At 33.1% G+C, this 121,798-nt stretch overlaps 2 protein-coding genes, 1 long non-coding RNA gene and 1 pseudogene across 3 annotated transcripts; 2 read left to right on the plus strand and 2 right to left on the minus strand.

Annotated features, from left to right (window-relative positions):
- The first annotated feature begins 4,457 nt into the window (after window positions 1-4,457).
- LOC132753011 (uncharacterized) lies at window positions 4,458-6,950 on the plus strand. Its single transcript, XM_060743421.1, has 3 exons — window positions 4,458-5,909; window positions 6,136-6,344; window positions 6,637-6,950. The coding sequence occupies exons 1-3, from the start codon at window positions 5,837-5,839 to the stop codon at window positions 6,721-6,723; spliced, it is 369 nt and encodes a 122-aa protein (XP_060599404.1). The 5' UTR covers window positions 4,458-5,836; the 3' UTR covers window positions 6,724-6,950.
- A 7-nt stretch (window positions 6,951-6,957) lies between these two features.
- LOC132753012 (uncharacterized) lies at window positions 6,958-10,661 on the plus strand. Its single transcript, XR_009628893.1, has 3 exons — window positions 6,958-7,316; window positions 8,850-9,055; window positions 9,265-10,661. It is a non-coding gene; the product is annotated as an uncharacterized LOC132753012 (long non-coding RNA).
- Window positions 10,662-13,953: 3,292 nt separating this feature from the next.
- LOC132753021 (phosphatidylinositol 4,5-bisphosphate 3-kinase catalytic subunit beta isoform-like) lies at window positions 13,954-41,258 on the minus strand. Its single transcript, XM_060743432.1, has 8 exons — window positions 38,551-41,258; window positions 34,571-34,674; window positions 31,294-31,395; window positions 28,753-28,848; window positions 20,899-21,034; window positions 19,052-19,143; window positions 17,829-17,957; window positions 13,954-14,001 (listed from the first exon to the last, which is right to left on the minus strand). Exons 2-8 carry the CDS (start codon window positions 34,613-34,615, stop codon window positions 13,954-13,956), a joined length of 648 nt encoding a protein of 215 aa, XP_060599415.1. The 5' UTR covers window positions 34,616-34,674; window positions 38,551-41,258.
- Window positions 41,259-41,395: 137 nt separating this feature from the next.
- Window positions 41,396-115,118, minus strand: LOC132753022 (phosphatidylinositol 4,5-bisphosphate 3-kinase catalytic subunit beta isoform-like; annotated as a pseudogene).
- Between the last annotated feature and the right edge of the window lie 6,680 nt (window positions 115,119-121,798).

Below are 121,798 nucleotides of genomic sequence, written 5' to 3' on the forward strand. Positions count from 1 at the left end.
TGGAGGTGAAGATTACAAAACTTGGTTTTGCAATAGATATCAAAGGAATAAATGTCCGCAAAAATCATCACATGTTATTGCTTTAAAAGAGGGAAAAACCCGGTTCGCAAAGCATATTTGTGCTACATGTTGGCAAACAGATAGAAAAGAGTTGCCACACCCGGAATGTTCCACTGCTTGCCCTCATGCCAGTGTATGACTTACTAATGGCTTGTGGGCCATGGCCTCAACTAATAATACATCAGATAATACTTCTTTAGATGGTTTGGCTGATATTTTCTTGCCTAGTTTTTGTAAATATCAACACATAGTTATTGAAAACTCTTATTTTGAAAACTCAGTTATAAAGTGTGTTTGTTATCATAAAAAGGTTGTAAGGTTTGTTTAAGCTTGAAAGAAACATTATCTCTTTCATCTCAGGAAAAATTGAGATAAGTCGGGAGGTTAAATCTTCAGACTTTTATAATTTTGAAGGCTGCAGGATTCCTGTTAATAATAGGATAGATACAGATTTTATTAAGCAAATGCTGCATGGTTACAATGATATGTTGGTGTGTGATTTATTAAAATATGTTTTTCCAATTGATGTGACATTAGAGGATAAAAAAGTTTCTATTTGATAAACCACCTTTTCAAAGGAATTTAGCTGGTGCAACCGCTTTCCCGGATCATATGTTGAAATATTTACAGAAAGAAGCTTCTTGTGATGCTATAATTGGTCCTTTTAGTTCTTGTCCTTTTCTAGATGGTATGGTCATTTCTCCCTTAAACACAGTCCCCAAGTCCAATCCTAATGAGAGACGTATTATTTTAGATTTGAGTTTTCCCAAGGATGGAACAGGAGTTAATGATTTTGTTTCAAAGGATGAATATTCTTGGTTAAGATGTTGAACTGGTTTATCCTAAAATAGATGACTTTGTGTCTCTTATTAAAGCCAAAGGTCAAGGTTGTTTAATGTTTAAGTTAGATCTGCGTCGAGCGTACAGGCAAATAAGCATTTGTCCATCCAGTTATAATTTAGTGGGTTTCAAATGGAAAAAACATATTTTCTTTGACACAGTATTATCTATGCGGTTAAAATCTTCAGCACATATTTGTCAAAGGGTGATAAATGCTTTTGCTTTTATGATGTTCAAATTTGGTTTTTTGTATATGTAATTATTTAGATGATTTTTGTGGTGTGGAAAAAAATGATGTGGCACATTTTGCTTTTATGTTACTTAGGGAGTGGCATTGAGGAAGCTCTTGATAAAGCTTATCCTCCTTCTGACATTATGGTTTTTTAGGTGTTTTATTCAATAGCAGTACTATGACCATGGATGTTACTCAAGAAAGACTTGCAGAGATTAAGTATTTGGTTTCTTCTTGGTTAGAAAAAGAAAAGAGTCAGTTACTTTAAAAGAGATACAAAGTTTGTTGGGTAAGCTTAACTTTGTGGGTGCTTGTGTAAGATCAAGTAGGATATTTGTTAATAGGTTTTTGAATTGGTTTAGAGAATGTCATGCTTGTTCTTCAAATAATGTTTAGTGACTTATGACGTTAAAATAGATTCGTTGTGGTGGCGTAAATTTTTATCTATATTTCAGGGCAAATCTTTGATTGATTATGGAGAGTGGTCGCTAGTAGATTCGGTTTTTAGTTGTGATAGTTGTTTAACAGGATGTGGTGGAATTTGTGGTAATAGTTTTTTCCACAGTGTTTTTCCTGGCTTCATTTTAAATCAGAATTTGAGCATTACATGTTTGAAGATGTTAACTGTCATTGTTTTCTCTTAAATTATGGTGTGCTGTTTTGAGAAAGGAAAATGTGGTTATTTATTGTGATAATCAAGCAGTTTGTATTGTTATCAATACGGGCAAATCTCGAAGTTTATTTTTACAAAGTGCTTACGGGAGCTATGTTTTATTACTTCAGTTAATGAGATTCAAATCAAAGCAATTCATCTCAGCTCAGATGAGAATCGCATTGCAGATTGTTTGTCCAGATGGGATTTAGATCCTATGTATATTAATGCATTTTATGAACAAGTTTCTCATGTTTCTTTGTTGGAGAATGTTGCTGTTCCTGAAGATATTTTCAGATTTCTTCAAGATTGGTAATTGTAATTTGTTTCAGAGATACAGTTTGTGATTCTCAAACAGGATCTCAGGAAGTCACATAAATCAACTTTTGCTGATGGTACCAACAAGAATTCGCACATACAGTGGGAAAGTTTCATCTTATTTTGTTTATATTTTGGACTTTGTTATTTACCTGCTTCTACATCATCTTTACAATTATACGCTCAATTTCTCAGTAGATCTTTTAAATCGGTGCAAAGTATTAAGAATTATATAAGTGGAGTGAAGACATTGCATATGTGTTTAGGTTATAACATTGATCTTATTAATACTTATTTACTTCATTTATCCCTTAAAGGTAAATTAATGCTAGGTTAAATCCTTGGGCTGTTCAACGTGCAGAGCCTATTACTTTAGATATTTTGTTGAGGATTATTGAAAAGTTTGATTTTTCTGTGAAAGACAATGTTGTTTATTGGTGTTTATTTCTTTTTGCATTTTTTCTTTGTGCAAGAAAATCGAATTTGGTTCCCACTTCTTTGGATGATATTGATAAAGGTAAATTTTTGAACTCTAATTGTATTCGCCATTGTGGTTATTATATTTAAATACATTTTAATTGGTCAAAAACTATACAATTTGGAGAAAGGGATGTTATATGTCCCTTAGTTAGATTAAAAGATAGGAGGTTATGTCCTGCAACAGCTTATGACTTGCTTTTAACTTTGAAAATTCGTCAACATCGTCATGTGTTATTTACTTTACCAAATGGTTCAGTGGTTACATATTATTTGTTTCAGAACAAGTTAAGGGAATGTATTTAAATGAAAGGTTTGGATTGTGAGAAATTTTCCATTCATTCTTTTAGACGGGGTTTTGCAACTCTTGCACATAGGTCAAATATCCCCCATGAGCTTATTCAATTACTAGTTGATTGGAAATCGGACGCTTATAAGGTTTATTTAGATCTTAATTGGAATGATAAAATTGATATTTTATCTAGGATGTTTGTATTAGAAACAGAATGATTCTAGTTTATTTGTTTTTAGGACACCTGAGTGTGAGTGTTTTTAACCTACATAATTGGTTATCCGTTTTTCTTGTCATTCCAGGCCTGATGGTTCATATTATTTCTGATTCCATTGCCAAGGACGTTAGCGGCATTTGGCATACCAAGGTGATTGCCTTCCCTGGGATTAATATAGGCCGTCTCTCAGCTAGGATATAGAATGCTCATTTTTTAGTGTCAAAACCTTTCACAATTATTCATGTTGGCACTAATGACATTAATTCTAGGGAAAATTTTTCAGTTGATGAGATTATTAGCTTTTTCAATAATCTTATTACTTTGATTAGGAGTATTAATTCTCACACTCATATTGTCTTTTCTTCCATTTTGCCTCGTCCGTGTGATTATATAGATACAAGTTCGAAAGTTAAACAAGTCAATAAGTTGTTGGAATGTCTATGTAATGAAAGGAATTGTCAATTTATTCATTCATTTAGGCCTTTTTTCAAGTTTGGTAAACCAATTCGTTCACTATTTGCTGTTAAAGACAAAGGTCTTCATTTGGATTTAGAAGGCACGCGTTTATTACGTCATTTTTTTCCATTAATACTGTGTCCCATTTGATTAAAGGTAAAGTGGTTTTGTAAGATGTTTTTTGCTCAGCATGTAGCACTGTATGTTATGTATGTATATATTCATGTTTATATGTTAGTTTATGTCTGTATATAAGTTTGTTAATTCAATGAATTTTGCTCTGTCAAAAATGTTCATGGTGCTTTATTTTGATTCAGATACATAGTCTTTAAAGGGAGTTTTTCTTATTCCTTTAAATTTCTTGTATGTGGTTTGACAGTATCTTTATGTTTTACACGTTTTATTTCCTTTTGAAGGAGGTTTTTATCACTTCTTCGAGGTTAGAAGACTTGTGATAATGGTTTTCTTGACGTTACCCTAGTCTTGTTAAGATTGATATAGTTTTAATTTTGCTGCATTCTTCTATGACTATTAGATTTGTTTAATTTGTAACATTGATTGATATGTATTTTGTCAGTGATATGTATTTTTGCTTTATGTTTTGTTTGGCTGGTTTTGGCGGAATCTGATTAATGTAAGCCCTTTTGTTTTATTGACTTTGGACATTTATAGATTATCATGGATTATGTTCTATAATGTTAGTTCTTACATTAATCCATTATAAAGTAATATTGAGTTTTATTTACTTAAGTGTCATACATAAATTAATAAATATGTTTTGGTACATTATTTCCCGGAGTTTGCTTCTGATTTTGAGATATTTACCATATAATACTGGGATCTCGTTTGTGGTTTTCACATCCCCCAGCACTTCACTACCATGATATAACCCTACAAACAACTTCACCTGAAATAATAATTATCTCTTTAATAACACAGATAGCTGAAAAAAATAAATAAAAAAATAAAAATGGATTTTGCTGACTTGATACCCAAATTTATATCCAAAGTTTAAACATCTAAAGAGGGACATTTTTTGAATATATAACATCTGTTAAAACCTGAATATTTATGTGAGAAAAGAAGCGGATCAAAAAATGAATCAACCTACAGTACATTTTTGAGAATACACACCCCATCCTCTTCTTAGCCCCTATCTCCGATAAAACAAATAAGTTTTGCTAAAATTAATTAATTAATATTTTAAGACTAGAGAAAGAAGAAAAGTTTATCCATTGTTCAGTCAAACCCGTATTAAAGACCACCTCTGTAAATAAAGGCAACTATCAAACAATCCTTATTTTTTCAAAAAGAACAAGTAACTTCCAAATAAAGTCCAATTGTCTATAAAGGCCATGCTTTGTATCTCCCTTGGATGACCTTTGTTCACATGCTTTCCTTTATTAATATTTACATGAACATATACTGGTTGAGAACCAGTTTCCGGACAGTAATAGTTTCCGGACAAGTACGATAACGGCTTTATTTTAAATTTAACGAAATCGAGCTTTCATCTGTATCATCAGGACGGTTGTTTTGACTTTTTGACAGAATTAACTTCTTTCCAGGTGAAAACATCAAAAAGTATCATAAAAACATCTTACATGTATTATTAAAACAGCCTTACTTCCCTTCGGGGCTTTAAGTGCACTCTGCGCATGCGCATGATTTTTTCTATTTTTGGATACAATCCGGGGCCCAAACAATTGCATAATGCAGACTTTTCTAACCTTCCTTTTCTAAATATTTTTTTTATAAATTGCGTATAAATCAGAAAGTTGATAACATAAAAAATATAACTGTTAAAACAATTAAAAAAAGAAAAAGAAAAAAGAAATAAATTAAAAGAGGAGATGGGTCATCGGCAATTTTTCTATCCAACGGAGACAACTAGTACAATTTGGTGCAGTAATTATTATGGTACATATCTTTTATCTCCGCTGTATGTAAAACGGCGCATAATAAAATGATGCTTAATATTATGTTTCATTAACAATTTAAGAAAGAAATTTTAACTCAGTATTTTTGCTGACATAGAAATTGTGATGTTTTCACCTGTATTTATGTTTTTCTAGTATGGTCAGGAAGAAATACGATGAAGCCAGCATGAAAATGGCCATTTCTGCTGTAAAGCATAACAAGATGAAGATAAGAAAAGCAGCGGCGGAATACTGCGTCCCAAAATCAACCTAATCTGACCGTATTCGGGGCCGTTATGAAACATCAGTAAAGGGGCCGAGTCAGCAGATTACTCCCGAGGAGGAAGCTGGTTTGGTTAATTACCTGTTGCACATGGCAAATCAGGGATTTCCACTAAATAGGCAAATGACCAGAGCATATTTTCAGACAATTGTTAAACGTTCTGGTAAGAGTTTTGTCATGCTCAGAACTCAATGCTTCACATTATACATTTTCTAAGTCATGCACATTTAGTAAAACGCTTGTCAAACGGCTAATGAGGTGCCAAATAAATCTATGATCCCTTTGCCATGCTGATTTCAATTAAACACTTAAAATACCACACAAGTGAATATATTATTAAATTGTCGATGCACATATTAAACAATTCAAACGTATTCACAAATTTTCAGGACGGAGCACACTTTTTAATTTAGATGAAGGGCCTTCAAATCAGTGGCCAAAAAAATTCATACAGCGGCACCCGGAATTATCCAAAAGAAAACCAGAAAATTCCGACAAGGCAAGATGTTCAATGTCTACCAGGAAAGTAATGGCTGATTTCTTTGTGCTTTTGGATGACATTCTTGGAAAATATGGCATCAAAGAAAAGCAGTCGCAGGTATATTTAAATTTGACATTAAATTGCTACTACAGTGAAATCTTATTCGAATTGTCTTTTAACATGTTAATTCGAAGGTCAGCTTTTTTCTCCTATGCGTTTCCAGTCGTTTTCATTTGTTACATTAGTATTCATTTTGCCGTGTGCAGTCCGTATACTAGACGCGGGAAATTATTTCTGATATTTGCGCATGCGTCAGTTGTTTATTTTCGAATTGTCTACTTAGTTCATATAATATTTGTAATTAATTTCTTATTCACATCAGGCAATGTTTACATTTTATGTATTTTAGATTTTTAATTGTGACGAGACTGGATTTTCTGGGAGAGAAACAGCCAGATCAAAAGTTATTGGACCGAAAAAAGGACACGTATTTTAACGAAGTGTTACAACGACTGATCATATCACTGCCCATTTATGTGTTTGCGCAAATGGCAGATTTTTGCCAACCATGGTTATATACCGGGTACAATGGAGTTCTCATATAATAAACATAAGAAACCACTAAAAATACAGCAGAACCTTGATTATTTTTATTCCAATGTCCCAAATTTATTTAAGAAGTACGTCGCATTCTATCTTTTAATTATGTGTGATAGCTATGCCCTTGTTCTATACAATTTCGTAATAAATCTATTTTCATATATTTCTTTTTAAATGATAAGTTACATAATTGAAATATTAGACTTATTTTACAAGGGGTCGCTTCCACACCGTAAATATACTGATGGAATACCAGATTCCTGGGGATAAGCAAACAGTGAAAATTGGTACATGGACACCCAGTTATTTCAAAGATGGTTTGCAGATTTTTTTATTCCCAACTGCGGCCGGGATAATCCTGTTGTCCTTTTAATGGATAATTGTGACGCACATATCAGCGGTGGAGTGGTCAAAACAGCCATTGCAAATGATGTAGTGTTGGTAGGACTTCCGGACACACCACATATCCTACAACCTCTTGACGTAAAAGTATGTAACGTCCAATGTATGATTTCAAAAATTCAATTTTCTGATTCATTCATATAAAGAGTGTTAGTGAACACGCATTTTATTTAAAGTAAGTTGTTCAAATATGCTGAGGTTCAAGGTTGCATTACAATTAAACGATTATCTTAGTAAAATACATAGTTGAGACTAGCATGGAATAGAATAAAAAGAATAGGTCTAGATGTCTGTAATTTAAATGAGCAACAGTCCTATCTTTAATTGTTTCTCAATGCATTTGTACAAACAATATTGAAAACAAGAACGTGTTTGTTAAACACAAATGTCCCTGGCTCAGATTTTTGTTAGTAGCAATGTTTCAAAAAATGTTCACCCATTCACTCAGTTATGGACAGAAAAATTGGCAAAAACTTGTGAACACAAGTTATATAGCTTGACAAAGTCATGGCATTTTGTAATTGTGAAAAATATAAGTTGCCAAGTCATTGCTCTGACTTGTGAAAATGAAAAGTATTCAACTTCATGCAAGTTATCTTCCTACCAAATATGAAACACATCTGTCATTAAATAAAGGCTGTATGGGCAAAAGTGTCAAAATCAATTTTTAGCACTGGTGACCTTAACCAAACTGACCCCTAACTCTATCCAAAAGGAGAATAACATGTAAGTTATCTTCCTACCGAATATGAAATACATCTGTCAATAAATAAAGGCTGTATGGGCAAAAGTGTAAAAATCTATTTTTAGGACTGGTGACCTTGACCCAACTGACCCCTTACTCCATCCAAAGGAAGAATACAATGCAAGTTATCTTCCTACCAAATATGAAATACATCTGTCAATAAATAGAAGCTGTACGGGCAAACGTGTAAAAATCTATTTTTAGCACAAGTGACATTGACCCCCTGATCCCTATCCCAATCAAAAGGATGAATACCATGCAAGTTATCATCCTACCAAATATAAAATATATCTGTCACTTAATAAAGGCTGTATGAGCAAATGTGTAAAAATCTATTTTTAGCACTGGTGACCTTGACCCAACTGACCACTAACTCCATCAAAGTTTATGTTTCTATCAATTATAAATAAAATCTGTTCAAGAATAAGGTCAATACACCTGTAAAAAATGTAAAAATCCATTTTTTAACATTGGTGACCTTGACATTGGTAACATTGACCTTGACCCAAATGACCCTTCATACACCCAAAGAAGGAGGACCTCCCTTGGCATGTTTGTTTTAAACTAAGACATCACATAAAATATAAAGGCTGTATGAGCAAAATGTTTATACTTATTTTTTAAACCAGTGACCTTGTCCTTTACCCTAGAGACCGCTTACTCCACAAAAACATTAGAGGACCATATAAAGTTTGCCCTATAAGTGTTCAGTTCCAGATGGGCAATTTTACAGAAGACAAACACCAATTAGTGCAGCTAAGCGGTTCGAACGATTTTTTTAATCTTGGTAGTTTATGACATAACCAGTTTGATATAACGAAGTGTAAACACTTTCGAAAATGAACAAACTTGTTACATTCATTTTTTTTTTCTAGAAAAGGAAAGTGATGAAGAAATAAAGACTTGTGATAAATGTGGTCACTTTCTATCAAATCCTCTGGTAAAACGTGGATTGATACCAGCGAGTCTTGCAGACATACTATTGCCTCCACCAGTAAATCCCGCCAAAGTTCAACGGAAAAAGAGGGTTGTAGCAGAAGGACGTTTGATTAATGGAGAAGACATGCTTAAACAGCTAAAGGTTTTTCTCTATTAAAAGTTTTATTCAGCAAATCATTTGATACATATAATGGTTAATCATATAAATTATGCATTTGAAATAGTACAACAAAAGAATAAGATAAAAAAATACTGGCACAACTGGCCTCGCAGGAAATTACATCTCAAGAAATCATTTCTTAGATGATATTTTAGTGCTTATGATTAAGACGCATTTTTAATACATTTTAGGAGAAAGAATATCTTGAGAAGAAGAAATTCGAGGACATTGAGAGGAGAAAGAAAGAAAGGGAAATGAAGAGGGAAAAGCAATTGGAAAAAGAGGAAGAGAGGCACGCAAAAAAGAAAAAGAGAGTGGAGGAGACGGAACTTAACCTAAACGAGAAAAGGAGAAAAGCCGAGCAAAGAAAAGAAAAAAGGTGAGGTGTGTGGGTTGCATGGCCTTGTAGACGATGAGGTTAATGGAAGGTTTTGGTTTGGGTGTGATGAAGAGTTATGCCAACGGTGGTATCATGAGGAGTGCTTGACAGATTGTGAAAGGATGTATGTACGGGAGAGCTTAGAGGAAGGTGGAGATAAATGGTTCTGTAAGCGGTGTAAACCATGGTTGTATGAAGAGGAGTGAAAAACACTTATTGATAAAAGTTGTTGCACATTTCTTACTAGCTTTGGTTTTAATACAAATTTGTTTGGCAAGCAATGCAGTAAATCTATGTCAGTTAAATGATAAGCTATATTTGTAATTAAATTAAATATGGATATTACTATAAATTTATGATAAATTAATGATTTTCAAAATAAAGATAAGCATAGCTATTCATACATATTTTGCGTTAATTTTTTACATGCATAATCCTCTAATAGTGAAACATCTGTCTGTTAAGATCACAGGCAGACACTCAAACGCTAAACGCTATTTTCCCGTTTCATTGGCTAAAAACCGTAAAACACAATACATTATTCATATTTGGCACTTTACGTCATTTTTTGGATATAATGTAGTAATTACTGAAGATATTTGACAAATTGTTATGAATAAAATTCTTTAGATGTTAAAAAAAGTTTCATCTGCTTTTGTGCTTTATCCACAATTTTAAACATGCAACACGCTGGCTATTTCTCAGTGGTTCATACATATTCCCAGAGTTCATTTTTCTACTCGCAAGAAAAAGTGCATACATTACTAGCTAAAGTTTGAGAAACATAGAATGTAGGTAATTTACAAAGAAAAGTCAGTGAATATAGTTTAATTATCGTGTTAAAGATATGTCAGGAAACTGGTTCTGTAATGGTGAGAAATTGATCCTTTTAATGCCCTTCTTTAACCGTCCATCTTTAACCAGGTAGTATAAATTACATTTTGAGACGAGGCTAGAGCTCAAGCTTTGGTATGGCGAATTTTATTAGCATACGTATATTATCAAGAAATCAACGAACGAAAAACCTCAATTTTTGTTCGGAAACTGGTTTTAAACCAGTATATCATTATCATTTCATATATTTATAAATGATAAATTTTAACACATGATGTAATGCTTGTGACAGAATAGGGTTTTAGATAAGTAATATCTTACTTATTTTGTATAATCTCTACTTAAAAACTTTGGGGAGAAATAAAACAAAATGTAATTTACCTTATCAATGTTGTCTTTCACTTGGTCAGAAGTAATCTCCATATTCTGCATTCCCTTCACCTGAAACTCAAAATTATCCTCAATGTCCCACACCAGGACGTCTTGATGTCTATTCATCATATTATGATGTCCAGATGATCTTGGTACAGGTTTTATGTGCTGGTTTGGATCTGTAATATCAATATACAGAGTTGTATCTCTGGGAAAAATGTAACGGTACATAGAAATGAACCGGAAGTTCCTGTTACTAGCATGTTTAATATTAGCAACAGCTAATCTGCTGCAAATTTGTTGGGCTTTTCTGTTTGATATCAGGGGGAAGGGTGTTATGTATGCAACATATTACATGTATACAGTTTATCTCTGACAAGTTGGTATTTCCAATATTATTATTGTTCTATTTTTAGAACGTATAACTACATATGTGTAAATAAGATTTAACAAGAAATTTCTTAACTGTTGTAGAAAATTCTAGATTATGATTCATGCATTATATTTAGATAGAAATTTCCAGATTATTCTTTATTGTTGAAGGTGCTAGATTATGATTACTGTAGAACATGGAAGACTGATCTGGAATGTTCTTAGCTTATATATAAGGGGACATTTTTCATTTTCTTGACCTTTTAAGTCATCAGTTACTTTTTAAGTCATCAATACATTTGGAGTATCATTCAACTTGGATATAAAGTAATTTATTGGAGCTTGGATTTTAAAACAGATTAATTTATTCTTGTGGATTTTATTGTGGGAATTTATTATAATTTAAAAGTGTTCTTGGATTTAACTTGGATTTAACTGTGCTGTTAATAATAAAGGATCATTCCAGGATCAGACTAGACTTTTGAGATTTACATTTTTATTTGGACTTCAGGTATTTGTAATCATAAATTGTTACTTAATTTTTCTTTAATAATTTTTCTGTAATAAATTTGTTATTGTTACATGTTAACTTTGTTGCTGGCTTTTCCTTATCGTTACGCCTGGCTCGTAACAAGGGAGAAAGGGAGGAGCTACTGCTCCCCGAACCAAAAATTTCCCCCTCTTAGTTCAATCAAAAATGGCAGCCATATTTTGAATTCAGACATGCGCAATAGATGCCTACCCATAGAGTGCATTCTAGCTAATATATACAATGACTGTGCTCATTTAAAACCTTAACCTGCTGAATTACTGTAATGGAATTTTCCTGCATTGAATTTGGAATAATCCATTCAAAATTTAGGGGTTTCAGTATCAAAAATACTAAAAGGCTGGTCTGGATCCATGCTGGTTGCAAACGCATTATGTTGGTTTTGTCACGGCGAGGCTCATTTCAGAAGAAGAAATAATGAAGAATTACCAATACATGTACTTACCCACAGTGAGAATTGAATGTTTCTTGACCAACCAAAACTCAGGAGCCATGTTCCGCTGAATACATGTGTACATATACTGAAAAAAATACATATCTCCTTAATTTCATTTTCATATAGTTACCATGTTTGATATGTCAGTTTTTTTATTATAATAAACTAGTTATTTTCTCTCCTTAAATCTTTCTTTGATCATTTTATCAATAGGAACCAGCACTGATATGATTGAACTGATATGATTAAGAGGACCTTTAATAAATAATTTCCAACTCCCTTTGTACAATTTGTTTTTACAGTCTAACGTTCATTCAAAACAGCAGAAACAAATGACCGCACACAATAGTCATTGCAAATAAGAATACATGGTTGTTTTTAGATCTTACCAAATATATACAAATGATCAGAAATTAGTTTCATGAAAGAGTTTAGAGCAGGTGAAAATATAATGCTCAAATGAAGATTTATCAATATTGTAAGTTCCAAAAAATATTATTTGCAAAGATATTACCGAATTTACATTTCATGGTAATAAAGGGAGGTGTAAAAGGTATAAAGTCTAAGTCAATTTTTTCAATAAGAAAATAAATGCATAAACATGTATTTTAATGATTACATATAACGTGGACAAATATTTGCAGTACATATTTTACATATTCTCCGATGTTTGAAAATTGTTTTAGAAGCATAATTATATACATATATAAAATTTCACTTAAGTGTGGTAACTTCATGCCAACCCCCATAGCTCAATAGCAATAGGTTAGAGCGTGAGACTAGTAATCTCAACACTGTGGGATTGATTCCCGGGCTGGCCAACTAAAATTACTTCTAAGTCTTTCGGATGAGACTTTAAATCAAGGTCCATTGTATGAGTGCTTTAACACTTGGATGCTAAAGAACCAAGAGAAGCTTCTGGAATTGGGGCATCTTTTTGTATCTGTATCTTGCACTATCCTCCACAAATCTAAAATGACTAATACTCTTCTGGAGGACTCGCCACCTCTCGCCCATATGGTCAACCCGTTGCGAGTTTAAATAAACTAAACACACACACACAAGTTATAATCTCTAATCAATAACCACCTTGTACATTTTGTATATCCAGTAACGCATAAATGTGCAAACAGAGCAGAAATTGTGCAAAAGTAATGAGAATTGTGCAATTCTATAGCAGAAACAAGCACCATGGAAAGTAAAGGAACCACCAAGGTTCTGTAAACTATCTTTTGAAACTAGCTGGATAGCTTCCTGACATGAAGAATCCAAAGTCCCTGGTGTAATCGAACCCACAGCAGTGCGGGTCAAGTGGTTTGAAGTCAATAACCTTTAATGATTGGCCATGGATGCCCCATGAAACTATAAAATTAAATTTATTGTACTGATACTTGAGAGCTAGCTGTTAGTCTGTTATTGTAAAAAAATGTCAAACTCTTTTACTTAAATATTCAAAGATTTTGCTATATACAAACAGAGAAAATAGTCACATATTTCTTGTGAACCAAAACATTTAGTTTAATTATAGCTCATTTAACATAATGCAGGTGAATTATCTTCAAAATATATTTTTCAACATTGTATTATTTCAAGGAAAACAGAAAACAAAATAAAAACCTTGAATTGTGAATCATGTAGTTTTTACCATACAAATAATCTTCTTGTCCGAAAACCACACTTTGAGTACATAAACAACGACAAAAACAAACAACAAAAAAAGAGAAACAAAACACACCCACCGCCACCACCACCACACCCACCCCACCACCAACACACACACCATAGTCATAGGCACAACACCCAAAACTATTTTCGTTCGTGAACGCCTACGCTTCCTCTCTACCAATCACCCACACTTTCCGACACTTTGAGTAAATAGTCATAAGGACTTTCGTTGAACGGTTATGCCACTTGCAGACAGCATTATCTATTGATGATTACAGGGCAAATTCTGTTACATGTGATTGAATCAGAAACTTTTGCTTCTGTAAACATAAATACAAATTAATTATAGATATGATCGAAATATGTATATAATTCAACCCATTTATTTCATTTTTCGCAGGTATGTTTTTCAAATTAAGGTCTTTAATTGGAAAGAGATTCCTTTTGTGAAAATCCATTCTGTGCAAATTTTTGCTAACTGCACTTGTACATTGTTTCTAATTTTAGGTAATTAGTAACAACTGTTTATTCACTACAATAAAATCCAACAGAAGTCTCTTGTTCAAATTAATAATTCTTCTTTGAATATAAAATGAAATACTAGTAAATATAAGAAATTATACAAACTGCACCCGTTTTGTTAAATAAAAATATAAAAGTGTTTCTATGCCCAATAAAAAAAACGAAATAAAGTGAATTATTGTAAGTATTACACACCAACAGCTAAGCCAAGCATATATTATAAATACATACTGGTCATTATTAAAGCATATATTAATGTAAAATGAACTGAAAATTTACTTTCAAACCATAACTGAAACTTATTTTGTTTTCTCTACAATTCTACAACTTTATTGAATTTGACACAAAGTACCATACACATTTTATTTTGATTTGATAAGCACCTGTATTGACAACATTTTAACAGGTTTTATGACACAATATAAGCAGCTGTAAGGATATATAACCCCAGTTCCTAGGTTTGGGTTATCTAACTTATATAGAGTACATTGCCATAACACCTGTCAAAAAATGTTATTACAAATATTTTTATACTGCATGATTGCTTTCTTTCTAGTTTCATTGCCCTAATTACCCTAGATATCTTAAATGGACTTGTCCATCTTTTAATCTGAAGAAACACATTCATTATTTTTTGGCAATTTTAAAAAGTATTGACTGAATAGTAAAAAGTGCAGACCATGATCAGAGGGCTTGGATATGCCTGCTGATCTTGGTCTGCACTGGCCGTATGGTATTACTAGTTTGATGCAAGCAGGCAATGCGTTAAAAGAGAAAATAATTTGTTAATGTATCAATAAACATGATATTTACATCATAATTATCCAATTAAAATCATTGTTACAGATATGCAGTGTTATAATGTCAGTATGAAGGTGTTCAAACACTGTAAGCCTGTCAATCATGCAGGAACCGCCTGTTGTTTAATTCTCAAGCTAAATAAAGCTGTGAAAACTAAAGCATTAAAACCTTGATTTGCTAGACAAGACACCTGTATATCATCTGTAAAAAGTCACTAAAACAACCTTCTACCTCTACATGTACGAGGGGTGTTCGGGAAGTTTAAGGACTTTTGCTGTAGTTTGATAAATAATAGGAATTGAAAAGCAATAAAAATACCATTAAACAATAACTAAATTACATATAAAACAAAACATACACCGAAGCATACCCGGAGCACGCTAACGTCACGTCAGTGCTAAATATGTTAACGTTACATTTCTACAATCGTCATATCGACTCCAATCTCGACGTAATCTCCATTCACAGCGATACATTTTGTATGCCTCTTGGCCCATTTGTAATACGTGTCCTTGTACCAGATGTTGTCGAATTACGAAACTATTTTCTGGGTTTCAATTTGTAATTCCAACCTGGAATCAAAGCGTCGACCATGCAGCTGTGTTTTGATTTCTGAAAAAATCGGAAATCCATCGGTCGACCGCATCGCTTGTTATCCTATATTGACTCTATTCCGTTTCGGAACATGTCGTGCCATCTAAATACAACATGTCTTTGTTGTACTAGATGCTTGAATCATTTTATACGTCTTTGTTGGTGTCTTTTCAATTCCTACACAAAACATGATGATTGCCCTGACTTCAACGTCGCCTATTGACGTCATTTTTCTCTTAATTTGTGTAAGCACCAGTGATGTTTAAACTGTTGTCATTCAAACAATTGTTACGATTGACAAGTAGAATTTTCACGTAATGACGTTGACGTTGTATTTAACGCTCGTGCTTTTTCGTGATGTTATCCATAGTAATTTAACAAAATTATTATCAATTAAATATATCGGAACCATTAACTTAAATACGATAAAATCGGAGTGCTCCGGGTATGCGTTATGCGGTTCCTATAGAAACAAGTTTCGAGCGGTATTTGTCTATTCTTGATAGTGAGCGTTATACTTCATATTGAGCACTTATTTAAATTACATTTTGTGAAATATGGATAAAAACGCACCATGAAAGAAAAATATACAGCAACAGTCCTTAAACCTTTTAAACACCCCTCGTATATAACAATCTAGTATGAATTAGCATTTAGAAAGTTAATAAATGAAGTATGAATCAAAGTTATGACAGCACTAAGGTATTGATGGCTTTTGAATGATGAACAAGAGCACTGCATGTGGTGCTGTAAATAATGGTCTGAAAAGTCCAATCCATTTTGACAAAAAAATGTAACTTATAAAGTGGCATAACTTCAAAAATATAGCAGAATTATGCCCCATAACTAGTGACTGCCATTTGTCAGGATAATCAAGTATTCAAAGTTAATGTTGATATTTCAAAATGATTTAATAATGAATGGGCTACATTTTGCACGATGATGATGGCATCAAAAACACAGCAATCGTAATAGCTCAACTTTTTCTTCAAAAACAGACCAGCTATAACTGAGTAGGCTGTATGATCCGCAATCAAACGAGAGAGTTACTAGCCAGTATTTCTATGATTTAACTACTTGTTAGTATAAAATGATAAATGCATTGAACGAATACAAGTCTATGAACCTCTGCTTTTTCTTGGGGCAAAATCTGATTACTTACCACCAGGTTCTGTTCTCAAAATAAAAACAGACAAATAAATTACTCCAAATATTTGACCCCGGGAAAAACATCACCTATAATTCAACTCTGTGGTTTCTAAATTTTGAGTGGTGACAATTCGGCCAAGGGTTTCACGTCGCAGAACCAGTAATCTAAGGATTGTTTGGTTGGTTCCAGGAAGGGATTCGAGAGTGTTTCAATAAGTTTATAACTTCCAACACGATCAAACTAAAATAACTTTGTATAAACTAAACTAATTCTAATGAAACGGTACTAACGATATACATTCCTACTCCATATTTTTTAAAGAGTGCTATAGAAAAAATTTGTCAAAAAGCAAGTTCATTTTTTGTGAACTTTGAAGAAAAATGTTCACATATTTCGCAGGTGTCATAATATTTTGTTGTTTTAAAGATAAAACCAAAATACTGCAAGATTAAATTTAACAAGAAATAAGGTGCAAAGAGGAAAAGGTATAACTGAATTAAATCTCAGTTTTAATTTTAATCACAAAATTTATTTTTCAGCTGTAGAGAAGGTAGATGAGTTTGCAAGAAATTCAGACATGCAAACTGAAATCAAAATCTGAATTTTTCCATGTACATAAAGGGATTTTTTTGGCTTGTCTTATAGCCAATATTTCGTCATATTCCCAATTGAAAATAGTACATTATTTTCCCAATCCACAGGAAAAATTCCCAATTAATAGTTACAAAATAAAAATATTGAATTACAAATTCTAAAATCTTTGAAAATAAGGGCTTCTTCATTGTTATGGTGCTTAAATGTTTGAAGGTGCCATGCTAGTCGGTGATTTTTGCATTCATATAATCAATGCAAAATAAAGTCATGTGGTTTCCCCCAATTTATAACAAAACAGCGCTGAAATTCCCAATTCTATGGGTATAGGTCATGTTCTCAAAATCCTGGAAAAAAAAACCTGACATACATCCTGCTGAAAAAGCCTGCTTATGAAATACAAACAACATTAACAAAATGTAAATAATAGAACTTTTTTGTATCAAAACTTTTTAGAGCCAACTCATTAGGACAATAACATGAACTCACATTGGCTTCTTGTATTCGTACGGAGACGACAAGGTAACCGTTGTTCAGTTTTTTCTTCAGTTCATCCGGCAAGTGATCGGTACTACGAAGTTGTAAAGGATACCTGTTCTCAAATAATGCGTGGAAATCCTTGTAAAAAAATCAAAGCATTACTATACTTGTAAATTATAAAAGCATTTTGAAGTAATATAATACATGAGTGAGAAATAAAAAAGTTGCAAACACCAAAAAAAAATACCGTATTTTTGTATATACCCGGGTAAAGTGGTTGAAAGATTAAATGCTTAAATCTCCATTTTTAATCGCCCAAAAAGCACTTTTTAAAAAAATTGGGTTCATCCCTTTTCCCCTGTTTTATATCAAAAATGGGAATGAAAAATGTAAAAAATCAGTGTAAAAAAGATATTTTTTCTAAATTTGTTTGGAGTTTAAGGATTGCTTCAACAAATGCAACGAGTTAAATTTCCCAAAATTTTAAAAGGGTTATTACAGGGGTTTTCTTAACTGAAACTTCTATTTTTTCTTGAAATTGGGTTTTTTCTAAAGGATAAGACCCCTTTTTAAAAACAGTAAATTTGTAAAATCCCTGAGAAAATCAATTTTCAATTGATAAAATAAGATTTTTTCCCATAATAACTCTTTAATCATAACGCTTAAACTACATAACATAACAGCCATAACTTTATTTTTATTTTATGCACAAACCAGCAACTTGAGTAAAACCATCCATGTTCTATAAGCTTGCTGGATAACTTTCTCACATTGAAAAATTCAAAGTACCTGGATGGCTTTCAAAACAAAAGTGACGAGGGGCAAGTGGTTTAAAATCAACGACTTTACCCACTCGGCCATGGACATTCCTTTCAACAATAGCACAATTGATTATAATGCCAACTATGTCATTTGTAATCATATCATATTAAAAAGACTCAGTGGAGTCCTTTTTTAGATGAAGCAGTAGATTGACATCACAGTATATCCATGTCTGGACAAGTGTTTGTGACCACATGACCACTACTCTCACTTTGTTAACATTTTAGCCTTTGAATTTATGAGGATTGCGGAACATGTATAGATAATTGTCTGAAATATAATTTACAAATCAAACCAGTAATAAAAACAGGCCTAGAACATGTAAATAGACAGACTCCACTTACAGCTGAAAAACAATATGTCCAGACATCTATAAAGGTTTTAACATACACGTTTATAGAATAACTTACATTTTGTGGCACTTTGCTTAGGGCAAAACTGTACATCCTTTTCCTAAAATCGTCTACCTCTACTCTTGGCATGGCATACATTTCCATGGTAACTGAAATAATTAAAGACTACTTAGATACAAACGTGGCATACACATCATATTCTCATATTCTAATATCTTTAATTTCTTTTTAATGTGATTCCAATATACATGTACCTGTTTGATTCCCCTTGTAAAATGCATTTTGAAAATAAGACCTAGGGTTGTCTGAGGAGCATCACATTCTTCTTTTCTTAACAATAGATAGTAACTTGACATTTTCAAATTAAACAGATAATTTGAATACAAGGTCACATTGACCTTTAACCTTTTGTCAGTCAGAACTCATGATGGTGTATCCACATAATTATCAAGTTTCAAAGTAATAATTCATACTTGAAATTATTGACCATAAACAAAAACATGATGTTACAAAAATCAATTTGACCATGACCTTTGACTTTTTGACCCAAATTGAGTATGGAAGGTAAAAATAACATAAATCTTAATGCATCCTACCCATCCAGGTGCACCTACATACAAAGTTTTAAGTTCTTTGGTCAATGCACTTTACAGGGAGACACAGACAAAATTTTCATTTCTTCGTTTTGATTTTTTCATTCATTAATCTGCAAATGTCCTCAAAATGAATAACTAGGCTGTCACAACTCCTTATAAAGAAGAAAATGGTGGTTTCCTAACTTGACCCATGTGGATCAGGTTAGAGCATAAATATTTCACAATATTTGTCACAATGAACTCTGTAAACGTTAAAAAACATGTCAAAGGAATGATATAGCTTTGTTTCAATCATACAATATCCGCAATATCTGTATTTGTAACTTCCAGGGTTTGTTAAAGTCACATGACTAGTTTTGAAAATACTCGGTGATTCTGTAGGCATCTAAATTTGGTTCAACATATACCGGTATAGATATATTTACCAAAATACATAAACCCAAAAATATGTAGAATTTATACAGAAATTTATGCTGGGACTTTTACAAATGTCATTTTGGCGAAATTTGCGTACATAAGGTAATTTTACTATCTTTTGTCATCAATTTGCCTGAGTGTCCCTTTAATGTGATGGCATTTTAATGTTTTGTTATTACAGGTCCAGCAACCTTGATTTGAAAATGGTTTGTCAAGAAAAACTCATTCAGGATCATCCAAATTAAGTTCCAATTTAATCCCTTTGTTAAGTATATAAACAGAAGCTAAATGGTAAGGTTTACCAATGTCAACTCCACCATGTGGGTCATGTACCATTTGGTGAATGGTATACTAAATGATCCGCTTAAAAAAGCAATCAGAGAAAACTTTTAAAACCCAATTAAGAGATGGGTATTTTTTTCAAATAGCCAAGCTTATAATATGAGTAACTAAATGTTACAGAAGAAACTGATAATGCACTGCCTTGAAGACAATGTTTACGTGCTGGAAAGCTAGCAATTACTGCCTACGAAACAGATGTTTAATATCAAGCCTAGATAACTGACATTTACTGCCAAGAAAGCCTACATTTAAGCCGCGCTATGACAAAACCAACATAATGGATTTGCGATCAGCATGGATCCAGACAAGCCTGCGCATCCCCGAGGTCTGATCAGGATCCATGCTGTTCGCTACCAGTTTCTCTACTTGTTATGGGGTTTGTAAGCGATGGATCCTAATCAGACTGCGCGGATGACACTGCAGGCTGGTCTTGATCCATGCTGTTCGCAAACGCACTATGTTGGTTTGGTCATGACGTGCCTCAATTTTATAGCCTAGAAAACTTATGTTTATAACCTAGAAAGCAAGCCTGTATTCTGGAACACTTACGTTTACTGCCTAGAAGACTCGAGATCTGTCTGTCAATTGTCTGATATCCTTCAATATCCTGTCTCTCTTGGAGGCGGAGAAACTTTCCGATTGGTCGAAGGTCACTGAGGCGGAAACTTTCATCTGTAACCTCCTCCTATATTGCATAAATATCATAATTTTCGTTTATTTCATTCAAGCCAGAAATTTCTACCTTCTATAAAAGTTAAGTTATATATACATTATAACAATATTTGCATTAAACTTATTTCTAGCTTAATGCAAATAACTTTATGTTGCATGTGTGTCTTTTATGTTTTTGCTACATACTTATACTGTAGACTGCTGACAGGATATAAAGCCCAGACTTTAGAAAGATAATTCAAATTTAACATTGAACAACGTAAAAGTTACAAAATTATCAGTATAACAAGTGTGCCATTGTACCAAATATTCAAAAATGTTTTTCTTTGATCTTTCTTCATTGGCAACGCTGGTGAGCGGCGTCGTCTCTTATGGAATGCTTTTTATTTTGGCCTATGGAAGGAGCTGTTATTATTAGCAGTTAATGTCATGTTGTGTTAATTAGTTTTATTTTGATTTGTAAAAATAAAGTAAACAAATATGTTGTTATATTTGTATTTAATAACTTTATGTGCATTGTGATATTATTTTCACGAAATTGCAGGCTCAGTTTAACAGGTTGTCCCTTAGTTACTAAAACCCGGATTTCAAATATCGTTGTGGTCTACATTAATGCCATTCATTTATATATTTTCAAAATTTTCTTACAAGAGGAAAGTTCACCTGCAAATGAGTATTAGGATAGGTAATGGACTGTTGTTAACGAATATCCTATTGATTTTATCCATATTACGTTTATCTGTTGCACAGAATGATTGTTTTTACAAAGTGTACCAGTATCCAGATGTTGAACGCTATCCGATTATCTGCAATTACTGCTGCCACATGGCCATCTATTTTTTTTATGAATACCTCACCATTAATTTGCATGGCTTAATAAAACTGAGCCTGCAACATTTCATAATTTTGCCGTTTAGGGTGTTCTTTAAGGTTTCAGGTTTTCTATATTTTAAGGGGAAGTAACTCATGTTTACTAAATCATTTGTTCTTTTCTGTTAATCTTAGGTATTACTTTCTACTTTTGTTGTATAAAATTTACCAGTTGTAAGGTAATCAAAAGCATGTTAATGTTGATTTAAGGATTTCATATTTATTTAATAGAAACTGGGAATTATTAATGTTATGTGCATACATGTATATCTTAGTATATTATAGAATTACGGACATTTCGGACCACGGACGTTTCGGACCAGACACTTCGGACCAGATTTTTGGTCATTTCGGACCAGATTTTGGGACATATCGGACCATGAGATGGTAATTTCGGACCATGATGGGGACATTTCGGACCAGAACTTTTTTTCCAACAGACCATTTTGTCCCTTTTTTATATATGATTATTTGTTATTTCAGGATGTTTTGAAATTGATTAACGTACATTTAGAGTAAATTTTTACCAAGTTAAATTGTGTTCTGGCAGGTAATAAAGAACAACGATCGATATCCTTGGCAATGCAGTTTTTCACACGTTTTAATTGCTGAATAGAACTCGTTTGTGTCACCTTTTACTCAATTAATGAAGTATGTATTGTAATTTTTAACTAATTTGACAACAAATATTTAAATTGATTGGTTTGATTGGAATGCGATTAAAGTACAGTTTTAATCAACAAGAAACAACAAACAAATGGATTAATTGTCAAAACTTTGATGTCCAGACTGCAATATAACACAATGTAGAAATTGATTTCATCTTCATAACTTATACAGCTTACAAACTGAAAAAAGTTATATTTCGTCATGTCTTTTTGTATATACTTTATAATAAATTGTTTGCAAACGTGTGTCACCAAATCATTGCTTGTTTTTTGGTTTTTGTTGTTGTTTTTTTCCCCTTAATTTTCTTCATTTAGGCCTATTGCAAAATATATAAAATCTAAATCGGGATAGGTGTAGAATCATTCCATGGTGTCTCATATATACTAAAGCTACTCTTTAGTTTATAGAATAATTGATGCATAATATCAAAAAATAATATTTAATCTGGTCCGAAATGTCCAAAACAATGGTCCAAAATATCTAACACATGATCCCAAATGTCCAAAACAATGGTCCGAAGTGTCTAACTCATGGTCCGAAATGTCCAACACATGGTCCGAAATGTCCAAAAATCTGGTCCGAAATGTCCCTAAATATGGTCCGAAGTGTCCCAAAATCTGGTCCGAAGTGTCTGGTCCGAAATGTCCATGGTCCGAAATGTCCTATTACCGTATATTGATATGATGAAACTTATGATACTTCTGAATTTAAAGAGTTACAGTTATGTCATTATTATTATTAAAGGGATGAGATTTTCATTTATTTAAAGTTATAAATGATAATACATGTATTGATTAGAAATGTCCTTAAACTTCGATCAAGCAATATAATTAACAATGTCTCAAAAAATCATATTCTAAATAGTTATTCGTATTTTGTTTTCTAACATGTGCATAGTTTGAAAAGGACAGCTTCTGTCTTATTTATTTGTAATGGTGGGACATCGGTCTCAACTTCCAGGTCTCCTGAGTCAACCCGACAACAGACTTTTCATAGAGTAGATTGTTACATGCCCTTGAATAAATTTGTGCGCTAAATTTTAAAGTGGATGAGTTGTGCCACATGAAAACCAACAAAGTACAAAAAGTAACCGGGCGCCAGATGAAAACATGAAAATACAATCTACCACAAATTGGTTCGTTTGTAGCATTTTCATGTTTTCGCCCGGTGCCCTTGATGTAAAATACAAATCAGCTTTCATAAAATTTCTTATCATAGAAAAAAGGTTAGTTTTTTATCTGTACAAAAAATAGATATTGTACATGTATATGCACAGTTATGTTCACTTTCAAATTGACCTGTTATAAATAATGGCACAACCAATAACTGTCTAAGCCCATTTTAGTAAAACAAGCAATTATCATAGTATTGCAAGCAATCCATAAGTCCCCTACCGGTTAGAACCCCAGCAACATTCTGATTTCAATTTTACCAGTGAATAAATGACACGAATGAACTCAAATCTTGTGAGTTCTAAGTTTGTCTATATCACAGTAATGTGTTAAGTTTCCCTGCCTAGTAAGGAAATAATGTTTATACAACCTTGTCATATTATTACGATGTGGGATTTTAAAGTAAATCCTATAAGAAATGAAGAAGTTGGGAGTAAAAAATGCCAATTTTTCGAAAAAAATCAAAGTTCAAGGGGGACATAATTTTGGAAATAGTCTTGCTAGAGTATTTAACCTTCTCAAAAATGTTGAGTGATAATAGGAAACATATATATATGAAGTTTGAAGTAGATACGTTAGGAAATAAAGAAGTTATTTAAAAAAGAGTTCAAGGGAGGTAATACTGATAATTTGTGTGCTAGAGTTGTAAACCTTGTCACATATGATGTGGTTGATGACCAGAAACTTATATTTAAAGTTTGAAGTAAACACTTTAAGAAATAAAGAACTTGTAGTGAAAAAGCTGAAAAATTTAAATCAGAAATCTTGAAATTCAGGCTATTTGTTCCCATAGCAACCATAATTTTTAACATAGGAAAAAAAAAATGTGCATTATCTGCAGACTGCCATCTATCCATATTTCAAGTTTCATAAAAATATTTTCAGTACTTTTTGAGTAATCACTGGATCCAGTTTATGTGTTAAATTTGCCATATTTTCAGACTATTTGTTCCCATAGCAACCAGAATTTTCAACATAGGAAGAAAAGAAAAAGACGTGCATAATCTCCATACTGCCATCTATCCATATATCAAATTTCATAAAAATATTTTCAGTACTTTTTGCGTTATCGCGGGATCCAGTTTTGTGGACGGACGGACTGACGGAATGGCAGACAGACGGACAGACGGACGGAAGGTAAACCTAAAGTCCCCTCCGGTTAAACCGGTAGGGGACAAATAATTATACAATGATATTTAAATTGTTATTTTAATTAAGACTATGAGTTTTTAAGTTTTTTGTGACTTCATATAAGCATCAGTTTAATTCACTATGCTCTGTAAACATCGGGGAATTCAAGGACACAAATCAATATAGTGGGGAAATATGTTGTGGTTTAGAACTGTTTCATTATCAAAGATAAAATGTATAGCCGGTCGGATAGCTCAGTTGGTCTTCTGAAAGTCATGGGTTCGAGTCATGGTCAGGCAGTTTCAGTCAGGGTTTAGAAGTGGTTTTTCAACTGACACATGTTTGATTCATTTAACAGATTGCATTAAATTTGAAATGGACAAAGGCAGTATTGTATGATATTTTGAGATCTACAAAGGGCATTTGATACAGTTGATCACACTATTCTGCACATGAAGAAGTTCTTTTTCTTCTTCTTTATGAAACTTCAAGCATCTGCCATATGTAATGGCATTCTTACATGGTTTAAGTATTATCTCTGATAGACAGCAGCTGGTGGATGTGGCTGGTACTCATTCTACAACTGCTCTGAGTACCTATGGTGTCCCCCTGATGTTCATGTTAGGTCCTCTTTTATGTCTAATATATGTCAATGACATGTCTGCAACCCTAAGCAATAAGCTTTTATTATATGCACAGGCCCAAGTATCAATGGGGCAAATAATTCTGCAAATATTGCAGGCAGAGTTATGCAATTTTGCAAACTGATGAACATTGTTACTATAAAAAAGTATTTTAAATTTCAATTGAATATCTCAAGCAATAATTGAGATATTTCACTTTACAAAAAAACATTAACCAAAATTTCTAAGTTCCAGAGGTGCATAATTCTGTCAATATTGTAGGCAGAGTTATCCAACTTGTCAATCTGATGTACCTTGTTACTATAAATAAGTATTGTAAGTTTCAATTGAATATCTCAAGCAATAATTAAGTTATTTGACTTTACAAAAAATCTATTTTTAGCACTGGTGACCTTGACCAAACTGACCCCTTACTCCATTCAAAGGAAGAATACCATGCATGTAATCTTCCTACCAAATATGAAAAACATCTGTCAATAAATAAAAGCTGTACATGCTGTATTGGCAAGAGTGTAAAAATCTATTTTTAACACAAGTGACCTTGACCCTCTGATCCCTGCCCCAATCAAAAGGATGAATACCATGCAAGTTATCTTCCTACCAAATATAAAATATATCTGCCACTTAATAAAGGTTGTATGAGCAAATGTGTAAAAATCTATTTTTAGCACTGGTGACCATGACCCAACTGACCACTAACTCCATCAAAGTTTATTTTTCTTTCAATTATAAATAACATCTGTCTCTAGAGTAAGGTCAATACACCTGTATAAAATGTAAAAATCTATTTTTAACATTGGTGACCTTGACATTGGTAACATTGACCTTGACCCAAATGACCCCTTACTACACCCAAAGAAGGAGGACCTCCCTTGGCATGTTTGTATTAAACTTAGACATCAACTTAAAAATAAAGGCTGTATAAGCAAAATGTATATATTCATTTTATAAACCAGTGACCTTGACCTTGACCCTAGAGACCGCTTACTCCACAAAAAATTAGATTACCATCAAAGGTATCCACTTACTAAATATGAAAAATATCATTAAAGAAATTTAGCAATTAGTAGAAATTTAAGATAAATCCAACTTGCCGAAATAGGTTAACCAGACAAGGCCCTATTTTCAAAGTGAAACAAGAGGGCCGTGATGGCCCTGAAGTCGCTCACCTGTATATAGACCCCCGGAGCGGGGCCAGTTTAAACCCCAAGGCTTTTATTTGAACAAACTTGGTAGACACCCATTACAAGATATTTCATGCTAAACATCTAAGGTCTAGCTGGTCAAGTGTTTTCTTTACACATATAGTAAAAAATAACACCTGGGGCAGGGCAAGTTTTGACCCAAGGGCTTATATTTTAACATCTTTGTTGACACTTACTAGAAAATTGTTCATGCTTAATATCTAAACTCTAACTATTCGGGTTTTTTCAAAGAAGATTTTTAAGGTTTTGCTATACACATATAAAGGAAAATTAATGTCCCCTGGGACGGGGCCAATTTTGACCCCATGTTATTTATTTTACGTACTTTGTCAACACTTAGTAGAAGTTGCTTCGTGCTTGATATCTAAACTCTAGCTATTTGTTTTTTTTTCAAAGAAGATTTTTAAGTTTTTGCCATACACATAATTATAAGGAAAATCAATGACCCCCGGGGCGGGGCCAATATTGACCCCAAAGCTTTTATTTGATCAAACTTGGTAGACGCCCATTAGAAGATGTTTCATGCCAATATCTAAGCTCTAGCTCTTTGGGTTTTTTAGAAGAAGATATTTAAAGTTTTTTCTTTTGGTTGATATGGCAACCAGAGTTCTGCATGGAATTAAATTCTTAGAACAATTTTCAAAGGTGACCACCAAAGTAACATTCCTGTGAAGTTTGGGTTGAATTGGCTTAGTGGTTAATGAGGAGATGTCATCTAAAGTAAAAAATTACGAAAGACGGATGGACGGACGGACACTTTGTGACAGGTGAGCTAAAAAGGGAAATAACTAGAAAATATGGATGACACAGTCATATAACTTGGCAATATCATGTACTTTGTATTGATAAGTAAGTGTTGAAATTATAAAGCCATTAGTATAGATAGAACTTAAGATATTTCCAACTTGCCGTTTTAGGTTTACCATTATTCATTTTCTAAGTGCTGAAAAGCGCAATAACTTGGTAAGTATGAAAACCAGAGTTATGTAACTTGCCCAGATCATGTACTTCGTATTGATTAGTAAGTGTGTAAACTGAGAAGACATTGGTACAGGTAGAACTTAAGGAAAATCCTACTTGCCGTTCTAGGATAACCTTGCACAGACAGACGGACAGACGGTTCAATTACTGTATGCCGGGGGCATAAAAACTTATGTTCATCTTAAAAGTGTCAAAAACCAAAAAAAAAAAATGTAAATAATTACCCCCTTTTAAAAATATACTCTAAGTTAATATTATATTTTTAAAGGGGGTCATTATTTACATTTTTTTATGAACACAGTTTTTTTATCAATCTGGTCATATTTTTTCTTCCCAGGTCCGATAATCGTGCCTGTGATTATATGCTGATGACTCAGGTATCCTTGTGTCTGGTAAAATAAATTTGAGGAAATTCTTTCTTATAGCATGAGTCTTATTTGATTGGTTAAATGACTATAAATTGTCTTTGCATCTTTGCAAGACAGAGTCTATTCTTTTTGGTTTTTGTTTCAACTTAAACTGGGCCTAGCCTCCAGGTAACATGTAATGGTACTGCTATAAAGTACACATCTTTTGTTAAGTATCAAATTCGTGTGGCGTCGCCCTTTGATGCTTTGCATCAATGCTTTTCTTGTTATTGATTGTCTTAATTCAAAGAGACTATCCCCTTGTTAATTTTAGGAATATCAAAATGAAAAACTAAAAGTTGGCAAGCCCAAAGTATAAAGTCTGGTCATACTGTACAACTGTAGCCTGATTCTATAACGATAACAAAGTTTAATCCTGAACATGCTGAATATCTTAAATGGACTTGTCATACTTCCATTTTTGGGACTGTCCATTATCAATTTTAGGAATATCAATTTGAATATTTAAAATTTGTCAGCCAACAGTATAGAGCCTGGTCAGACTGCACGGATATGCAGGCTGGCCTGGTCTATACTGGTGGCAAAGGCTTAATGCTTTCGGGTCCAGCACTTAAAGAATTAATCAATTTTCATTCCAGCATGGTAAATCCTAAAAGGTAAATCTGTAAGTGATAATAAGTAAGATCATTACCTTTTCTCCATTTCTATTGAGGAATTCAAAGCAGTAGTAATCTTTTCCTTTTAATCTGCCAAACAACGGATAGTTCTGTGCTGACTCCCACAAAGCCTGAAATTCACAAGAAGTAATAATTGTAGATATTTTAAAATCATATTAATTTTCATCAGTGCAACAATATACCGGTATACCGGTACAATGTCATGCACTTGACATCAAAATATACCTTGGTACTTAATCCTTAAACTGTGATATTCTCTTAATGTTAACCCATAACAACTAATTCAAGCACCATAACCATGCACATTTACAAAACATCTTTACTTTTTCAAATGAAAATAAAAACATGAAATTAATGTAACTGTCAAGAAGGACCTTTCAAGTTTTACTGGTAGAAAAAATCCTTCGTTCGCCTAATCAATGTTCGTTGGTGGAAGAAAGTTTTGGTTCCCTCCATTAATTTGTTTTTCTTTCAGTCATTTGCAAGTATTAGAGAATAATCACTGAGTCATTCATTAAGCTATCTTTGACAGCTTGGAACAATATGATGTCTTTGATGAGATTCAAACCAACTGCTTGTATATGGAAAAATAAGTTAAGTTATAAATGAAAATATCATGTTATAAATCTGTTCACTAGTTAGGGAAGAAAATATGTAAGTGACCGGCCAGCTCAGTTGGTAGAGCTGTGATACCATTTACTTCCATGGTTTGAGCCTAGGTCAGGCTGCACATTTTTCTCTCCTGTGACATTCGGTGCCCAATATGGGGCAGTGATGGTATATAGTTCCAATTCAATATACATGTAAATACATCTCTGCACCCATTAAAACTTTGACAAAGAATTTTAATGTTGTGATGGAGCATGTCACAATATAAAACTGTTTACTAATTTGGGGAAGAAATGTGTAAGGGGCCGGAAAGCTCTTGCCGTAAAAAACCACAGTACAGAATTCTAACTTTCCCTGGTTTGCGACCTGGTCCGGCTGCACATTATTCTCACCATGTGACATTTTCTTATAAAGAACTATTTCCACAGATCTTATTTTTGCCACAGCTGCATAAAGTTAATAATTCTTGCTTTGCATCCTGTATCATAACAAAATAAAGTAAGTATGTACCTACTAAAATAAGATTTTGTATCATATATTGAAACTGAAACAAAAGCTATATTGTTAAATGTGGCTGGTAGGTCACTGATGCAACAGCTATAAAGTGAAGTAGTTAGATACGAGACAAAGTAAATAGGTTTAAGTACTAGGAATCTGAAGGGCTTGTCAGACCACTTCATAGCAGGCTTATCAAAAGAGGGAACAAAAATTGTCACAGTGGCTTTTGTTAACTGAAACCCGACAGTGACAAAACTGAATTTTAAACAGCTTCCATTTTAAATTTATGTAATAAAGTTGCCTTGCTTTAATTTTTAAACCATCTTTTATTGGCTTATTTTTTGCAATATTATAGCAGTCTCCACATTTTCTAAAGGTTAAATATGTTACTTTTAGATAAGTCATTTCATATAATTGTCAAATCAAAACAATTAAGGTAGAGAAAGAAATTTGTTGACGATAAAATTCATAAAGAATAAGGAAACGCCTTGATACCTCTACTCTACTGGTCTGCTCACTTTATTTAAAGAAGTAAAGCCAATGATTCGTTTCCTGATCTTCTATTTTTAGAAATGAATGTCCTTGATGTGTGTCATAATTAGTATGGCTCTACATATGTGCAAGCTGGTCATGAGTGGATTTTTTTTGCATTATTTTCACCAAAAAAAACCAAACATAAACTTGATCCCGAGAACATCCCCCACCCCAACTTCTCTTTCCGAGCATGGCTAAGTATCAACTACATGTTCAGGTAAACTTCACTTCTTAATTTAAAACCAATTGTTTAAAAGAATTATGACCCATTTTGAGAGCTTAATCTAGTTATCTAAGTTACTAACTTATATATTTGTAAATTAAATGTAAATGTACCGTAACTTATGCAAAAAAAATTTCCTTGTTTCAAACAAAATAAATATGTACCTCTGAACATACAAAATTGTTTTATATAAATTATATATTAAGTTGTTTTTTAATTTACAACTATTTTGTTTTTAAAATAAAACATATTTTATTCTATTGCAAAACAGACAAGAAAATTGTTAAATAGACATGTATGTCAGACAGGCCTTCTGTAACCTTTAATATTCTTGAATCTTCATATGAGCAAATATTATAACATATGAGAGGTAAAGGGATTTTAACTCTTGGCCTACTAACAGGTATAGTTTCTACCCATATGACCAGTGCAAACCAAGATTGACCCACAAATCCATGCCACCCTGCACCTAATCATTGTCTGCAATGTTGACTATTCAGTCAGTCAATACTAAAAACCTTTACCTTCAAATGATAATTGCCCTTGATAAGACTGAAAGATTGACAAGTCCATTTTAGATATAAATAAGCATAATAAGAATTAATGAATTCGCAAAACAATTCAGCAAACATTTTGGTGATTGTAAATTTCCATCCTTATATATCATTTAAAATATTATGGAAAGTCAAACCTGTTTAAGTAGATCTAGTGGTTTATGGAAGTCAACATCCAGCTGTAAAAACACCCCGTTAGGAAGTAGGAAGTCAATCTGAACTCTCCCATCTCCAGATACCTGTAAACAACACGCAAAATATTCAGTTGCAGTGGGTTAATCTCTCAGATAAGAAACCTAAATATGGCTGAATGAGTGGGTTCAAACCATGTCAGATGCATTAGGTTTTGTTTCATATGTCAGACGCAAGGCATTCTTTCTTTAGGCAAGAAACTTTAAACTCATAGCTCAGGACTGGTTGGTTCAAGGAACAGATTCAAAAGTGTTTCTATGTAGCTATATTATCTTCCTACACAACCAGCTAAAAATAAATTCTGTATAACTAAAATAATGTCAATTTATTATGACTGTCATACACATGTGTACACATGTTACTTTTTATAAAGGCATATAATGACATAATTATTATAACAAGGGCCATAGCTGATGACATGTGTCGCCTCATGATAGTCAATTGCATGTTGCAGCTACTGTGTAGCAGACAACCCAAAAATCAGGGCAAACATTTTTTTATTCAAGGGTAATAACTCAGCTTAAAAAAAATTCAAGCAAAGAAACTTGTGTATAATGCTCAAGTACTTGCCCTACCAATCAATCCTGTAAAGTTTCATTGAAATTGCATAAATGGTATAAGAGGAGTAGTCCTGATAAACTTATTAACACCCTTTTCATTCAAGGGCCATAACTGGACAAAAATCTTTCAAGCGGAAAACCCTTGTACTATGTGCAAGGACGTGATCTTCAATTCAATCCGTAAAGTTTCAATTGAAATTGCATAAGTGGTATAAGAGGAGGGAAGTTTCGGACAAACTTTAAAACACAACTTAAAAGCCCTTTGAAAAAGAAATTGTTTTCTATGAACATCGGTTCATGGAGTCTGTGTTTACCTTACGTAGTTTCAGAGATTTGATTAATAGAGCTTAGTAGCTGTACAAATAATACACTTGTAAGAAATTGTCTCACCAGTAAATAAAGCCGTAAATCTAGTTAAAACAAACAAACATAACCAAGTGACAGAAATTGTCACAACAACGGCAGTCTGAAGGACAGCTAAAATCCCTTCCGCGTGAACATGAATGTGTACTTCTTGACCTTTTACCAACCATAACCGTGATGTTGTACCATGCATATCATAAGCACATAGTCTCACAATGGTGATTATTTGTGCCAAGTTATTTAAAAATTAAAATCTTCCATACAGTAAAAAAGTTATGGAGAACAGATAACACTGACCCTGTGGTTATTTAAAAGTGGAGGGGATCGACATGAAACTTTTATACATCAACCTATAAGTGAGACCTTGATCTTGGGGGAAGCAACTCAATTATTGCGCTCTGCACATGTTCTTATGATGGTGATCAATTGTGCCAAGTTATTTTTTTAAAGATTTCAGTGGTTAAAAAGGTATGGAGCGGCCACGAAAAGTATACTTTTTAACATTTGACCTTGAAGTGTGACCTTGATCTTTTGGATAGCAACCCAATTATTGCGCTCTGCACATCGTATCATTATGGTGATCACTTTTGCCAAAATATTTCCAAAAATTATCAGCAGCTAAAAAGTTATGCAGCGGCAACAAAATGTTGACTTTTTATTATGAAATGAAGACTTTCAATGTTTGACCTTTTAGTGTGACCTTGACCTTTTGGAAAGCAACCTAATTCTTGCACTCTGCACATCATCTCATTATAATGATTCTTGTGCAAAATTATTTTAAAACATTTTCAGCGATTTAAAAAATGTAGACATTTTATTATGAAATAAAGACATTTTAAAGTTTGACCTTTAAGTGTGACCTTGACCTTGAGGGAAGCAACCCAATTATTGTGCTCTGAACATCGTTTCATTATGGTGATCACTGGTGCTAAGTTATTTGAAAAACAATTCAGCGGTTTAAAAGTTATGGAGCGGACATGCAAATGTTACAGATGGACAGACGGAGGCCATTCCTTTAATCCCCTTTCCGCTATGCAGAAGGGGAGAAAAAGAAAATGTCAGTCAATAAAGCCCAACTTGGTAAATGTTCAATTAAAGAAATTGATATCGCCGGTGATAAAATTCAAAATGTCAGTGTCATAAGATACTTAGGTGCCTACTTAGACGAGGGCCTAAGATTCTCAACACATGTTAAGACCAAGTGTAGAACTGACATGTTAAATTATTTGAGAATAAAGAGCATTCGCAAATATCTGACTCAGGACGCCACAAAAATCCTAGTATTGTCGCTTGTAATCTCACATTTGGATTATTGCAACGCTATATTGTTTGGCATTTCAGAAAGTGAGTTACAGAAATTACAGCGTATCCAGAATATGTGCGCTAAACTTGTTTTGCAACGCGGAAAATATGATAGTTCCAAAGACTCTTTATTGGAACTGCATTGGTTACCAATTAAAGCTAGGATCAATTTTAAAATACTATGTACAATGTATAACTGTTTTATGGGCAATGCTCCGGTTTATCTAACAGAACTGTTACACAAGCTTGTCATAAAAAGACCAAATCTCAGATCTGTTGATAATATGGATTATTGTTTTGCTGTCCCCTTTAACAAAAGGAAAACATTTAACGACAGGAGTTTTAGTACCGTTGGTCCAACTCTCTGGAATAAATTGCCTCTGTATATAAGACAGTCTTCGACTTTGGACATGTTCAAGAAAAATGTCAAAACCTACTATTTTAGAGATTTTACGCATTGTTTTAAGATTGTGTTTTTAATACTTTATATTTTACACGGCTGATATCTTTAACATATTTTTTTTGTAGTTCATTTGTCATGCATATGTGTTTTCTTTTATCTATATGTACATACTTTTATTATCCTTTTGTACAACGCCATTGAATATGTATATAGAAATAGGCGTTTAATTAAATAGAACAGTTTCAGTTTCATATAATATGCTCCAATCACAAAATCCCATCAACATGACTGTATTTATGCACTGGATGTCAATCATTCTGTAATAAAAGTTTGAAGGAAATCCCTTAAAAAAAGAAGGAGTTGCACATAGAAGAAATTGACTGCTTCCCAGCCACCTGCCCAACAACCATCCATCATTCACCAAGCTTATAACCAGAACTGTCTGGGCCTTCTTAAAAAAATTATATGTCTCCCCTCCCACGACCCATGCCAAGGTAGGGTATGTTCTTTTTGTTTGACAAATAGATTTTTTGGGTCTCAGTGATTTTTGTGCGTAGGTAGCGGGAGGGGAAACAAACAATATTTTATACATACCTCTTTCGAGATATCTGGAATACACACAATACTGGTAGGAGGCATACTTTAATGTTGAGTTGTCTGATCAGTTCCTGTCATTGTTAATTTCTTCTAGTCTTGCACTGTTAATATAATAAGATAAATAAAGTTACGATAATTGGTAATTCCATAACTCATACATACATACTATACATTAAAGAAACAAAAAGGCCCCTGGTTTGAACTGGGGAAAAATAATTTTGGAAAATTTGAGAAATTTTAAAATGGTGAAAAAATACTGTACACCATTGTTGATCGCCATGGGTACTCAGCTTCCCTTATTTATGTCTTACTTTATGATCACTTTCATTTTTTTCTTTAGTTAATATTAAAGACTTTATAAGATTAAAACACTTAATATGTAACTAATTGAACTATATTGTAATGTCCTATACATCTTGTTTATTTGTTTGTCGCCGTTTAAACAAACTAATCTTACTCTACAGTTACACAGATAACATTTTACATCCTTAACTCTTTCACTACTTATGGGCAATCTTGCTTATTCAACTGTTGCACTTCAAACAGAAAAATATTACCTAAAATGTACATAGTAAAAGTCAAGTCAAAATATTTACTAGCATACATATATATAAATATATATATACATGTATATACATGTTCTTTTTGGCAGTTAAATAAACAAAACAGAAATATTCTTAGAACTGAAAATCAACAGTTATTGCCATTCTGATTGCCCGATTTGAGTTTAAGTGTTATAATGCTTTCATTTTTTAGGTCATTTTACACAATAAAAATTATTATTCTGGAAAAAGTCGTGAATAATTTGAAATTTTGCACAAAATATATTGACACAGATCTCCATCAAATGGAGTATCCCCCTTTATACTAATAGCTGACCCTGAACCTTAGGTTGCAGTTTTCAGGTATTTACATGAGTATAAAATTTTAATATTTATGTATTTCAAGGAAGGATAATTATTATTTTCTATAAATCAAATGTACCATTGAGAGCATTTATGAAATAAATGTAGTAAGAGAGCTAATAATGAACAATACAATTGAACTTCTTACATGTCACCTTAGTGCAATAACTGGTTAACTTGTTATATAATTTAATAGGAGTTAACCAGTATTACTACACTAAAGTGACAATACATGCACTTCAAACAAATGATTTTGAAAAGTTTGCGCTGTTTGTGAAGAAGTAAAAACAATTTTGTTTTCAAAGTAAAAACTACAAAGGTGGTTATTGTAAGAGTATTTTTACCTAGAATTCGTATTTGACTACAATAGATTTTATAAGGATAGGATGTCATAGAGCACGACAGACAGGGATGTCAAAATTAATTGTTCATATTGCCCAGGTTTACTCACAGCCTGTACAGACAGGAAATTTTCAATATTAACTTCATAACTATTATACAGACAAGTTAAGAAATAAGTCAAAATAAGATTTTGCAGGCCTTGTGCAAAAGCAGCAGCAAGTGAGCTTGATTTTAGCAAAATCCACAAGACTCAAAAAATCGTTTTTCATAAACATTTTAATTGCAAAAACAAAGACTCAAAAAATGAGAAGCATTTGAAAATTTTAAACTCAAATCATGCTAAAAAAATTGCACAAAATGAAACTTTTTATTAATAGTTTAATTGTGAGTATATGCTTTCACTCGCTTATGCATATATTTTGATCCAACTTTTATGTTTTTTGCCTTTTGGACATCAGAGTAGTTACTTTTAATAATCTATTTCATACACAAGTAAATCAAGTCAAAATCTAGAGGCCTAATTCTATGAAAATATACCTTTATTCAGCTGACAATTTTAAAATATGAATCATAATATTAATGAAATAGGACTGTCATGCTTTTTATTAATGACATCCAAAATGCAAAAGTATATACACTTGTCATTGATAAATAATGTGCAATGGAACTGCCTAGTTTTGAATTCAAATTGTCCGTTTCCATTTTCAATGGTTTCAATGATAAAGCAAACAACAGACAGTAAGTAAAATTTGGTACAAAGTCAGTCCAACAAATAGCAACCTTTTAAAATAAGAAACATATATAACAACATTATTTGCCTACGTACAATTATAAGGAGGCATATGAAAGGTTTCTTCCCAATAGATATTTTCTGTAATGAAATCATATTTTCCTTATTCCTAAAGATCTGTCTTAAAATAGCTTTTTAATACTTCCCAAATTAGCAATTACAGTGTATATTGATAAAATTTCCTAAAATTGAGAGGCTAATTAAGGCCTCTTCCCAATTAATTATACCAATATGGAACTAAAATTATCACGGAGCTGTTTCATTGCAGCAAATGATACTGGTTTTGTTTTGATAGGGTTTTTATGTCACACTGACACAGTATATGTCATTTGGTGACATTCTAGCTTTGAAGGAGGAAGACATCAGGTGCCCTTCTGGCATTATTTCAGGTACGAACGGGCACCTGAGTAGAACCACCAATGTTCTTTAAACTAGCCAAATAGCTTCATCACAAGAAAGAATCCAAAGTCCCTGTAGGAAATCGAACCCATAGCTGTGAGGGGCAAGTGGTTAAATGTTACTGGTAACTGGTAAGTACACTTAAAGAACTCCACAGTGGTAATAAACATTATAAACACAATAAAAAGACGCTATATAAACACAAATCTTGTACATAATCGTACATTATTAAAGATATTTGACCAAAGTCTGTAAACAGGATGATTCATATAAATCATATAACATTTAAGAGGAAATATTTTTATTCTGATCGTTTATAAACCCTGACAATGCCTAAACATTTAAATGGATTTGTCCATTCGTCAATCTGGACAAAACCATTCACAAATTACAGGGAAAATTTCAAAATACATATATATACTGACCAAAAAACAAACAGTTGCAGACCACGATCATGTCTGATCTTGGTCTGCGTTGGTCAAACAGGTAAATTCAATTGCTATTTAGTAAAAAATTTATAGGTGGTCTTTAAATCAATGTTGTTTTTTTTTCAACACAGGTTCAACTGTCATAAAATAAAAACAATGTTTTATATTTGTTAAGATTTGTTAATAAATCCAATATGATTCACGAAAACTTTCCACTGCATTCAGCTAAGACAATCTTTTATAAATTGTATTTTCAAAGTAACAGATCTAATTGTTAATCCTGTATGCATCATACAGCTTGTCATCCTCAACAAAAGAAAGGGGAAGTTAATAAAATTTCCGCATTTTCATCTTTTACCCTGTATTATGACTGTAAACCATCTGTCAATCTATATACAGTGTAACTTCTGAAAACCGAACACCTGTGGGACTAGCCAAAAAGTTTGGAATTTGGAAGTTTCTGGAATTCAGAAGTTCGGAATTATCTGAAAACCTAGAAACATTAAACATTAAGTGTTTAAGTAAGACATGCTGAAAAATATAATTATGAAGATCTTTAAATTCATAAAATGGCAAAATTATAGAACTTTAAAAAGTGTCTAAGTGTCTAACTATTTTAAATTTCATTGTCACCTGTAACAGAATTGGTTGATACAATAGCATAATGTTAATTATCACAATTTTCCTTTAGAACATTTCATGAAGTACCAGCCTGCTAATAACCTGTAATTTTTTTTTAATATCCATCACATTATACCACTTTCACACTTTAATCAAGTGTTTGACATGCTTGACAGGTTGTGATTCTTAAAAGTGTCAAGCTAAATGGTTACTGTTAATTGGAAGACAATGACATTTTTTAAGTTTCACAAGTATTATATTCCTTCACCGGGTGACCCCTTTTTCAATTTCCCGGATTTCGGAAGTAAATTTGAATTGATAGAACCTTAATTTAACCAGAAAATCGTTCGGAATTCAGAATTTAGAAGTAGTTCAGAAGTATTGATTACATAGGAAACAGAAGGAGAAATTTTGGGACTGTGAAAAATGTTCAGAGTTCAGAAGTTTCCGGATTTTAGAAGTTCCGGAATTCAGAAGTTACACTGTACTTACTGTGTTAAACGTAATTCCAAAATAATATTTCATCATAATTTATAAAATTACAATGTATGTACATGTACACATTTTCTAATTTATTCACTGTTTTACATTCTCTTATATAACATACACTGGTATCTAACGTTGCAGTACAATAGACTGTACGGAGAACAACATTGTTTACTTTATCTGTACAAGTCATTTTATAAATGCAGGAAGTTAAACAAGTGGGCAGTTTATCTGACTATCACTTCACAAAATCTCTCAGAAAAAAAGTAGTCAAACCATTTAAGGAAGTAAAGTAAACTATGCTGTTGTGTTAATACAGACTTGGTTGCAAGTGTACAAATAAGTTTATGAATAAGTGTATGAAAAAGATAATGAATACAAGTTCATCAAAAAGTGAATGAAAAAGGTTATCAATACAAGTTTATGAATAAGTATATGAATAGATTAATGAATACAAGTTCATGAATACAAGTTTATGAATATAAGTTTATGAATATAAGTTTACACATAAGTTTAGGAATATAAGTTTACAAATAAGATTATCCATATAAGTTTTTAAAAATAAGTTAATGAATAATTTTATAAACAAGACATTTAAAATAACAACAACTTCCATATGTCCAATGGATACAAGTAGGTAGACCCTCTAATGATGGTCGCTGATTTATATTTTGAAATAAACAATCAAATCTTGAGTAAAGAACACATTCATAGCTCTTCAAACAAAATTAACATAATGGAAAAAACATACATGTGAACTCTCTCTCGCTCTTTAAGCAGAAGACTCCATCTCTTTTCAGGCATATTTTCAAAGATTTTTCGTAAAATAAGGGGTATTTTCACAAATTAAAGAAATGTCCTTCTTTTTGATGTCAGAACTTCCTTCTTTGTGTATTACAAATTCTAAAATCTCCCTCTTTTAGGAGAAAAATATCTCCCACTTGCTCATTAAGCAAGAACGTGTTTGTTAAACACAAATACCCCCGTCTCCGATTCTTGTCAGTAGCAATATTTCAAAAAATGTTTACCCATTCACTCAGTTATAGACAGAAACATTGCCAAAATATTGTAAACACAAGTTATATAGCTTGACAGAGTCATGGTATTTTGTAATTGTGAAATGTATTAGTTGCCAAGTCATTGCTATGACTTGTGAAGTGTTAAATATTCAACTTTATCAAATATATATAAATGTAAGAAATCTATACTTGGCACCCTTAACCTTGACTAACTGACAACTATAGAATATCATGCAAGTTATCTTCCTACCAAATATTATGCACCTGTCAATAAATAAAGGCTGTATGGGCAAAAATGTTAAAATCTTTTTTGAGCATCGATGACCTTGACCAAACTGACCTCCTAACTCCATCCAAAGGAAGAATACCATGCAAGCTATCTTCCTACCAAATATGAAATATATCTGTCAATAAATAAAGCCTGTATGGGCAAAAGTGTAAAAAATCTATTTTTAGCACAAGTGAAATTGACCCACTGATCCCTACCCCAATAAAAAGTATGAATACCATGCAAGTTATCTTCCTACCAAATATGAAATATATCTGTCAATAAATAAAGGCTGTATAAGCAAAAGAGTAAAAATCTATTTTTAGCACTGGTTACCTTGACCCGACCGACCACTTACTCCATCAAATCTTATGTTCCTATCAATTATAAATGACATCTATCTATAGAATATGGTAAACACCTTTAAAAATGTAAAAATCTATTTTTAACATTGGTGACCTTGACATTGGTGATATTGCCCTTGACTCAAATGACCCCTTACTATACCCAAAGAAGGAGGACCTCCATTGGCATGTTTGTATTAAAAATGAAAGACATCCATCAAAAAATAAAGACTGTATGAGCAAAATGTTTAAATTTATTTTCTTAACCAGTGACCTTGACTTTGACCCTAGAGACCACTTACTTCACAAAAAATTAGAGGACCTTTAAAGGTATCCACCTACAAAATATGCAAGATATCATTAAATAAATTAAGCAATTAAGAGAAATTTCCGATAAATCCAACTTGCCGGAATAGGTTAACCAGAGAAGGCCCTATTTTCAAAGTGAAAAGGGGAAATAACTGGGAAATATGGATGACACGGTTATAAAACTTGGCAATATCATGTACTTTGTATTGATAAGTAAGTGTGGAAATTATAAAACCATTAGTATAGATAGAACTCAAGATATTTCCAACTTGCCGTTTCAGGTTAACCATTATTCATTTTCTAAGTGCTGAAAAGGGCAATAACTTGGTAAATATGGAAGCCATAGTTATGTAACTTAACCAGATCATGTACTTTGTATTGATTAGTAAGTGTGTAAACTAAGAAGCCATTGTTACAGGTAGAACTTAAGAAAAATCCAACTTGCCGTTCCAGGTTAACCTCGTACTGACAGACGGAAGGACGGACGTTCTTACCAGAGCTACATTATGGGGTTTTCTATTGTTATTTCTTTTGTTCGTTTTAACCCCACAATGCAGAAAATAACCCCACAAGAGAAACGGAATGAATGACATCAAAGACATCTATTGTTATGAGAACGATAGACCAAACCCCATAATGTAGCTCTGGTAAGAGCGTCCATACAATTGTTTATATCATGGTGCATGTGTTCTCATATGCTCGATTTTTATGCAAAGCAGTCAAAAATTGCATGACTGTTACAACTTAAACCATACCAAAATGTCATTAAAATGACTTTCGCCATTGACCCTACCTTTAAATGGAATGTTCTGTTAAAAATACAGCATTTGAGTAAACATCTTTCAACACTGACTCTGTCAAAAATTCAGCTCATTGGGATGGGGTAAGCAAAACACGAGAAAGAAAACATAGAAAAAAAAGTTGCAAAAATGCATTTATTAATAGAATAACAATGTTAAAAATATGGCAACTTCTTAACCATATACATAATTACTGTACAGAACAATATGTTTACTCTTTGGAATGTTCAACAATAAACATTCAACAATCATAGACTTTGGTTAACATTATTAAACATAAATTACATTTAACAAAACAGCGTGTTTTAAATTTACTGAACAAAAGCTTCATAGACAAATATTTAGACAGACAACGTTATATTTAAACTAAACTAAGCTACGGCTATTTTAGACAATCACAAGAACAAATGTATAACTATACATAGAAAATACAGACGTTCCACTTTAAACTGATTTGAACTTATTCCAACGATGAATACTTTAGTTATTCAACACAAAATACATGTATACCTGAACTTAAACAGGAATACATTGGTCACTTTGAACTTAATTAATATGAACAGCCAAAAAGAGAAAAACAGAATCCCTAAAGAAACCCCATCATGAAAAAATTGAAAATGTTGCAGGCTCAGTTTGATAGACGGATTATGGTAATTGCAAGCTGCCGTTCATGCTCTCGGGCATCAGCTTGAGCAGAATTTAATATTTAACATGAACTAGTAAAATTTTGAATTTTGAAACATCTGCATTCGAGATGTTCAACTAAAAGTAGACTTTCACATCAATCAAACCAAGTCTGCGACATTTACATTTTTGCCGTTTTGGGCGTTTTTTTATGGATGTCATCGATTTGTTCAAATCTGAATAGCTTAGACTGTCAAACCCACAATACAATTGAACGTAACAAAATGTTTTAAACATTTAACACAAAAAACACAGATTTATAAGTTAACAAGAATAAGCTCATGTATAATAAAATAAGAAAATTTATATTTGTTGATATCTGACATTGAATAACAATAGACTTTAGATATTATTGTTTAACAATAGCTGCAAGGGCATTCAACAAATAGACATCTCATATATATATCATATATATAAAACAGTAACCAGAAAATCTTAATAAATATTCAATTTTATGATGTTATAAGAAAAAAAGGAATTTGCTATCAATAAATCTTGCTGAGCATAACAAAATGGAAGGTTTTTATCTCTTATGAATAAATCTATATATATGTGTATATGAAGAAGAGAAAAACAACATTGTAAAACAGATGTACAAAAATAGAAATCAGTTTAATTTAAATTTGATGCATCTAAATAACAAGTTCTATTGAACTAAAGAGTTACATGAGTCCATTCCATTCCATTTGGTTTAAGATACATTGCCATGAACACACTGTCGCGAGTGTGAATTATTACGTGTACATTTGTATATTTGGTTGAACTTTTATCTTTATAATATAAAATCTGATTTTTGCAGAAGTAAAACCCGTTTGAGAACTAACAAACTATCCTCAAATTAAAGCTACCTGTTATAGGTGGTGTTTAATTTAATGAAACCTTTCTAATTATATAAAATCAATAAATTCAAATTAACATCTGATGAAACTAAAACCTGTTTTAGAATAATCACTACATTCAGTAATGGAAATTGTCTATTCATTAAAAAAATACTTAGTTTAGATTAAAGATCAGGTAAATAATAAGAAATCAGTCATAATTGTTTAATAAACATCATGTCTTTGAACAAACAAACATTCCTGTGCTTTTAGATGTTTGAATTAATGTGTAGATAATATTTTAACACATGGAAAATAAAAGGGGATATTGACCTTTTTGCACTAAACCCATGATATCTTGAACAATTCTTTGACTGAAAACCCCTTTTTCATCATTTATGTGGAATAAATGTATATCTTAAACAGTAAGGAAAAGAGATTTTTTTCCTGTCCGATTGTTCAAAAACTTAATTATGAGATCTGTCAATAAACATTTTTCCCCAATAGCTGAGAAACATGTCATGTCGAATTCTGTAGTTTACCCTGAATTTTCAATTAAACAGTTTAAAACCATCATAACATGGTAAGAAAACAATATATTTAAATGTCATTTTAAGGTCAGACTATAATTATGTTAAACTTTGACCAAAACCATTTGGTAGTAATGTTGAGTTCAGATACAATATTCTAGCATATAATACTAATTCAAAACCTTTTAATTACTATTTTATGCAGTGAAAACATGATATCTCAATAAATTTTACAACATATTCTATTTTAAAAATAATAGCACCGCATGCAGTGTTTGTGCAAATCTGTTAAAATATCTAAAGTAAAAGGGGCATAACTCCAAAAGTATTCCTTTCAGAATCATACCCCTTGTCTAACAATTGCACCTTGTCATGATAAGCAAGTTTTCCAAGTTTCAAGTTGATAACATTTAAAATATTTGAATAATTGGCTACATTTATGACCATGACTATAAAGACAATGACGCGGCAACGATCATACAATTGGAAACAGACAAGCTAAAAAAATAAAATGTTTAAATTACCTCCCTTTTGTCAAATGTGTATAGATGTACCTGTATTTCAAAATCACATTTACTTAAAAAAAACAACAAATTATTCCCTAGATTAATTATCATATTGAAATATCTAAAATTAGATGCCACTTCAAACATTGTTTTCATAATATGATATTTTGTTTATAAACTTCAACACTTTGCTGTAAAAAACATAACAATCATAGTTCATGATTATTATAATTAATTTATGATAATCATAAAGCAGCTATTATGGCACCACTTACCCAGGCAAAAATTGTACTACTGAACATGTAAAATGGTCTTGCCTTGTTTTAAAGATATACTATGCCCATCTTTGAGTTTAATATTTTTATAACAGAAATTATTGAAATCAATGGAATTCTTCTGAATCTGTCTCATTTGAATAAATAAAATGTGCAAACAATGTATGGGAAGCTGCATTCCCTATTACAGGTTAAGTAAAATTGATACCTTCTTAAAAGAAACAAAATTTGCCTGTTTTTTAAATGACACTATATATTCATATTGTGACCACTATAGTGTGTAGAGTTTAAAACATAACTTATGTGTGAAGTCAAAACATGTTTATCTTAAATTAACAAAAAAGACTCTGCAGCAATTTACAATATTTTTAAAACATCAAATTTGAGCATAGTTTATCTTTAAGATTTAAACAGTTCTTTTGAAGATAAAAGGATTTCAACATCAAATAACAAACATTACCAAGTTAAATTTGCTTACAGATAATGCCTTGCTTGCAAACTTTGTGAATAAGGTGATTCATACTGGTACAAAAAATAAGTCAATAAATAAATTGATACTATTTTCTAAACATACAACAAAATCTGCTAAAATTGCACAAGTAAACATTGTTTATGACAAAATAACACTTAAATATGAAAACCGGTAAACTATGACTTTGTAGTTTTATTTGACTTTATAGTTTTATTTTACAAGTTTTTAAATACCCTTCCATGTTCAAATACTTCCTAAATATACTTATTATGCATGCATATTTTTCAATATTTAGTATGGTTATTTTAGTTTCTAACAAAAATATTAGAATCTGTAAAAAAAATGCTGTAAATCAGACAACACAATACTGATTATTTATCAATAATGAAATGAGATGTTGTCAATAGAATAAAAAGAATTCTGTAGTTTTTAATGCAGAAATTAGACCTGCGTCTTACAAGCGTTCCCGACCTTGTAAGGGAGTAAATATTATATTTGTTTGAATTACTGTATCTACAAGCTGTATCAAAACAATCATCAGCATAATAAAAACTTTTTTATAATGTATGAATTGACAAAAATACCAAAAATCTGTGTTGTTTTTTATTTCAATTATGTTTAGGTTTAGTTTATTGCGTAACTACAAAGTACAAACTAGTTCTTACGGAGCTTGATTTGGCGGTCCAAATCAGAGCCTTATTGATTTGATTTAAATTATGTTAAGATTAAACGTTATTGAATTTACATCAAATTTTTGTATTTAAGCTACAGGCCTCCAGATGAGTCAAAATATTTCAAGAAAATCAAACTTCTGAAAAATGAACTAAGATATTAAGAAAGGTAAAATGATTTCAGATTCACGGTATAGTGTTGGTGTTATGTATGATTAAAGACTTATTTTGCAGTATTTATTACCACATTTCTACTGCATTACTAACGCAGTAAGGGCTTTTTTGCATATTTTGACCTCTTTCTGGTAATAAGTGTAGAATGTAAATGTCGATTTCAATATGTAAATTTCTTTGTTCATCTCACAATATTTTTCTTTTAAATACATTTTCAAAATTTTAATGAAAATCAGCATCAATCTGGAGGCATGCTGCTTTAACATCAATTTGTTGCTTTAATCATGATGACCATTTAATTCATGGGTAAATACACCACTCATCATTTGTGAATAAATTAATTAACTCTGTAACTATACAAAATGAGTCCTGGCATATAACCCACTTGTAACTACATGTAATTCCAAGGGCTGTCATTGATATAGTTTTGTATTGATATATTGAAGGGTAAATATAGACAATATATTGAATCAAATTTTAGATATCCAAACAGTTAATACCTGATTTTATTATTTTGGTAATTTAAAGAGATGAACATGAAAACGTAGCATAATGATTATGATGAATCTGACAATCTCTATACATGTATCTCGTTGTGTATTATTAAATTCTATGGCAACATGGCACAAATTTTATATCAGCCCTAATTTTAAAATGCAAAAGGTAACACCGATCTACAAAAGTGATATCTTTCTAACACAAGTGATATCTTTCAAACACAAGTAATATCTTTCTATCACAAGCAATATCATTTACTTACAAGCATGATATTGCTACACGTAAAATAATGGAAATGACCATTGCATGGAATAGTTCTTTGAGAATTTCTTTGTAAAATTTGTTTTTGTTTTATAAAATATGTTCAGATACAACAAAAAAGTAAGAAGGATGGTTTATAAATCAAACATTTGCTCATTTCACTAATAATTTCTATCTGGAAAGCTATTTACATGTAGGAAGCCATGCAATAAAATAGGATTCTCTCCTGACCAAGTCATTCTATGTTCTTGCTTTTTGCACTATATCATAGAAATTTGAAAAATCGACCCATGCCAAATGGTAATGTCTAGTTTGTTTATCTCACTGCACTGTTTTGCACTTTCCAAGGAAGCAAACGAGTTTTGATAGATATTTAGCTAGCCACTCCATGAAAAAGTCTTTGAACCTTTTCCTCAAAGTCACTTGAAGAACGCCACTCTAAATTTGCTTTTGCACTACTTTTAATGTGCCATTAAGTGGAAACTCCAGTTGAGCTGAGTAAATATTGATTTCAGGGACTCGTTCATTTTACCCTTAAATTGTTTTATTGCAGCTTCGTCAGAGAGGTTAATTGCTAATGTTTCTTTAAGATAGTCAAGGTCATTGACAGAGGTTAACTGAGGTATGCCAGACATCAACATCATCATAAATAGTCGGATCAAGAGGTGTCCTCGTCGCCGTAAAACAAGATAAGCTCTTACACAGTAATCTTCAAACCTGTAAAATAAAAAATACGTTCTTACCATTCAGAACTAGTAAACTGATGAAAAAACTTTTCAAAAAGAAATAGGCACAAAAAGAATATGAGACCTAATATAATATCAATAGTGAAGAACAAGATTCACAGATTTCAGCCCTTAAGATATCAGTAACAGAACCCTAAGGGACAACAAAATTGGGCCTGGCAATCAAAAGGGGCGAAGAAAGCAAAACAGGGGCAAAATATATTACTGTATGTTTGTTTCTTTGGATCCCAAGTGACACCAATGATGTAAAGATCATATGGCAACTTTCAAGCTTTAGTGGTGGAGAACGAAGACTTCAAAAGTGCCCCTTTGTGCATTATTTTAGACACAGGTGTGTTCCTAAATGGAACCAGCAACCTTCGATAATCTTGCTGTATAGCTTCCTCATATGTAAATATCCAAAATCCTTGATAAGATTCGATTCCATTGGTGAGGAGCAAGTGATTTAAAGTCAGTCACTGTAACCACTTGGCCATGGAGGCCCCTCAAATAAGACTATTAACCCTTTACCTCAAATATACGAGATTAAATGCAATTTTCACCACCAGGTCGATCTTAAGGTAACATGTGACCAAAACTAAAAAGCCTTTGACTCTATCTCAATCCATTGAGAAGTTGCAGCACTTTGAAATCAGTTTTGGTGGAAACAATCAAATAACACTTGTGCCAAGTTTGCCCAGTATTAAAGCACTTTTCATAGTTTCATAGCAATTTAAATTTGTAACAGGAGGCTTATCAATGAAAACAGCCATTTTCACAAAATGCTTATGCGATAATGGGTTAACCTGAAAGTTTTTTGATGCACCCTTATGTCACAATTTCAAAGCTTCACCATGGCTTAACTATAGGGATAAGTAGAAAAATCTATTTCAGCCAAACTTTTCCTTCATACAATTAATCTAACGTACAAATCCATTGATGGCATCAATAAATCAAAAGTCTAATGTATTGGTAAATAAATGTAGATGCCATGTAACTAAAGGTAATTAGGTAAATAGATGTAATTAGGTTATTGGAAAATGGAGTACAAATTGATAACCAATGAGAACATAAAATTACAGTTTACTCTCGGTAACTCGAATTTCAAGGGACTGGGCATTTTACTTCGAAAGAAACGGAATTCGAATAACGTGGATCTGCTGCCATTACGTTAACATTCGTACATTTAAATACATGTGCCACTTGAATGTCCAAAGAAGTAGGTTTTGTTATTGTTGATAACGGCAATGATGCAATAGTTATCCATTGAAATGATGATTAATCACTTACAAGCAAAATTTTACATGAACAGAAAGCTATTATTTAAAATTTAATACATGATTGATAATAGGAAACATAAATACAAACATTCGTAGCAATGACATAAATGCAAATTAAGTGCGTTAGTATTCATGTGTAATAATATCAAGCACATGTTTACAATAAGCAATCATGACAATTCATTATTATAGAAGCACAACAACACATTTATTTAAAAAACAATATGTCTTTTACCATGCAGAACTAGTGTCCTATATAGGAGAGTAAGTCCAGGGATTCAATAACCATTCATAAGCTTGCAGATCTTGCCAAGATGTATTCTTCACATTTAGCCAATTTAGGTGTAGATACTACCAGCCGTGTTAATACAACTAGATTAAAGGAGCGCATAATGGAACACATTCCAGACATTGAGTCTCATAAACAGGGCAGAGATGTGTTGTTAGTACATAATGAAGACATTGGCAAGGTAATAAAACAGGCATCTGAGAAGGTATATGATGATGAAGCAATTGCTCTTAGCAAGGTAGCATCGATGATAAGAAGAGACATTTTCAATCAAAGTGACTCATATGACTTTAATGGGACATTTTCTGACAAATGTCAACAAGATTCAATCCCAAAATCATTAAAAGCTCTAATTGAAATGATACTTAGGGGTCCAAATATCGTCGATCAAGAAAATGAAATTTCTAATGCCCAGAATGTACTTAGTATAGCACAACTTATTGTATTTAATTCAACCAGTCGTCGCAGGAATCAGTCAGTGTCCACATATCACACAATAGCTAGGGAACCTGCATTGCCAATATATATTGGATTGATGATCCATGCCGAGACTAGAAAACGTGGTATCATTGATAAACTCAATAATCTTGGAATTTCAATTTCCTATAACAGAGTGCTGGAACTTTCGACCAAGATGGGCAATAGTGTCTGTGATCAGTTTGAGCAGGAGAATATTGTATGTCCTGTTCTTCGCAGAAATATATTATTTTACAATTCTAGTTCCACTACAGCTCATGGTTCATTCCATGGAACTGGAATTTCTATTCTCCAGCATCCGACAAGAGAGTGTCCTGGAGAAGCCCGCAATGTCAATGTAATCAACAAAGATGACCAACAAACTAGATTAGAATACGGTACTTCCAGATACTTATGCTAACATACCGCCTGTTGCTATTCAGAGAAAATCTGAAAATCCGGAGGCAAATAGACCTTTTGCAAGCGCCTGTCAACAAATTCTACCAGCGCTTTAAACAGAAACAAGAGCCCGGTTTGAGCCGGGTGATGCTCCCCGAATAGGTTTTGGACACAGGAATGTAAACCTCTTGTAGTTTCAAAGTTATGTCCCTGGAAAAAGTTCAAAGTGCAATAATTCCAAAATTAGGCATGGCAGAGTTACTGTTCTTTGCACTGCACTTCTAATCAATGTGATATATCAACCTACAAAGTTTCTTGATGATATCTCTAATGATTTTCGAGTTATGTCCCGGACAACTTCAAAAAGTAAAAATAAAGAAAGGGTAATTATTCTAGAATTAGACAAGGCAGAGTTATAATTCTTGTGCACTGCAATCTACCCATTGAGATATATCTACCTACAAAGTTTCATGTTGATATCTCTTAAAGTTTTACAGCTGTGTCCTGGACAAAATTTTTCTAAAAGGGGAAATAATTCAAAAATGAGGCTTAACAGAGTTATGGTTCTTTTGCAATGCACCTCTTATCAATAAGATCTATCTACCTACAATGTTTCATCTTGATATCTCTTATAGTTTTAGATTTATAATCCGGACAAAGTTCAAAGAGTTAAAATTAACAAAGGGTAATAACTCCAAAATAAGGACAAAAAGAGTTATTGTTCTTAAGCACTGCACATTTACTCATTGAGATCTATTCACCTACAAAGTTTCATGTTGATATCTCTTATAGTTTTAGAGTTATGCCCCGGATAAGATTTTTCTATACGGGGAGATTATTAAAAAACCGGGCTAAATAGAGTTATGGTTCTTTGACACTGCACTCCCCCTCAATGCCCTCTACCACTGTATGAAGTTTAAACAAATTATCTCCAAAGGTTTTCAAGTTATGCTCCGGACAAGACAACGGACGGACGGACGGAGGGATGTCCGGCCGAATTGGAATATGGGGCCATTTCTATTGTTATTTTCTATTGTTTAACAGAGGGCGAATGGCCCATTACTCTATTGTTACGGAATGAACTCTATTGTTCTCTTTTGTTCTGTTTACAGTTAGATGGCCCTCTAACCCTAATCGGTAGTGCGGACAGACGGACGGACAGACGGACAAGGCGCCGACTATATGCCCCCCCCCCCCGAAATTTTTCGGGGATCATAAAACGGTATATTTTTTTTTGATTAACAATATTTCTAGTTTCAGTTTGTGATGCATTAAATGACACGATCATCATAGAGTAATAACATATTTTTAGACTTTTTGGTTAAGTTAAGTTACATTAAAAACACTTCATGTTTGGTATTCATAATTGATTTTGTACATAATTGTGTCATAATTGGACAATATTTTCAATCGGAAAGAGTCATGAAGTTAATCAAGGTATCTTATGTTTAACCTTGTTGTCCATTTTAGGTGGTTGGAACATGTGAGGAATGAGGTTGAGTCAAAAGAATCACAAGATACAGCGATATCATGGTCAGCATTTCATGCCAATGTGGCCACTCAGAAAGAGTATGATTCACCTGTTGACATTGGTGCTTTATTACCACTGTTCAATGATGAAACCAATTCTGTGTCCATGATATGTCATTCTATGAGTATCATAGCAGGTATTGTACATCACCTTAACCCTTGGCCAAATCCCAGTAATGACATGTGATCAGCCACTTTATGCTTTAGCTAAACAAATACAGAGGTACTGATCTGATATATATGGTGAATCCAAGATTGTAATCTTGCTTGAAGGTCTTCATATTGAGATTGCTGTTTTGAAAATGATAGGAGATTGGTTACAGGATAGGGGCTGGGCACATGCGCTTGTGCAAGCCATTATTGCTTGTGCAGGTACAGCAGATCCGTTCCTTAAAGCGTCACATGTTGCCCGATCCCGCCATGCTCATCAAGTAACAGCATATCCCTGATGTATCAGGCGTATCAAGCCTTTATTGAGTCACATGTTGGAGACCAAGGTACAACAGCTGTTGAGTTTAATGCTTGGCGAACGCAAAGAGAAAATGAAAGTTCGCAGTTTCTGTTTTGATCGATTACATTAAAATTAGAACAGTCAATTTTAATGTTTGTGAGATCATTACGAGAAGGGAATTTCAAGCTATACAAAGAATTTAGATCACATTCATCCCGATATTGCTGAGCAGTTTGAAAATAGGCGCTTTGTAAATGCAAAACTCATCATGCTTTCTCCTCGATTCTGATTGACCAAGCTCATGAACAAAACAATAAATTAGTTAAAGGTGATAGTTGTGCTATTGGCTTTACTGAAAACTCAAACCAGCTGTTACGTTGGATGGTATCAGGAAAAGAGATTGCAAGAGCTCTCCAGGAATTCGAGCAAGGGCAGAATTGTAAGAACAGTTCACTAACTGATGATAAAGACTTGTGTGCCGTCATTGAAGAGTTTGGAAATCCCTTCAATGATTACACAGAGAACCTTTTAGTATTAGATACTCGGGACATTCTTGATGATCAGGTGAAGGACACCGTTAAGCAAGTTGAAAGAGTTGGCAAAAACTAAAACTCCGCGAGTCGGATGTGTCGCCTTGTGAACACTATAGTTTAGGAGAAATGGCCAGGGAAAAAATGAAATATGAAAACTAACAAAGGTCAATAACTGAAAATATAATAAGTGCAGAGCAACAGTTTCTATGTACTGAACTTCTTATCAATATCTATCATTCTATGAAGCTTCAAGTCAATATCTTTTATAAGTTATGAGAAATAGCCTGGACAAAAATAAAGTATGCAAATTAATAAAGGGTAATAACTCACAAATAAGAGTACCAGTTCTTAAACACTGCACTTTTTCTTAATGAGACCTATCATCCTATGCCATTTCATGTCCATAGCTTTCATACTTGAGGACAAATGACCGGGACAAAGTATGAAAATTAACAAAGGGCAATAACTCAAAAAATAAGAAATGCAGAGTACCGGTTCTTTTGCACTGCACTTTTTCTTAATGAGATCTATCATCCTATGAAGTTTCAAGTCCATAGCTTTTATAGTTGAAGAGAAATGGCCCGGACAAAATTAAAGTATGAAAATTAACAAAGGGCAATAACTCAAAAATAAAGAAGTGCAGAGTACCGGTCCTTGTGCACTGCACTTCGGGTTATTGAAAGAAGCTTGCATACCAAGTTTGAAGTCAATCAGACTTAAAGTGACTGAGTTATGCTCCGGATAAGCTTTAGGGGACGCCGACAACGACGCCGACAAAAGTAATCCCTATATGTCACCTTTTCAAGGCGACACAAAAATAGTCTAAAAGCTGCAACAAGAGGCAAACGTGGACAAGGTAAAACCTATCTATGACTACAAGTGATACACAATCCAAATGGTAGTACTGAATACATCTATTATACTTTGAAACACAAAAAAACCACACTTTTTTTGTGAATTTTGGTGGCCATTTTGAAAGCCATTTTGAAATAAATGCAGCACTTAAATTCAAATCTTTTTAGAGATAAACAATGATTTATATGTGTGCAACATGAAATAAGTAAATTTGATAACAATTTATCAATTTATTAAACTGTATTTTCATTTCCAGTCATTGTTTTATCTAATGGAAGCCATCTTGGCGGCCATCTTGATAATGGCGGCCATTTTGAAAATTGAAGTTGGGTGCATAGCTGAAATTGAACAGAATTGGTTCATCAACAAACGTGCGAAGTTCGTTTCTTTTTATCACAAAGTGAACAATCTTCTCACCGTATGATCCCACTTTAAATATCAGCGATAAAAAAGTGCAAATTTGTAACCAAAAATATTTAGTAGTTATGTTTCCCAAAACTGTTAAAAACCCAATTGAGTCCTTTCCTTTAATCATTTTTATGACGTGTTTTATACATGTGACCGAAATTTTAAAATTCTAAAAACATGTGACAGAGGAAACCTTTCCCGTTGCTCATAGGTAGACCCTTGGACCCTGGATCGTTTTTCCCGGGAAAGCACAGGTTACTTTCGTTGGAAATGATCTGAAACCCTTCCTGGGTCTTCGCACTGTACTCTGCTTTGGGTGTACAAAGTTTCGTTACTGCAAAGGAAGGAACTATTACTGGAAAACTGTTGACCCCTGCCAGGAACGATGCGTCGTTAAACCATGCCCTGCTGATTTCGATGTGGCTTAGGGGTGGGTGCCCGAAGTAAAAACTCCAAATAGACCACCGATAACATGAAACTTCTCCAAACCCCTCCAGAGGCGTGCACGTCGCGGAGAAGGCACAAGGCAGGTCAAGGTCAAGTCGTCTCAAGTACCAGAAATGATTGGTTGACCTGTCGTGACTAACTCTGGAGGGTGGCGCTAACAGACGGGTTTTTGTTATCGTTGGTCGGACAGCTGATGCCTTGACAGTATTGTCGACTCCTTCACCACCATTGAACAAAGAACGGGCTACAGGAAGATTCAATATGAAAAAGGCGTCCCCGATGAGACTACACAGTGGACTGGCAAAGATGCTTAAATCTCTGACATATGGTTATTCCGGTGCCAAGTATAAACAACTCAAACTACTACAACATCTCACCTTGATGTCCCTGACCTTTCATCACTCAGCTTTTTCACACTTTGACTAATTGAGATGAAAATATGTTGGATTTCAATTGACGAAGAAAAAAATTCTTTAGATTAAACAAGAGTCTCAATTTTTAAGTCAAAATTTGGCCTAAGCAGGATTAAAGTACAAAAATAAAGAAGGAAATTTGACGGGACTTTAGATGTTCTTTGACTAACTCGGAATTTTGAGTAAGGTGATTTTGACTTTTTGTAAGTCAACTGTACTTACTTTTTGTAATTGTCTTTCTCTGATTCTCCTTTAGTGATGACATAATAGAAAATGTGGCGTTAAAAAAAACGGTACTCGTTCTCTTTTGAAACCAAATTTTGACTTGAAAAATTTCCAAGAAAGTGGCCAAAGTCAATATGAAATAGCTGAAATATATTAAAAAATTCCTTAATATTACATATGTTTATCACATTTTTTAAAACTTGAAAATTTCACATTTATCTGCTATTAACCGAATGGTAAAATCTGTATGAATTATCAAACCTATTTCTGAATATTTGTTAACAATTATCTTTCCCCGGAATTTGTTTGTTTGTTTTGCTTGATTTCAAGTCACACCACATGTTGTCCATGAAATTAACATAGCCTGTTGCAATTTTGAAACCATAATATGATTGTCACTTAATTACAACTTAGTAAAAATTAATGCCTTTTTTTAAAACAATAGTTAATAAAATAAAATATGCATATTCTACAAATAAATGAACGCATTACCTGCCCCGTCTCTTTTAACATTATATTGTCATTGTGTCTATCCCCAATACCCAGCACATATGTGGCCACCGTGTAACCAGCACATGATAATGTGAATTCCTCTATCGCAGTTTCTAATCTGAAATATCAAAGTCAAATATTTTTCTCTCTTCTCAGTTTTAAGTCATTGAGGATATTGAACGAGTGTATGTTCAATACTGAATTTACTGAACGAGCTGAATAACATTATATTATGTGAGCCTGTGGTGAACATGATATTACTTTATTCAACAAGTTCAATAAATTCAGTGATGAATGTACATGAACATGATATCCTGTTTATCATATAAACAAAACAAAGACTGTTGAAAGTGAAAAAGAATAATTTATTTCATTGGCGCGCTTATAGTGTAACGCTAATATTTAGCTTGTTTTTACACTATGTTTGTATGATGTAAATGACATCACATCAAAATATATGCACGGCCATGCAATACCATATTTACAGAGTCCCAGAAACAGCATGCATATGTGATAAATACAGATATTGAACTCTTCACATTTGTTGAGCTTTTTTCTAGCAATTATCCAACATGCTGTTGTATTTTGGCACTAGTGGGTATCAGAGTAGAAAATCATCAAACTTTCAAAGCTGGTTTTACGCTAAACAGTGTTTTTGTCCGCACAGTCATATTCACAGGAGGGCTTTTATCCGCCTTGTTAATTTCACGGAAGGGCTTTTGTCCGCCCAGTCATTTTCATGGGAGGGCTTTTGTCCGCCTTGTCATTTTTTACAGGAGGGCTTTTGTCCGGGAGGGCTTTTGTCCGTTTACCAGTTTTAGGCATATGACATTATTACATAATAGGCATGTTTCATACTATTGTTATGAAATCTATTAATACATGTAGTAACAAAATTGCTGGTAAAGCATACAGGTAACTTGTGAATGGTTGGCAAAAAATATGGCAGCTAATAAAATGCAAAACAAAGAAATTTTATATTAATAATAACAAAGTTATTTTTCATGAAACAGTTAAATATTTCATATCATTAGAAAGAATTGTAAACTCATATTTTACACATTAAAAAATAATTTTTCAAAACTTTTTACCTTTTTCTTAGTAAAGGGTTAAATTTTATGCTAGGAAGCTATTGAAAATACAGTTGAAAAATAGCCGAATTTCTATTTTTAAAAGTAAAAAATGAAAATCCACTTTATTTCCAAAATATGGCTTTAAAAAACTTTCAAGTAATGTAAAAATCTAAAATATCGATCCACAAATTTAAAAAGTTATTAGAATTTTAAAATTCTGCTTCTACATAATGAATATTAATATTGGCTCTTTTTGTCAATCACTTAATCTGCTAATTTCTGGTAGCAGGTGCTTGTGATGTCATCAGACAACTTGTCTATTACTAATTTCAACATACTTATTTACTCCGATGCCTTTTATTTCTTTCACTAAAAACCCTAATTTTACGCATTTTATATCATAATCATATAATAACTCACTCAGATTCTGTCTTATTTTTATCCTTTAACCATTCATAAAGTGTCTTCTTGTCGAAAGCCCCGCTTTGTTTCTGTATCTTAGCAAGAGTAGCTGATCGTCGTACAACCTCTATTCCCCGTTCAAACCCCGTTGCTTACACCCCTAGCTTTTTCCCGTTTAAAAAGGCCCAAAAAAATGATTAAAAATTACTTTTAAAACAATCTCAATTTAACATAAAAATTATCATACATGTTTAAAAAATAGTCAGCTAGTCTAAAAATATATAATGCCCCCCCACTTTTTTTTTTGATGGCTTGCTTTTGGACTTTGTTTTGTGCTAGCTGTTCCTTACCTGGGTTCTGTTTTGGGTTTGGGTTTTTTTAGGGGAACCATTTAACACATTTTTGCCTTTTGAAATGGGGTAACTCAAGTCCAAAACAATTGTCGATAATCCAAATCAAAAGGGCCAATGCTTGTGCTGAAAATAATGCCCAGCTGGGGACACGAGGTTTTCTTCCACCAGTAATACTTTATAGCCATCAAAAGACCTTAACAGAGCCAATATGACTTAATACCATACAAACAACACACATAAAAACTATAGGCACACATGGTGGTCACCTGATCAACTCTTAAAAAGCTACCCAATTATCCTATTGTTACAAATAAACATAACATTAATTTAAGACATTCATTTTTTTCTAATTTAGTTAAATAATATATAACAAACATGATCTTTAACCATTAAATGCACTACATGGCAAAATCTTATTATAACTGTAACACGTTATACTAGATACAGACCTTATATCTTTATTTAACTTCCAAAAAATATATAATATAGCATAGCTCAATACAATATTCATCTATTACATTGCTTATATTAAGAGCAACTTTAATCCTAGCTTAAACACCAGTTACTTACCTTAGATCTAAATTCTCTGCTTTCCAAATACTGTCCATTACTTGAAGCATTTGTAGAGTTAACATATCTTGTCTTAAATCTGAAATCAAACAAAATGTTAGTAAATAGTAACAACATGGCTGTTTACAAATTCTAAAAGATGACACTATCATTTAAACAAGAATTTGTAACAGAGTTACCAACGTGCCCCGCCTCATGAAGTTTAATATGAAGCATAAAATTGTGCAATTTCAAAAGACTGTGGTATGGATCTTGCGACTTTCAGTCCAAAATTATGATCAATCCTAGATCTGCAAATGCAACAAAAATTTTAATAAAGAAATAAAATGAAACACGAAATTTAAAAATCTATAATGTCAAGCTCTGACCCCTAAGTGTGACCTTGACCTTGGAGGTAGGGGTGCAGGTGATGTGCATGACATAACGTCTTATTATTGTAACTTTTTGTGCCAAGTATTTTCAAAATCCCTTAAAATATGAAGAAGTTATAGATCGGACACGACATTTACCCTATAACAGACTATGTTAATCTTTGACCTCTAAGTGTGACCTTAGAGGTAGGGACTCATATTTTGCGCCTGACATATCGTCTTATTATTGTGATTATTTGTGCAAAGTATTTTCGAAATCCTTTGATCTATGAAAAAGTTATGGACTAGACACAAAATATACCCTATTACATACTATGTAAATTTTTGTCCTCTTAGTGTGATCTTGACCTTGGAGGAAGGGACACAGATGTTACGCATGACATATCATCTTATCATTGTGACTATTTGTGTCAAGTATTTTCAAAATACCTTAATCTATGAAGAAATATACCATACAACAGACTCTGTTAACCTTTGACCTCTAAGTGTAACCTTGACCTTGATGGTAGGGGTGCAGGTGTTGTACTTGACATATCGTCTTATTATTGTGACTATTTGTGCCAAGTTATTTCAAAATCCCTTGAACTATGAAGAAGTTCTAGATCGGACACAATATATACCCTATAACAGACTATGTTAATTTTTGACCTTGACCGTGGAGGTAGGGATGCAGGTGTTTCGCATGATACATCCTCTTATTATAGTGACTATTTGTGCCAAGTATCTTAAAGATCCTTTGATCTTTGAAAAATTATGGACCGGACACAAAATATACCCTATAACAGACTATGTTAATATTTGACCTCCAAGTGTTACCTTGACTTTGGAGGTAGGTGTCGTCTGATTATTGTGAACAACTGCGGCAAGTATTTACAAAATCCCTTCATAGATAAGAAAGTTATGGACTGGACACGACATATACCTTCATATAGACAATGTTGACATTGAATAAGCAAATGCACCTTGACCTTGGGGAAGGGGTCTGGTTGTTGCGCATGACACATTGTCTCATTATAACAAACATTTGTGCCAAGTTATTTCAAATTCCTTCGATAAATGACAAAGTTATAGACCGGAAACGAAAGTGTGACGAAGGAAAGACAGACTGACGTACTCACAAAATGGTACTTATGTGACTTTTCCATTGATCTTTTAGGACATTTTTAGTCAAAGAAGGCTTAAAAAAGACACACAAGTAATAACAGGATGAAAAGGATCAAAGAAAATTTACTGTTACCCATTGTTCTCCAAGTCACAAAAGTACCTCTGTTCATACGGATGGACAGACGGACGGAGCCTAGTTCTATATCCCCCTTTTTTTCCTCGAAAAGGCGGGGGACAATAAACTGTAATCTATCACTGGTTTCTTTTTTTATGTCTATACTCCTGCATTATTACCAAAACAAGAGGTGTTGGTAGGACAGCATTCTCTACTATTCTCAGTGCTTGACAGAGCCTGGAAAATGTAGAATTTTTTGTGGTTTAAAAAGGAAAATTATCCATGTAAGAGTTATGGACCTTGGACAGTGACCTTCTTTTATTCTCTAAAATAAGTGTGTGAAGTTTCTACCGATTTTCTCGAATAGTTTGAAAGATATCAAATTGCACAAAAAAACTTGACCAAAAAGTGATACTGATACCTGGGTGAGTACAATAGCTCTCCTATTTTTTTGCTGAGATAAAAATGAATCTCAATACATAATAAATAATATGAGACCATTTATTGTTACTGTTACTTCTTAAAATACAACTACAATATAATAAAACATATATACCATCCCCATTTTTGTAGATAATATGGATTTCTTGGCCTTCATCATCCTCGTTAGACCAAACAAGATATAGGGGGCGCTGTTTTGAGTCCATGAACTTACACTGGTCTGTGCTATAAATATAAATCATACGTATCTCTATAACCTAGTATTGTTTCACATCAAAGTCGATAATAGTTGTATAAATTGGGCAACCGTGTAAACAAACTGTTCATAAAATAGCATGTTAAACTACTTCAAGTATTGAATATTGAAATACATGTATAAATCATTATTGAGTAAAAATAGACAGAACTACCTACTGTTACCTACAAAATTAATTTGATGGTCATAAAATAAGTAACACTATTTGGAAGTAGTAATTTTTCTAACTAACTGAAAAAAAGGTATTATCAAGGTATTCTTTTCAATCCAGCTGTCCAATTCTCGTCATGTAAAGAAATCACCTTATTTTACAATGATTGGAATGAAATATGAAAGGACATCATTTTCTCTACACTTACTCAAGTTTTTTGACTCTATATAAAGGTGAAAGTGGGCTATTTAAGTGGGATAATTTCTCCTGGTAGGTTTGCTGTGCTAAAACCATTCTCATAGTTGAACGTGCCTGCTTCATCACTCTCTGAAATAAAATGATACAATGAACATGGATAAAATACAAAAGATACAATGAACATGGATGTTAGTCAATAAAATATGGAATTTTATCAAAAAAGATCAATTGTAGAAACAATAATTTTTTCCAAATAATTATTAATAGAAGGAAAGTCATCTTTTTCATGCATTAACATCTTCACAGGGAGGCATATAAAGGTTAAGCCTTTGAGATGACCCAGGACTTCTTCAAGGCCGTTGCGTTTTCTTCGTGCTAATTGGCAAATACAACAAACCCGGTGGTGTAATGGTTAGCATACCAGACCGGCAATCCAGAGACCCGTGGTTCTAGTCCCGGCTGCGGCATGTCGATTTTTTTTGCAATATTTTTATGTATAAATTCCATATATAAAATCAATGACCCCTTGGTGCAGAGCCAATTTTGACCACAGGGCATTTATTTGAACAAACTTTGTACATATCCACTAGAAGATGTTTAATGCCAAATATCTAATCTATAGTGCTTTCAGATTGTCAAAAGATCACCTTTTAAGTTTTTACTATGCACATGTAAGGAAAATCAATGACCCCCTGGAATGGTGCCAATTTTGATCCTAGGGCATTTATTTGAACAAACTTTGTAGATATCCACTAGAAGATGTTTCATGGCAAATATCTTATCTATAGTGCTTTCGGATTGTCACAAGAAGATATCTCTGTTTTTACTTTATACATAAAAGGAATAGCAAATACAATGACCCCCCTGGGGCAAGGTCAATTTTAACCCTAGAGAATGTATTTCAAAAAACTTGGTAGACATCCACTAGAACATGTTTCATGCCAAATATCTCATCTTTAGTGCTTTTGGATTAACACAAGAAGATTTTTAAGTTTTCACTACATGTACATATAAGGAAAATCAATGACACCCTTGGGCGGGGCCAATTTTGACCTTAGGGCATTTAATTGAACAAACTTGGTAGACATTAGCTAGAAGATGTTTCATGCCAAATATCTTAGCTCTATCTCTTTCGGTTTTTTACCAGAATCTTTTTAATGGAATTCTTAGAACAATTTTTAAAGGGCTTCATGCAAGGAACATTCCTGCTTGGCCTTTTGGTATAGGTGGAGTTGTTGTTTTAAGAGTTTGATTACATGTTTTGAAGGTCGCACGACAGACGCAGGGCGGTCACAAAATTCACCCTTGAGCACTTTGTGCTCAGGTGAGCTCAAAATGTACAGAGGGTCACTTGAGGTCTTTCTCCATCAGCAATCCGGAAAGTCGCCATATTATCAAATCCATAGATCCACATTTTGTTGCTTGTTGTTTTGATAAAGAAACCATTTTAGCTACAAAATTTGACTCCAGTTTCGAATAACTAGAACTCCGCGAGTCGGATGTGTCGCCTTGAGAACAATATAGTTTAAGAGAAATGGCCAGGACAAAAATGAAATTTGAAAATCAACAAAGGGTAATATTTAACTCAAAATATAAGAAATGCAGATCAGCAGTTTCTGTGCACTGCACTTCTTATCAATAAGATCTATCATCCTATTAAGTTTCAAGTCTAAAGCCTATATAATTTATGAGAAATGGCCTGGACAAAAATAAAGTATGAAAATTAACAAAGGGCAATAACTCAAAAACTAAGAAATGCAGAGTACCAGTTCTTGGGCACTGCACTTCTTCTTAAGAGATCTATCATCCTATGAAGTTTTATGTCCATAGCTTTTATACTTGAGGAGAAGTGGGCGCGACAAAAAAATAAAGTATGAAAATGAACAAAGGGCGATAACTAAAAAAAAAAGAAATGCAGAGTACCAGTTCTTGTGCACTGCACTTTTTCTTAATAAGATCTATCATCCTATGAAGTTTCCAGTCCATAGCTTTTATACTTTAGGAGAAATGGCCTGGACAAAAATAAAGAATGAAAATAAACAAAGGGCAATGACTCAAAAAATAAGAAGTGAAGAGTACCAGTTCTTGTGCACTGCACTTCGGATCATTATAAGAAGCATGCATACCAAGTTTGAAGTCAATCCGACTTATAATAACTGACTTATACTCCAGACAAGCTTTAGGGGACGCCGATGCCGACAACGACGCCGAGACCGCCGACAAAAGTAACCCCTATATGTCTCCTTTCTCAAGGCGACACAAAAATCCAGATTCAAAAAGACATACCTCATCTCTGGACACATTTTTCTCCAACTTTATGAGTTGACTGACGGCATTGAGTTTATTGAGGGCATCAAACTGTTTGTATAACACGTTTAAATGGTCTGGGCTGACTTTGAGATATGTCTCTAACAGCAAACCGAATCTCACTGTAACAATTGGGTTATGTAGCTCTGACCTGCAAATCAAAGCAACTATTATGTCAAAGCAACAAGTATGTAAAAGGCACATTATGTCCTAGAAATGCATTAATTTTATTTCTCAAAAACTCTGCATTCTTTGTGTCATATTTTAGTTCACTGGCCTTCAATATCTATTGCTTCTGTTGCTTAAAGGTAATTAGTACAGTTATGCTCTCCTTATTGAGCTAAGTGGGCCAACATAAGACATTGATTAACAGAAGCTTCTTGCCATCTTCACTTTATTTTCCTTTTTTTTTACTGCTCGAAAGGGATCACACTCTTCCAGCATCTATCAGTATTATTCAAACGAGACCCATAGTCAGAATTTGTTTGCTCAATATTGTTGGATCACTCAATCACCCCCCTTTTCCCCAAACTCAATAATTAATTCAAAACCATAAACAACTTAAACTTATTTGCATATACCCTTGAAATTAAGCCAACAAAGTTTGACTGATAATAATTTTATAGTCCACATACAGTAGCATACTGATACTAAAATACTCACTTTAGAAGCCAAAAAAGTTGTTGACCGATATGTTGATTCCTGAGTGCACGTTCGAGAAGAAACTCCGACAGTGGACAGTATAAATAATTTTCATACTTTAAAGCTTGAACAAGTTGTAGTAGATAAAGTGACACTTCATCATCACTGAAATACAAGTGCATCTACATGTACTTATTATCTAAAGTTGAGAAATTAGCAAAATAGTATGGATTTAACTCACTACAATGTTGGAGCAGAAATCGTGATCACAAAATAGAAAAATATCACATTTTCTGCTGATTCTTACAGTTAACATTCATTTTCATATATACAGTCAACTTTCGTTATCTCGACATCGCTTTCCTCAATATTTCGTTACCTCGATTACATTTTGAAAGTCCTGATTTTTTCCTTCTTTATCTATATTGGAAATATTTGTTAATCTCGATATTTTCATTCGAAATTTCAGTATCTCGAAGCAAAATTTAATCCCCGACAGTAATTTTCACGCTATTTTCCTTTCTTTATCTCGACTTATAATCTTACGTCTCTCTCCCCCGTAGAGGTGTGAAAAACACAAACCAGACAATAATCACTTAATAGCATGTGTCATAATGATGGCAATGTTTGTAACAAGTCGTGCTTTGTTTATAAAAGTTTACCTTATTAAAGTATTAGTTGACTTATGTTCGAAATGAGTGAATTTTCCACTTTTTTAAATAAAATATTCGAACACTGTATTAAATTCATCGTGACTATAGATGTAAATGAAAAAGTCTTCAGTATAGAAACAATATCGTTGCAATATTGTTTTACAACATCAAAAAAAAAATCGAACAGCGGAAGAACTATCTCGAGAATGATCCGATAACCAACCCGGGAGGATATCTGGATCGACCGCGCTGAAAACATTTTCACTATAGTGGTGTATTACTGAGTAAACCTCACTGTGTTTTTTTTTTATCACAGACTCCCGTATTTCCGCTGATAAACATCCGCTCATTTAACTTATTAACAAGGCAACAAGACATGGAGATATCACACTTTTAATTTATTTGAAAATCAGTTACTGCCTTGTCAAAACCTTATACGTTTATCTCTACATTTCGTTAGCTTGATATTTTTTGGACGGTCCAGATGACTTCGAGATAACGAGAGTCGACTGTACATCATTATTACAAGATGAATTAGACATCTAAAAAGTGCAATTTGGTGAGTTGAAAGACAAGGTTTAACATTTAATCATTTAAGCGCTTTCTCCAGTATATACATGGGTATAGAATTTAATGTGGTGTTTCAACACTTTTTTGCAGTCTCACTCAAATAGTGAGTGTAATGTTCAATACAGTAAATTCTGATAATCCAACATATAAATGTGTAGTGTATATTCTCCTGAAAAGCCATTGTTTTGTTTAAAGTTTAGTGACACTGCATGACCTGTGGTTTCTTTTTCCTGAAATTTTCTCAATATTTTCTTTAAGAAGAAAATGTGATACAAAAAATTGATATGGTACAAAAATCTGCTTATAAGACATTTTATTGATAATGGTATTACGACACCTGTTTATAAATAATAGAGAACAAAAACAAACATTACCTGAGATCTTGTAAACAGTCCACGGCATATCTTCGTACATTTTTGTCAGGAAAGTTAAAATCTAGCAATTCTAAAGCATGATCCACAGGTATCTTCTGACCCCATGAATTTAACAAAATCTGCATCTGTAATTAAACAATACATGAACAGTGTATGGTTTACAAGGATAGCATCCTAAATGGGATCAAGACCCGCCAATTACATTAAATACATTAATGTGAGAAAACCATCTGTCTGATTCAAAGAAAGTACACATGGACTGCTGTAAACGTATGTCAGGATGGGGAAAATAAATACAATTCTTATACAGTTTTCTAAGTTTATAACAAGTATTTCGGCAACAACAGTGTCTAGTGAGTTAATAATACTGGATATAAATACATACCAACTTACAAGTTTGGATAACAATGTCGTTTGTAAGATGTTTACTGAATTTGAAATTTGGCGGTTTTAAAAACTTCATTTACATTACTTGGAGGTCAAGACCGAAGTGACAACATTCGTTGGATTCCGACTTTTATAAGGTTCGATGTTTGAAATCCACCCAATGAAACAACAGAAATCCGGAAATCCTCGAATGGACAGACGGCCGGATTTCTGAATCTGAAATCTTGGATTTCAATGGCGGCCATATTGAAATCTCATATAAAATCTACATACGAAAATCATTAATATACAGAAACATGTAGTGAATATTTAAGGATTTCTGACCTTAATCAATCATAAACTTTACATAAATTAGGTTCTTGAATTGAATTTGACTGAAATTGATATTAACAATAAGAAATCTTCAATATAAAATATGAAGTGACAGATTTTCAAAGATGTCTGTCATTCGACGTCTGCTACACAAAAATGTAAAGAGAAAATCAGTTATCTGCTATACATAAAAGGTAAGTTTAACAATTTTATCAGCTTAAATTGCAAAGTCAATAAGTGTTAATACAGTGTTCCTTCAGATCAATCAGGTAATTGAATCTTGTTATTGTAGAAGTCAACAAATTATGGAGCTATGGGATTTCACAATGTCACTTTGATTTCATTAAAAGTTCTGTTGTAAGTACATTTCAGAATAATGCTAGAATGTCAGATCCTTACACACCCCCTCCCTAAGTCTTTAAGACTGATATTCCCTGAACTTTTTATACTGTCCGAAATAGGTACTAAACCACAAAATATTTATGATTTATTTCACAGTTAGTTAAAACTTCTGCTGTTCTGTAATTATTATTACTTTATGTATATATATTATATGAAAAGTTTATTTAATCAGATAATGTAAATGTCCTCAGTCTTATTGTAGTTTTTATGTCATGCTTAATTATTTTATTTAATTCCTAGGTGTTGATTCTTCAGATGCGGATTTTAACATCGGCAATTTGTTTAAGGATAGTGTCTAGTTCTTTTGAGCGTGATGCTGCTGCTAGCTGATACATGTCCAAAATTTTGTAAGTATCTTTCCCAGTTTTTACTATTTCTTTCAGCTTTAAAAATGTTTCAACTTGTAATCGGATTGGGTGGTACTCTCGTGGTACTGGTGTACTAGGAAGCATCAGGAACGTATACTTAGTTACTATCTGATCTATTGTAGATATGGGGTTTCCATCCTGATCAACATCCAAGTTCATGGCAGCTGTAAAAAAAAATTGGAAAAGCCCCTTTAAACCATTTTGCGTCCAGTTCTTTGGGGGCCATTGAACGTGGGATAACCCCTTTTTCTATCTTCTTTATGGTCTGATTTCCCCTTTTTTTTTAGTGGGAGCCTAAGGGAAACAGTCCATGTAACAAGAGCTCTGATGCTATGGCTCTTAGGTTATTTTCTGGAGTTTCTTGGGTATAAGATGTAGAGACAGGTAGAGCTGGTATGTCACTGGGTGGTAAACAAGCATGGGTGGGGCTTTGAGAGTTATTAGTGTCATTAATTGAGTAACTGTCTTTGGTTACTTTGTAAACGGTATCAATCAGGGTTTGAGATATTTGTAGTGTGTTTGCCAACGCATCACTAAGCACAGTGTACTGATAACTGTCAACCTCATCAGAACAATTTACACTTGTATCTTTAAAAAGTTTTAAGCTTTTGTTTAAAGTAAATGCTTATTTGCTAGTTCTTTCGACTACTGATTCCCCCTTTGGGTTTCAAATACAATGATAGGGTTTCGAAACATCTGGACAACACTTTCACTTTCAATTTAGTGGCTGTGAAGATTTCCGGTCTAGTCGGAGAATAAGGCTCGACAGGATACTTAGACATTCCTGGCCTTGTTGGCGAGTATGGTAAATACTGGTTTGGAAGCTCATCTCTTAGAGGAGTACCAATCGATTGAGCCCAACCTTGCTCCCAATCAGCTAACACACGTGATGGACATGTGATGGAAGGTATCCAGGTGCGAATGGACTCCTTGATGGCTTTAGCAATTTGTGCGTCAGGACTGATGGGATCAATAATGCGCCTGTAATCATATGGATTGACGGACAGGTAAAAACCAGCGGCCTCTGTAAACCATCCCTTAAGTGTATCCGTGGTTGTCAAACCAGGATGATACTTGTCTATATGTTTCTTCAAGTCAGAGATCTTATTGCAAGTTCTTTCTTGGGGGTGACAGAATGGGCATATCACCTTGAAGATATGATGTGGTCTTCCCATTAAATGTAATTTAAGATCTTTCCTTGAGGCTGATAAGTCTCCACACAACCAACAATGAGAAGCCATCATCTGTAACAATTGAACTAAGTCATTTATCTTTCTCAAATATGGCAATTTATAAACTTGCTATTACAATAATTATCATTTTTGTCGAGTAATGTTTTCTTATATCATGCTGTAATGAATTGAATTGATCTTTTTTCAGTTCACATATCTCATGGTAATGAATACTTATAGTTTTCTTTTATATTTATGTTATTTAGATGCAGTTCTTAAAGAAGTTAAACTATTGTTTATGAATGCAGTAGACACTGTTGTTGTGGGCCAAACAGGAACAAAAAGGTTATTGTTTTTTCCAGTTAAGTGTACATTCATTTTATAATTTAAGTGAATACTATATATCTCCAAGGCCATTAAAACATTTCAAATATGACTTGTTATCCTGCATACTACGTTTCTAACGCAATGTCTTTCACTGATTAAGTGTCCCATAGAATACAGCAGCTTCACATATGTAGAAACACTCACGTTAAGACCAGACTCTCATGGCCATTAACTCACGTGACATCATCCTAATGAAGTCACAAATGTCTACTCATCGTAATCCCTGGTTTATCAAGCCAGCATTACCGCGTCCCGCTTTCCACTCCTTCAAAATTAATTTTATCAACATATTTCACAATGCTCCGTAAAAGGTGTTGTAATCTATGGTCATTCCTAATACACTTTTAGCATAGTAGGTATTCTTTCTTTTGTTCTGCCCATCTGAGATATGCATGTATTAGGTTCACAGGCTACCATGCTTACTTTTCCAATTCTAAATATATATATAGGTCACCTATTGAAGTGCAAGTTCCAACGTCACTATTTTGTTTGATTTATTTAGTTTGTTCCATTCACTTGAGTGCATGACGAGTCATTTAAAGCAACAGCAATTACTATTTGAAGAGAATTGTCCTTTGTAATTAGATTAAAATAATAAAACTGGCAACATAAAGTCTTTGTTTGGTACCTCTAAAATAACCCACATTGAACTTTTTCGGATACAATAACTAAAAAGCAGAACAATTTTCTGAATGTGTACCTGTCCCATTGTTGGATATTACCATCTAAAATATTAAGTCTCTGATTTTCTATATCAGTTGTTTTCACATTTTTTCATTAAAAGTCTTGGTCAATGATGCCTTTTGGAATGAAGTTTTGCTACTTGTAACCCAAAACACTTTTCATATGTTTGTATAATGCTGACAGCATGATCTTTAGTACTACAGTTTTTTTTCGATGCACTTATACTGAAGCTCAGGACACAGGTTATTGTACAATTGATCTAAAGCCATTCGCTCCTGTGCATTGTAACTCAGATCAGAATATGCTTTGCGTGCAAGTTCGGAGAGAGTATCTGCAAAAGACGCAATAGATTCTGTTGAACCTCGTTTTCTTGCTTTCAGAGAAGATACCCACACTGGTTGATCATACTTGTTAGTAAATCTATTTTGCAAGGCCTCAACCAGGCTGCGATAGCTGGATTTAATGTCAGTAGGGAGTCTTGAAATAAAAACTTAGGCTCTTCCCGTCAGACAGGACCTTAAGGCTAAATTCATGCTATGTAGGTCCCAGCATCCTAATTCAGCATTTATTTCAAAATGATCTATGAATTCTTCAAAATTTTCATCTCCACTAAATGATTTAAGTTTAAAATTTGGTCCTCTAGGCAACGTTTTCTTGGAAAGTCCATTATGTCTGTCATAGTGTTTCGTCCACTTTGATGGTCTACCCCTTGAAGGGGGACTTCGGTCCTGACTTGCAAGTGGCTCTCCATCATTTGTGTCATACTCATCCAATGGAGAATCAGCTCTTTCAGTTTCAATATGAAGATGTGGCGCTTCATCACCTTGCCTTTCATCATTCAAAGCTCTGTTGTTATTATTTTGACAAAATTCTATTTCAGAATCTGAAGAGTCTCCCATAATTTATGTTAATCGAATATAAATACTGTTTAAATCTCTATTTACTGTTAGTCATAGATATAAGAGTACAGTTTATTCAAGGAATATAATAATGTTGTCGTCAGTTCATTTATATGTTTCTCAGTAATAAAATTTTCTTCACAAGTTGAAATGTTAATTTCTTCTTATGGATGGATGGATGGAATGAGATGCACTTGTCTGGTCCGTTTTATAGGATGGTAAATAATTTAGACCATCCCACTACTTCTGACACCATTGTAAACGCATGTCAGGATGGGGAAAATAAATACAATTCTTATACAGTTTTCTAAGTTTATAACAAGTATTTCGGCAACAACAGTGTCTAGTGAGTTAATAATACTGGATATAAATACATACCAACTTACAAGTTTGGATAACAATGTCGTTTGTAAGATGTTTACTGAATTTGAAATTTGGCGGTTTTAAAACTTCATTTACATTACTTGGAGGTCAAGACCGAAGTGACAACATTGGTTGGAATCCGACTTTTATAAGGTTCGATGTTTGAAATCCACCAATGAAACAACAGAAATCCGGAAATCCTCCAATGGACAGACGGCCGGATTTCTGAATCTGAAATCTTGGATTTCAATGGCGGCCATATTGAAATCTTATATAAAATCTACATACGAAAATCATTAATATACAGAAACATGTAGTGAATATTTAAGGATTTCTGACCTTAATCAATCATAAACTTTACATAAATTAGGTTCTTGAATTGAATTTGACTGAAATTGATATAAACAATAAGAAATCTTCAATATAAAATATGAAGTGACAGATTTCAAAGATGTCTGGCATTCGACGTCTGCTACACAAAAATGTAAAGAGAAAATCAGTTATCTGCTATACATAAAAGGTAAGTTTAACAATTTTATCAGCTTAAATTGCAAAGTCAATAAGTGTTAATACAGTGTTCCTTCAGATCAATCAGGTAAGTGAATCTTGTTATTGTAGAAGTCAACAAATTATGGAGCTATAGGATTTCACAATGTCACTTGGATTTCATTAAAAGTTCTATTGTAAGTACATTTCAGAATAATGCTAGAATGTCAGATCCTTACACTGCCCTTTTATGGTATACAAAATGTTTATCTATGGTCTCCCTTTACCATGGCTAGTTATTTTTAAATCATTTAAAAACACTAGTATATATCCTTATATAAACCATTACCTGAGACTTCTAGTTATATTAAAAGATCCTAATAGAATGGGCAATGAGATAACAAATCCTGTATTTATCAGGAAGACACACACACAGATGTAAGAGCAAATACAAGAGCGATCAGTGATCACATGTGTCGCCTCATAATGGCCAATTTCATGTTGGGACAAGTTTTGTGACAGACGGACAGATAAACAGACAGTGCACAACTAGACTTGGTACTAATCATTCCTGTAAAGTTTGGATAAAATTGCAGCAGCAGTTTATGAGGAGTAGTCCGGACAAGCTTTTGTGTATCTGGCAACACACAGAAAAAAACACCTTTTAATCAAATTGCCATAACTCGGCCAAAAATCACCGGAAAAACCCATGCAATATACGAAAGGACTTGAGCTACAGATCAAATCTGTAAAGTTTCATTGAAATTGCATTAGTGGTATAAGAGAAGTAGTCCGGACAAACTTTAGAAATAAAAATTATTATAGGGCCATAACTCTGACAAAAATCATTGAACCGAAAAAAAGCTGATAATACGCACAACAAGACTTGGTACTTATCATTCCTGTAAAATTTGGATGAAATTGCACCAGTAGTTTATGAGGAGTAGTCCGGACAAGCTTTTGAGTAGCTGGCAACACACAGAAAAAACACCTTTTTATCAAAGGGCCATAACTCAGACAAAAATCATTCAACCGGAAAACCCGTGCAATATGCGCAAGGACTTGAGCTACAGATCAATCCTGTAAAGTTTCATTGAAATTGCATTAGTGGTATAAGAGAAGTAGTCCGGACAAACTTTAAAAATAAAAATTATTAAAGGGCCTTAACTCAAACAAAAATCATTGAACCGGAAAATGCAGACAATATGCATAACTAAACTTGGTACTGATCATTCCTGTAAAGTTTGAATGAAATTGCACCAGTAGTTTATGAGGAGTAGTCCGGACAAGCTTTTGTGTATCTGGCAACACACAGAAAAAGAAACCTTTTTTATCAAAGGGCCATAACTCTGCCAAAAATCATTCAACCGGAAAACCCGTGCAATATGCGCAAGGACTTCAGCTACAGATCAATCCTAAAAGTTTCATTTAAATTGCATTAGTGGTATAAGAGAAGTAGTCCGGACAAACGTTAAAATTAAAAAATATTAAAGGGCCATAACTCTGACAAAAATCATGGAACCGGAAAATGCTGACAATATGCACAATTAGACTTGGTACTGATCATTCCTGTAAAGTTTGGATGAAATTGCACCAGTAGTTTATGAGAAGTAGTCCGGACAAGTTTTGTGACGGACGGACGGACAGACGGACAGACAGACGACGGAGAAGTGATCCCTATATGTCGCCACTACTCCGTAGAGGCGACACAAAAATCAATCTAAATAATGAAAGATAAATGCAAAAGCAAGTGTTCAAACTTACAATAAGTAACAAAAACCTTAGCCTTACTATGATAAGTTTTATATCAATGCCTTCTTCCAATAGATGTTATCCTGAACTCGGCAAATGTGGGTTTTTTTTCAAGCTAATTCTGCGGCACAAACAAACTTTTATTGTTATAGTTTCACGGTGCACTACTGGTCACAATAGATAAGTCAACCTGTTGCGGTTATTTTCAAAACTGTAACTGTAAAAGTTTTCTAGTACCACTGGATTAGCTTGGGAAAACCCAAAATAATCTTAATTCCGAAGTAAGGCTATAACAAAAGAACACTAGTTACCTTAGCAACATCTATATGATTATGCCATTTCACTGATTTCAACACGAGAGGCAAGGCTTGAGGATTTTTCTCTCGTATCTCCACTCTCATAGTCCAGACTAAGTCTTTGTCTTGTTCATGTAGACAGTCCCACTGTCGCGAGCTCAGTATATCATCTAGCTGACGAACCATCTTCTTTGGTGGATGCCAGTCCTGTAATATCAATGTTTCAGCGGTATTTTATTTATTCATGACAATAATTGCTGTTTCACTACTGTATAAGTGGTTAAGTTAGCAGCGCAGAAAAGCATCCTAAACAAGTTTGATGATTATTGAGGCAAAAATGTGACCACTAGAGTGTTAACAAGGTTCTTCTATTTTTAGCTCCTGTGACCTAGTTTTTCATTCGAGATGACCTATGTTTGAACTAAACCGAGCTATTACCTAGATAAGCATCATGGCAAAGTTTGATGATGATTGAGGCAAAAATGTGAACGCTCGAGTGTTAACAAGGTTGTTCTATTTTTAGCTTCTGTGACCTAGTTTTTCGTCCGAGATGACGCATGTTCGAACTCATCTGAGCTATATCCTGACAAAGTTTGATGATGATTGAGGCAAAAATGTGACCGCTAGAGTGTTAATAAGATTTTTCTATTTTTAGCTCCTTAGCAAGAGTGTTAACGAACAAGTGTGGATGGACGACGGACGACAGATGACGGACATTCAACGATCCTAAAAGCTCACCCTGAGCTAGCTCAGATGAGCTAAAAACATAGGGGGTTGAGTCACATAAAGTTTGGATATAGATAAATTTAAGGCCTGAAAGTTATTTGTGGGACAAGCTTTTCTTGATCAACTGATTTAAAAAGAAATATGGATCTATTTAGTCATAACAAAACACACGACAACTTTCAGGACTATGGGTCAATGAATTCTTTAGTTATTTATTGAATAAGATTTGAACTTCTGATCACAAAATGAAAAGGTCAACTGGTACATCCAACCTCTACTTCTAAATGTTAGTTATGCAGACCAAAACATTCTCTAGTTATTGATTGGACAAGGTGCCCTCTATTAACAGTTAGATGGACAGACAGACACTCTGTGTAAAGCAAACTACCCCTATTTCTTCAGAGAGTTATATAATATTGACTTTAAAAAAGTGAAGCTTTAAGAAACAGTATTTATTATATACTTACAGGATGTCCTGGTATTCCGGGTCTTTCCATGTTCTCTGCAGCTATTTCATTAATCTGTTCAGGGGAAAATAAAATAAACTACACTCACAATATTTAACAATGCTAAAGAAAACCAGAGTAGAAATTCATAAGTGTACTTCAACCCATTATAAAATCTATGTTCAGAACATAATTTTATTGCTTCACATGTCTGTTACTAAAAATATACAAATTTTATTTGAAGAATGTGGAAAGAAAAATTATCTAAGACTTTGATTAAAGTCAATTAATTTATGAAAAGATGTTCAAGAATGTTCTATCTTGAGCTCTAATATGCTTTAAAAGGAAAGGATTTTGAGCAATTTCAAAGGATTTTGGGATTTTGAGCAATTTAAATAATCCTTAAAAAGCAACCATGCAATGGTGTCACAGCTTTACCTGTGAAAGAAGACCTTTGGTGCTCTTTCGTGCATCATTTCAGGCACAAACGGGCACCTGAGTAGAATCACCCACGTTCCCAAAGCTAGCTGGATAGCTTCCTCACATGAAAGAAACCAAAGTCCCTGTCGGGATTCGAACCCACAGCTGTAAGGGGCAGGTGGTTTGAAGTTTGAAAAATGACCTTAACCACTTGGTCATGGACGCCCCAGAGTCCAAGTTTCAAGTAATTGGTACAATGAGTTTTACCCATGTTTAGGAGCCAAGAATGATTCACTTGAAATAGATTTGAAACTCTGCTAAATTATCTGACGTTTAACCATCATGAGGCCTTTAGCTTTTCTTAAAGCACCATTATTCCTTTAATCAGTCATATGTTATAAATATAAGAAAAATTGTGTCTTACATTTTGAGCACAAAGTAGTAGAAAATTGTTCTCATCAAATATTTAAGACAAAGTGCAGGGATTGTTTTTTGGCTTATTTTATGGCCGTTACTGGGTCATATTCCCAATTGAAAACGGTATATTATTTTCCCAATCCACAGGAAAAAATTTCCAATTGAAAGTTACAAAATAAAAATATTGAATAAAAATTCTAAATCTTTGCAAATAAGGGCTTCTTCATTGTAATAGTGCTTAAATCTTTGAAGATGCCGTCATAGACAGTAATTGTTTGCATACATTTAATCACTGCAAAAATTCAGTCATACATTTTTTCCTAATAATTAACAAAACATCGCTGAATTTCCCAATTCCATGGGTATGGTTCTTGTGTTCCAAAACTCCTGGAAAAAAATCCCTGAAATGCATTTTTGAAAACAACTTTGGAGTGTAAAAAACAACAAGAGGGCCATGATGGCCCTGAGGTCGCAGCGGGGCCAGTTTAAACCCTTGGGCTTTTATTTGAACAACTTTGGAAGACACCCATTAAAAGATGTTTCATGTTGTATATTTTTTACCACACACATATAATGAAAAACAATGACCTGCCCCCCCCCCCCTCCAGCAGGGCCAATTTTAACCCAAGGGCTTTTATTTGAACAAACTTGGTAGACACCCATAAGAAGATGTTTCATGCAAAATATCTAAACTTTAGCTCATTGGGTTCTTAAAAGAAGATCTTTTATGTTTTTACTATACAAATATATCTAAAAACAATGACACTCCAAGGGCGGGGCCAGATTTGACCCCAGGGCTTATATTTGAACAAACTTTGTAGACACTTACCAGAAGATGTTTCATGCTTAATATCTAAACTCTAGCTATTTGGTTTTTTTCAAAGAAGATATTTAAGTTTTTGCTATACACATAAAAGAAAAATCAATGACACCCGGGGCGGGGCCAATTTTGACCCCAGCGCTTTTATTTGAACAAACTTTGTAGACTCTCACTAGAAGATGTTTCATGCTTAATATCTAAACTCTAGCTATTTGGGTATTTTCATAGAAGATTTTTGAAGTTTTTGCTAAACACATATCAGGAAAATCAATGACCCCCGGGGCAGGGGCCAATTTTGACCCCATGACATTTATTTGAACAAACTTGGTAGACACCCATTAGAACATATTTCATGCTAAATATCTTAGCTCTTTGGTTCTTTAAAAGAAGTTTTTTTTAAGTTTTTACTATATGCATATAGGGAAAATCAATGACCCCCTGGGGCGGGGACGATTTTGACCCCAGGGCTTTTATTTGAACAAACTTGGTAGACACTCACTAGAAGATGCTTCATGCCAAATATCTAAGCTCTAGCTCTTTGGTTTTTTAAAAGAAGGTATTCAAACTTTTTTCTTTCCGTTGCCATGGCAACCAGAGTTCTGCATGGAATTAAATTCTTTGAACAAGTTTTAAAGGTGACCACCAAAGGCACATTCCTGTGAAGTTTGGAAGAAATTGGCATAGTGGTTTATGAGGAGATGTCATTTAAAGTAAAAGTTTACGGACAGACGGACGACGGACGGACGACAGACGACGGACGACGGACAAAAAGCGATCACATAAGCTCACCCTGTCACTTTGTGACAGGTGAGCAAAAAAAAAACACTCAACTCTAAAGTAATGAAGTAAAATAATTTAAATTAAAGGATGTACCTTTTCATCAGATGGAAACACAATGGGTGGACGTCTTTTATATTCAGAGAAGTTCACAGTTAACATGATAGTGCTATGGGGGTTAAGTGACACACTACCTGTAAGTATAAACATACATCATGACAAAGTTCGCTCTCATACATAACACTATAATTATAACATTATAAGGTATACATTTCGTCTGTATATGTTATACCTTTTGTTGTATTTTTCTATAAACAATCTCAATACATCAAAATAGTTTTAGACCTTTCACCCAGATAACATAACTCTGTATAACTTGATCAAAATATATGACAAGAATAATCTCCCTTACACACAAAATATTTCAATAAATAAACAATATAAATAATTTTCTACAAATATGTTGTTCATTGTTTTCTTTAAATGTACTCGGTTAAAAATTTTCTGAAATGATTAAATTGAGTTCTTTGTACTTGTAATTGATTGATAATTTTCATAAACACTTAAGTGAGTTAAATTTTCAATGAAAGTTTCTATGAAAAATGGATGAGTTAATAAGGGTATCTATGGAGAAATGGATAAGTGAGTTAAAATAAGTATCTATGGAGTAAAGGGTTAATAAAGAAAGCTTTGATAAAAATTTACCTAGTGGATAGCAACCAGTTTCTTCTAACTGCAATTCAGCCGTGACTGGCCACATGGCTAACTTGTGTTCCCCGACCAACAGTCGAGAACGGAAATCAAACACTGGAATGTTTACCCAAGCTATTGGATTCAAACTCTGAAAATTAATAAAAGATACAGGACTACGGTGGCCTGCAAACTTCCAAATTTTGAGAGTCAGTTTGAAATTTCAGAAACAAAGTTACTTGGTAAAGAAGCCCTAATCAATGCAATCAGATACACAAAAAAATGTCATATTCTTATTTAAGGATATTTTTCCATTTAAACTTAATTGTGCTTATTAGTGATGAAAATGAATGAGGTCTTCTGTTATAAAAGGAAAGGTTTCACTGAATTTTTTTCTTTTTATAATCAATATTTTAGTACTGAAAAATATTTGAATTAAATTCCATCTGAAACAAAATAAACTTTTGTTTAAGACAACAAACATATCAAGATATTGTAAATTTACTTATAACACCTTAATTCATGGGGTATTGATTATTTTTGTAAAACAACATACCTTTGCCCCCTTCATTCTTCCATGTAGAGTAAAGCACAGTCTGCTGGCTGTCTGAACATCCATGACCTGAAGGTCAAAGGTCAAGGTCGCTCCAATATTACAATTACCCTTTATTACTGGCATCTCGTTTGTGGTTTTCACATCCCCAAGCACTTCACTACCATGATATAATCCTACAAACAGCTTCACCTGAAATATTAATTATCTCTTTAATAACACAGATATCTGAAAAAAAGAAAAAAAGAAAAATAAAGAATTATGGATTTTGCTGACTTGATACCAAAATTTCAAACCAAAGTTTGAACATCTAAAGAGGGACATTTTTTTAATATATAACATCTGTTAAAACCTGAATATTAATGTTAGAAAAGAAGCGGATCAAAAATGAATCAACCTACAGTACATTTTTGAGAAAACACACACCCCATCCTCTTCTTAGCCCCTATCTCCGATAAAACAAATAAGTTGAGCTATAATGGCTTAATTAGTATTTTAAGACTAGAGAAAGAAGAAAAGATTATCTCTAGTACAGTCAAACCTGTATTAAAGACCACCTCTGTAAATGAAGGCAACTATCAGACAATCCTTATTTTTTCAAAAAGAACAAGTAACTTCCAGGTAAAGTCCACTTATCTATAAAGGACATGCTTTGTATCTCCCTTGGATGACCCTTGTTCACAGGCTTTCCTATATTAATATTTACATGAACATATACTGGCTGAGAACCAGTTTCCGGACAGTAATAGTTTCCGGACAAGTACGATAAAGGCTTTATTTTAAATTTATCGAAATCGAGCTTTCATCTGTATCATCAGGACGGTTTTTTGACTTTTTGACAGAATAAACTTATTTCCAGGTGAGAACATCAAAAAGTATCATAAAAACATCTTACCTGTATTATTAAAACAGCCTTACTTCCCTTCGGGGTTTTAAGTGCATTCTGCGCATGCGCATGATTTATACAATCCGGGGCCCAAACAATTGCATAATGCAGACTTTTCTTACCTTCCTTTTCTTAATATTTTTTTTATAAATTGCGTATAAATCTGAAAGCTGATAACATAAAAATACAAGAAAAGCATTGATGCAAAGCATCAAAGGGCGTCCAAACAGCAGGTGCAGATGAACTAGTAGATATATGATGACAAGATATTCTTATAAACTTTTCAATGGGCCATTGGGTTTTACCAGAATTGTATATCACTTTTGAAAGAACGGACGACAGACATTGTTCATTATTTATAACTTTGATCGGCATGCTAGAAATTAGAATATTACTTGTTATTTCTTTATGATCGTGGTTATTAATAGCAACGGATATACATGTATACAATCATTTATAATCCATATGTGTAACGCATGATCAACACCATACTTGTGTAATTGTCCCTTATTATGTTATTGCTATTAACGAGGACCCCCTCTTAAGGTATCTGTTCACACTAAGTAACAATATGACACTTGTTATATTACCATGTTGATCATGTTGAGCATAATTGTTTATTATACAATAAATGTAATTTCTATTTTAATAAAAAAAAATACAGATTTTATGAATATTGTTTTCTTTTCTTTTTTTGTGTGTGTTTTATGCGCTATTTCAATACTGAGTTTTTACGTTTACTACTATTTTAAGAATTCAATTGTCATAATGATCGACGATTATAAGTCAAAACTTAACTGGAAAAAGTCAGTAAATCATGGTTAATCTTTCAATTTATAATATTGTTTATTCTTAAACCATATACATTTACATATGTATTTTTCTTTATCATTTTTTAAATTATCAATCAATTGAATAATTCATAAAATCTGATTTGTAACTTTGAATAATTCCTCGGAATCTTTACTAAACACGAATAACAAATTATATAAAATGTTTTAAAGTTGATAGTGTCATATTAATGCCATAAAAATGTACATTTTTTCTCAATTATTGTACATATTTATTGTTTTTATCTCATATAGATAAAATATAACATGCGATTTGTGTTGTTGTTTTTTTTTTCGAATTGTATGTTTATGTATAATAATAATCAATCAATTCGAGAGTTGATCTGTGTTTATTAATTATTGTAACCAAACTAAGTGACAAACATTCATTTTGAAAAAAAGCTTATTTATCTGTAAAATATTTGTTCTGTTCTGTAACGATATCTACTCCAACACCGGGAAAGACCGGAGAGAAATATGTAAATACACGTGTGCGTGCGTGCGTGCGCGTTTTGATTTTTTTCTCACTTCCACTTGTGTAACTATTCTTATGAAACTATCCGGAATATATGTATTATAAAGTTTGACTTTGTGGGAAGGGCTGTTGCTAATGTTGTAATAACTTGTAGCCCAACCCATTTGCACTATACTTATATGTACATTTGTTTTTGTTTCTTTGTGTGTTATTCATATCTTACATGTATTATATAGTTGCAATAAAATATTATTAAACTAAACTAAAAAAAAAAGAGACCGGACAATAAACGTGTGGTACTATTCGCCGGTCATTAGTAAATCCCGCGAGAGACCGGGAATTACCGATAGGAGTACATCCCTCTATAAATAGATTTTCGGAATATTTAGGTCATCAACTCATCATTCTATTAACAGCTTTCGGAATAACATACCATAATAACCCACTGTGTACTACAAAATGATAAGCAAAAATACCCCGAAGAGCGCGATTTATTGACGGAAAAGGTTATTTCATTTGAAAATGTTTGCATTGCGAAATTCTCCAGTTCGCCATTCATTGTACATATCGCGACTAATTAATAATCAAGCACCCTCATACCGATCGGAATGATCGGCTTTTATTATTGGCAACTATAAAAGGCTCGAGAAGTTGCTGTCGCCCTTTCACAAAATCTCATTTCATTCCAATAGGCGCCGCGCTTCGGCGCGGACGCCAATAACTGTTAAAACAATTAAAACAAGAGGGCCATGATGGCCCTGAGTCGCTCACAAGAAACAACTGTTTTTCAGTGATTTTTCAAATAGTCCAGGTCAACTTCAACTTGCCTCTCTAGTTGTAAGGTTTCCCGACACTGATTGTTTTCTTTTTCTTTATAGTAAAAATGATAGGAACCAAGTTTGGGTCAATATTTATTTAAGATAACATAGGTATACTAGTCAACTCAACCAGAAAGTTAACATTTCAGGTTAATTATCTTACTCTTTAATAGAAATGGGAAAAATTGTAACTTTAACTACATAAAGGAAAAAAGCAAAAGGTTGTTTTGATGAAATGTATTCAGTGAACATGAAAACAATTTTACATACAATATGTGAAACAGTGCAAAATTACTTTCAACAAGTGATAACCAAGTTTGCAAAATGTGATTCTGAATAGAATAAGGTAATTGAAACTGATATTAAAATAGCACAAAAAAATGACAAATTACATAAAGACAAGCAAGAAATACTTCTAAAGTTGCCATGAGTTCACTTAAACTTAAGTTTTGTTCCTTATGTAAAATGCAAGTTGCAAAAGATTATAAAGTAAAATAAGATGAAAAATAATTTAAGCCATATCTACATTTATGAATAAATTCAAATTTATTAACATTTAACTTATTAGTTCGAGTGTTTTTCTATTGAAAAATTATTTGAATATTACCTAATTAAAAAAAGAAGAAAAAACTGATATCAGGGAAAGTGGATATGCAGCTGGAGAAGGCCAGTTCATCTAATATCTATCGATCAGGCTCTTCTATATATTATTAATATATTCCCATATAATACAACATATACTGTAAATGAGTCTCAGTGAAAAACAATCACCTATCTATTACACAGTGACAATATCCCATGCACATGAAACATCAGGTTCAACAGTGTGTCACAATATTTATTGAAATGTGCTTTCTCCAAGTTCGTAAGGTACCAGAATCAAATGTAATAATTCTTTAGGCCTTATTTCTTTTCCTGGAGTGACCTACAAATGAACCTGCATTGATGCAATGCCCACAAACAGAAAGATACAAAGCAGGTGAATGACCTCAAGATCTCTGAAAAGCAAACAGGTCATGACATTAAGACATTCAATCTTTTTTATGCATAACATGTAGATACATGTCAATTCAAGAGAGAGAATTTACTTCAAAACGAGGGAGATTTTTTAACTGACAATAGACATAGTAGGAAATTTTGAAATGAAAAAGAGGGAGATTTCTTTATTTTTTTAAAACACCATCAATTAGTTCTGAAGAAGAAGATGTTTAAAGGTGTTTCTGTTTTTAGCTTTAGCGGCCCCTAAAAGGGCCAATCAAATTAATGTGAGCAAACTTGATAAAAAATTACCCAAAAATGCTAGAGACAAAGTTTGATGATCATCCATTAATTTGTTCTGTAGAAGAAGATGTTTTAAGGTTTTTCTATTTTTAGCCCTAGAGACCCCTAACAGGGGCTAATCAAATTAATATGAGCAAACTTGATAAAAGACTACCCAAGAATGCTACAGACAAAGTTTGGTGATCATCCATCAATTAGTTCTATAGACGTTTAAACGTTTACCTATTTTTAATTTAAGGGGCCCCTAAAAAGGGTCAATCAAAATAATATGAGCAAACTTGATTAAAGACTACACAACAATGATAAAGACAATGTTTGGTGATCATCCATCCATTAGTTCTGTAGAAATAGACATTAAAAGGTATTTCTATTTTTTAGCTTAAGCGGCCCCTAAAAGGGGCCAATCAAATTCACATGAGCAAACTTGTTGAAAGACTACCCATGCTACATACAAAGTTTGGTGATCATCCATCAATTAGTTCTGTAGAAGAAGATATCTAAAGGTTTTTCTATTTTTAGCTATAGAGACCGCTAAAAGGGGCTAATCAAATTAATATGAGCAAACTTGATAAAAGACTACCAAAGAATGCTACAGACAAAGTTTGGTGATCATCCATCAATTAGTTCTCTAGAAATAGACATTAAACGGTATTTCTATTTTTAGCTTTAGTGGCCCCTAAAAGGGGCCAATCAAATTAATATCGGAAAACTCGATGAAACACTACATGACAATGCTACTAACAAAGTTTGGTGATCATCCATCAATTAGTTTTGTAGGAGAAAATGTTTAAAGATATTTCTATTTTTAGCCCTATAGACCCCTAATAGGGGCCCATCAAAATAATATTAGCAAACTTGATACAAGAGGGCCATGATGGCCCTGAGTCGCTCACCAGAAACAACGGCTTTACAGTGTTGGAAATTACTTTTTAAAAGAATTTGCTGAAAGGCCAGTCTAGCTCTTTTGGCAAGTTCAGCTCAACTTTAACTTGCCCCTCTAGTAATACACTTTCACAACACTGATTGTTTTAGCTTTTTTCTTCATAATAAAAAATAGGGCCACTAAGATGGCCCTAGATCACTCATCTAACCCATCATTTCATTATTCACAATATAAATTGAAATATTTTGCCCTAATATTTTGGAAAGGTTTTGTTAAAAATATGTATGTTGCAAGTGTGTTCCTATGAGACTATGTAGAATAAATGCAGAATAAATGACCACGGGAGCATAATTAATTTTGACTAAACAATTTTTTTTAACTTTTTTTACGAAAACAAAATGTCACATGCAAAGCATGTAAGGTGTAGATGTTTGAGGACAACACATTTTTAATACATTCTGTATGGTAACATAACTGTACCTCAAAAAAGGACAATAGGTCAAACATTGTAAAAAATATGAAAAGATGGCCAGTTGATATCAAAATTCAATTCAGCATCAGAAATTACACCCCTAGTCCAAATTTAAAATCTGAATGTCAAAATACAAGAAAGTAGGTCAAATGGTGTCAATAATACCTAAAGTAGGTCAGCTGGTATCAAAATTGAATTCAACATTAAAAATAACACAAATTACACCCCTGGTTCAAATTTCAAGTCTGTGCATAAAAGACAAAAAAGTAGATAAAGTTATATCAAATATATCAAAAGTAGGCCAGTTCATATTAAAATTCAATTCAGGATCAGAAATTAAACCCCCTGTCTAAATTTCCAGCAGGTACATCAAAAAACGACAAACTAGGTCAAACAATATCAAATAATAATATCAAAAGTTAAGTCAGTTGATATCTTAATTCATTTCGCATCAGAAATTACATTCCTGGTCCAAATTTCAAGTCTCTGTACATCATTCCAAATTTCAAGTCTCTGTACATCAAAAACAAGAAGGATGAGCAATGGTTTCAAAAATATCAAAAACAGTTCCACTGATACCAAAATTTAATTATGCAAATGAAACTCAGGTTCAACAGTCTGTCCCAAAATTTATTGAAATGTGCTTTTTCCAAGTTTAAATCCAATTCAAAAAAAAAAGTGCAAAAAAATACAATTTTTAACAAAATTCAATAACAAAATTGAGCATACAAACTCATCTTTGTTAGTCAGGTACAGGAGAAACAAATTTAATGTTTTTTAGGCCTATTTTTCTTCCTGGTTAATGACCTACAGCTGACCTTACAATGATGCAATATGATGAGCTGAATCATAAATAGGTCATGACATTAAGACATTCTCCAAGCCATTGAACCTCTTTTGGAAAAGTTTTTTTAATGACATTTATAATCATTATATTTATATTGTGACCTCCTATAGTGTGAAGAGTTTAAAACGTAACATATCTTCTTTGTGTGAAGTCAAAACACGTTTACTTTATATTTATAAAAAGACTGTGTATCCATTGTCAATAATTTTTAATATTAAATTTGAGCATAAAATATCTTTAAACTATAATTTGAAGAAATGCCATGACCTGGGGAATTAAAGCTTTAGCTTTAACAGGGTCAATCAAATTAATATGACTAATGAGCAAACTTGATATAAGACTACCTAAGAATGCTAAAGACAAAGTTTGGTGATCATCCATCAACTATTTCAGGAGGAGATGATGTTCAAAGGTTTTTCTATATTTAGCTTTAGTGGCCCCTTAAAGGGGCCAATCAAATTAATATGAACAAACTTGATAAATGACTACCTAAGAATGCTACAGACAAAATTTGGTGATCATCCATCAATTACTTCTGTAGAAGGAGACGTTAAAAGGTATTTCTATTTTCAACTTTAGCTGCCCCTCCATTACTTCTGTAGAAGGAGACGTTAAAAGGTATTTCTATATTCAACTTTAGCTGCCCCTTAAACGGGCCAATCAAATAAATATAAACAAACTTGATAAAAGACTACCTAAGAGTGCTACAGACAAACATGTAATGGTGATTTCAGTAGGAAATGATGTTCAAAGGTTTTTTATATTTTTAGCTTTGGAAGCCCCTAAAAGCAAATTAATATGAGCAAAACATGATTAAAGACTACCAAAGAATTCTAAAGACAGTTTGGTGATCATCCATTAATTTGTTCTGTAGAAGGAGATGTTAAAAGGTTTTTCTATTTTTAGCTTTAGCAGCCCCTAAAAGGGGCCAATCAAATAAATATGAGCAAACTTGATTAAAGACTACCCAAGAATGCTACAGACAAAGTTTGGTGATCATCCATTGATAAGTTCTCTAGAAGAAGACATTTAAAGGTATTTCAATTTTTAGCCCTAGAGACCCCTAAAAGGGGCCAATCAAATTAATATGAGCAAACTTGATAAAAGACTACCTAAGAATGCTACAGACAAAGTTTGGTGATCATCCATCAATTAGTTCTATAGAAACAGACATTTAAAGGTATTTCTATTTTAGCTATAGCGGCCCCTAAAACGGGACAATCAAATTAATATGAGCAAACTTGATAAAAGACTACCTAAGAATGCTACAGACAAAGTTTAGTGATCATCCATCTTTTAGTTTTGTAGTAGAAGATGTCAAAATGTTTTTTTCTATTTTTAGCCCTAGAGACCCCTAAAAGGGGCCAATCAAATTAATATGAGCAAACTTGATAAAAGACTACCCAAGAATGCTACAGACAAAGTTTGGTGATCATCCATCAATAAGTTCTATAGAAACAGGCGTTTAAAGGTATTTCTATTTTTAGAAATAGCGGCCCCTAAAAGGGGACAATCAAATTAATATGAACAAACTTGATAAAAGACTACCAAAGAATGCTACAGACAAAGTTTAGTGATCATCCATGTATTAATTCTGTAGTAGAAGATGTCTAAATGTTTTTTCTATTTTTAACCCTAGAGACCCCTTAAAGGGGCCAATCAATATAATATTAGCAAACTTGATAAACAACTACCTAAGAATTCTACAGACAAAGTTTGGTGATCATCCATCAATTAGTTCTGTAGAAATAGACATTTAAAGGTTTTTCTATTTTTAGCTTAAGCGGCCCCTAAAAGGGGCCAATCAAATTCATATGAGCAAACTTGATAAAAGTCTACCCAAGAATGCTACAGACAAAGTTTGGTGATCATCCATCCAGTAGTTCTGTAGGAGAAGATGTTTAAAGGTTTTTCTATTTTAAGCCCTAGAGATCCCTAATAGCGGCCAATCACATTAATATGAGAAAACTTGATAAAAGACTACCGAAGGATGCTACAGACAAAGTTTGGTGATCATCCATCCATTAGTTCTGTAGAAGAAGATGTTTAAAGGTTTTTCTATTTTTAGCTCTGTCAGGCTGTCAACCAGGTCTTATCCAAAATAAAGGAGAAATATAAGAATATTTTTGCAGGAAATATAGGAGTTTTTGGATCATTTTGAGGCAAAAAATAGGAGTTTTCAACTTAAATTGTTTAACTTACCGATGCTTTTATAAATGTAAATTATTCTTACTTTTACACATACTGTTTCTACAATAAAATTTCTACCGTATAAGTGAGGGAAACCATTAATTTTGAACCACAGCATCAGCATCCCAGCAGAAGGCTACAACAATGATCATCACCATCATCTGAATGGTCACCTGTGATGTATTTTTTATCTAAAATAAGGCATACAATTTTACAAAGCTTCACCAAAAGATAACACAAAACATAACAGAATAAACAGTATCTTAACAAGAATGCTACCAGAAGTTGGTGCTGTAAATGACAGGGACTTGATTAATGTTTTAGTTTACTGACACTTAGACCAGCAAATATCTCACACTGTTTCACAATCTTATATCCTTACTATTACTGTTCACATTGTTATTACCAAAAAAGAAAAAAAATGATGATTTGGCAGAATAATAAAAAGTAAAATCAAATGTAAACCAGAACATGAATCATTGGCCCAAATTTACATAACGTTATTATGAAGCTGTAGTGGAAATACAACAGTAAATCCTTTGACAACAAAATAGTTATTGAGAAGTTGAAATCATAACATCTCAGGTACATACAAGAATTGAATAGATATGCACATAAACTTATAAATACATTTTAAAAGCATAAATCAAACTTCCTGTGGACTTGACCAAAATAAATGAGATCACATAATATGAATAACATTTCAAGTAAGAAAGTTCAATCCTTATTGCTAAATGTCTTCACAAAGTAGAAGAAACATAAAACTGTAAAACATGTATGGAAAATTTGAAGTCATCGGTTTCTTACCTCATCACCAGGCTTAGTGCTGTTAAAAATAAAATATTATTTTTATCAGCATAAACTGTCTGGCCGTGCTTTAATTCCTGATTTGGAAGAGCAGACATGGTCCCCTCAGTACATAGGTAGTCTCTCAGAAAAAGTATATGTAATTGTAAATCAGTAATTTGTTTTGAATCAAACTTTATTGTAAATTTAAATATCTAAATGTTTTAGCACCAGTCTATCACTGTGTCCTTTTCTTTTTTAAATGTTTTCTTAAGAGACTTGCCTTGTATTTCATCACTGGGGAGTATGTGAAAAAAATTGAACAAGATATTGGCTTACCTAAAATAAAGTTGACATACTGATGCACTGCTTTTCATGGTGACCATGCAGATGGCTATGAGGAGCACAGCAGCTTAGTATAGTAATGTGATGCTGATGCAGGCATAGACATTCTCTTACCTGTAAAATACAATAGGCCAGAAGCAGTACCAAAACTGAAATCTCTTTGAATTTATCAGCAATATATTTGAAAAAATATATAGGAAAAATATTCAAAATATAGGAGAATATAGGAAAAATAAGAGGTTTTTTAAAATATAGAATTTGGACCCAAAATATAAGAGTTTTATAGGAATATAGGAATCAGTTGACAGCCTGCTCTGCTGACCCCTAAAAGGGGTCAATTGGAATGACATGAGCAAATTCAAGTGTGACTGTCACAAGGATGCTATAGACCAAATTTGAAGTAAATCTGCTAAGTAGTTTCAGAGAAGAAGACGATTGTTGACGCATGACGACGGACGACGGGGCATCCCCCTTATATACTAATAGCTCACCCTGAGCCTTCGGCTCTGGTGAGCTAAAAAGAAGAAGAAAAAAGAAATAAAGTAAAAAAAGAGATTGGTCATCGGCAATTTTTCTATCCAAGGGAGACAACTAGTACAATTGGTGCAGTAATTATTTCTGTATGGTACATTCCCTTTATCTCCGCTGTATGTAAAACTGCGCATATTAAAATGATGCTTAATATTAAGTTTCATTAACAATTTTAGAAAGAAATTTTAATTCAGTATTTTTGCTGACATAGAAATTGTGATGTTTTTACCTGTATTTATGTTTTTCTAGTATGGTCAGGAAGAAATACGATGAAGCCAGCATGAAAATGGCCATTTCTGCTGTAAAGCAGAACAAGATGAAGATAAGAAAAGCAACCGCGGAATACTGCGTCCCAAAATCAACCTAATCTGACCGTATTCAGGGCCGTTATGAAACATCAGTAAAGGGGCCGACTCGGCAGATTACGCCCGAGGAGGAAGCTGGTTTGGTTAATTACCTGTTGCAAATGGCAAATCAGGGATTTCCACTAAATAGGCAAAGGACCAAAGCATATATTCAGACAATTGTTAAACGTTCTGGTAAGAGTTTTGCCATGCTCAGAACTCAATGCTTCAAATTATACATTTTCTAAGTCATGCACATTTAGTAAAACACTTGTTAAACGGCTAACGAAGTGCCGAATAAATCTATGATCCCTTTGTCATGCTGACTTCAATTAAACACTTAAAATACCACACAAGTGAAAATATTATTAAATTGTTGATGCACATATTAAACAATTAAAACGTATTCACAAAATTTCAGGACAGAGCACATTTTTTAATTTAGATAAAGGACCTTCAAATCAGTTGCTGAAAAAATTCATACAGCGGCACCCGGAATTATCCGAAAGAAAACCAGAAAATTCCGACAAGGCAAGATGTTCAATGTCTTACAAGAAAGTCATGGCTGATTTCTTTGTTCTTTTGGATGACATTCTTGGAAAATATGGCGTCAAAGACAAGCCGTCGCAGGTATATTTAAATTTGAAATTATATTGCTACTACAGTGAAATCTTACTCGAATTGTCTTTTCACATGTTAATTCGAAGGTCAGCTTTTTTCTCCTATGCGTCTTGAGTCGTTTTCATTTGTTACATTTGTATTTATTTTGCTGTGTGCAGTCCGTATACTAGACGCGGGAAATTATTTCTGATATTTGCGCATGCGTCAGTTGTTTATTTTCGTATTGTCTACTTAGTTCATATAATATTTGTAATTAATTTCTTATTTACATCAGGCAATGTTTACATTTTATGTATTTTAGATTTTTAATTGTGACGAGAGTGGATTTTCTGAGAGAGAAACAGCCAGATATTAAAAAGTTATTGGACTGAAAAAAGGACACGTATTTCGACGAAGAGTCACAACGACTGATCATATCACTGCGCATTTATGTGTTTGCGGAGATGGCAGATTTTTGCCAACCATGGTTATATACCAGGTACAATGTAGTTCTGATATAATTAACATAAGAAATCACTAAAAATATAGCAGAACCGTGATTTTTTTTATTCCAATGTCCCGAATTTATTCAGGTAGTACGTTGCATTCTATCTTTTAATTATGTGTGATGGCTATGCCCTTGTTTTATACTATTTTGTATTTAGTCTATTTTCATATATTTCTTTTTAAATAATAAGTTACAAAATTGTTATATTAGATTTATTTTACAAGGGTTCGCTTCCACACCGTAAATATACTGATGGAATACCAGATTCCTTGGGATAAGCAACCAGTGAAAATTGGTACATGGACACCCAGTTATTTCAAAGATGGTTTGCAGATTTTTTCATTCCCAACTGCGGCCGGGATCGTCCTGTTGTCCTTTTAATGGATATTTGTGACGCACATATCAGCCGTGAAAAGGTCAAAACAGCCATTGCAAATGATGTAGTGTTGGTAGGACTTCCGGGACACACCACATATCCTACAACCTCTTGACGTAAAAGTATGTAACGTTCAAGGTATGATTTCAAAAATTCAATTTTCTGATTCATTCATATAAAGCGTGTTAGTGAACACGCATTTTATTTAAAGTAAGTTGTTCAAATTTGCTTAGGTTCCAGGTTGCATTACAATTAAAAGATTATCTTAGTAAAATACATAGTTGAGACTAGCATGGAATAGAATAAAAAGAATAGGTCTAGATGTCTGTAATTTAAATGAGCAATAGTCCTATCTTTAATTGTTTCTCAATACATTTGTACATACAAAATTGAAAACAAGAACGTGTTTGTTAAACAAAAATGCCCCCGGCTCAGATTCTTGTCAGTAGCAATATTCTAAAAATGTTTACCCATTCACTCAGTTATGGACAGAAAAATTGCCAAAAAATTGTAGACACAAGTTATATAGCTTGACAATGTCATGGCATTTTGTAATTGTGAAAAATATAAGTTGCCAAGTCATTGCTCTAGCTTGTGAAGTTGAAAAATATTCATTTTCATGCAAGTTATCTTCCTACCAAATATGAAATACATGTCATTAAATAAAGGCTGTATGGGAAAAAGTGTAAAAATCTATTTTTAGCACTGGTGACCTTAACCAAACTGACCCCTAACTCTATCTTAAAGGAGAATACCATGTAAGTTATCTTCCTACCAAATATGAAATACATCTGTCAATAAATAAAGGCTGTATGGGCAAAAGTGTAAAAATCTATTTTTAGCACTGGTGACCTTGACCCAACTGACCCCTTACTCCATCCAAAGGAAGAATACCATGCAAGTTATCTTCCTACCAAATATGAAATACATCTGTCAATAAATAAAATCTGTACTGGCAAAAGTGTAAAAATCTATTTTTAGCACAAGTGACCTTAACCCCCTGATCCCTACCCCAATCAAAAGGATGAATACCATGCACGTTATCTTCCTACCAAATATAAATTATATCTGTCACTTAATAAAGGCTGTATGAGCAAATGTGTAAAAATCTATTTTTAGCACTGGTGACCTTGACCCAACTGACCACTTACTCCATCAAAGTTTATGTTTCTATCAATTATAAATAACATCTGTTCAAGAATAAAGTCAATACACCTGTAAAAATGTAAAAATCTATTTTTAACATTGGTGACCTTGACATTGGTAACATTGACCTGAACCAAAATGACCCTTACTACACCCAAAGAAGGAGGACCTCCCTTGGCATGTTTGTATTAAACAAAGACATCACATAAAATATAAAGGCTGTATGGGCAAAAATGTTTATATTTATTTTTTAAACCAGTGACCTTGACCTTGACCCTAGAGACCGCTTACTCCACAAAAAATTAGAGGACCATCAAAGGTATATACCTACTAAATATGAAAGATATCATTAAAGACATTAAGCAATTTGGAGAAATTTAGGATAAATCCAACTTGCCGAAATAGGTTAACCAGACAAGGCCCTATTTTCAAAGTGAAAAAAGGGAAATAACAGGGAAATATGGATGACACAGTTATATAACTTGGCAATATCATGTACTTCTTATTGATAAGTAAGTGTGGAAATTATAAAGCCATTAGTATAGATAGAACTTAAGATATTTCCAACTTGCCGTTTTAGGTAAACCATTATTCATTTTCTAAGTGCTGAAAAGGGCAATAACTTTATAAATATGAAAGCCAGAGTAATGTTACTTGCCAAGATCATGTACTTTGTATTGATTAGTAAGTGTGTAAACTTAGAAGCCATTGGTACAGGTAGAACTTAAGAAAAATCCAACTTGCCGTTCTAGGTTAACCTCGTACGGACAGACGGACAGAAGGTTCAATCACTATATGCCCGGGGCATAGAAACCAAAATCATCTTTCAGGTAATATGCCCACTTAAGAGTCGTTTTTCTGAAATGAGGGCAAGACTTGGTTTAGGTGGAGCTGGTGTAAGTATTGGGAAAGCAAAATTTCCTATTGTACTAAAACATGCAATTGACAGTGCTACTCCAGCATCAGTTCAGGAGGCATTTGCTGTAACTGGAATATGCCCATACAATCCACAGGCCATTGATACTTCAGAGCTGGTGAATGCTTCATTTGATCATCGTAACGGAGGTAATAAAATTAAATTTTGCTCATTATTTTTTTGTCAATTTAACCCAGTTTGCGCTATTATTTAAGTGTTCAGTTCCAGATAGGCAATTTTACAGAAGACAAACACCAATTAGTGCACTTAAGCGGTTCGAATGATTTTTTAATCTTGGTAGTTTATGACATAACCAGTTTGATATAACGAATTGTAAAAAACTTTTGAAAATGAACAAACTTGTTACATTCATTTTTTTCTATAAAACGAAAGTGATGAACAAATAAAGACTTGTGATAAATGTGGTCACTTTCTATCAAATCCTCTGGTAAAACGTGGATTGATACCAGCGAGTCTTGCAGACATACTATTGCCTCCACCAGTAAAGTCCGCTGAAGTTCAACGAAGAAAGAGGGTTGTAGCAGAGGGTCGTTTGATTAGTGGAGAAGACATGCTTAAACAGCTAAAGGTTTGTCTCTATTAAAAGTTTTATTCAGCAAATCATTTGATACATATAATGGTTAATCATATAAATTATGCATTTGAAATAGTACAACAAAAGAATAAGATAAAAAAAAAATGTGATACAAGCACAACTGTCCTCGCTGGAAATTACATCTCAAGTAATCATTTCTTCGATGATATTTTAGTGCTTATAATTAAGACGCATTTTTAAAACATTTTAGGAGAAAGAAGATCTTGAGAAGAAGAAAGTTGAGGACATTGAGAGGAGAAAGAAAGAAAGGGAAATGAGAGGGGAAAAGCAATTGGAAGAAGAGGCACGCAAAAAAGAAAAAGAGAATGGAGGAGAAGGAACTAAACGAGAAAAGGTCAAAAGCCGAGCAAAGAAAAGACAAGAGCAATCAGTGATCACATGTGTCGCCTCATTATGGCCAATTTCATGCTGAGACAAATTTTGTGACAGACGGACAGTGCGCAACTCGACTTGGTACTGATCATTCCTGTAAAGTTTGGATAAAATTCCACCAGTAGTTTATGAGGAGAAGCCCGGACAAGCTTTTGTGTATCTGGCAACACACAGAAAAAACACCTTTTTATCAAAGGGCCATAACTCAACCAAAAATCATTCAACCGGGAAACCCGTGCAACATTCGCAAGGACTTGAGCTACAGATCAATCCTGTAAAATTTCAATGAAATTGCATTTGTGGTATTAGAGAAGTAGTCCGGACAAACTTTAAAAATAAAAATTATTTTAGGGCCATAACTCTGACAAAAATCATTGAACCGGAAAATGCTGACAATATGCACAACTACACTTGGTACTGATCCTTCCTGTGAAGTTTGGATGAAATTGCACCAGTAGTTTATGAGGAGTAGTCCGGACAAGCTTTTGTGTATCTGGCAAGACACAGAAAAAACCACCTTTTTATCAAAGGGCCATAACTTGGCCAAAAATCATTCAACCGGAAAATCAGTGCAATATGCGCAAGGACTTGAGCTACAGATCAATCCTGTAAAGTTTCATTGAAATTAGACTAGACTTGATACTGATCATTTCTGTAAAGTTTGGATGAAATTGACAAGTTTTGTGACGGACGGACAGACGGAAGGACGTCCGGCCGAAATGGAATAAGGGGCCATTTCTTTTGTTATTTTCTATTGTTTAATAGAGGGCCAATGGCCCCTTACTCTATTGTTACGGAATGAACTCTATTGTTCTTTTTTGTTCTGTTTACAGTTAGATGGCCCCCTATCCTTATTCGGTAGTGCGGACAGACAGACAGACGGACAAACAGACAACGGAGAAGTGATCCCTATATGTCGCCACTACTCCGTAGAGGCGACACAAAAAAAGGAAAGAAAAATAAGAGAATTCGGCTGCCGCTGCAGCACTTATGACTGGGATGTATGTGTGTGAGGTATGTGGGTTGCATGGCCTTGTAGATGATGATGTTAATGGAAGGTTTTGGTTTGGGTGTGATGAAGAGTTATGCCAACGGTGGTATCATGAGGAGTGCTTGACAGATTGTGAAAGGATGTATGTACGGGAGAGCTTAGAGGAAAGTGGAGATAAATGGTTCTGTAAGCGGTGTAAACCATGGTTGTATGAAGAGGAGTGAAAAACACTTATTGATAAAAGTTGTTTCACATTTCTTACTAGCTTTGGTTTAAATACAAATTTGTCTTTCAAGCAATGAATTCAATCTATGTCAGTTTAATGATTAGCTATATTTGAAATTAAATTGAATATGCATATTATTATAAATTTATGATTAATTAATGATTTTCAAAATAAAGAAAGGCATAGCTATTCATACATGCTTTGCGTTTATTTTTTACTTGAATAATGCTCTAATAGTGAAACATCTGCCTGTTAAGATCACAGGCAGACACTCAAACGCTAAACGCTATTTTCCCGTTTCATTGGCTAAAAATCGTAAAACACAATACATTATTCATATTTGGCACTTTTCATCATTTTTTGGATATAATGTAGTAATTACTGAAGATATTTGGCAAATTGTTATGAATAAAATTCTTTAGATGTAAAAAAAAGTTTCATCTGCTTTTGTGCTTTATCCACAATTTTAAACATGCAATCACGCTGGCTATTTCTCAGTGGTTCATGAGGTACATACATATTCCCAGAGTTCATTTTTCTACTTGCAAAAAAAGTGCATACATCAACATTACTAGCTTAAGTTTGAGAAACGTAGAATGTAGTTAATTTACTAAGAAAAGTCAGTGAATACATTTTCATTATAGTCTTAAAGATATGTCCGGAAACTGGTTCTGTAATGGTGAGAAATTAATCCTTTTAATGCCCTTCCTTAACCGTTCATCTTTAACCAGGTAGTATAAATTACAGTTTGAGACGAGCCTAGAGCTCAAGCTTTGGTATGGCCAATTTTATTAGCATACGTATATTATCAAGAAATCAACGAACGAAAAACCTCAATTTTTGTCCGGAAACTGGTTCTCAACCAGTATATCATTATCATTTCATAAATTTATAAATGATAAATTTTAACACACGATGTAATGCTTGTGACAGAATAGGGGTTTACAAAAGTAATATCTTACTTATTTTGTATAATCTCTACTTAAAAACTTTGGGGAAGAAATAAAACAAAATGTAATTTACCTTATCAATGTTGTCGTTCACTTGGTCAGAAGTAATCTCAATATTCTGTATTTCCTTCACCTGAAACTCAAAATTATCCTCAATGTCCCACACGAGGGTGTCTTGATGTCTATTCATCATATTATGATGTCCAGATAATCTTGGTACATGTTTTATGTGCTGATTTGGATCTGTAATATCAATATACAGAATTGTATCTCTGGGACAAATGTGAAAACGGGTAAAATAGAAATGCCAAAGTTCCTGTTCAAAGCTGTTTAATTTTTAGCAACAGCTAATCTGCTGAAAATTTGTTTGGGTTTTTTTTCCTGTTGATATAAAGGGGGAAGGGTTTTTTTGTATGCAACATATTAAAGTAAAATTTTAATTTTCTACAATTTGGGTATTTCCAATTTATTATTTTTTTCCTTTTTTTAAGAACTAAAAAATACATATGTGTAAATAAATTTAACAAAAAATTTTTTCTTAACTGTTGTGGGAAAATTCTAGTTTAATGATTAAATGCTTTAAATTTTTTAGTTTTAAAATTTTCCCCCAGTTAAATTTTTTTTTGTTGAAGGGGTTTAGATTTTTGGATTACTTTTGAACATGGAAGACTGATTGGAATGTTTTTTTAGCTTTATATAAAAGGGGACTTTTTTTTCATTTTTTGACCTTTTAAGTAAATCGTTATTTTTAAAAACCCTTTAATAAAATTTTAAAATTTATCATTCAACTTGGATATAAATCAATTTATTGGAGCCTGGATTTAAAACAGATTAATCTATTCTTGTGGATTTTATTGTGGGAATTTATTCTAAAGTGTTCTTGGATTTAACTGTGCTGTTAAAAATAAAGGATCATTCCAGGATCAGACTAGACATTTGAGATTTACATTTTTATTTGGACTTCAGGTATTTGTAAACATAAATTGTAATTTAATTTTTCTTTAATAATTTTTCTGTAATAAATTTATTATTGTTACAAGTTTGTTGCTGGCTTTTCTTTATTGTTACGCCTGGCTCGTAACAAGGGAGAAAGGGGGGAGCTACTTCCCGAAATTTCATCCTCTTAGTTCAATCAAAAATGGCAGCCATATTTTGAATTCAGACATGCACGATAGATGCGTACCCATAGAGTGCATTCTAGCTAATATATACAATGACTGTGCTCAGTTAAAACCTTAACCTGCTGAATTACTGTAATGGAATTTCCCTGCATTGAATTTGAAATAATCCATTCAAAATTTAGGGTTTCAGTATCAAAAATACTAAAAGGCTGGTCTGGATCCATGCTGGTTGCAACGCATTATGTTGGTTTTGTCACGGCGAGGCTCATTTCAGAAGAAGAAAATAATGAAGAATTACCAATACATGTACTTACCCACAGTGAGAATTGAATGTTTCTTGACCAACCAAAACTCAGGAGCCATGTTCCGCTGAATACATGTGTACATATACTGAAAAAAAATAGTACATATCTCCTTAATTTCATTTTCATATAGTTACCATGTGTGATATGTGTTTTTTTTATTATAATAAACTAGTTATTTTCTCTCCTTAAAGCATTCTTTGATCTTTTTATCAATAGGAACCAGCACTGATATGATTGAACTGATATGATTAAGAGGACCTTTGTTAAATAATTTCCAACTCCCTTCATACAATTTGTTTTTATGGTCTAACTTTCATTCAAAACAGCAGAACCAAATGACCACACACAATAGTCATTGCAAATAAGAAAACATGGTTGTTTCTAGATCTTACCATGGGCAGAATAAAATATATTCAAATGATCAGAAATTAGTTTCATGAAAGAGTTTAGAGCAGGTGTTTCTGACATGATAGTCATCACAACAGGGTTAGTCAGGAGGTAGATGTGATATTAAAGATCTTGTTACCCATTTTTTATCATTTATTTCAAAAATATAATGCTCAAATGAAGATTTATCAATATTGTAAGTTCCAAAAAGCATTATTTGTAAAGATATTACCGAATTTACATTTCATGGTAATAAAGGGAGGTATAAAGGGTATAAAGTCTAAGTCAATTTTTTCAATAAGAAAATAAATGCATAAACATATATTTTAATGATTACATATAATGTGGACAAATATTTACAGTACATATTTTACATATTCTCCGATGTTTGAAAATTGTTTTAGAAGCATAATTATATACATATATATAAAATTTCACTTAAGTTTGGTAACTTCATGCCAGCCCCCATAGCTCAATAGGTTAGAGCGCGAGACTAGTAATCTCAACACCGTGGGATCGATTCCCGAGCTGGCCAACTAAAATTACTTCTAAGTCTATCGGATGAGACTTTAAATCAAGGCCCATTGTATGAGTGCTTTAACACTTGGATGCTAAAGAACCAAGAGAAGCTTCTGGAATTGGGGCATCTTTTTTTGTATCTGTATCTTGCACTATCCTCCACAAATCTAAAATGACTAATACTCTTCTGGAGGACTCGCCACCTCTCGCCTATATGGTCAACCCGTGGCGAGTTTAAATAAACAAAATACACACACAATTTATAATCACTAATTCAATATATTTCACAGACATTGCCTTGTTGCATTATTTCAAAGAAAACAGAAAACCAAAATATTTACCTTGAATTGCTGAAGTGCAGTTTTACCATACAAATAATCTTCTTGTCCGACCACTTTCAGTACATAGTCATAGGACTTTCGTTGTGAACGGTTATGCCACTTGCAGACAGCATTATCTATGATGATATCAGGGCATTCTGTTACATGTGATTGAATCAGAAACTTTGTCTGTAAAAATAAATTGAAATTAATATGATATGATCGAAATGTGTATATATTTCAACCCATTTATTTCATTTTTCGCAGTATGTTTTTCAAATTAATTCTATAATTGAAAAGATTCCTTTGGTGAAAAATCCATTCTGTGCAAATTTGTTTACTTACTGCACTTGTACATTGTTTCTAATTTTAGGTAATTAGTAACAACTGTTTATTCACTACAATAAAATCCAACAGAAGTCTCTGTTACAAATTAATAATTCTTCTTTGAATATAAAATGAAATACAAGTAAATATAAGAATTATACAATCTGCACCAGCTATGTTATATAATACATAATGTGTCTCTATGGTCCAATAACAATTGACGTAACTAAAGTGAATTATTGTAAGTATTACACACCAACAGCTAAGCCAAGCATACATTATAAATACATACTGGTCATTATTAAAGCATATATTAATGTAAAATGAACTCAAAATTTACTTTCAAACCATAACTGAAACTTATTTTGTTTTCTCTACAACTTTATTGAATTTGACACAAAGTACCATAAAAACACATTTTGATTTGATAAGCACCTGTATTGACAACATTTTAACAGGTTTTATGACACAATAAAAGCAGCTGTAAGGATATATAACCACAGTTCCTAGGTTTAGGCTATGTAACTTATATAGAGTACATTGCCATAAAACCTGTCAAAAAATGTTATTACAAATATTTTTATACTGCATGATTGCTTTCTTTCTAGTTTCATTACCCTAATTACCCTAGATATCTTAAAATGGACTTGTCCATCTTTTAATCTGAAGAAACACATGCATTATTTTTTGGCAATTTTTAAAAAGTATTGACTGAATAGTAAAATGCAGACCATGACCAGAGGGCTTGGATATGCTTGCTGATCTTTGGTCTGCGCTGGTCGTATGGTATTACTAGTTTTGATGCATCAGGCAAGGGGTTAAAAAAAAGAAAATAATTTATTAATGTGGAGCAGCATCAATAAACATGATATTTACATCATAATTATCCAATGAAAATCATTGTTACAGATATGCAGTGTTGTAATGTCAGTATGAAGGTGTTCAAACACTGTAAGCCTGTCAATCATGCAGGAACCGCCTGTTTGTTTAATACTCAAGCTAAATAAAGCTGTGAAAACTAAAGCATTAAAACCTTGATTTGCTAGATAATACACCTGTATATCATCTGTATAAAGTCACTAAAACAACCTTCTACCTCTACATGTATATAACAATCTAGCATGAATTAGCATTTAGAAAGTTAATTTATCACACACCCGTGCCGATTTTGCGACTCCGTAAATATGGTATTGCACGGCCGTGCATATATTTTGACGTGACGTCATTAGCGTTATACAAACATAGTGTAAAGACGCGCTAAATGTTAGCGTTATCTTATAGGCGCGTCAATGTAAAATGACTCTTATTTCACTTTAAACGGTCTTTATTTTTGGTATGTGATAAACAGAATATTAAATTTGTGTAAGTTCAATACTGAATTTATTGCACTCGTTGAATAAAATAATATTATGCTCGCCAGAGGCTCGCATAATATAATTTTATTCAACTCGTGCAATAAATTCAGTATTGAACTTACACTCATTCAATATCCTCTATAGATGAAGTATGAATCAAAGTGATGACAGCACTATGGTATTCACGGCTTTTGAATGATGGACAAGAGCACTGCATGATGTGCTGTTTATGATTGTCTGAAAAGGCCAATCCATTTTGATAAAAAAATGTAAGTTAAAAAGTGGCATTACTTCAAAATTATAGCTTTCAGAATTATGCCCTATAACTAGTGACTGCTATTTGTCAGGATAAGCAAATATTCAAAGTTAATAAAATGATTGAATAATGAATGGGCTACATTTTGCACGATGATGATGGCATCAAAAACACAGCAATCGTAATAGCTCAACTTTTTCTTCAAAAACAGACCAGCTATAACTGAGTAGGCTGTATGATCCGCTATCAAACGGAGAGAGTTTACTTAGCCAGGTTTTTTTCTATTGAATTTTAAACTACTTGTTAGTATAAAATGATAAATGCATTGTATGAATACAAGTCTATGAACCTCTGCTTTTTCTTGGGGCAAAATCTAATTACTTACCACCAGATTCTGTTCTCAAAATTAAAACAGACAAATAAATTACTCACAATAAAAATCATTTGACTACTGGAAACATCCACCTATAATTACTCTAATTCTAATGAGTGGTGACATGGCCGAGTTAACACGTCGTCAGACTAGTTATCTAAGGATTGTTGACCTTGTGGGTTCAAACCCTATCAGGGCAAGCCGTTGTTTGCTTAGTATTGGTTGGTTCCAGGAACAGATTAGAGATTGTTTCAATAAGTTTATAACTTCCAACAAGATCAAACTAAAATAAATTTGTATAAACTAAACTAATTCTAATAAAACGGTACTAACGATACATATTCCTACTCCATATTTTTTAAACAGTGCTATAGCAAAACATTGTCAAAAAGCAAGTTCATTTTTTGTGAACTTTGAAGAAAAATGTTCAGATTTAAAATCAACATCACTCACATGTTTCGCAGGTGTCATAATATTTTGTTGTTTTAAAGATAAAAACAAAATACTGCAAGATTAAATTTAACAAGAAATAAGGTGCAAAGAAGTAAAGTTATAACTGAATTTTTCCATGTACATAAAGGGATTTTTTTGGCTTGTCTTATAGCCAAGAAAATTTTGGACTCATGAGAGGCTGAAAATTACCCCAGATCGATCATAAGGTAACGTGTAACCAACGCTGAAAAGCCTTTGACTCTATCTCAATCCCTTGAGAAGTTGCAAGACTTTGAAATAAATTTTGATGGAAAAAATCGAGGCAAAACAGTGATTTTTGGCAATTTTGAGATGTCCCCTCGTTGCCATGGTAACAGGAAATTTAAGACTGAGCATGTCCTAACAAAGACAATGGTACAGTCAACATTTGTGCCAAGTTTGATTAGTATTGAAGCATTTTTCATAGTTTCATAGCAGTTTGAACTTGTAACAGGAGGCTTTTCACTGAAAACGGCCATTTTTCACAATATGCTCGTGTGGGAAAGGGTTAAAAGTTACAAAATAAAAATATTGAATTACAAATTCTAAAATCTTGAAAATAAGGGCTTCTTCATTGTTATAGTGCTTAAATGTTTGAAGATGCCATGCTAGTCGGTGATTCTTTGCATTCATATAATCAATGCAAAATAAAGTCATGTGTTTTCCCAACTTTACAACAAAACAGCGCTGAAATTCCCAAATCCATGGGTATAGGTCATGTTCTCAAAATCCTGGAAAAAAAACCTGACATACATCCTGCTGAAAAAGCCTGCTTATGAAACACAAACAAAACTAACAAAATGTAAATAATAGAATTTTTTGTATCAAAATTTTTTTAGAGCCAATTCATCAGGACAATAAGGTGAACTCACATTGGCTTCTTGTATTCGTACGGAGACGACAAGGTAACCGTTGTTCAGTTTTTTCTTCAGTTCATCCGGCAAGTGATCGGTACTACGAAGTTGTAAAGGATACCTGTTCTCAAATAATGCGTGGAAATCCTTGTGAAAAAAAATCAAAGCATTACTTTACTTGTAAATTATCAAAGCATTTTGTAGTAATATAATATAATGAGTGAGACTAAAAAAAGTGTCGCAGCACCACAATAAATACTGTTTTCTGATATATACCGGACAAGGTGCTTGAATAATTAAATGCTTATATCTCACCATTTCAATTGCCAAAATGCACTTTAAAACATTGGATTCATCTTTTCAAACTGTTTTATATACAAAAATGAATAAAAATGTAAGAATCCGTGTAAAAATGATATTTTTGTACTTTGTTGAGTGTCTAAAGGTACTGCTTCCACGCTGCAGCGAGTTAAATCCAAATTTGATAGGGTTATTAAGGTTATCTTAACATGAAACTTGTATTTGACTTGAGTGGATTTTACTAGGATAAGACCTTTTGAAGCACAGTAGCTTAGTAAAATCCATGAGAACTCAATACAATTGATAGATCAAGATTTTCCTATAATAACTCTTTAATCATAACGCTTAAACTACATAACATAACAGCCATAACTTTTTTTTATTTTAAGCACAAACCAGCAACTTGAGTTAAACCACCCATGTTCTGTAAGCTTGCTGGATAACTTTCTCACATGGAAAAAATTCAAAGTACCTGGAGGTATTCAAAACAAAAGTGACAAGGGGCCACATGACTACTGCTCTCACTTTATTAACATTTTAGCCTTTTAATTTATGAAGATTGCGGAACATGTATAGATAAATGTCTGAAATACAATTTACAAATCAAACCAGTAATAAAAACAGGACTAGATCATGTAAATAAACAGACTCCACTTACAGCTGAAAAACAATATGTCAATTGTATCTATAAAGGTTTTAACATGCACGTTAATAGAATAACTTACATTTTGTGGCACTTTGCTTAGGGCAAAACTGTACATCCTTTTCCTAAAATCGTCTACCTCTACTCTTGGCATGGCATGCATTTCCATGGTAACTGAAATAATTAAAGACTACATAGATGCAAACGTGGCATACACATCATATTCTCATATTCTAATATCTTTAATTTCTAATGTGATTCCAATATACATGTACCGGTTTGATTCCCCCTAGGTAAAATGCATTTTGAAAAAAAGACCTAGGGTTGTCTGAGGAGCATCACATTCTTCTTTTCTTAACAATAGATAGAAATTTGCCATTTTCAAATTAAACAGATAATTTGAATACAAGGTCACATTGACCTTTAACCTTTTGTCAGTCAGAACTCATAATGGTGTATCCACATAATTATCAAGTTTCAAAGTTATATATAAAGATTCATAATTAAAATTATTGACCATAAACAAAATCATGATGTTACAAAGATCAATTTGACCATGACCGTTGACCTTTTGACCCGAACTGAGTATGGAAGGTAGGACTAACATAAATCTTAATGCATCCTTCCCATCCAGGTACACCTACATACAAAGTTTTAAGTTCTTTGGTCAATGCACTTTACAGGGAGACACACACACAAAATTTTCATTTTTTCGTTTTGAATTTTTCATTCATTAATCTGCAGATGTCTTAAAAATGAATACACTAGGCAGTTACAGGAACAAAATTTTTCTCCTTATAAAGAATAAAATGATGGTTTCCTAACTTGACCCATGTGGGTCAGGTTAGAGCATTAATATTTCACAATATTTGTCACAGTGAACTCTGTTTACGTTAAAAAAGCATGTCAAAGGAATGACTTAGGTTTGTTTCAATCATACAATACCCACAATATCTGTTTTTGTAACTTCCAGGGTTTGTTAAAGTCACATGACTAGAAATACTCGGTGATTCTGTCGGCATCTAAATTTGGTTCAACATATATAGATATATTTACCAAAATACATAAACCCAAAAATATATAGAATTTATACAGAAATTCATGCTGGGACTTTTACAAATGTCATTTTGGCGTGATTTGCGTACATAAGGTAATTTTACTATTTTTTGTCATCAATTTGCCTGAGTGTCCCTTTAATTCAATGACAATTTTAATGTTTTGTTATTACAGGTCCAGCAACCTTGATTTGAAAATGGCTTGTCAAGTAAAACTCATTCAGGATCATCCACATTAAGTTCCAATTTAATCCCTTTGTTAAGTATATAAACAGAAGCTAAATGTTAAGGTTTACCAATGTCAACTCCACCATGTGGGTCATGTACCATTTGGCAAATGGTATACTTAATGATCAGACATAAATAAAGCAATCAGAGAAAACTTTTTATAACCCAATTAAGAGATGGGTATTTTTTTCAAATAGCCAAGCTTATAATGTAAGTAACTAAATGTTAAAGAAGAAACTGATTATGCACTGCCTTGAAGACAATGTTTACTTACTGGAAAGCTAGCAGTTACTGCCTACAAAACAAATGTTTAATATCAAGCCTAGATAACTGACATTTACTGCCAAGAAAGCCTACATTTGAGCCGCGCTATGACAAAACCAACACAATGGGTTTGCAACCAGCATGGATTCAGACCAGCCTGCGCACCCTCGCAGTCTGATCAGGATCCATACTGTTCGCTACCAGTTTCTCTACTTGTTATGAGGTTTGTAAGTGATGGATCCTGATCAGACTGCGCGGATGTGCAGGCTGGTCTTGATCCATGCTGGTCGCAAACGCACTATGTTGTTTTGGTCATGACGTGCCTCAATTTTAATGCCTAGAAAACTTATGCTTTTAACCTAGAAAGCAAGCCTGTATTCTGGAAGACTTACGTTTACTGCCTAGAAGACTCGATATCTGTCTGTCAATTGTCTGATATCCTTCAATATCCTGTCTCTCTTGGAGGCGGAGAAACTTTCCAATTGGTCGAATGTCACTGAGGCGGAGACTTTCATCCGTAACCTCCTCCTATATTGCATAAATATCATAATTTTCATTTATTTCATTCAAGCCAGAAATGTCTACATTCTATAAAAGTTAAGTTATATATACATCAAAACAATATTTGCATCAAACTTATTTCTAGCTTAATGCAAATAACTTTATGCTGCATGCGTGTATTTTATGTTTTTGCTACATACTTATACTGTAGACTGCTGACAGGATAAAAAGCCCAGACTTTAGAAAGATAATTCAAATTTAACATTAACCATCGTAAAAGTTACAAAATTACTAGTATAACAAGTGTGCCATTGTACCAAATATTCAAAAATGTTTTTTCTTTGATCTTTCTTCACTATTGATTGTCTTAATTCAAAGAGACTATCCCATTGTTAATTTAAGGAATTTCAAAATGAAAACTGAAAATTGGTCAGCCCAAAGTATAAAGCCTGGTCATACTGCACAACTGTAACCTGGCTCTATAACGAGAAGTTCAAATCCCCACAGGGACTTTGGATTCTTTCATGTGAGGAAGCTATCCAGCTAGCTTACGGAACGTCGGTGGTACTACTCAGGTGCCCGTTCGTACCAGAAATATTGCACGGAAGGGCACCTGAGGTCTTCCTCCATCAGTAAAGCTGGAACGACGCGATATCACCAATACTGCGTCGATGTGACGTAAAAAACCTAAAACAAACAAACTATAACGAGAACAAAGTTTAATCAATTTTCATTCCAGCATGGTAAAACCTAAAAGGTAAATCTGTAAGTGTTAATAAGTAAGATCATTACCTTTTCTCCATTTCTATTGAGAAATTCAAAGAAGTAGTTATCTTTTCCTTTTAATCTCTCAAACAACGGATAGTTCTGTGCTGACTTCCACAAAGCCTGAAATTCACAAGAAGTAATAATTGTAGATATTTTAAAATCATATTAATTTTCATCAGTGCAACAAAATACAATGTCATGCACAAGACTTCAAAATATACCTTGGTACTGAATCCTTAAACTGTGATATTCTCTTAATGTTAACCCATAATAACTATTTCAAGCACAACAACCTTGCACATTTACAAACATCTTTACTTTTTCAAATAAAACAAGAGGGCCATGATGGCCCTGAAGTCGCTTACCTGTGACCGGAGCAGGGCCAGATTAAACCCCGAGGCTTTTATTTGAACAAACTTGGTAGACACCCATTAGAAGATGTTTCATGCTAAACATCTAAGGTCTAGCTCGTTGGGTTTTTTAAAAGAAGATTTTTTTTAAGTTTTTCCTTTACACATATAGTTAAAAACAATGACACACCTGGGGCAGGGCCATTTCTGACCCCAGGGTTTTTATTTGAACAATCTATGTAGACACTAATATCTTAACTCTAGCTATTCGGTTTTTTTTCAAAGAAGATTTTTAAGTTTTTGCTTCACACACATAAGGAAAATCAATGTCCCCCGGGGCGGGGCCAATTTTGACCCCAGGGCTTTAATTTGAAAAATTTGTAGACACTCACAAGAAGATGCTTCGTGCTTTATATCTTAAATCTAGCCATTTCAGTTTTTCAAAGAAGATTTTTTAAGTTTTTGCTTCACACATATAAGGAAAATGAATGTCCCCCGGGGCGGGGCCAATTTTGACCCCAGGGCTTTAATTTGAACAAATTTGTAGACACTCACAAGAAGATGTTTCATGCTAAGTATCTAAACTCAAGTTATTTGGTTTTTCCAAAGAAGATTTTTTAAGCTTTTTTTTACACATATAAGGAAAATCAATGACCCCAAGGGTGGGGCCAGTTTTGACCCAAGGGCTCTTATTTGAACATACTTGGTAGACATCCATTAGAAGATGTTTCATGCCAAATATCTTAGCTCTAGCTCTTTGGGTTCTTTAAAAGAAGATTTTTAAGCTTTTACTATATGCATATAGGGAAAATCAATGACCCCGTGGGGCGGGGCCAATTTTGACCCAAAGCTTTTATTTAAACAAACTTGGTAGACACTCACTAGAAGATGTTTCATGCAAAAAATCTAAGCTCTAGCTCTTTGGTTTTTTTAGAAGAAGATATCTAAAGTTTTTTGTTTTGGTTTCCATGGCAACCAGAGTTCTGCATGGAATTGAATTCTTTGAACAATTTTCAAAGGTGACCACCAAAGGAACATTCCTGTGAAGTTTGCATGAAATTGGCTTAGTGGTTTACGGACCACAGACAGACGCCGGACTGACGATGGACGAAGGAACGCCGGACTAAAAGCGATCACAAAAGCTCACCCTGTCACTTTGTAAAGGTGAGCTAAAAAATGAAATTAATGTAATGGTCAAAAAGGACTTTTCAAGTTTTACTGGCAGATGAAATCCTTAGATTGCCTAGTCTATGTTCATTGGTGGAAGAAAGATTTGGTTCCCCTCCATTTGTTTTCTTTCAGGCATTTGCAAGTATTAGAGAATAATCACTGAGTCATTCATTAAGCTATCTTTGACAGCTTGGAACAATATGATGTCTTTGATGAGATTCAAACCAACCACTAGTATATGGAAAAATAAGTTAAGTTATAAATGAAAAATATCATGGTATAAATCTGTTCACTATATAGGGCAGAAAATATGTAAGTGACTGGCCAGCTTAGTAGGTAGAGCTGTGATACCATTTACTAAGGTTCCCTGGTTTGAGCCTCAGTCAGGCTGCACATTTTTCTCTCCTGTGACATTCGGTGCCCAATATGGGGCAGTGATGGTATATAGTTCCAATTCAATATACATGTACATAGATCTCTGCACCCATTAAAACTTTGACAAAGAATTTTAATGTTGTGATGGAGCATATCACAATATAAAACTGTTCACTTATTTTGGGAGGAAATGTGTAAGGGGCCGGAAAGCTCTGGCCGTAGAACCACAGTAAAGAATTTCCCTGGTTTGAGACCTGGTCAGGCTGCACATTATTCTCACCATGTGACATTTACTTATAAAGAACTATTTCCACAGATATTATTTTTGCCACAGCTGCATAAAGTTAATAATTCTTGCTATGGATCCTGTATCATAACAAAATAAAGTATGTACCTACTAAGATATTTATCATATATTGAAACTGAAACAAAAGCTATATTGTTAAATGTGGCTGGTTGGCCATTGATGCAATAGCTATAAAATGAAGTAGTTGGATACGAGACAAAAGTAACACTTGACAAAGAATGCTTCATATTTTCTAAGTTTATCTTATAGGTTTAAGTACTAGGAATCTGAAGGGCTTGTCAAAAAAATAACATAACACTTCATAGCAGGCTTATCAAAAGAGAGAACAAATTGTCATAGTGGCTTTTGTTAACTGAAACCCCAAATTGAAAAAACTGAATTTTTAACAGCTTCCTTTTTAAATTTATGTAATAAAGTTGCCTTGCTTTAATTTTGAAACCATCTATTATTGGCTTATTTTTTTGCAATATTATAGCAGCCTCCAGACTTTCTAAAGGTTAAATATGTTACTTTTAGATAAATCATTTCATTTAAGTGTCAAATCAAAACAATTAAGGTAGAGAATGAAATTTGTTGACGATAAAATTCATAAAGAATAAGGAAACACCTTGATAGTCTTCTCTCTTTATTTAAATTAGTAAAGCCAATGATTCGTTTCCTGATCTTCTATTTTTAGAAATGAATGTCCTTGGTGTGTCATAACTGGTATGGCTCTACATATGTGCAAGCTGGTCATGAGTGGATTTTTTTTGCATTATTTTCACCAAATAAAAAACATAAACTTTATCCCGAAAACATCCCCCACCCCCACCTCTCTTTCCGAGCATGGCTAAGTATCAGTACACTTCACTTCTTAATTTAAAACCAATTGTTTCAAAGAATTATGACCAATTTTGAGAGCTTAATCTAGTTATCTAGGTTACTTATATTCCTTATATATCATTTAAAAACTGATGGAAAGGCAAACCTGTTTAAGTAGATCTAGTGGTTTATGGAAGTCAACATTCAGCTGTAAAAACATCCCGTTAGGAAGTAGGAAGTCAATCTGTACTCTCCCATCTTCAGATACCTGTAAACATCACACAAAATATTCAGTTGCAGTGGGTTAATCTCTAAAATAAGAAACCTAAATATGGCTGACTGCCTGGGTTCAAACCATGTCAGATGCATTAGGTTTTGTTTCTTATGTCAGACCCAAGGCATTCTTTCTTTAGGCAAGAAACTTTAAACTCATAGCCCAGGACTGGTTGGTTCAATGAACATATTCAAAAGTGTTTCTATATAGCTATATTATCTTCCTATACAATCAAACAAAAAGTAAATTCTGTATAACTAAAATAATGTCAATTTATTATGACTGTCATACACATGTGTACACATGTTACTTTTTATAAAGGCATATAATGACATAATTATTATTATAACAAGGGCCATAGCTGATAACATGTGTCGCCTCATGATAGTCAATTGCATGTTGCAGCTAATGTGTAGCAGACAACCCAAAAATCAGGGCAAAACACTTTTTTTATTCAAGGGCAATAACTCAGCTTAAAAAATTTCAAGCAAAGAAACTTGTGTATAATGTTCAAGTACTTGCCCTATTCAATCAATCCTGTAAAGTTTCATTGAAATTGCATTAATGGTATAAGAGGAGTAGTCCTGACAAACTTATTAACACCCTTTTCATTCATGGCCATAACTGGACAAAAATCTTTCAAGCGGAAAACCCATGTACTATGTGCAAGTACTTGATCTTCCAATCAATCCTGTAAAGTTTCATTGAAATTGCATTAGTGGTATAAGAGGAGAAGTCCGCACACACTTTCAAAACAAGTAAAGCCTTTGAAAAGGAATGTGTTTTTCTGTGACCATCAGTTCATGGAGTTGTTTTTCCTCTACTTATGTTTCATATACTTAATAGAGTTAAGTAGCTGTACACAATGATAAACACTTGTTAAGAAATTGTCCACCAGTAAATAAAATTCCGTTAAACCTAGTAAAAACCAAGTGACAGGAAATTGTCACAACAGGCAGTCTGAAGGACAGCTAAATCCCCTTCTGCAGTGAACATGAATGTGTACTTCTTGACCTTTTACAAACCATAACCTTGATGTTGTATTATGCATATAATAAGCAAATAGTCTCACAATGGTGATTATTTGTGCCAAGTTATTTAAAAATTAAAATCTTCCATAAAGTAAAAAAGTTATGGCGAACAGATAACCTTGACCCTGGGGGTATTTAAAGGTGGAGGGGACATGAAATGTAGACTTTAATACATTAACCTTTAAATGTGACCATGACCTTCGAGGAAGCAACTTAATTATTGCGCTCTGCACATGTTCTTAAGATGGCGATCAATTGTGCCAAGTTATTTTTTTTAAAGATTTCAGTGGTTTAAAAGTTATGGAGCGAATTCGAAAAGTATACTTTTTAACATTTGACCTGGAAGTGTGACCTTGACCTTTTGGATAGCAACCCAATTATTGCGCTCTGCACATCGTCTCATTATGGTGATCACTTGTGCCAAACTATTTCAAAACATTATCATAAAAACGTTATGGAGCGGCAACAAAATGTAGACTTTATATTATGAAATGAAGACTTTCAACTTTTGACTTTTAAGTGTGACCTTGACCTTTTGGAAAGCAACCCAGTTCTTGCGCTCTGCATATCGTCTCATTATGGTGATCTCTTGTGCCAAGTTATTTCAAAAATGTTCAGTGATTAAAAAGTAACGGAGCAGCAACAAATGTAGACATTTTATTATGAAATGAAGACTATTTAACGTTTGAACTTTAAGTGCGACCTTGACCTTGGGGGAAGCAACCCAATTCTTGTGCTCTGCACATCGTCTCATTATGGTGATCACTTGTGCCAAGTTATTTCAAAAAAAAATTCAGCGGTTTAAAAGTAATGGAGCGGACAGGAAATGTAGACTTTTTATTATGAAATGAAGACTTTTTAACTTTTGACCTTTAAGTGTGACCTTGGGGGTAGCAACCCAATTCTTGTGCTCTGCACATTGTCTCATTATGGTGATCACTGGTGCCAAGTTATTTGAAAAAAAATTCAGCGGTTCAAAAGTTATGGAGCAGACATGAAAGTGTTACAGATGGACAGACGGAGGCCATTCCTATAATCCCCTTTCCACTATGCAGAAGGGGATAAAAAGAAAATGTCAGTCAATTGTTCATATAAGCAAAAAAAGTTTAATAATCAATTCCTTCAAATATGCTCCAATCACAAAATCCCATCAAATGCACTGGATGTCAATCATTTTGTAAAAGTTTGAAGGAAATCCCTTAAAAAAAGAAGGAGCTGCACATAGAAGAAATTGACTGCTACCCAGCCATCCGCCTGGTTTATAACCAGAACTGACTGCGTCTGACTTAAAATTTTCTATGTTTCCCCTCCCACGACCCATGCCAGTTTGGGTAGGGTAGGTAGGGTATGTTCTTTTTCTGTGGCAAAAAGATTTTTGGATCTCAGTGATTTTTGTGCGTAGGTAGCAGGAGGGGAAACAAACAATATTTTATACATACCTCTTCCGAGATATCTGGAATACACACAATACTGGTAGGAGGCATACTTCAATGTTGAGTTGTCCGGTCAGTTCCTGTCATTGTTAATTTCTTCTAGTCTTGCACTGTTAATATAATAATTAAATAATAATCAGTCATTCCATAACTCATACATACATACTATACATTAAAGAAACAAAAAGGCCTCTGGTTTGAATTGGGTAAAATAATTTTGGAAAATTGGAGAAATTTTAAAATGGTGAAAAAATACTGTAAACCATTGTTGATCGCCATGGGTACTCAGCTTCCCCTGAATTATATCCTTATTTATGTCTTACTTTATGACCACTTTCATTTTTTTTCTTTAGTTAATATGAAAGACTTTATAAGATTAAAACACTTATGTAACTAATTGAACTATATTGTATTGTCCTATACATCCTGTTTAGTTAATTTTTTGTCACCGTTTAAACAAACTAATCTTACTCTACAGTTACACAGATAACATTTTACATCCTTAACTCTTTCACTACTTATGGGCAATCTTGCTAATTCAACTGGTACACTTTAAACAGAAAAATATTACATAAAATGTACATAGTAAAAGTCAAGTCAAAATATTTACTAGCATACATATATATAAATATATAATAATATATACATGTATATACATGTTCTTCACCAACACATAATTTGGCAGTTGAATTAACAAAACAGAAATATTCATAGAACTGAAAATCAACAGTTATTGCCATTCTGATTGCCCGATTTGAGTTAAAAGTGTTATAATGCTTTCATTTTTAGGTCATTTTACACAATAAAAAATGATTATTCTGAAAAAATGGAGTTGCAAATGATTTGAAATTTTGCACAAAATATATTGGCACAGATTTCCATCAAATGGAGTATCCCCCTGAATACTAATAGCTGACCCTGAACCTAAGGTTGCAGCTTTCAGCTTTAATATTAATGTATTTCAAGGAAGGATAATTATTCTTTTCTATAAATCAAATGTACCATCAGGAGCATTTATGAAATACATGTAGTAAGAGAGCTAATAATGAACAATACAACTTCTTATATGTCACCTTAATGCAGTAACTGGGTAACTACTTATATAATTTACTAGGTGTTAACCAGTATTACTGCACTAAGGTGACAATACATGCACTTCAAACAAATGAATTATGAAAATTTTGCGCTGTTTGTGAAGAAGTAATAACAATTTTGTTTTCAAAGTAAAAACTGCAAAGGTGGTTATTGTAAGAGTATTTTTACCTAGAATTCGTATTTGACTACAATAGATTTTATAAGGATAGGATGTCATAAAGCACGACAGGGATGTCAAAATCAATTGTACATATTGCCCAGGTTTACTCACAGCCTGTACAGACAATAGGAAATTTTCAATATTTACTTCATAACTATTATACAGACAAGTTAAGAAATGATTCAGCAAATAAGTCAAAATAAGATTTTGCAGGCCTTGTGCAGAAGCAGCAGCAAGTGAGCTTGATTCAAAAAATCAATTTACCAGCCATCGAAATACTAATACAATATCAATATACTCTTATAATAACACTTTTATTATATAACCCCTCAATTCTAAACTGTGTACCTGATCTGACTCACAATACAACACTCATATTTTCTTTCTGTCAAGTCATATTTGTGCATTGTTATATTAAAATAAACCGCAGTAAACATGGCAAAAATATGTAAATGTATTATAATACATTTTCATATCTAAATTTTCTATCTATTGATGTTTTCACTTTAATCTCATGTTCTCACCTTAAACTATCAAGTTTTTCTCTCTACTACAATTACAAGAAACAAGATACAATATTTGTGTATAATTTGTCTATTTTCATTTTATAGTTTATTAAAGGGACTCGACTGAAAATCTTTGACATCACAGGACAGGAAATATATCTTTTGATATAGGCCTGATCCAATACCTTTTATACATATCAAATTTCAGATCATTTGCTGTGCCCATTTTTCTTGAATATTTTCAATTGCAAAACAAAGACTCAAAAATGAGAAGCATTTGAACACTTTAAACTCAAATCATGTTAAAAAAATTGCACAAAATAAAACTTTTTAATTTAATTCTAAGTATATGCTATCTCTTGCTTATGCATATATTTTGATCCAAATTTTACGTGTGTAGCCTTTTGGACATCAGAGGAGTTACTTTTAATAATCTATTTCATACACAAGTAAATCAAGTCAAAATCTAGTGGCCTAATTCTGTGAAAATATACCTTTATTCAGCTGACAATTTAAAATATGAATCATAATATTAATGATATAGGACTGTCATGCTTTTTATTAATGACATCAAAATTGCAAAAGTATATACACTTGTCATTGATAAATAATGTGCAATGGAACTGCCTAGTTTTGAATTCAAATTGTCCGTTTTCATTTTCAATGGTTTCAATGATGAAGCAAACAACAGACAGTAAAATTTGGTACAAAGTCAATCCAACACATAGCAACCTTTTAAAATAAGAAACATATATAACAACATTATTTGCCTACGTACAATTATAAGGAGGCATATGAAAGGCTTCTTCCCAATAGATATTATCTGTTATAAAATCATGTATTCCTTATTCTTAATGATCTGTCTTAAAATAGCTTTAAAATACTTCCCAAATTAGCAATTACAGTGTATATTGATAAAATTTCCTAAAATTAAGAGGCTAATAAAGGCCTCTTCCCAATTAATTATACCAATATGGAACTAAAATTATCACACAGCTGTTTCATTGCAGCAAATGATACTGGTTTTGTTTTGATAGGGGTTTTATGTTACACTGAAACAGAATACACTGAACAAAAGTTCTAACCGATCATCCTGAGTTTTCGCTTATATATGAAAAAGAATATTATCAATAGATCCGACTTTTATTTCGAAGAGAATGAACAAATTGAGAATAATAAAATTATAACATTTTCTATTTAAATACTACTTAATCGATACTTAAAAAAATTAAGTACAGCCACTCACCTGTCTGAAAGAGGCTCCAGCATTCAACATTCCAACTGCTACAGTACGATCCTGCATCGACATTCGTGCCATGTTTTATGTTTTTTCACTTATAAAGTTAACAAGGATTTATGCAATGTAAAATTTAATACTCACCACGCTCTGAACGAACATTTCGTGCCAAAATGTGTAAACCGCACCCTGTCTCCTGCGTGAGTGCATGGAACCGTATTAAATTATTTTACTTTCCACAAATTTGTAGAAAATGACACAAAATTCACCTCTGATAAATTTTATAAGGATCTATTGACCCGTTATAAAATAATCAAAATTTAAATCAAAGGGCTGCAGCTCTATGGTATTTTCTGATCTTTGCAATCTAAATCATACTGACTATCTGTATGTACTTTCCTGTATAAGTTTATTTTTATATACTATAATTCATCTTACGCAGCGACAGCGTTTTGATTTTCTTCTATACCAGTTTAAGATTGATACATATGGAATTTTGCATGAAAAAAAGAATAGAATTGCCTCGACTAGGATTTGAACCATATGCCTCTCACACCCTCAACGAGACCGCATATGTACCTTAAATAAAAACGAATACATTATGTAATTCTAAATTGAGAATTTCCATTTCGTGTTTGCAATCCTTATTAATTTCGAGGTATTTTGTTCACGATAAACCTGTTGTTTAACACTGATGAAAATAATTTAGCGGAAATCTTCTCGCCAAAACAGTCCGACATGTATATATTCCAATATTCGACAGTCAGATTTATTTGTGTACTACGCTATGGAGTATTCATTAATCGACATAGCTAAAAATAGCATTTTCATTGATTAAAATGATATTCGTGATAATCCGAAGCTTTACGGAAATAGCCGAACATTTTTCATTGGGTAAAACAGATATTCATCCGCGAAATTTGTGATTGTAACCTCATATTTCTATTGACTAATCTAAACTTTTAATGCACTGTAATTTGTTAAATGCCTACATTAAAAATTATTCTTTCTTTTAAATTGCTGGTTTTTAAGCAGTTTTGAGTGAGAACTACTTTGCGTTGTTAGGACTGTAAGGAAATTTTGTGTTAGACCGTGGATGTTAGCTATGTATTTACTGATCTTACGATCAGAAAATACAAAAATGATCGGTTAGAACTTTTGTTAAGTGTAGATCATATGGCGACATTCCAGCTTTGGAGGAAGAAGACCTCAGGTGCCCTTCCGTGCATTATTTCAGGCACGAACGGGCACCTGAGTAGAACCACCAATGTTCTGTAAACTAGCCAAATAGCTTCATCACATGAAAGAATCCAAAGTCCCTGTAGGGAATCGAACCCACAGCTGTGGGGCAAGTGGTTAAATGTTACTGGTAACTGGTAAGTACACTTAAAGAACTAGTATCAACTTTCCACAAAGGTAATAAACATTTTAAACACAATAAAAAGACGCTGTATAAACACAAATCTTGTACATAATCTTACATTATTAAAGATATTTGACCAAAGTCTGTAAACAGGATGATTCATTTAAATCACATAACATTTAAGAGGAAATATTTTTATTCTGATCGTTTATTAACCCTGACAATGCCTAAAAATTTAAATGAACTTGTCCATCTTTCAATCTGGACAAAACCATTCGCAAATTATAGGAAAATTTCAAAAACTTTATACTGACCAAATAACAAACAGTGCAGATCACGATCATGGTCTGCGTTGGTCAAACAGGTAAATCCAATTGCTATATAGGTGGTCTTTTAATCAATGTTTTTTTCCAACACAGGTTCAAATGTTATAAAATAAAAACAATGTTTTATATTTGTTAAGATTTGTTAATAAATCCAATATGATTCACAAAAACTTTCCACTGCATTCAGTTAAGACAATCTTTTATAAACTGTATTTTCAAAACAACAGATCTAATTGTTAATCCTGTATGCATCATACAGCTTATCATCCTCAACACAAGAAAGCGGAAGTTACTAAAATTTCCGCTTTTCCATTTTTTACCCTGTATTATGACTGTAAACCATCTGTCTTTCTATATACTTACTATATTAAACGTAATTCCAAAATAATATTATATCATAATTTATAAAATTACAATGTATGTACATGTACACAATTCACTATTTTACATTCTCTTAATATATAATATAACAGAAATTGGTATCTAACGTTGCAGTACAATAGACTGTACGGAGTACAACATTGTTTACTTTATCTGTACATGTCATTTTATAAATGCAGGAAGTTAAACAAGTGGGCATTCATCTGGCTATCACTTCACAAAATCTCACAGAAAAAAGTAGTCAAACCGTTTAAGGAAGTAAAGTAACTATGATGCTGTATTCATACAGACTTGGTTGCAAGTGTACAAATAAGTTTATGAAAAAGTGTTTGAATAAAGTTATGAATACAAGTTTATAAATAAGTGTATGAAAAAAGTTAATGAATACAAGTTTATTAAAAAGTGAATGAAAACGGTAATCAATACAAGTTTATGAATAAGTATATGAATAGATTTATGAATACAAGTTTATAATTACAAGTTTATGAATATAAGTTTAGGAATATAAGTTTACAAATAAGGTTATCCATATAAGTTTTTAAATATAAGTTAATGAATAATTGTATAAACAAGACATTAAAAATAACAACAACTTCCATTTGTCCAATGGATACGAGTAGGTAGACCCTCTAATGTTGGCCGCTGATTTATATTTTGAAATAAAACAGTCAAATCTTAGTAAAGAACACATTCATTGCTCTTCAAACAAAATTAACATAATGGAAAAAAAACATACATGTGAACTCTCTCTCGCTCTTTAAGCAGGAGACTCCATCTTTCTTCAGGCATATTTTCAAAGATTTTTCTTGAAATAAGGGGTATTTTCACAAATTAAAGAAATGTCCCTCTTTTTGATGTCAGAACTTCCTTCTGTGTTTATTGCAAATTCTAAAATCTCCCTCTTTTTGGAGAAAAATATCTCACACTTGCTCATTAAACAAGAACGTGTTTGTTAAACACAAATGCCCCCGGCTCCGATTATTGTCAGTAGCAATATTTCAAAAAATGTTTACCCATTCACTCAGTTAAAGACAGAAACATTGCCAAAAAATTGTAAACACAAGTTATATAGCTTGACAGAGTCATGGCATTTTGTAATTGTGAAATATATAAGTTGCCCAGTCATTGCTATGACTTGTGAAGTGTTAAATATTCAACTTTATCAACTAGAACTATCACTAAAAGTGATTAATACCCCCACAAGACTACTTCGGAAATGAGGATGTTACTAGTAACAGAATACCTTGTAAAAGAATTGAAATATAGAGTTATGGTTTTGGGCATTTAAAGATAGCTGTGGTTCTTATATGTTGCATTTCCTTTCAATGTGGTTGGCCATTGATGAAGTTTAATTGAATTACTCTGTAATAAGTCCAGAAAGACAAAGAAAAGGAACAAAGGGCAATAACTCTATAAATACTGAAGATAGAGTTATAGTTATTGTGCACTGCACTTCCTCTTATTGTGCTTGACCATTGTATGAAGTTGTTTTGAATTCCAACCAGTACGTTTTAAGTTATACTCCTGACAAGGAAAAGTATCAAAGGGCAGTAACTCTGTAATTTGTCAAAAAGGAGTTATGGCTCTTGTGCACTGCACTTCCTTTTAATGTTTTTGACAACTGTATGAAGTTATATTGAATTCCAAACAGTAGTTTTCAAGTTATGCTCTGGACAAGATAAAGTAACAAAGGGCAATAACTCTGTTATTAGTCAAGATGGAGTTATGGTTCTTGTGCACTGCACTTTCTCTCAATGTGCTTGACCATTGTATGAAGTTATATTGAATTCCAACCATTATTCTTCAAGTTATGGTCCGGACAAAAAAGGCAATGAAAAAGTAACAAAGGGCAATAACTCTGTAATTACTTTAGACAGAGTTATGGTTCTTGTGCACTGCACTTCCCCTTATTGTGTTTGACGATTGTATGAAGTTGTTTGGAATTCCAACCAGTAGTTTTCAAGTTATGCCCCGGAGAAGGAAAAGTAACAAAGGGCAATAACTCTGTAATTAGTCAAGATAGAGTTATGGTTCTTGTGCACTGCACTTCCTCTCAATGTGCTTGACCATTGTATGTAGTTATATTGAATTCCAACCATTAGTCTTCAAGTTATGGTCCGGACAAAAAATTCAATGGAAAAGTAACAAAGGACAATAACTCTGTAATTACTTTAGATAGAGTTATGGTTCTTGTGCACTGCACTTCCCCTTTTGTGTTTGACAATTGTATGAAGTTGTTTTGAATTCCAACCAGTTGTTTTCAAATTATGCCCCGGACAAGGAAAAGTAACAAAGGGCAATAACTATGTAATAAGTCAAGATAGAGTTATGGTTCTTGTGCACTGCACTTTCTCTCAATGTGCTTGACCATTGTATGTAGTTATATTGAATTCAAACAATTAGTCTTCAAGTTATGGTCCGGACAAAAAAGCAATGGAAAAGCAACAAAGGGCAATAACTCTGTAATTACTTTAGATAGAGTTATGGTTCTTGTGCACTGCACTTCCCCTTATTGTGTTTGACAATTGTATGAAGTTGTTTTGAATTCCAACCAGTAGTTTTCAAGTTATGCCCCGGACAAGGAAAAGTAACAAAGGGCAATAACTCTGCAATCATTCAAGATAGAGTTATGGTTCTTGTGCAATGCACTTCCTCTCAATGTGCTTGACCATTGTATGTAGTTATATTGAATTCAAACAATTAGTCTTCAAGTTATGGTCCGGACAAAAAAAGCAATGGAAAAGCAACAAAGGGCAATAACTCTGTAATTACTTTAGATAGAGTTATGGTTCTTGTGCACTGCACTTCCCCTTATTGTGTTTGACAATTGTATGAAGTTGTTTTGAATTCCAACCAGTAGTTTTCAAGTTATGCCCCGGACAAGGAAAAGTAGCAAAGGGCAATAACTCTGCAATCAGTCAAGATAGAGTTATGGTTCTTGTGCAATGCACTTCCTCTCAATGTGCTTGACCATTGTATGTAGTTATATTGAATTCAAACTATTAGTCTTCAAGTTATGGTCCGGACAAAAAAAAGCAATGGAAAAGCAACAAAGGGCAATAACTCTGTAATTACTTTAATTAGAGTTATGGTTCTTGTGCACTGCACTTCCCCTTATTGTGTTTGACAATTGTATGAAGTTGTTTTGAATTCCAACCAGTAGTTTTTATAAGTTATGCCCCGGAGAAGGAAAAGTAACAAAGGGCAATAACTCTGTAATTAGTCAAGATAGAGTTATGGTTCTTGTGCACTGCACTTCCTCTCAATGTGCTTGACCATTGTATGTAGTTATATTGAATTCCAATCATTAGTCTTCAAGTTATGCTCCGGACAAGGAAAATGCAACGGACATCTGGACCGATCGACCAACCGACCGACCGACCACCGGGTGACTCCTATATACCCCCAAACTTTGTTTTTGGGGGTATAAATATATATAAATGTAAGAAATCTATACTTGGGACCCTTAACCTTGACCCACTGACAACTATAGAATATTATGCAAGTTATCTTCCTACCAAAAATGAAATACACCTGTCAATAAATAAAGGCTGTATGGGCAAAAGTATTAAAATCTTTTTGGAACATTGATGACCTTGACCAAACTGACCCCTATCTCCATCCAAAGGAAGAATACCATGCAAGTTATCTTCCAACCAAATATGAAATAAATCTGTCAATAAATAACGGCTGTATGGGCAAAGTGTAAAAATCCATTTTAGCACTTGCGAATTGACCCAACTGACCCCTAACTCTATCCAAAGTAAGAATAACATGCAAGTTATCTTCCTACCAAATATGTAATATATCTGTCAATAAATAAAGGATGTATGGGCAAAAGTGTAAAAATCTATTTTTAGCACTAGTGACCTTGACACACTGATCCCTCTATAACTCAATCAAAAGGAAGAATACCATGCAAGTTATCTTCCTATCAGATATGAAATACACCTGTCAATAAATAAAGCCTGTATGGGCAAAAGTGTAAAAATCTATTTTTAGCACAAGTGAAATTGACCCACTGATCCCTACCCCAATCAAAAGGATGAATACCATGCAAGTTATCTTCCTACCAAATATGAAATATATCTGTCAATAAATAAAGGCTGTATGAGCAAAAGTGTAAAAATCTATTTTAGCACTGATGACCTTGACCCAACTTCCCCTAACTCCATCAAATTTTATGTTCCTATCAATTATAAATGACATCTGTCTATAGAATATGATTAATACACCTTTAAAAATGTAAAAATCTATTTTTAACATTGGTGACCTTGACATTGGTGATATTGCCCTTGACCCAAATGACCCCTTACTATACCCAAAGAAGGAGGACCTCCCTTGGCATGTTTGTATTAAACATGAAAGACATCCACCAAAAAATAAAGACTGTATGAGCAAAAATGTTTAAATTTATTTTCTAAACCAGTGACCTTGACTTTGACCCTTGAGACCACTTACTCCACAAAAAATTAGAGGACCATTAAAGGTATCCACCTACAAAATATGCAAGATAAATTAAGATAAATTAAATTAAATAAATTAAGCAATTAAGAGAAATTTCCGATAAATCCAACTTGCCGGAATAGGTTAACCAGATAAGGCCCTATATTCAAAGTGAAAAAAGGGAAATAACTGGGAAATATGGATGACACAGTTATAAAACTTGGCAATATCATGTACTTTGTATTGATAAGTAAGTGTGGAAATTATGCAGCCATTAGTATAGATAGAACTTAAGATATTTCCAACTTGCCGTTCCAGGTTAACCTCGTACGAACAGACGGACGGGCGTTCTTACCAGAGCTACATTATGGGGTGTTCTATTGTTATTTCTTTTGTTCTTTTTAACCCCACAATGCAGAAAATAACCCCACAAGAGAAACGGAATGAATGACATCAAAGACATCTATTGTTAATGAGAACAATAGACCAAACCCCATAATGTAGCTCTGGTAAGAACGTCCATACAATTGTTCATATCATGGTGCATGTGTTCTCATATGCTCGATTTTTATGCAAAGCAGTAAAAAATTGCATGACTGTTACAACTTAAACCATACCAAAATGGCATTAAAATGACTTTCACCATTGACCCTACCTTTAAATGGAATGTTCTGTTAAAAAATACAGCATTTGAGTTAACATCTTTCAACACTGATTCTGTCAATAATTCAGCTCATTGAGATGGGGTAAGCAAAACACGAGAAAGAAAACATAGAAAAAAAAGTTGCAAAAATGCATTTATTAATAGAATAACAATGTTAAAAATATGGCAATTTCTTAACCATATACATAATTAACTGTACAGAACAATATGTTTACTCTTTGGAATGTTCAACAATAGACATTCAACAATCATAGACTTTGGTTAACATTATTAAACACAAATTGCATTTAACAAAACAGCGTGTTTTAAGTTTACTGAACAAAAGCTTCATAGACAAATATTTAGACAGACAACGTAATATTTAAACTAAACTACATGTACGCTATTTTAGACAATCACAAGTACAAATGTATAACTATACATAGAAAATACAGACGTTCCACTCAAAACTGATTTGAACTTATTCCAACAGTAAACACTTTAGTTATTCAACACAAAATATACCTGAACTTAAACAGGAATACATTGGTCTCTCAACTCAAAATATATTTGAACTTAATTAATATGATTAGACAAAAAGAGAAAAACAGAATCCCTAAAAAAACCAGCATGGCAAAATTGAAAATGTTCCAGGCTCGGTTTGATTGAGCCTGTTCATAGACGGTAGTGGTAATTGCAAGTTACCACCCATGCCCCCTAGTACCGGCTTAAGCAGAAGTCAATATTAAACATGAACTGATAATATTTTGAAACATCCTTATTCACGACATTCAATCCGAGTCTGCGACATTTTTGCCGTTTTGGGCGTTTTTTTATGGATGTCCTCGATTTGTTCAAATCTGAATAGCTTAGACTGTCAAACCCACAATACAATTGAACGTAACAAAATGTTTTAAACATTTAACACAAATAAACACAGATTTATAAGTTAACAAGAATAAGCTCATGTATAATAAAATAAGAAAATTTATATTTGTTGATATCTGACATTGAATAACAATAGACTTTAGATATTATTGTTTAACAATAGCTGCAAGGACATTCAACAAATAGACATCTCATATATATATCATATATATAAAACAGTAACCAGAAAATCTTAATAAATATTCAATTTTATGATGTTATAAAAAAAGTAATTTGCTATCATAAAATCTTGCTGAGCATAACAAAATGGAAGGTTTTTCTCTCTTACATCTCAACAATGAATAAATCTATATACATGTGTATATGAGGAGAAAAAAAAACAACATTGTAAAAACTGATGTACAAAAATAGAAATCAGAGTAATTTAGATTTGATGCATCTAAATAATAAGTTCTCTCTAACTAAAGAGTTACATGAGTTTATTCCATTCCATTTGGTTAAAATATATTGCCATGAACACACTGTCACAAGTGTGACTTAATAGGTGTACATTTGTATATTTGTTTGAACTTTATCTTTGCAATATGAAATCAAATTTTTCCAGAAATAAAACCTGTTTTAGAACTAACAAACTATCCTCCAATTAAAGCTACCTGTTATGGTAGGTGTTTAATGAAACCTTTCTAATTATATAAAAATCAATAAATTCATATTAACATCTGGTGAAACAAAAACCTGTTTTAGAATAATCTATATATTCAAAAATGGAAATTGTCTGATCATTAAAAAAAATACTTAGTTTAGATTAAAGATCAGGTAAATAATAAGAAATCAGTCATAATTGTTTAATAAACATCATGTCTTTGAACAAACAAACATTCCTGTGCTTTTAGATGTTTGAATTAATGTGTATATAATATTTTAACACATGGAAAATAAAAGGGGATATTGACCTTTTTGCAC

This window comes from Ruditapes philippinarum, unplaced genomic scaffold (genome assembly GCF_026571515.1).
Source record: "Ruditapes philippinarum isolate M1 unplaced genomic scaffold, ASM2657151v2 ctg689_1_1_1_1, whole genome shotgun sequence".
NCBI classification, from domain to species: Eukaryota; Metazoa; Mollusca; class Bivalvia; order Venerida; family Veneridae; genus Ruditapes; species Ruditapes philippinarum.

What these genes read in the sequence shown, in the direction of transcription:
- LOC132753011 (XM_060743421.1), top strand. Translation starts at nt 5,837, where the DNA reads ATGGCAAATCAGGGATTTCCACTAAATAGGCAAATGACCAGAGCATAT. An exon ending in GACAATTGTTAAACGTTCTG is followed by an intron (nt 5,910 to 6,135) that starts GTAAGAGTTTTG and finishes ACAAATTTTCAG; the next exon opens with GACGGAGCACACTTTTTAAT. An exon ending in TCAAAGAAAAGCAGTCGCAG is followed by an intron (nt 6,345 to 6,636) that starts GTATATTTAAAT and finishes TATGTATTTTAG; the next exon opens with ATTTTTAATTGTGACGAGAC.
- LOC132753021 (XM_060743432.1), bottom strand. Translation starts at nt 34,615, where the DNA reads ATGCCTCCTACCAGTATTGTGTGTATTCCAGATATCTCGAAAGAG. An exon ending in TTCCAGATATCTCGAAAGAG is followed by an intron (nt 31,396 to 34,570) that starts GTATGTATAAAA and finishes TGTTGTTTACAG; the next exon opens with GTATCTGGAGATGGGAGAGT. An exon ending in TCAATAGAAATGGAGAAAAG is followed by an intron (nt 21,035 to 28,752) that starts GTAATGATCTTA and finishes TATGCAATATAG; the next exon opens with GAGGAGGTTACAGATGAAAG.